This window comes from Sarcophilus harrisii, chromosome 2 (assembly GCF_902635505.1).
Source record: "Sarcophilus harrisii chromosome 2, mSarHar1.11, whole genome shotgun sequence".
Taxonomy (NCBI): domain Eukaryota; kingdom Metazoa; phylum Chordata; class Mammalia; order Dasyuromorphia; family Dasyuridae; genus Sarcophilus; species Sarcophilus harrisii.
The window spans coordinates 31544926-31689104 of record NC_045427.1 but is presented as its reverse complement, the minus strand read 5'-3'; the positions used below and the strand labels follow the sequence as shown (position 1 = coordinate 31689104).

At 40.7% G+C, this 144179-nt stretch overlaps 2 protein-coding genes across 3 annotated transcripts; one reads left to right on the top strand and one right to left on the bottom strand.

The window, feature by feature from the left end:
* The first annotated feature begins 22947 nt into the window (after positions 1-22947).
* Positions 22948-37718, top strand: CD8A (CD8a molecule). Its single transcript, XM_031949806.1, has 6 exons — positions 22948-23162; positions 23411-23779; positions 25420-25536; positions 26228-26335; positions 27437-27467; positions 37557-37718. Exons 1-6 carry the CDS (start codon positions 23108-23110, stop codon positions 37606-37608), a joined length of 732 nt encoding a protein of 243 aa, XP_031805666.1. The 5' UTR covers positions 22948-23107; the 3' UTR covers positions 37609-37718.
* An 11030-nt stretch (positions 37719-48748) lies between these two features.
* RMND5A (required for meiotic nuclear division 5 homolog A) lies at positions 48749-109415 on the bottom strand. Of its 2 annotated transcripts, none has more exons than XM_031949804.1 (9): positions 109228-109415; positions 83322-83464; positions 67945-68079; positions 66606-66706; positions 57335-57501; positions 54983-55148; positions 53253-53355; positions 50625-50779; positions 48749-49289 (listed from the first exon to the last, which is right to left on the bottom strand). In XM_031949804.1, the coding sequence occupies exons 1-9, from the start codon at positions 109367-109369 to the stop codon at positions 49226-49228; spliced, it is 1176 nt and encodes a 391-aa protein (XP_031805664.1). In that variant the 5' UTR covers positions 109370-109415; the 3' UTR covers positions 48749-49225. The 2 variants fall into 2 exon arrangements, with proteins under 2 accessions (XP_031805664.1, XP_031805665.1); XM_031949805.1 differs by lacking the exon at positions 109228-109415 and adding an exon at positions 83606-83714.
* Positions 109416-144179: the final 34764 nt, after the last annotated feature.

The following is a 144179-nucleotide window of genomic DNA, read 5'->3' as shown; positions in this document are numbered from 1 at the left end:
TTTGTTCTTACACTAACTTCATTTGTTTCTTAATATATCCCTATCTTTTCCTCGAGAGACATTCTTATTATCAAAGAAATTTTTTTTAAAAAGGAAAGGAAAAATATAATTCAGTAAGAGACTTACCAAATTAGCAATCCAGTCTGATGATATATTTAATATTCTACATCCATAGTCCCTTCTCTCTCCGCCCTCCCCTCCCCCCAATCCCATTTCTTGCAAAGAAAGAAAAGTTTATTCTTAAGTCTCTTCCTGGAAGTCAAATTTGGCCATTAGAATCACATGGTATTCAGTTCTGAGCCTATATAATCAGACATAAGAGTTATCTAAGAAGAGGAGAGGAGGGGAGGAGGAGAAGAGGAAGGAAGAGGAGGGGAAAGGAGAGGAGAGGAGAAGAAGGAAGGGGAGAAGAGAGGAGAGGAAAGGAGGGGAGGAGGAGGGGAAAAAAGAGAAGGAGGGGAAGAAGGAGGAGGAGGAGGGGAAAAAAGAGAAGGAGGGGAAGAAGGAGGAGGAGGAGAAAACAGTAAGGATCAATTAATTACTGCTAGTGGGAGGGAAGAAAGAAAAAATATTTAAAATGTGTTTGGGGTTTGGGGTTTTTTGTTTGTTTTGTGTTTTTGTGTTGATTTTTTTTTTGTTTGTTACGTTGGTTTTGTGTGTGTGTGTGTGTGTTTTATTTTTTGTAGTTTTTAAAAAAGAATGTAGATCTATGGGGATAACCGAGTTTATTTAATGAATTAAATGGCAGTGATCTTCAGAATGTCAGCTGACATGAAAAACAGCTACCTGAGTTCCCCAGAAAAGGGAACCATTAAAAATCACCGTTAAAAAAGCACTGAAGTTTGAGCATAAAAATCTGTTCATTTTGTAGGATACTGTGCAATTATAATGATCACGTTTAGCCCCAAAGAAGAGATAAGAAAATGTCCATCCCTTCCTTCTTTGCAGAGGTGAGAGAATATGGATATGGAATATCATATATGCTATCAAACACATTTTATTTGTTCATTAATTTTGCCAAGCTGCTTTACACACACACACACACACACACACACACACACACACACACACACCACTTCTCTTTCTATTATTTGTTACAAGGATAACTCATAGGAACAGAGAGATTTTTTTTGGAGGGAAAGGTAATGTATAAACAAAAGATCAAAAGATCAATAATATAAAAATTTTAAGATCATCTGATTACCTATTTGTTACACAAATTTGATGCAACTGTTACTTCCAAATAGGCAAACTTTTCCCTTTACTGAAACTGCAGTCGGTGATCTCAATACCCAATCTAACAGGTTTTTCTCAGCTGTCATACTTCTTCACCTTGACAGTTTTCTTAAAAAATAAAAAATAAAAAAGCTTTATGAATGCTTTCCCTCCTCCCTGCTTTTTTTACATCACTGTCACTTTCCAAAGACTCCTCTCTCCAGCTTCATAGAACAAATTATAACTAATAAATAAATTCCAGAAAAAAAAACCTTTACATTCATTATCAAACATTCCTATTAAACATCCTATGAAAAAACACTAGAGAGCATAAGAATAAATGCTTACCTTAAATTGATAAGTAGCATTTATCTAAAATCATCAGCAAGCATTATTTATAATGGGGATAAGCTTTCCCAATGAAATCAAGAATGAAACAAAGATGACCATCATCACTCATTATTCAATATTGTACCAGAAATCTTAGCTTTAATAATAAGAAAAGCAAAAGACACTGAAGTGCAATGGGCTGAAAACTGAGCAGATGCAGAGGTCAGAGCACTTAAAGCCAATTACCAATTGAACAATACTCTATCAGTCTATGCTTGGAGAAAGAATGGCCCTGCCCACTACGCTGCAGGCTTGATCTGTTGTATAGGAGATTGGGTGGAGGAGTTTGGTGGGCAGAGTGAGAAAACTAGAGTCACTCCTGGCAGATTCATGTCGTGATTGCTGTCACTTCCTATCACCATTCCGTTCACGTCCACAAAGAATAAAGATCAAGGACTTTTGTTGATCCTGATTCCGGATGATTCTAAAATATCCAAGGTGCTAACATGGGCTTCACACTGAAGGAACTTGAATAGTAAGTGAGGAAACAAAACTATCACTTTTACAGATGATATAATGATATTCTTAGAAAATCCTAGAGAATCAACTTAAAAACCAGTTGAAATAATTAAAGCCTTAGCAAAGTTGCAGGATACAAAATAACCCCACATAAACCATCAGCATTTCTATATATTATCAACAATGTCCAGCAGCAAGAAAAAGAGAAACTTTAAAATCACTATAGACAATATAAAATACTACCTGCCAAGACAAATTCAAGTTATATGAACACAATTACAAAATAATTTTCATACAAATAAAGTCAGCTTTAAACAATTAAAAATTAATTGTTCATGGATAGGCTGAGCCAATATAATGAAAATGACAATTCTACCTAAATGAATTTATTCCTCAGGGCCATACCAATTAGACTATATACAGAACTAGAAAAAAAAATAACAAAATTCATCTGGAAGAATAAAAGTAAAGAATATCAAAGGAATCAAAGGGGGAAAAATGTAAAGAAAGAGGGCCTAGTCATACCAAATCTCAAATTTCATTATAAAATGGTAATTATCAAAACAATCTGGTACAGGCTAAGAAATAGAGTGGTGGATCAGTGGGAAAGAGTAAGTCATTTACACAAATGACCATAGTAATCTAGTTTGATAAATCCAAAGATCTAAGCTTTGGGAGCAAAAACTCATTATTTGAAAAAACTACTTGGAAAATTGGAAAACAGTATGGCAGAAACTATGTATAGATCAATATATCATACCAAATGCCAAAATAAGGTAAATATGGTTATATAATTTACACATAAAGAGTTGTACTATAAGCAAATTAACTATACAAAGTCATATGAAAAACATATCAAGTCTTCTAGCACAAAATGATCATATGGAAATGTTTTACATAACTACATATATATATACTCTACAGCAGATTGCTCAGGAAGGGGGAGGGGAGAGACAGGGACAGAGTTTGGAACTTAAAACTTGTGAGAAAAGTGTTTTAAAAAAACTATTTTTACATGTATTGGGGAGAATAAAAATACTATTTGAAAAAAACAGAAAAAATACATTCAAGGTAAAGAAATCATTGGTCTTTTCTGAAAAATGTATGACTTATTACTAGAGGTAGACCATCTCCCTCTCCTTGGGAGGGAGATTCATTCTCTCCCTACATAATCTCATTCTCTCCCATTATTCCACCTCTATACAGCTAATTTCCAAATCTTTATCTCTAGTCCTGATCTCTCTCACTTGGGTTTCAGTCTTATTCCTCCATCTACTTATCAAGTATTTCCACTTGATTCAAGATCCCTCTATAATCAAGCTTCAATTTACCTTCTTACAAATTCTCCACTCCAGCTAAATTAGCTTCTTAATGGTCCCCAAAACATCCCATGGAATCTCACACTTGTCCTTCCATATTCTCAAAACATTCTTCTCCATCTGTCTGTTTAATTGATTCAACATTCTGTATTTCCTACTCCTTCAAGGCATTTCTATATTACTTGCAACCATAAAACAGGAATCAAAGATTGGCCAAGTCATGGAGGATGACCCTGGTATGGGAAATTAATTATTCTAACTTCTTTATCTGGTCATGATAATTCTCATTTTGTTTCTTTGGGTTTTTTTGCACCTGAGGAAAAGGATGTTTCCTCACCCTCTCTTTCTGCTTCTTCTTAGTTTGATCTGGGATTTTATTCGAGATAAGAGAAGGAGGCAGAAGGTAGAGCTGCTGATTAAGCCCTAAGAAGCTTGAGGGAAGCCAGTGCAACTTTGATGGTAGAGACCAAGGGCAATCCCATGGAGCCACCATATTTCCTTTAGTTATGAACCTGACAGAAGAGGGAGAAAGGAAGAGGGGGAGAGAGGGAGAAGCTATTTTGTGCCAAGAACTTTACAAATGTAATCTGATCATCGCAACAATTCTGGGAGGAAGATGCTATTATTATCTTCATTTTACAGTTGAGGAAACTGAGAAAGGCAGAAGGGACGTGATCTGTCCATTCACAAAGCTAGTATGAATAAAAATAGGTTTTGAATGTAGGTCTTCCAGTTCTCTAGTCATGGAGTCATCTACCTGTCTCTGATGAAGGAAAGTTTAAATCTCTTCCTTATATAAACCACAGGTGCACATGGTCTGGGAACTTCCTACCATCCATGTAGACAATCTTGGGAAGAGGCCGACAAGATGAGAAGAATTTATCTCATTTCTTTCAGTGCTTTTTTAAATGATTTTAAGTGATTTAAGTGATTTTTAATGGTTCCCCTTTCTGGGGAACTCATTGAATTTCATGTTTTTAATCACAAAATAGTGAAATGTCTGGGTCTGTGAATACCATAAGAAAAGAACTAAAAAAGTAAACTATTTCTTGGATGAGGGAGGAGTGTTGAGTTAAAGATCCAGGTAGTAGGTTTCATATTTTATTATATTATTAATAATAAATATATTATATTATATTTATAGTTTTCACATTTTAATATTTTATTTCATCCCCTAGATTAATTTGGGATTTGGTCAGAAAGGAATTAAGAAAGCTTCTTTTACATCATGCAGGTCTTCCTCTTTGAGGGAGTAGCCTAGGTACGTGAAAGCAGAGCACTCTCTAGTGGCCACCAGGAATAGTATAGCTTCTTGGAAAATGGACTCATCTCATTCCCTCTCACTGAGCTGGAGACTGAGGAGGCAACTTGGTCTGTTAAGTCAATTAGAGGCCCCCTAAAGAATAATTCGGGTATTCCAATCAGCTAATAAAACTCCTTTGTTGGATTATTATCATGCAGTCTCCCTAAATGCTTAAGAAAGAAAGCTATTGATCCTACACGAGAACTATTTAATCTTTTGTGTGTTTATGTCTTTTCTTAACTGGCCTATACCAGTAATAATAAAAGTATTTATAGAATTCTTTAAAGTTTATCAAGTGCTTATTTGCAAACATCTTATTCTAATCTAACAACTCTGGATCTCCATTACATGACGATTATCATTCTGGGGATGAAGCCTTTTTGTGTAGCATTGTAGATATAGCTACAATTGTAGAAGGCATATTTGACAGTCTTTTGAGTTACTTTGAATGGTTTCTTATAATTTTCTTCTTTCCTAACAAAAATTGAGACTCGGAAATTCCAGGTCATTGGAGTCCTAGAGGTTTGATTGCACATGCAGGCAAAGACTCTTCCAGTAAAGATTTAGATCTTATAATTACAGTCAGGAAATCCCACCTCCACCACCAACTCACTGGGTGACCTCAAGACAAGTCATTTAACTTCCCTCAAGAAGTCTTGGTCTCATCTGTAAAATGAGGGGGCTGGGCTAGGATCTGTCACAACCCTTCTTCCAGCTCTAAAAGTCTCCACTCCCATGAAGATATATGCTAATTAAATTGATGAAACGTAAAGAAAATAGTGAGAGGAAGGAATCAACATTAAACAAATCTACAGAAAAAAAAAAACTATTGTTAATAAGCTAAGGAGCAGCCAAATGCAAAGATGGATAGACTCGTCAATGGAATACCATGGTCAAAAGAGTAGATTGTTGGCTAATGTCGTTTCTAAAAGTGTTAATTTCGTGGAAAAGAAAATTCCCGGGGAACTGGTTTCCAAGACTTAGAATAGCTGGAAATACCTGCCAACAAGTCAAGTTTAATCAAGCCCCTATTATGTGCCAGCCACTGTCCTAAACACTAGGGATACAAAGAAAAACAAAAGCCATCCCCGTCCTCAAAACTCACAATCCAAGGAGGGAACTAACACGCAAACAACAAACAAGACACACACAGGACAAATTACAGATGATCACAGAGGAAGGCACTAATATTAAGGGGAAATAGTGAAGCCTTCCATGAATTGATACAATGATAAGAAAGCATAATTAGGATGACAATTCATACATGGCCACAAAAATACCATAAAAGCTTTTACAAAAAAGACAGAATTTTATTTGAGACATGAAGGAAGTCAAAGAAGCCTGAAAGCAGAGATGAAGAGGAAGGTTGTACCAAACATTTGAGACAGTCAGAGAAAATGAGTTTCCAGAGGAACCCAGTGTCAACGTATCAGAATACATAAAGGGGAAGAACAGGCAGAGCAGAATCTTTAGAAGATAAAGCAGAACCAGCTGAATCCTGAAATGAAACTGAGACAAGTTCCTAGACTTTCTAAAGCTGCTCTCCTTCCAAACTCAGTCACTTCTAAAAGGCTCATAACCACACTCTCCAAGGTTCAAAATTGCCAAGAAGAGTATCTTGACTTCCTAGAACTATGGGGTTTCTGTTTTTTGTTTATTTGTTGGGATTCCAAAGTTATTTTTGGAATTGTACTGCCCATCACTGGCTATTTTCATAATTCCTCCTTGATCTCACTTAAAATTGTATCTAAGATATTTAATATTTGTATTCCAGAGAGAGGGGATGGGGACCAGAACTATGATTTCATTGGTATAGGAATTCCCAGAAGAAGAAACTTCCTTTTTTTACCGATTCAGGCAAGTCATTACCTTCTCTGCAATTTATAGAGCCACATTGAGAACTGAGGGGTTAAATGATTGGGCCATCATTTGACCACCAATATTTGTCAGAAGAAGGAATTTAAACTTAGATTTTTCTGAATACAAGGTCAATTTTCTCTCCCCTATGTCATATAGCCTTTCAATTACCTTTTTATTGAAAAGAAAGTAAAACACATTTATTTTTAGAATCTTTTTGAGATGGTGATACTGATGAAGAATTGGGGTTGATCTGAGGTTCCACTTCAAACCTCTCAAATTGGCTAAGATGACAAAAAAATATAATGATACATGTTAGAGGAAATGTAGGAAAACTGAGACACTAATGCATTGTTGTTGAAATTGTGAATGGATTCAACCATTCTGGAGAGCAATTTGGAACGATGCCCAAAGGCTATCAGACTGTACATACATACCCTTTGATCCAGCAGTCTGAGTTTGCATTTTAAAGAGATTATAAAAAAATGAAAAAAAATTCACATGTGCAAAAATGTTTTTAAAGTGGCAAGGAACTAGAAATTGAGGGGATACCCATCGATTGGGGAATATCTGAGTGTAACAGAATGGTATTGTTCTATAAGAAATGATGAGCAGAATGATTTCAGAAAAACATGGAAAGACTTACATCAACTGATGCTAAATGAATTGTGCAGAACCAAAAGAACACTGTACGCAGCAACAAAACTAAGTGATGATCAACTATGATGGACTTGGCTCTTTTCAACAATGAAAGGTTTCAAGGCAATTCCAATAGCCTTGTGATGAGAAGAGCCATCCGAATCCACAGAAAACTGAATGAGGATCAAAGCATAGCATTTTCACCTTTTTTGTTATTATTGTTTCTTTGCTTGTTTTTTTCTCATGTTTTCCCCCTTTTGATCTGATTTTTCTTGTGTAGCATGATGAATATGGAAATATGTTTAGAAGAATTGTATATGTTTAACCTATATAGGATTGCTTGCTGTCTAAAGGAGGAAAATGGAGAGGGAGAGAGGGAAAAAAATTTATAACAAGATTTTTCAAAGGTGAAAGTTGAAAATTCTCTTTGCATGTATTTGGGGGAAAAACTATTATTAAAAGATGTATTTGTACATTTAAAAAAATCTGGGATTGGTCTATGAACACAATAAATAATCTGGGTTAATGCTTATTAGGACTATAACTTCTTTTTATTATTATTATAGCTTTTAATTTTCAAAATATGTACGTGGATAATTTTTAACATTTACCCCTACAAAGCCCAGTGTTCTAATTTTTTCACTCCCTTCTCCCCCTCCCCCAGTTAGCAAGTGATCCAATATATGTTAAACATGTGCAATTCCTCTATACATATTTCCACAAATATCACACTGCACAAGAAAAATAAGATCCTAAAGAAAAAAATAAGAAAGAGAAAAAATATGTGCAAACAACAAAAAGAGTGAAAATACTATATTATAGTCCACATTCAGTTTCCATGGTTCTCTCTCTAGGTGGCAAAGAATTGGGAAATGAGTAGATGCTCATCAAATGGGAAATGGCTGAACAAGCCGTGGTATGTGAAGGTAATGGAATATTACTGTTCTATAAAAAACAATGAACAAGCTGATTTTAGAAAGACCTGGAAAGATTTACATGAATGATGCTGAGGGAAACAACAGAACCAGGAATACATTGCACACAATAACAGTGAGATTGTGCAATGATCACTTGTGGTTCAGTGATCCAACAATAGAGTGGACAGAAAATGCCATCTGTATCCAGAAAAAGAACTATGGAGACTGAATGTAAATCAACACATGCTAGGTTCACTTCTTTTTTCTGTTTTTTTTTTTCTCTCCCTTGGCTTTTTCCCTTCTGCTCTGATTTTTATCTCCCAACATGATTCATAAAGCAATGTGTAATGAAAATAAATAAATTTTTTAAAAATTTAAAGAACATTGAGATTTATTAGCATCAATATCTTTCTGTCTTGTACCTTAAGGGAAATAAAAAAGGAAAATGCCTTCTGTGGTCTCAACGCTGGCCAAGTTACGGCCGCAGAAATAAAGCTAGATAATTAAAGTTACAGAGCCACTAAAAACACCTTAACAGATTCTGGAGGTTTTAAGATTAATCATTAAGGAATTGGCAATTAGTTATTTTGAGATTACAGGATTGAGCCCTTGAGACTATGGGGTAATTCCAAGAATTCCCCTCCCCTCCTCTGAAAAAGTTTTTAGTTACCACTCTGTAGAATTTATTTTAAGGAAAAAAAAGGACAGTCCATTTCCTCCTGTTAACCCTTCTCTTTTAAGGAGGAGATTCATAGGGTGCTTACCCTTTACTCCAAGTAAGTGTCCAAATAAATGCCTATGATTGATTTGGAGGTGATTCAAGCCAAAATTCTCTGAGATGACACTGTAGCCCACACCCAGATATCCCCAACATTTCTGGGACCTTTCCAACTCAAGGTAAACTCAACTCCTTATTGCCAATACCCCCAAGTAGAGTTTGTGGAGGAGTTTTTGGGCCACCGAGGGACTTGCTTAGGGTCCTACGCTAGGGCCCCCATCACCCCAGACCCAGGAGCTCTATCTAGATGGGGAACCTTCTCTCCTCCATTCTGACTCCATGTATGGAGAGGGATGTGGCTTAAGGGAGATCCAGACACCATCAACCCTCAGCCCTCTGCCCAACTGCCACCTTAGAGAGTCTGGGTATCCCTGGTATGAGGTGGGGGAGGCAGCCAGCCTATCTTTGGCAAGCCTACTGTCTATGTTTCTGTTGAAAAAACTGTACATGGTAGAATATTAAAAGCTATCTTTACATATAATTGGAGAAATAAAATACTATTGAAAAGAAATAAATAAAAATCAATTACTTTTCACCCAAAATAAACCAAATAATGTATTAGGCAGGCAGCCAAGTCTTTGGTAATCTGTTAACAGGGTTTGATAGAATCTAAAACCCCACTCTTATATTCAAACCACTGTCTTTTGTAAGGGGATGATGATTGAAACTCCCCCCAACCCCCTCCAAAAAAAAATAATTGAAACTCCCTACCTACCCCCAGGATCATGAGGATCATATGACTGTAAAAGTGCTTGGGATAAGGGAAATACTATATGAATGTTAATTCCTTTATTGGATGTAATTGCTTCATGCTTGATAATTTTATATGATTTTGTACATGTGACCAACATATAATGCCAATATTGAGATAAAGGATTTTCTATGTAAGGTAATTTGGAAGTGCATTCAACTCGATTAAGGTCTCATGATGGGTTTTAATTAATGGAATCCCAAAATAGAGAATCCCAAAGCATAGGAGGATAGTACACAGAGGAAAGAGGCTTCTTTCCCTTTCTCTTCCTCTATCTTATTTTCTCTCTAAAACAAAAGGGAAATGAAGGGAACAAGAGAGGGAAGCTAACGTCCTCCAGGGAACTCCCAGAGCTACAATAACTATAACTGCTGTGGAGTTCTGTTAACCCTGTTTTATGGTGTCCTTTGTAGCTGCCATTTAGACAGATATTTTCACCTCAGCTTATAAGTTTAAGGAAGTTATAGCTGAGATCATGTAGCTGTCACTTATAATTGTTATAACCTTAAAATATAAAATTGATGATCCTGCTCATTCAGAGCAATTTGCTTTAGGGTAAGAGGGCTTTCATCAGAATTAGTCTATTCCCCTCCACTCTCACAGGGTCAAAGAGCACAGACATAGCAGCCCTACAGGCAAGAGCCACAGAGTCAGACCCTTCTCTTGGATTAATGTGCATTCCTCTCAATTTGCCAGGTTTCTTTAACCATTTTAAGAGAAAGGTTGCGATGGTTTAGATTATGGAGTTCCTAAACAATGAATTTGGCTTGCTGAGGATTTGCGAGTCTGTTTATTATATAGAGGTGATTTCTAATCATTGGTCTTTGTATCAGGTTGAGTTTAAGTGGCTAGCTTTTTCTTTTTGGCTTATGATAACTTAATCTCTTCCCCATTGCATCCTTGAGAGCTGAACCCATTTGAGAGCTCTGATGATAAGACTTGCTATTTGAGAGAAAATCTCTTGAGATATAACTGGTTTTGAGTTTTGAATCCTGGTGTGATTTTCTGGAGGAATAAGTCAGTACCCACCATTCCAGAGAAATGTCATAAGCTACTCAGAAGAATGTGATCCTAAACTTTTATAGGTGGAGGAGGTCTGTATCTTGGCAAAAGCTGGGAAGACCACCTTAGGATTCCCTTAAGGTGGGATCCTTCTAGCTCGTTTCCCACCTGATTATTTATTCCTGAGTCTGGCTACGAGGTAGAATTGTTACTACATGATTGGTCGTCAACTATGACTTTAACCTGAAGTCAAAGAGAGCTAAGGATGCTTTCGCCTTTCATAATCATGTCCCTGATTTTTCTTCTTACGGCAAATTCCTATAATCAGTGCAAGTAGTCATTAGAAAAGATGAGCACAATGTAAGTGTGTAAGATCTCGCTGTTTTCAATATGAAAATTTGTAGTCACTGCCCTTTTTAAAATAGTATTTTATTTTTCCAAATACAGCTTTCAATATTCATTTTTGCAAAAACTTGTGTTCCAAATCTTCTCCCTTTTTCTCTTCTAACCCCTCCCCTAGACAGCAAGCAGTCCAATATAGATTAAACACGTGCAGTTCTTCTGAATATATTTCCATATTTGTCATGCTATGCAAAAAAAAAAAAAAAAAACAGACCAAAAGGGAAAAAAAACACAAGAAAGAAAAACAAACAAACAAACAAACAATAACGAAAAAGGTGAAAATATGATGCTTTGATACATATTCAGTCTCCATGGTTCTCTCTCGGGATGTATGGCACCTTTTATCATAAGTCTGTTGACAGTTGCCTTGAATCACCTCTTTGTTGAAAAGAGTCACAGTTGATCATCACATAATATTCTTGTTGCTAAGTACAATGTTTTCTTAATTCTGTTTACTTCACTCAGCATCAGTTCATGTAAGAATTCCAGGCTTTTTTGAAATCAGCCTCCTCGTGTCTTATAAAATAATAATATTTTATTACATTTTTATACCGTAACTTATTCAGCCATTCAACTGATGGGCATCCACTCAATCTTCAGTTTCTTGGAACTACAAAAAGGGCTGCTACAAACATCTTTCCACATGTGGGTCTTTTTCCCCTTTTATGATTTCTCTGAGATACAGACCCAGTAGAGAAACTGCTGGATCAAAGAATATGCACAGTTTGATAACTCTTGGGGCACAGTTCCAAACTGGTCTTCAGAATGGTTGGATCATTTCACAACTCCACTAACAATGAATGTATCAGCGTCCCAGTTTTCCCACATCCCCTCCAACATTTATCATTATCATTTCCTGTCATCCTAGCCAATCTGAGTGGTGTGAAGTGGTATCTCAGAGTTGTCTTAATTTGTATTTCTCTAATCAATAATGCTTTAGAGTATTATTTCATATGGTGATCATTATATCTTTAACACCTAGGTAAATGAGTATTTGACCTAGTGGTCTGCCTGTGGCTAGATATGTCAATGTGATTTGGAGAATTTTTAATACTCAAGCATAACTGGAGTAAAGTCAATCTTTTACTCATGTTTCCATGCTAACTGGAAATTCCCTCCATTTGTCATTATCTCCACCCAATGTCTAACCCCCTTTAAACACTTTGGCACATTTGCCCTTGGTCAACTCCTTTATAATGCAGTCTTACCCCTTCATCTTCTTATTAGATTTGTTTCTTCTGTGTTCCAGCTGATTTACCTTCAATTGATGGTCCATATTGGATACCATCCTATTTCTCTTCCTGGACTCAGCCCCCACTGTATGCTCCAAGGACCAGCTTTGGGGCCCTTGAGTTCCTCACCACTTCTGGTGGGACCCTGAAGGCAGGGATGCCCTGTCTCATCAGGATAAGACCTCCACACCCCAAAAGATGTGGGGTCCCATTTGTTTGAGAAGCAAAAGATGCGATCCTAGCTGCTTGGTGATAGGCAATGACAGGAAAAAACCTGAACTACTCTCCAAGCTACTCCCTGGGGCAAATAGGAAATTTCACTGATACTATCATCCCTTTAAATGGACCTTTTGGTTTTGATTAAGCCTTTTGTTATCCTAAGTAAACCTTTATTGCACTAGATCTTGGTTGAATTCCTTGTCCTATTCTTTACATTGAGAAACCCTATAGTTACTGTATCCAATCAGGTCAATTTATGATGTCAACCTCACAAGGTTACTTTTTCCCCTCTAAAAGGACCTACCTGTCCTTGTTAATGTTTTTAGGACCCTAATTCTTTCTTAGCTTTAACCCGTCAGCCAATGCCAAAAACCTCTATTTCTTTGCAGTTTCATTAGAAATGTGGCAAGTTAACTTCGCCTTCTTAACAGCTGCTTCTCCAAGGTTAATTGTGAGTTCCAAAAAGGAACTTAGCACCTGAATCTTTCCCTTTGTTAATAAGTAAAACTCCCTTTTCTTTGCACACCAGTCAATGATATAATAATAAAATCTTCTTGATTTGGAAAGAAAAAAAAACACAAGAAAACAATTTGAAACAGGAAACAAAAAATTGGATATAGTTAGTCAAGCCTGGAGCATGACATTTTTGTCTCTTCCTCCTTGCCAACTGAAATCTTAACTATCCTTCAAAGTTCAAATCAAATATCACATATCCCAAAGAGAAGAAAAAATAACCATATGTACCAAAAATATTTGTAGAAACTCCTTTCATAAAAGGTGTTATTACAGGAGTTATTGCCCGTATATTGAAGAATGGCTAAGCAAGTTGTGGTATATGAATGTAATAAAATATTATTGTTCCATTAAGAAATGATGAAATGGACAATTTCAGAAGAAATAGTGAAGATTTCCATTAACTGATGCAGAGATAAGCAAGCAAGACAATTTATACAATAGCAATAAGCGTATAAAGAAAAATGACTTTGAAAGACTTTAGAATTCTGATACATGGAATGACAAAATCAGGATTCCAGGGGACCAGAGATGGAACAGGCTACCCTCCTGTCAGAGAGATAAGTCTAGGCACATCAACTGACAAGGGAAAGATAGTTGATAATAATTTTTTTTTTATCAGTGTAAAGGTACTTTAAAAACAAATCATTACAAAGAGCTATTGAAATTTTACTTTGATTTTTAAATTTTAATGCCTCTCTCCAGTTTCTTTGTTCTGTTTTTTTTACAGTATTGTACTCGTTTTTTTAAACAGTGTTTGTATGTGTTTGTAGCATTGTAAATTCTGATTCTCATAAGACACATGTTTTGGACATGGTCAATGTGGGAACTTGTTTTGCTTGACTAACAGAATTTGTTATGAGGGTTTTCTCATTAGTATTATCATAGTTCAGTGGGTGGAGAGAGTAGAAGGGAGAGAAAAAAATAATAAAATTAATTTTCTTTTTAAATTTAAATTTAATTTAAATTTCTGCTTTCTCCTTGAATTTTCCTGTATACATCAACAAAGATCATCCTTGGCCCTAGTTTCAAAAAACATTCTATTTTGCACATTGGGAGGATCTTTTTTCTTTTAGTGAGTAGTTTATCACAATGGTGGGGCCGTAGTGGGGCTGTATGCTGGAGTTGGCTTAGAATTTAGCCGATTTGGGAAAATGATGAATTGGGAGAGAGTAATTCCTGCCTAGCTCTTGAAGGGCCCCTTAGAGTAGAGGAGACTCCCTTACCCTCAGTCTTGTTTTCCTCCCCTGCCAACTCAAATGAGGAAGACTATGAGTTTCCCAAGAGCTGGAGGATCTGGCATCTCCTGGCATCTCCTCAATGTGTCACCAGGAGCAGCTGGTGACAGTGACCACATTAGGAGATGAGAATGGACTGGACATGAAGAGGTGAGGTGCCCAAAAGAAAAACGACAACAAGTCTAAAGCGGACTTTATTAGAAACCCCACAAAAGGGAGAAAAAGAAGTTCAGCAGCCGGGAACAGAGTTAGCCCTCTGGCACCTGAACTCCCTGAGTTTGAGCTCATCTTCCCTTGGTCTCTGCATGTACTTAGGGGAGAACGTGTCACAGACTTTTTGGGGGGGGACAGAAGTGAAATGCTTTGTATTGATTGTTTTTCCATGACCACCTCAGTAAATATCTCCTCCAAAAAACTAATTGAGGCTGATTGGCTAATTTATATCAATTGATATTGATGTAGGGAAGAAAGCACAATGGTTAAAGCTCATGAACTATAGCATTGAAAAGATAATTCCCATCCCTTCAGGAATGAGAAATGATTTATTTGGACTCCTACTCTATTCCAATCAGAATTAAATACTACCCCACTGGGGTAGTAATTATAAGTCTTGTATTTTAAGCCTCAGAGGTGTGAACTGCACATTGTACTTTCACTAATTTAATCATAGGAAGTTAACTGGAGGATCTCCACCATTTTCCCCCTTGTTCTAGTGATGGACAACAGCATGGTGGAGATAATTCAATTAAATGGCAAGTTCTTCAGCTTTCTAGAGTACTCTCACTTGTCCAAGAGGAGCAGGTGAATATCTTATGGCCACTTAGTCAGTGGAGAGACTCTATGCTTTGCCCAACCTGAGATTCTCCTGCTGACATACCATTTTTTGGCTGAAACATTATTTCTAGGCCTCGAACCAAGATATATCGACCTCTATTTTGTGTAACCCTCTAGAGTGTTGAAATATTAAGATATCCAACTTTATAAAAATAAGGTCCTGGGAAAAAAAGGGAGAATCTCGATCATGCCGAAGATCTGAGGTCCACTTCATGAGAGGTGATCAGGGACCTTTTAATAAAGTGCCATTGGCTCAGAGCTCTGCCTCAGTGGTTTTTCTTAAAGATTAGGCAATTATAATCCCCACAAGGGTAGACCCTACAGCACAGAGGGAAAATAGAGTGGTCAACCTCTGAGGACCCAGCTTATAAGTAAAATTTTATTTATTTATCTTTTGCATTTAAGTCATTTGCATCCAGGGTCACAGAGCTAGTGTCCAGTGTCTGAGGCCAGATTTGAACGGTCCTCCTGACTCCAGGGCTGGTACTCCATCCCCTTCACCCCCTAGCTGCCCCAGTTTTCTGCACAGCACTGCAGCCTCCTGCAATAGAATGTGAGCTCCTTGAGAGCAGTGATTTATTTTTGTGTTTCTGCATCCCTTGCCATGCATTTTTTTAACTTGCTGATAAGTCGGTCCAACCTTCACGACTCCATTTGGGGTTTTCTTGGTAAAGATGCTGGAGCAGTTTCTAGCTTCATTCTCTAGTTCATTTTATTAGATGAGAAATCTGAGGCAAACAGAGTGAAGTGATCTGCCCAGGGTCATACAGCTAGTAAACGTCTGAGACTGGATTTGAACTCAGGCCCAGGATCTGTCTCAGGCCCAGGGCTGCCTCTTTGCATACAGTGGATACTTAATAAATGCTTGCTGGCTGGTGCGTGCTATGAGTTTAATCACTGTATAAGTATGATGTTTTAAAGAGACTCATAAGACTTAAATAATGATGCTGATGAGTTACACAGAGGATAGAATACGGGCACAGGAACAGACAAGAAGATCTGAATTCAAATCCAGCCTCCAATACTGACTAGCTATGTGATCCTGAGCAAGCGCCATCTGTCAAATAGCACCGACTTCCAGCATCAAATGAGATAAAGTGTTTTGCAAACCTTAAGGTGTTAGTTACATGATTATTAACCTGATTAACTCTTTCTTTCGTTGTCACTCTCTCCCATCACTGTCATGATGATCATTACTTAGAGTAGAGGTATATATGAGACACTAAATGTTTATTGATTAACAGAACAGACTTTTTTTCTTAATTAATTTCATGTAATGGTTAGATACCTAAGCAATTAGAGAGCATAATGGATGGAGTATCTGGCCTAGAGTCTGGAAGCCTGACTCTGAGTTTAAATCCAGCCTCAGACTCTTAATGACTATGTGACCCTGGGCAAGTCACTTTACCCTGTTTGCCTCCGTTCCCTGGGGTTGAACTAGATGGCTTCAGAGATCTCTGGCTATATGTAGAGAATTTGGTGAGTACGATGGCTATTTTTGTATGTATATAATTGTTTTCTGAGAAGAAGGGAGAGAATCTGGAACTCAAAGTTTTTAAAAAGGTAAAAAAATTGTTTTATAAGTAACTGGGAAAAATAAAATATTAAATTAAAATACTTTTTTCTTTTCTACATGGTTTATTCAGTGAACAAACATAAAGGAAAAATATTTTTAATTCATTCATTTATTCAAAACATAACTCTGAGGATGGCTTGATAGTTGGTTGACAATAAGTTGGTGGTTCAATAGCTGCAAAAAGGCAGTTCTGTGTGGTAAGGAAAACATAAGCCAGAGTGCAGAGCAACTAGAATAGTACCAACAACAATCTGCTGAAAAGGGTATTTGTAATTAAAAATATCTTTAAAAAAGAATCATGAAGTTTAAAATTAAAGATGATCTTGGAAGGCATAGGGTAACAGAAGCTTCAGAGCCAACAGGCCCTAAGAGGTCATTGTGCCTTGTACATGAACCTTCTCTCCATTCCTCCAGTTACTTAGCACTTACCCTCCCCCATTATCTTGTATTTATGTGTTTAACTCTCTATTATTGTTATTATTGTTATTTTTGGTAAAACAAATGGGGTTAAGTGACTTGCCCAAGATCACATAGTTAGGAAGTATTAAGTGTCTGAGACTGGATTTGAACTCAGGTCCTCCTGACTGTGCCATCTAGCTGCCCCATTATTTTTTTATCTCAATATATTTTTCACATCATTATAATACTGCCAACAGCATATAAGTCCTTGATGGGGGGCTTATATGATGAGGGGGAGTTTCTTTTTTGTCTTTGTATCCAAATTGCTCAATATGGCCCATCAAAGGCATTGAATACAGATTTATTGATTGATTGAGTCCAATTTCTTTATCTTACAGATGAAAATATGGAGACACATGGAGGGGACATGAACTCTCCGAAGCCACAGAGCTAATAAATGCAAGAGCTGAGATTAGAAGCCAGTTCTTCATCCCCAGATGGTCTCCAGTGCCTCATGATACCTCGGACTGGCTTCCACTAGCTTCCCACTCTGAGGTTCTGTGATTCTCTCCACTGGCCTGAATGTTATCCAAGCCACCTGTCCGCCTCAATGTGACTGGGTCTGGTTTTGTTTCCAAACCACACTGAGTCTGTGGTCACCTCTGGGTCTCATGAGCTCCTCTGACTTGGGAACTGAAAGACTAAGTCCACATGTTGGTCTGCAGGGTGTCAGGATCTCCATGCACACACAACTCAACAGCCTCTGGCTGCTTCTCGCAGGGAGGAAGTCACTGTGGTTTTGTCGAAATCCCACTGAGATCGGCACAAATATCATTGGGGTCATGAAACCACCTGGGTGGGTTTGACACCCACCCTTCGAATTGTGCCCCCTCAGCGTCGCTCAGTACAAAGAGTCTGCCCAGGTTCTGACAGCCTTTCAGAGCTCAAAGGATGGAAGAAACCTTAGCCAGCTGCAGCTGGCTTCCTGCAGGCTGACTCTTGGATACCTACTTTTTCATATTATATAACCATCCCCTCCCCATCTCTCATTCTTAGATATCATAAAGAATCTTGATTTTTTAAAAAGTAAGTTTAATTATTTGTCATTTTGTGGAAATGCAGTGCAGGGTTAAATATAAAGGGAGGCAGTGTGGGCTAATGAGTAGAGTACTGGACTTGGAGTTCGACCTGAGTTCAAATCTTACTTCAAGTGCTTATTACTTGTGGCACTCTGGGCAAGTCACTCAGCTGCTCCAAAATGATAGGATTGGGACTGATTATCTCTAAATTGATGACTTCAAAACTATGGGGAAGTCACCTTATTCCTCAGGATTTCAGGCAACTTTTTTTCCTATTTTTCCAAATAAAGATACTTTTCGACATTCATTTTTATAAGACTTTGCACTCCAAATTTTTCTCCCTCCCTCCATAACCTCTCCCCTCCCCAAGACAGCAGGCAATCTGCCATAGGTTAAATACATACAATTCTTTTAAATATATTTCCATATTTGTCATGGTGTGCAAGAAAAATCAGACCAAAAGGGGAAAAAAAAATGAGAAAGAAAAAAACCAAAAACTTGAAAATACTATGTTTATCGATGATCAACTTATGAAAGACCTAGTTCTTCTCAGTGGTTCAATGATCTAAGGCAATTCCAATAAACTTTGGATTGAAAATGCCATCTGCATTCAGAGAAAGAGCGATGGAGACTGAGTATAAATCAATACATGCTATGCTCACTTTTTTTTCTCTTTTTCTTATTTTTTCTCTCTCATGGTTTTTCCCTTTTGTCCTCATTTTTCTCTCCCAACGTGATTCATAAAGAAATGTGTATTTAAAAAATTAATGTACATGTATCACCAGGGCAAAAAAAAGCAAGCGATTAAAAAGGAAGAAATAAATTTTAAAAAATACTTTGTTTCGATTTACATTCGGTCTCCACAGTTCTCTTTCTGACACTTCTCATTCCAAGTCTGTTGGAACTACTTTGAATCACTCATTGTTGAGAAAAGCCAAGTTTCAGGCAACTTTCTAAGTCTTTACGTCACAGAGTAATATGAGATCTACATTTGGGAGAGGGAATTTCCAGACTGAGACCACCCAATACTGATTTGAAAAAAACAATTCAGGTTTTATCTAAAACCAAGCTGTTATTGTTGCTTTCTGTTTTTACATCATAGTCATTTCTTTATCTAACACCCACCATTGCCATGAGCCTCTCTTCTAACAAAGAAAAACAATCTGATAAAGTCAACTGGCAAGAGAGCAAGTCCAATAACAGATACCAAATTTCACCCCCAAATTCTCCCACCTTTCCACCAAAAAGAGTGAGCTGTGCTTCCTCCCTGGGGCTCCAGGATCAAGGATGGGTATTACTAGTTACAGAGTTTTACTTCTTTTTGGTCTTCATCTTTACGCTATTGTCAATCTCGGGTAAATCATTTTCCTAGTAAACACTGAATTCCAATTACTCCACTCCATCTAGCTTATAGAATTCATTGTCAAGTTGGATACAGCCACATCCTCCACGGGAGAAACAGAATCAAGTCAGTTGTAGGGCCCCTGGCAACTACAGACTCTTGTTGCTTGGTTCCTTAAACCTTATAATAAAAGGCAGTCCCAAAGTACACTGAATAAAAGCCAGGAAAACCTGAACTCTAATCCTGCTTCAGAGATTTAGTAGCTATTCCATAACCCTCTACCTCAGTTTCCTCATTTTAAAAATGGGGATTTACAGCAGCAACTACCTCCCAGAGTTATCGTGAGAATCAAATAAGATAATGTATATCTAGTGTTCTATAAAACTTAATGCTCTGTATAAACGTGAGCTATGATTGTTCCTTTGAAGGCAGCCAAACAGAGTGAAAAAAAAAATCCTGGATTTTAAGTCAAAGGACCTGAATCTGTTCATTACTACATTTGTGTCCTCTAGCACTTATTCCTCTAGGCTCATTTCCTTATCTGTAAAATAAAACGATTGGATTTGATGACAAATATGGTCCTTGAAGAAAGGGAAATCCAATGACTTTGCCGTTGGTTAGTTTCTCTATTAAAAACTACTGACTTAAATGGTTTTCTAATCGTCATGGTTTTCAATTATTCATTTATGAATTCAATCAATAGACATTTATTAAGCACTTAACATTCCTGGTACTCCCACTGAGGGAGATACAAAATAAATAAGTCCTTAAGGACTTTATAGTATAGTATGAGGAAGTTAAGACCAATATATGACAGAGATTAAAGCCATCTGACTTTTCTCTCAACTCACCTTCCATAGTCAGTAGTTGATACATCTTATTTAATCTTCATATTGATCACTCACACTTCAATCCCTCTAGTTCATCACCTCTCTTTTGAACTATGGCAATAACCTCCTAACTGGACTCTTTTGCTTCAAGGGTCTCCCCTCTCCAGTCAGCTTCATACTGGAGGTAAACGGATATATTCCTAAAGCATAGGTATGACTTCCCTGCTCAAGACACTTCAATGGCAAACACTGATTCAAAGTAAAGGGGACAAAACCAGGGGAGCATCGTACACAGTAACAGCAACATTGTAGGAAGAGCTGGGAATGACTTCGCTTTTCTCAGCAATACGATGATCCAAAACAATACCAAGGACTCATGATGAAAAAGAAAATGCTATTTCCAGAAAAAGAACTGAATCTGAATACAGTCTAAAGCATACTATTTTTCACTTCCTTCCTTTCCTTTTCTTCCTTCTTTTCTTTTTTCTTTCCTTGCTTCTTTCTTGAGTTTTCTTGCACAAAATGATTAATATGGAAATGTTTACATATGTATAACCTATATCAGACTACTTATTGTCTCAGAGAAAGGGGGTCAAGAAGGAGAGAGGTATAGAATTTGGAGCTCAAAATGTAAACAACAAAAAGGACACATTTTAAAATTGTTTTTTGCATGCAAACCAGGGGAAAATATTATTTTAAAAAGAATACAGCATCGTTTAAAGAAAAAAAGAAAAAAAACTCCAGTAGTTTCTCTCTTGTCTCTAGGATCCAATATAAACTCCTCTCTGTGACATTATAAGGCCGTCACAATCTGGCTCTAACTCAGCTTCCCAGATTCCTTTTAGGGAAAAGCCCCTTCTAGTAGTAATCTGATATAATCCCATAATTCCTTGGGCTCTGGTAAAAAAAATATGCTTCCCTCTCATTCCCTCCTGAAAGAGAGCTTCTCAACCCAACAGAAAACATCTTCAGGCTTTACAGATCTACACATACACACAAACACACATAGAGACGAGAGTCAATTGACTTTTCTCGAAAACAGACAAGTATTCTATTTGAAGTCACAGCTACTTAAGACCCAGAAAAGAAAGTTCTCACCACCAAAGTCCTTGGAAATGTCAAATGGCTTAACATCAAAAATGGATATGGTTTTATCCATAGAAATGATATTAGTGGAGACACATCATCACCCAGAAGGATTTTGTGGTCTTTATATTTGATTCGCAAATAAAACCTCCCAAATGTGTTGTCTTACCCCATTAAAAGGTGGAGTTCCTTGAGAATAAGGACTGCCTTAATTTTTCTATTCATATTTCTAAAGATGAAGGTAGGCAGTGTTTAATACATGGTAGTAGCTTAATATATAATATACTCTCTCAGTCTGTCAAGCCCTTACAGTGCCCCTGAAAAGAATCATACTAAGATACTAAGTACTGGTCATTCCATCTCTATACTTCTCTCTCTCTTTTTCTACTTTTTCTCTGTCTCTGTGTTTTTCTCTCTGTGTTTCTCTCTTTCTCTCTCTCTGTCTCTCGGTCTCTGTCTCTGTCTCTTTCTGTCTCTGTCTCTGTCTCTGTCTCTCTGTCTCTCTGTCTGTTTGTCTGTCTATCTGTGTCTGTCTGTGTCTCTCTCTCTGTCTTGGTCTCTCTCTCTCTCTCTCTCTCTCTCTGTTTTTTACAAAGGAAGACATAAAGATCTAAACCTTAAACTAGGGGTAAAAGCTGAAACACTAATCCACTGCACATAGTAGGTACTTAAGGAATATTCGTGGGATTTCATCCAATAACACAATATAATGCAGTGGAAAGACTAGATTGGGAATCAGGGGATCCGACCCTTATCAGCTCTGTGATTGAGCAAATCATTTAACCCTTGGGCCTCTGTTCCTCCTCTTTAAAACGGGGAGAGCTGGCATAAGCCTTCAAAGCTTCTCTTCCATCTCTAAATCTATGATCTTCTAGAACGGGTTCTGAACCTTTTTGTGTGTCAGGGGCCTCTCGGGCAGCCCTGTAAAGGCCATGGAATCCTTCCCTTAACTATGCTTGTTATCTACTTTCATAATTGAAAGAAAAACCAAGTTTCAGTTAGAAGTTAGTAATAATTGAGAAATTACTTTGCCCTCACTCATGGTCATGGATGGCCTGAAATCTATCCATGAACCCCAAGTTGAGAACTTCTGCTTCACTCCCGTTACCATTGTCCACTTTTATCTCTTTTTCTTGTCTTCTCCCTTTTTCCTCTAGAAGATTTTGCAAGAAAGGTCTCTCCTCCTGGCTCACAGAGCTACACTCACTCACACAGAAGAGTCAACAGACTTGAATTCTGTTCTAACCTCCAGAATAGATTGAGTTGATTTTTAATAACAGTCAGTTGAATTAAATCATCTCGTCTCCCTTTCTATCAAACCCAGTAACAAATTAAGGCTAGGCCTGTGCGGGCCCTTTCCCCACATATAACACGAGCCACCCGTTGGGCCTTTCTCCCGCAGGCCACCAAGGATGTCCCGACCGGGTTGGCGGCAGGGAAGGATTCTCGCCCCCATCTGCAGGCTCCTCTCCTCTGCTTTCCCCTTCCTTCCCTCAGTTCTTCACCACTTGCAGGTGGGAGGTGGCCAACCTCAAGGAGAGAGATTTTTTTTTTTCCTGTGGGGGGTATCAAGTGACATCACATCCTTTGGTCTCCTCGGGACTAGACAGAGAAGCTTCTCCACCCTTCACCGAGCCGAGGGCCCCCCTCCTCTTACCGGGACTCGGCCAACTTTCTGGTTCCACCGGGACTGCTGGACTGGGCGGGAAGTACCAAGGGAGCCAAAGATGGACTCCAGCTCCGCCGTCCGATCCCTGCTCCTGCCTCTCGCCCTGCTGCTGCGTGAGTAGCCCCAGTGCGCCCAGAACTCGGGACCCCGGCCTCGGTCCGTCCCGGAGCATCCGGGCCGATGGCCGGAGGTGGAGGGAGGGAGGGAGGGAGGGAGGGAGGGAATCCCGGCTCGCGAAGCCCGAGGGCACAGCCGGGCAGGGAGGGCGCAGCTGGGACCGCCGTGTCCCCGTGGGGTGGCCGGGCCGAGGAGCACGTGACGCTAGCTCTCGGGCCCCCGGCTCTTGCTCTCTCCTTCCCAGAGCCCTTCGGGTCCCAAGCGCAGCCGGGGTTCCGGATGAGCCCGGCGGAGAAGCGGGACGTGCGGCCGTCTGAGCAGGTGCGGCTGCAGTGCGAGGCGCTGAGCGCCTCGAACACGGGGTGCTCGTGGCTGCGCCAGTCTCCCGGAGCCCTGACCCCCACCTTTCTGCTCTACATCTCGGGCGGCACGAGCAGCGTGAAGCTGGCCGAAGGCCTGGACGCCACGAAATTCGCGGGGGAGAGGGTCTCGCCCTCCATCTACCGCCTGACCGTGAAGGACTTCAGAGCACAAGACCAGGGCTACTACTTCTGCGTGGTCACCCGCAATGCCATCATGTACTTCAGTCCCTTCGTAGCTGTCTTACTACCAGGTCAGGGCCCGGGCCCCGCTGCTGAGGTCCTGGGAGGGCGCAGGGTCAGCCCCAGTCCCACCCCACCCCACCCCACCCCACTCCACCCCCGAGGTCCCGGAAGGGCTCAGGGCCCGGCTGTCCCTACCCTATCTATCCCCGGGGCAAGGCACCGACGGGAGCGCATCGGGAGCTGTCCCGGACACCACCCGCGCGCGCTCCGAGTAGGGTCGGGAGGCTGGCCGGCCTCCCGCGCGCGCTTCCCTTTTTTCACTGCGCCAGGATCACAGTGGGTGACCCAGAAAACCAAAGCTCACCGAGAGCGTTCGGTGCTGGGTGACTTCAAGCATCCTGGGCGCTGAGAATCCACTAAGATCCAAAGATATGGATCTCACTTTCCTCCTCCGGGAGATAAGGAAGGACAGCTAAAATCCCTTGTACTTATACATCTATGAACCTTTAATGCATGGAAAGGATTGTGGAACCCCAAATTATTATTATTGTTATTACTAGAGATCCTCAGTAATCCGCCTTCCTCAGTGTCTCCTCATCCTCCTCCCTGCACCCATCAGCATGAAGGGGACTCAGATCCCACGGACATGCTCTTCAAAAAGTTGCACAATAATAAGTAACTGACATCTGGATGGCCCTTTAAAGTTAAGATCTGATGCCCTTCCCACATAGAGAGCTTGTTGAGGGGGAGTCTTAATGAAAGACAAGGACAGGAGAGACTGAGGATGGGTAGCCATGTGTTGGGTTATAAACAGCATCACCGAAGCTAAGTTCTAAATTGTTGAGCTCACCTCTGCCTTAAGTTATTTATTTTAAAGTTCTGAAAGCATTTTTCCTGTATTTCATGTGATAACCTCAGGCGGCAATAACCGCCTGAGGTTAATAAATAGGGCAGGTGTATTATGCCCATTTTAAAGATCAAAGAATTGAGACTTCTAGAGATCATGTGATTTTCCAAGCTTGCCCAGGAGGAATGAGGAGCTTCTGACTATGTCAAAAAATGGCTTGTCCATTCTTCATAGAGGAAGACTTGAGACCCAGAACGATCCACTACTTTGCTCAGAGCAGAATCCAGATTAGAGCCCAAGACTAGTGAGCCAAATCATCTAAATATCTCTTTCTTCTTGCTCCCAGAGCATGCTATTCTGCCCATGGGTCTTTAAACATATAAGGACAGATATGTGGATAAAAACTGATCTATGGATAACGCATCCATAGAGCAAAAAAAATGGACCTGAACCTGTAGAAACACAGATGCCCTGCTCCACCCTTAGAAAGTACCAACTTGTCCGCTGAATTCTGCAAGAACTGGCTCACTGCAGAATTCTCCTGTTGAACGAATAATGCTGAGTACCTGACTATTACTGATGAAATTGTGCTAATGTTTCCTCTGCCCCCAGCCTGGGGAAAGTGTTAGGGAGCCGAGAGGACCCCCTGAGTTGGATTGGGACTGTGTCTCTGTAGAAGGATAATGGCCTAACATCTCTGCATTCAACTGAGAATAGAAGGAGTTTAATCACCCAGTTTCTTGCCTGGGGATGAAGATCAGAGGAAGAATAATTTGTTGCTTTTAAAGGATGAGGAAATATTAAGTCAGGGAGCTCCCTCAACCAACTTGGTTCACTTTCTTCCCTTTTTTCTCTGCCCAGTAAAGGCCACTACCCCTGCACCCAAGCCCAAGACTACCACTCTGCTGACCACCACCAGCTCTCCCATCCAGAATTCAGCAAATTCTGGGAAATGCAAGTCCATCGCCAGCTCCCAAGGTGAGGCAATGACTCCTACCTCCCTGTCCTCAGCTTCTTAGGGGAGTTCCAACCTAACCCTGACATGTGTTCCTGCACTTGGGGGTGATGCCCTAGGACACTATTGTGGGAAACCCTGGCCCAGAAACTTGGACTTCACTCCCCACCCCCACCCCCACTCCCCACCCCTCACCTCTATCTGCTCATCACTTCCTGTCTCCTCTCCCCAAGATTAGAACCTTCAGTGCTGTCCTAGCAATAGGCAAAGGACGCTCCCCAATGGAAAGCAGCAGGATCTCAACAAATGTTTTATTAAAGTTCTCACTATGCACCAAGTGCCACATTAGGTAGTAAAGATTAAAACACCAGAATCTAAACTTAGAATCTATTTGGGGTGAAGGGGAGAAGGGTTAGCTCTGTACTTTATATTATCTTTATGATACAAATCAGAATGGGAATTAGTACAAGGATAAGGTCTCCCCAGAGGGCTATATTGGGGGGGGGGGGTGGACAAATTGCTTCTGGGAATAGAGAGTGGGGAGAAGCAAGTAGGAAATTCTTCTTGGAGAAGGTTGCTTCTGAGCTGGCCTGGAAGGGAGAGGGAGATTGGAGCAGAGGAAGATAGGAAATGTTCTCCAAAATTTCTTGTCCGCCAACTTCCAGTCAGGAAGACCGTTGCCTTATTGAGTTTCTCTCTGTTTCATGTATACAGGAAAGAAGAGATTGGATTTCTCCTGTGACCTGTACATCTGGGTGCCCCTGACCGGTGTCTGTGTTGTCTTGCTTCTGGCCCTGATCATTGCCATTACCATCTGCCAGAGTAAGAGGCAACCCTTGTTTCCATACTCTCTCCTCCCCAGACCACAATCCCTTCTGCTTGAGCCATTGCCTGGTTTCCCCAAGCCCAGAGGGGTAGGGAGACTGCCTCACCCCATCCCGCAATCAGCTCATTCTGCTCCATAACGACCCCTCCCTTTGCCTTGGAGAATTTAAAGCATCTTCCCCAACTTAAGCAACCGGTAGGAGCTGAGATTTAAATCTAAGTTTTCTGATCCCCAAATCAGGGCTCTTTGCAGATGGGAAGCTAATGAGATAAAGCCCCTGGACAGCAGCGGGAGAGGAGGTTTTATCTGGCCCGGAGGCTTCTTGAAACTAATAATCACCCAGTTTAGAGATGACCTACCCAAGCAGACCCTGCCTGGGCAGCGATCAATCAAGCATCTGCAGCATTAGAACATGGATAGAGAACCAGGAACATGAGGAGTTCAAATCCTGCCTCTGACCCGTCAAGGCCGATGGCCCAGACTCTCTGAGACTAAACTGCAGAGATCTGGTGACCAGCACTGCGGAGGGATTTTCCTCAACTGGGAGTGAGATTATAGAGATAGTCCCATCCCTACGTCCCCGGTCCTGGGGGATCCGGAAACAGAAGACTCTGTCCTTCAGGAAAAGAGGAGGGAGATCGGACAGGGTCACAAAATAAATGCAAAGTGATGGGGATGGGGCTAGGAGGCTGGAGGAATCGGGGAGGAAATCCTGGAAGGTGGCCCCTAAACGGAGCCTTAATGGGAATGAAATTCCAAGAGTCAGAGAGGAGTAGAAAGGCAGCTCCAGGCCTGGGCTGTCCGGGAGGGAAGGAGCAAGTGAGGAGGTGAGGGGGAGTAACATGGGAAGAGCGGCGCGCAGACGGCAGTTTCAGGACTGCGCTGTCCACGCTGCAGGACTCGCGTTTAAACGGAAGAAACTGTCCAAGGAGCAGAGGTTCGGGGGACTAGTATTAAAGCGCCTGCTCTGGTCCGGCCCTGAGCTGGGCTGGAGAAACGGAGAAAGGCAAAATCCGGAGCCTCCTCCCCAGCACTCGGAAGGACACGCGCTGTTTCTTACGGCTGTTTTTAATTCTGTTTTTTTTTTTCCCCTTAAGGGTCACGAAGACGAGTCTGCCGGTGTCCACGGTAAGTCCCCCCGCGTTCCCCTGGGTGCGATCGCTCTAACTGGCATTACTGATAATTCTGCAGAGCGTGTTTGAGTGGGCTTGGAATGAGGACTCCTGGGGTTCGAATTCTTCCCGGGCCCAATCACAGAGCCTTCGGATACTTAATAAACGCTAAACGCGGCGTGTGAAAGCTTCCAGCCCTGGAAACCAGCAGCTCTGGTGATGGGGGGAAACTTTCTTTTTTGGGGGGGGAGGAGGAAACTTTCAAGAACTGGGGATACCGGATCTTGGGAACAGAACTAGATGGGGAATCCGGGTCCTGGGGAGGGAAGCGTGACAGGGAAGGCTGCCTGTGTCCTGACCCAACGAATAAGTGTTTGTATATATGTGTTCCTCAAGCTCGCCCCGTTGAATCATAGATAGATAGATCGACCGCCGGAAGGGATCTCAGAGGCCATCTAGTCCAATCCTTTTGTTTTTTACAGAGAAGGAAACTGAGGCCGAGGGAAGTTTTTGTTTTTTGAGTGGCAGTTGGGATTAAGTGACTTGCTTAGGGTTACACGATAACTATTAAGTGTCTGAGGCCATATTTGAACCCAGGTCTTCAGACTCCAGGTCCGGTGTTCTATCCACTAAGTGCCCCCAGGAAAGTAAGAGGACTTGTCCGAGTCGCCCAGAGAGTAAGCATCAGAGGCAGGACCCAAACCCAAGTGCCTCCTATTTCAGAATAGCTGTGCCTTCGTTCTTTCTTGTTGCACAGCTATGCAAGGAAGAGTAATCAGTTCCTCTGGACTCCTAGATCTTCTGCTCTTACAACCTACTTGACCAGTAAAACTGCCTGTGAACGGGGATTTTAAATATTTTTATCTTTTGATTTTATAGCACGTAGAGCCTTCCTTTTTCCCCAGCAAGTGTCATTCCTCACAAAATGTAAAAAAGACAAAGGGGGCATGGTGGGGTGTCACCAGGTGATAGAGCACTGGCCCTGGAGACAGGAAGAGCTGAGTTCAAATTTGGCCTTACACAAGCTGTGTGACTCTGGGTAAGTCATTTAATATTGCTTGCCTCGCAAAAAAAGAAAAAAAAAAAAACAGAGAAAAAGTTAGGCAAGTCTAGCTATGAATTAACAGTCTGACAGTATTAATGCAGCAAAGATCCATTAAGCACCCACTGTTTACGAAGTGCTACAGAAATACAAAATACAAACAAGGAAACAATCCTTAAAAGGGGAGACAATGTGATTGATCTAAATTCATACAATTAAATACAGGATACATATATTGGATTAGACATATACTTTAACATATTTAACACGTATGCGACTACCTGCCATCTGGGGGAGGGGAGAGGGAGGGGAAAAATTGGAACAGAAGGTTTTGCAAGGGTTAATGTTGAAAAATTACCCATGCATATGTTTTGTAAATAAAAAGCTATAATAATACAATAAAAAAAAAGAAAAAAAAAACAAATAAATACAGGAAAACGGAGGGGAGAGGAACGTAGCCCGTAGTAGTAAGGGATTCGTATTTGTTTTGTTGAAACAGTGTCCAACATCTGACTTGTCTGATTTATTGAAAGGCCTCTTATGGCTAATTGTCTAAAGTGGTACCTGTTTTGGGGTGTCTAAAATCATAATCTTGAAAATATATGACAGGGAAATAAAGAAGTAGTGACATCATCTAGGAGTCCAGGAAAGCAACAATAATGACAAACAAAACAAAATAAAACAAAACCTGCCACCACCTTCTACCTCAATTATCTGGTGGTTTCAGGAGGGGAAAAAAAAAAAGTTCTTTCCAATACAACAGATTTAAGCATCTAATATATGTGAGGCCCCGCGATTTTAGCTTAAAATATACAGATAATGATCTCCATTCTGCATCTCCCTCTTGGGGCACATAATTGTTGTACCCTTGCCTTGCCCTCAAGGGGTTGGAGGGCTGCCAGTTGATAAAGGAACTCATGGCACCAATCGAGTCTGTGGGTATTTTAGGGCATGGGAGGGACAGGAAACTTCTGCTTTCTTCTATTTTAACCTTTTGGTAGATGACAAAAATGTAGAGCAGAGTCGTGAGAGGCAGCTTGATATAGGGGAGAGGGTTCTGGACTGGGAGTCAGGAAGCCAACTCCCCTCTCAGACATTTACTAGATGTATGATCCTATGTCCTTTGGCCTCCATTTTTTCATGTGTAAAACTGAAGTGGTAACCCCTTCTAGCTCTAATGGCAACTAGGGAGCACAGTGCACAGAAGGCTAGACTTGGAGGACCTGAGTTCAAATTTAGCTTAAGTTGCCTACTAAATATGTGATTCTAAGCTAGTTTCTTAAACTGTTCCTGTCTCAATTTCCTTATCTGTAAAAATAAGTTATGGATCTTTTAGGATTGTTAAGAGATCCAAATGAGAAAATATTTGTAAAGTACTTTGCAAACCTTAAAGGGCTATAAATAAATGCTAGCTATTATGAAACATATGATCTTTTCAAAACAAGAGGAACCAATTATATTCTCTCCCTCTCTCTTCTCTTGAAGTACACACACAGAACTATTGTCCCCCTCCTTCCCAAGGAAGATTGAGTAGCACATTAATAATTTAGTTGTAATTATTAAAATTAAATGAATAACTTTAATTTAATACTTATTTGACCTCCTTAGAGTCACAGCTACTCTCCCTTCCATCATTGGTCAATGTTTTCACTGAAGTTTAATTTACAGATGGGAAGTAAAGTGTGACATTGGACGGGTCACATTGGGAGAAAGGACAAGAGATGGAATTTGAGCCCTGGGTTCTTTGCTTGCAGAAAGAGAGATTGCTCTTTCCACTGAACCCCATTGTGAAGGGCTTACCTGCCTGAAAAGGCAGCTCAACCAGAACAACAAAAATCCCCAGGCTTTACACAAGAGTGTCTTGTGCCCACATTGGTGTCTTAACTTCTGAGTCCCTCCTCTAAGGAGAAGAAACTACAAAGAACTTTTTTGGGGGGTGGGTCGGAGGAGGAGGCAGGTAGACTCTTATGACTGGCTATCTTCCAGCACCCAAGTTGCTGAAGGAGAGGAAAAGGGCTGAGAATGAGGTCAACTGATTCCTTCTCTGCGCCACCACTCCCATCTTTACTCCCAGTCCCTGGGCATTTGTGGCTATGAAACAAAAGGTTCTTTCTTGAGGTTACCCTTCACAACTCAAGAGCCAGGACCTATTTCCCCTTTTCCTAAGTTCTGTGCAAAAATTTTGACAGAAACTGGGAAGCACTAAGAGACTGTCCAAGGCTGTAAAATGAACTGAATTGACATTTAAAATGGCTGATACAGAGAACTTTTAAGATTTGGCAAAGTACTTTAACTATGTTATTTTATGCATATTATCTAATTTAATCTTTATAGCAATCTTTGATATGAGTTCTATTAGTCCTCCCATTTTTTCTTTCTTTCTCTTAAGCTGAGGCAGTTAGGGTTAAGTGACTTGTCCAGGGTCACACAGCTAGGAAGTGTTAAGTGTCTGAGGCCAGATTTGAACTCAAGTCCTCCTGACTTCAAGGCTGGTGCTCTATCCACTGTGCCACCTAACTTCCCCCAAACTCCCATTTTTCAAATGAGAAAACTGAGGTTTAGAGATATAAGTGACTTGCCTAGTATCATATAGCTAGTCGTAGTGAAAGATTCAAATTCAAGTCTTCCTGACAAGGAAATCTCATCTAAAAAAGAATATCTGAAAGTAAGAGACTAGAACAAAATTGACTATGCATAAGGTGAAAAACCCAAAACAGTTTAAAAAAAAAACCCAAAACAGTAATTGTGACCATGCTAACAGACAAAGTTAAAAGAAGAATGCGTATTACCAAGAGAGGGAACCTGGTGGAGTCAAAAAAGATCCAGCCTTGTAGCCACGAAGACCTCGGTTAAAGTCCTATTTCTGATACATACTATGTGTTCCTAGATAAGTCACTTAAAAGCCCCTTAGTGTTCTAGGAAACTCTAAAACAATAAGTTGAAGAGAAAGTGCCAATCGATCTCAGCAAATGGAATTTCCTCACTGAGGAGTTTCCTCTGCCATGATATCAGGGACCCTGTTATGCTATTATCAGAAGAAATAAACAGGGAACCTATATTACAGTTAAAGAAATCATAGATAACGAACCTATATTAATAATGAAGATATAAGCACCAAATGATATTGCTTTAAATTTGTAAAGGAAAAGTTAACTGAATTGCAAAAAGACATGGATAATAACAACAATCATAGGAGACATTAATATTCTTTCAGAACTGAATGAATCTGATAGAATGATAAACAAAGAAGGAAATTATAAGACTGAAAACATTTTTATGACATTGTCCAAATGGGAACATTAAAGAATATACATATTTCTTAGCACTGCATGGTACCTTTACAAAAACAAAAAATTCTCAGTCATGCACTCTGGCACAGAGAGGCTAGAACAAAATTATAATTGAATGTTAAAAAGCAGAAAATATGGAATATATCTTTTAAAAATAATATTACAACAAAAATAATAATTTTGTAAACAAGCAAAACATGAAAAATTAACATAAAATATAAAAATAATAATAATGTGAAAGAATGAGACAAATGAGATAATACATCAAAATTTTTGGTATGCAGCTAAATCTGACCTTAAAGTTACAACTCTTCAAAAATGCATTAACAAAATAGAAAAAGAAGGGGTTATTGAATAAAAGATGTAATGTTAAAATGAGAAAATAAATTTTCAAAAAACTGAGGGAAAGTTTAATATTAGAGGAGAAATAGAGAAAATGGAAAACAAAGAGACTAGAGAATTTATAAAATTAAAGGCCACTTCTTTAAAAAGATTAGCAAATTCATAAAACTTTAGCTAACTAGCTTTTTTTTTTTAAAGAGAGGAAAATCAAACTATGAAAATACAAAATGAACTAAGAAAAATCACAATAAGTGAATAAGTATTAAATGGAACTGATTACAAAGGAAATACATTCTAGTCAGATTTATAGATAAATTCTATCAAATGTTTAAAAAGCTGTTAACACCTCTGCAACACAAATTACATCCTCAAAAACTGAGAAAGAAAACATTTTACAACCATGTTTTATGAGGCAGTTGTGGTTCTAACACACAAACTGGAGAAGGATAATCCTAGTCGAAAACAAAAAACAAAATTATGGCAATAGATCTAAAAAAATTATTGATGTTGATCAAGTTATATTTTATCAGGGATGAAATAACAGGATAGCATTAGGAAATCATTAACATAAATCATATTAAAAACAAAACCACAAAATTGTATCAATAGAAGTAGAAAAAAAATCTTTCACAAATCATAAATATTATAACACAGCCATAGATAGATGGAGGTAATTGTTTAATATTATTATAAGGAGTATATAACTAAATCCAAAAACTAGCATTAAATACAAAAGGGAAACACTATCAATCAATACATTAGAATTTAAGTGCTTATTAAAGAATACACATTGTGTTAAAGGATAGAGACATAAAATTAAAGACAATCTTTGCTTCAAGAAGCTTATATTCTAATAGGAGGCTAACTTGTTTATTATTAGGTATATATTAAATATATCTAAGAGAGCAGATGGAAGACAGCTTTCTAGAAGATTGGAGGGGAGACTAGTAAAGGTTACCTACAGAAAGTGAAGATCTTGAAGTAATTTAGGGATTCTAAGAGGTAGGGGTGAGAGTGAGAACATTGATTTTAGAGTAAGAAGACAGAGTCAGGATTGGAAAACAAGTCTGTTGATGTTAGATACAGTGTACCAAGGTAGGGAAAGTCTTGTTTCCATTTGTTTCCAAGTGGTCCTTGGTCTGGGTTGCAGCAACATAATTCATAGTAAATATGAAAGCTATTTGTGTGTCTATGAGGACATTTGTCACTTCTCCTATATTTTATGTTCCCATCTAGGAACAAGACATATCTTTCAGTTTATTAAATTATTTTTTCCCTAAGTGTAGAGTTATAAAAGATCTTAGAGGTCCTTGAGTGCAACCTTCCTTTTTCAAACAACAAGTTCATGTTGTTACTATGAGTGAAATTTGTCTTTCTTCATATTTTCTACTTATGTGACAGTAGAATATAGGAATACAACTAGAGAAGCACGAGGCAGATTTAGATAGCCGTTTTGCTCAATTAACCACTTAGTCCTGATTATTTTGAAGGGAATTTTAACAATTATTTGTATTGTTTTCCCAGAGATTAGCATAGTGCCTGCAGCACATCATACAAACCTTATATTTGTTGACTGATTTAATATTAATGGGGTCATTATGGCTTTGCCCAGTGGTATCAAAATTTAGAGGACATTAGCGTCACTAGATAAAAATTTCAAATTTTAATCATTTTAGTTAAAAATGGAAATAGCAGGCCTCTTTTTCTCCTCAGTCTCATGTGGTCACGTTGCATGTGAAGGGAAGACCCCAGGAATTCTAGTATTTCTCTTTCTACTCCTTTGAATTTGCCTTTAAAAGTTGATTTGAAGGTACTTTTCATGAATATTCAGGTTGTTTGCCTAAGTTTCAAAAATTGCTACTTAGAACTCTGTGTGGCAGTGTATTCTGTTTGCTAAGATTTCATTTAAGATTTTTTTCATCTGAATTCATAAGTGAAATCAATTGAAAATTTTCTTTTTTGGTGTTATCTTTGTCCGGTTTTTAGAAGACAACCATGTATGTTTTGAAGTCATTCCTGTGGCTGGCATTTAGCCCTTGAAGATTTACAAAGTGAACCCAAAAAGCTAATTTAATCCTTACAACCTCATAAGGAAGATGTTATCATCATCCCTATTTACAGGTGAAGAAATAAAGGCTGAGAGTTTTAGGACTCGCCTGGGACAGCACAGTTGGTAAATGTCTGAGTATTGGACCAAGGACTTCCAGCTCTCCACCACTGATCAATCTAGCTATTCTTTGAGGTGTTAAGAAAATTCTCCAACAAGAGAATCTAATTTCATCTAAGTCAAATATCTTTTCTTTCCCCTGCCTTTTCCCCCTCCCCCCCCCCCGCACAAAAAAATCTGACATTCTTTGATAAGCTTCCCTATTTATTTTTGCTATTGAACTAGTCATATTCCTGATTTCTTGCATCTATTCAGGATGTTTGTGCTGATATAGGTAGTCATCTATTCCTCTTTGGTTATCACTTTTACATGTGGAAATGTGATAGATTTCCTAAAACATGATAAATATTCCCTAAAGTTCTTTTAACTTTTCACAATAGCTTTTTTTTTTTTTTTTAAATGGTGGATTTGCAATGGATAGAGTACTAGGCCTGGAGTCAGAAAGACCTAAATTCAAATCAGATCTCAGATACTTACTAGTTGTGTACCCTGGGCAAGTCATGTAATCCCATTTACTTCAGTTTTTTTATCTATAAAATAAGCTAGGGAAGGAAATGGCAAACCACTCCAGTATCTTGCCAAGAAAACCCCAAATGAGGTCATAAAGAGTTGGAAACAACTTAAAGATGACTGAACAATATTTTTCTGTATTTTTATTGGTTTAAAATATTATGTGTTGTATTATAGGTTTCTTCTCTGATTACAGTGTTATCTTAGCAATCTGATTGCTTTTAAAAAAAATTTTCACGAGGTGAGGAAATTCTAAATTATATTTCAGTTTTCTAACTTTGTAATAATGAGGTCTGGGAATTATGTAAAATTTCTGATTTTTTTGTGTCACCAAGTTTGATTATGTGTATCCCAGTATATAACCAATTTCTGTGCTTAGTCCAGAGAGATTTGGAAAGAAAATGCTTCTCCTTACATCTGTTAACTAATTTTACCATACTTGATGAATCCTTCAAACTCTCCATTTCCTTTTTCAATCCTTTGCTTACTTTGTCATATTCTGAGAGGAGAATGGTGAAATCTCTTATTACAATTACACTTTTGTATATTTCTCCTTACAGTTCTGTACATTGTTTTGTTATTCTTTAATTGCCCATAAAATTTACTGAATACTATGAAATCATAGGAGAGGAGACCAGTCCCTAATTTATTTCTCATTTAGGTATTATTTAGCAGGCAGGTCTTCCCCTCCTAGACTGATTCTTTTGTGAAGACAAACTAGGTCATCTTTTGCCTTGATTCTTCTCTGGCTTTTCATTAAGAAACACCCTCTTGAAGTCTTTTTCAAGAACAAAGGACAAACAACAGAATTAGTGGTTTGAAGAGTTCTCTTTTTAGGTCTGTTGCTTTGGCTTTTTCAGCATGTCTTGTCGATGTTTGCTGTTTCCCCATATTTCAGTAAAAAAGTTTTTTTTTTTTAGTGATGTTAAGCAAATAGAAGGACTCTCCCTTATTAATATCCACCCCACCCGCTTCCTTCCTCATCTTTCTTCCCCATCATTCTCTGCTGATTGTTCCCATGCTCTTTTTCGGCTGGGCCGGGTTACAAAGTGACTCCCAATGGTTCTTGGGCCCATTGATCTCCAGACCAAAACAATATGAAGCTGTTCCTGCAAACACAGCTCAGACCACAAGAAGGGCAGAGTTAAATCTGAAGCATTGTAGAGTCACAGAATCACAGAACTCTTCAAAACTTTGGAGATGATCCAGACCAATCTTGCTTTAGGTGAGAAGGTCGAGGCCCAAGTGAGTCCCAATTTCCTAACTTCTCTTGCTGGATGTGCTGAAGTTCTTGGTGTATCCTGTTGTAATGGCCCACATGCAAACAGTCGGTGTGAGGGATGAGACTTCTTTCTCTACAAAATGAGGCCTGATCTTCTGTTCCTCTGGTTACCCACTTTCTTGTGTTTCGAGACTGGTTCCTCCAATGATGGAGACCAGACGGAGTTTCGATTTCAGACAGAAAACGGCCTCCAGGCTTGAGCATCCGCTGACTCAAGGCAGTAAATGCTCAAGGTGGGTCTGCTTTCCCCTGGCCCCTCTTTCTATCCTGCCCTCTTTCTCCCCTCTGATCTATGCTGGCTTCCTGTAGAAACACTATTTAATGGGGGTTTTCACCAAGGCTGGAGTATAGATCAGAGTGGACATAATTCAGTCTCCTCATGCATTTTTACCCATCTTGTCTGCTTGCTACCCCCGCCTGCTGCCCCCCCAACTCGGCACCCCTACTTCAGAATGAAATGAATGAATAAAAAAGATCTCGACTCTAAAAGGAGTTCTTAAGGAAATATTGAGGTCTCATTCCCTTGTTTTCCTTCATTTCTACATTTTCACCATTTCTCCTCCATTCTACCATCATTTCCTCTTTTCCCCTCCTTTTATTTTTGCTTCTTTCTTAGGTCTTGTAGAGGAGGCAAAAATGAGAAGGGGATTAACATGTTATCTGATTAACCTTCATTCATAGATTCCAGGGCAAATGAGGGCACCCACTTGTGACTTGGGGCCCACCCAAGGCAAAGCCACAAAACCATGGAAGCATGAAGGTTCTTTCTAATGTCCCCACATCCTCCTGTGTTTGTTCCCCCATTCCGCCTCTACTTCCCCCACAGGGATCCTTTGGTTAGTTACTCTCAGCCCACCCAGGCCCGTCCTCTCTGGTTTATCCACTTTTCCAACAACTCTGTTCAGTGGCCCGAGATGAGGAAACATGTGGGTTTCCAAGGTGATAACGGGTCCAGTGGGTAGAATATTGGACTTGGAAGGCAGGAAATCCTGCCTGTGACACTTTCTCCCTGTGGGACCTTAAGCGAGTAATTTCTCCGGACGCAGTTTCTCATTTGTTAATCATGGGGTAAGGCAAGATGGCTGCTAAGGTTCCTTGTGGCTCTAAAGCCAAGATCCTAAAATCACTTTAGGAAAGCTTTCCTAGCTTTCCATCTTTCGTAGCTGTTATTTCTTTGGCAGCAAAGACCAGCGTGATCTTGGACAAATCACTTTGCCTCTCACAGAACCCGTCTCCCAAAGTGGTTGCGATGCTCAAATGGATAATCCTTGTAAAGTGGTTTGCAAACTAAAGTGATCTAGAAATGCTGTTATTATTATTCAGCTGTTCTTCAGTCAGGACCCACGGGTTGTTTCCGGGGCTTTGCTCTTAGCTGTCCTGGTATAAAAGGGTCTTCTTTTAATCTCTCTGGCTATGGTGCTTATTTGCAGGACTATTTATGAAACATTATGCCTCTTCCTCCCACTCTCTAGGCCCCTGATCAGAGAAGGAGGAAAGTCTGGCCCACCAGAGAGATATGTTTAATGAAGCTGGTGGACGTGGAGCGACAAGCATGACAGTGGCTACTACAAAGCTGTTACCTGAGATATTTCACTGTATAAATTGGCAACGATTTCCCCCTTCTGTTTCTTCCTTCTTCCCTTTTTTTGGAGGTTTGGCTGGGTGGGGGTAGGGGTGGGGAATACCCGTGTCTGGGAGAGTGTTCATTTTTCTGTTTATTTTGAGAATTGCAAGAAGAATGAACTTTGTTTCAGGGCCCTAGTCAAGCGAGTACTGTGAGGGTGCCTAATTTGAAAGCACAAAATGATGGGCTGTGCCCATACAGTCGTGGAATCCTGGGGGTGGAAGTCTTAGGGATGGATGGACTGGAGTCAGCTCACAGAAGCTGGGCCAGTTGTAACATTCTCGCTGTGAACATTAACATCTGGGAAACTGAAGTGGGGCAGGGGAAACGCTACAAATCAAGTCTTGATTCCTTGTTTTGTCGATTGTCTAGTCTTAAAGTGAAAAGAAAAAAAAATAATAAATGTATGTTCTTTGTCACTGAATTTTCTCTATATTACTAAATCTAATTGGTTGAAATTTCAATCACTATTATTTCTTATTTTTAGCAGCAGAATATTAAACTATATTTAAAAATTTTAAAAAGAAAGTAATAAAGAAAAGTTGATAATGCAAATCAAGTTTAAAAGTGTTTCATGTAATACATGTATGAGTTTATTTGTTTCAAAAAAACTGGTTGTTAAAATATTTGCCATCACACCACTGGCCTAGTCCAATGTATGTTTTACAGATGGGGAAAAGTGATGACCAGAGACATAAAAATTACTTGCCAACTCATTGGGTGGGTGATCCTGGATTCAAGAGCAGGGGCCCCAGTTCTCAGGCCCACTTGGCAAGATTTCATTTTTACACAGACTACAGAATGAAGCTGAACTAAACCAGGAACCATAAGTAAAGTGGATATAGTTATGGAGTGCCTGCCACAAAGAACAAAGGAATGATAGCATAACATAAGGAACAATTATATCACACTGTACTTTCTTGTACAGCAGAGACAGGATGGGTACTCGCTGTGTGACCGTGAGCAAAATGAAGCTGATAACAGCTGTAATTCTCCCCTACCTCACAGGGTTGTCGTGAAGCCCAAATGAGAGAATGTATAAAAGCATTTTGTAAACTCTAAAGGGACTTCCTGGTAGGAAGCAAAGCTAGGAGCCCATCCAAAGTGCCCCAAGCAGCCTGTTTCCTATCTCTTATACTCTTTTTGCCTAGAATATATCATGGATTAAATGCGGGGGGATAGGACCTCCATCTTTCCTTAGATCCTTCTAAGGATTTTTTTTTTTCCTTTCCTCCATCTTTTCCTGTTTACAGGAAGCTGGTATTTGGTCCCAATCATCCTTCAAGATACAGCTCATCTCTTTTATGAAGCCTTCACAGATTTCCACACCTACACACCCAAGCAGAAAATGATCTCTCCCACCCTAAATCTGTCCCAGCACTTTTTTTTTTTTTTTGCAGCCGTTCTATGCATTTAACTCATGCTACTTGATATTATAGCTACTTTTGTCCAAGCCTCCTGTCTTGTCCTAGGTTGTAAGCTCAGTAAGGGCCAGGATCCTGTTTTCTTAAGATCACAAATCTGTCATACACCAGAAGCCACCTCGTCCAACATCGTTTTAAAAAAAGAGAACAACAATCCCCAGGAAAGTTAATTGATTTGTTCAGGGTCATACAGGTGGTAAGTTATCAGCCAGCTCCTCTGCCACCAGTTAGCTTCAGATGGGCAAACCCAGAGGATCCAACATAACTCATGGCTACAGATAAGTCATCGTTCTGTGGTGTTGGGTCAAAGTGCTGAATACAGTGGGGAAGTTCATCACCCACAAGCTGGGAAGGGGCCGAGGAGCAGAACAAAGCCAGAAGATGCTTAAGATCCGAAGGGATCCTAAAGACTGAGTGCATACAGAGCCTTCATTTTACAGATCAGGACTGAGGCCTGGAGAAGGAAACACACTCTGAATCCCTTGCAGTATAGAGGGATGGGCAGAGGACTGGATGTAGGTTCTGACTCGGTCTCCCTTGAGACCGCAAATAAAACTGACTGTTCAGTTCAGCAGTTCAGTAGTTCAGATAGTTCAGTAATTATAAAATAAAGGGGTTGGGCTCAAGCTCTTTTCTAGATTTAAATCTAGTTTAGGAGCACGTTCAGGACTTGAAACTCAGGTTCTTCAATTCCATTTGCAGGATTTTGTTTTTTCATTCCAAATACTGAATTTCTGTAGGCAGAACTTAAGGCACGTAAGCTGAGTTACAACTCAGAAAACAGTTCTGAATCGATTTTGCAGGGGGTGTATCTACGGCCCAGCAGGAAAGGGAATCTGAAGATTAAGCCCACAAATGCCTACATTTCTGTACAGTGAAGAAATGTCTTAACTAAGGCTTGTCAAAATCAACATTAATCCAGTACCTTCCACATGCCAGGGCCCAGAAATGCAATGACATAAATGGAAGCTGCTGCCCATCAGAAGCTTATATTCTCCTGAAGACCTTGGTGGAAACAGGGTACAACATGGACACAAAACAAGTTCCTGCAGAATAAGGAGGGTCTAGCATCTGAGCTGTGCCTCGAAGAAAGCTGGGAATTCCAGAAGATGATGGTGACAAGGGAAGGTCGAGAAAGTTTGGGGATGGCAGGTAATAAGGGAGATGGAACATCAAATATGGTGTATAAATTAAGATCACTTTGACAGGAACAGGTACATAAATATTAAATAAGATGCAAAAAGTAGGTAGGAGGGAACTTATCAAAGGTGAGAATTTTGTATTTTATCCTACAGACAAAAGTAAGCCATTGAAGATTTTTGAGGCAAGACAAAAGTTTTTAAAATGTCAATTTGACAGCTCTGGAAGGGATGACTACACTGGTCAGAAAGACCTAATGGCTAACTGTCATAGCCCAAGGTAGCAGTCATGTAGGCCTGAATTATAACAATGACTGTAGGAGTAAAGTTTCTAAACTAATTACATCTTCTTATCCTGAACCAATCTTGTCCATGTCTTTCTGTAGATTCCAATAAAGGGTCCAATCAAAGCCTGCTCTGGTAATGCTTCATGGAGATCCAGGACAGCACTTGGGCCACCTCCTCTGTCTTTTCTTACCCTTGTTCCATGACAAGCCACCATAAATATAAGACACTGCATCTTCAAACACAAGTTAGGTAATTTCTCTTTTAGTATAATATATAGCTGGAGTTTTCTTTTCAAACTGGATTGGCCATTAAGTTTCTGTCAAGTCAGTGAAATATATACTGACGGAGAAACTCCATGCATTGGCTTTCACAATTGTATATTACAACACGAGCAATGAGGGTTTTGCTGTTTTTTGTTAAGTTCTCTTCCCTTATCCAAGGGAAAGGTTTAGCCTGGTCTCTTCTATGCCAGTATGGATTCATTGAAGAGATTTTGCAGTGTTTCAAGTCTCTGTAGTGAGTCTCTAAGAACAAGAGCATCTGGAGAAATTTCCACCCAGTCTCTTTGTGGAGCATCTGTGGTGATGCTGAAGGTTCTGCTCTCTCCTGCTGCATTTATCAGAGAATCTGATTTGATATAAACACCTTCTGCAGGTGTACACGGCTTCTGTCACCAAACACCTCTGCATTTCAGGCAGCTCTGTGATTTTGCATCTAACAAGCATTGGGTGTTAGGCCCTAGAGACACAGGGATAAAATGATCCACAATACCTGCTTCCAAGGAGTTTAGGTTAGAGTGGGGTTGGGAGACATAACACAGAAATACCTAAGTATTGTTGGGTTCAGTATCTGGCACACTTGCACTTAATCAATGCTTCATTCACATTTCACTCAATGTGGAAGCTCCCTCCACTGGTGCAGATTGGGAACTCATTAGTAAAGAGACTTAGGTAATCCAGGTCACACAGCAATTTATCAGAGGCAGTTCATGTCTTCCTGCCCTCTACCCCCTTCAAATCAATGGCTCACTTGTAAGTATATCAAATATAAATAAGATTTATTTGAGAAGAGAGGGAACACTAACAAAGTAATCAGTCTTAGGAGGTGGCAGAAGAACTGACTTTTATATGCGATCAAGGGTTCTAAGAGCTTACACTGCCTAGGTCAGAGGCATGGAGATGGTAGAGAGAGCTAGGAAACAGTGAATTGAGTGTCAGGCCTGGAGTCAAGAAAACTCATCTCCCCAAGTTCAAATCTGGCATCAGACATTTACTAGCCGAGTAACATTGGGCAAGTCACTTAGCCTCATTTGCCTTGTTTTCTCATCTGTAAAATGAGCTGGGGGAAATGACAAACCTTTCTAGTGTCTTTGTCAAGAAAACCCCAAAAATGACAAACCTTTCTAGTGTCTTTGTCAAGAAAACCCCAAACAGGGCAGTAAAGAATCAGATATGATAGAAAAAGACAGAACAATACACACATTAAAAAGTGAGTGTATAACATAGTATTTCAAGTGTCCTTATCCTTTTCATTCTCCTCCATGTTAACTGGGTAGCGGCCTACCTCACATAGACTACTCGCCTCCAGTCCCAAATCTACACATTAGCTTATTACACTTTAATTCAATTTGTACAGAATTTCTAGGAATGTTGCAAATCATTAAAGTTTACTTCATCACCATCAACTGATCTGTTCCAGTTAACAGCCATTTGTCACCCTTCCAGTTTCAACAATAAATGTTCTCAGAAACATTTGGCACAACTGTGCCACAAAAACCAACTTTCTGCTGTTTTCCCCTTACTTATGCTTCACTGTTTTACATTATAAGATGATGCTATTTTTATGATGTTCCATCATCAGAAGGATTGTACCATTTGGCAAATGAACTCACACCCTAACATCACCCCTAATGGAAATTTTCTTGACAAGACAATCCAAATATTCATTGAATTAGATTTCTAGGTTCTTTGGGCCTTGTTTTTGAATGTTCTGAATCAGTTTCATTTCTCAAAGAAACTGTAGTCAAGTCAATTATCTATTTGTTCACTTTTCAGAATCAAGAATCCATTTTAATAGGTAAGGTGGGGTTGCTATTTGTCTGATTTTCAGTCTTTTTCATTCTTTTGATTTTCTACTTTAGCTCTAAGTTGTTTCCTATCTCTCATTACAGTAAACTTCACTTGTTCTAGTCCTCTAGGATCTTCCATATACCTCTTCTTAAAGAAAATTCTCAAGATGTATAGGTACATTAATAATCTACAATCCTGGCTACCCTTTTTCCTTCTTTGATCACAAACCAGATTTTTCAATATTTCTGTGTTCACCACTAAAGTCATCAGTATCCACGTATTTAGTTGATTTAGTTTGAAGGAGTGTTGTCAAGTCACTTCGAAAATTTCTCTCCTTCATCCTCTAAGTTGCAATGATCTTTATAATGGTTGGCTTGCAGTGCATCTTACACATTGTGATGTTTCTTACTATTTGGAGGAATATGATGGAAATACCTGTCACCTTCTTTAACTGAGGTGAATGTGAGCTGCACTTCCTCCAATGGGTAATTTTTTTTTCTGTATCTTCTAGCTTCATTTATAACAAGATCACATAGCTATGGTTCAGTTCCTCCAGAAGGAGCAAGGGGGAAATGCACATGAATGCCCAACACATCAGTGATCTGTGATTTCATAGGCTAGTTTTGAGGATCAAAATTCCAAAGTGTGTAATGGGTTTTGAAAACTTTAAAATTCTGAATGTTAGTTATTTCAGATGCAAATGCAAACTTCTATCAAGATTTCTCAGATCACCCAATATGAAAGTAATCTCTTCCAGGTTTGGCAATTGTTAATGCTGTAAAGTTACCCATGTATATATCCTGTAAATAAAAGGCTATTAAATTAAAAAAAAAAAAAAGAAAAAAGAAAAGAAAGAAAAAAGAAAGTAATCTCTTCCTCCTCTGATCTTTTAAGTACTCTTTGAACAACTTCAGTCAACTAATAAATTATTTAAACAGCTATCATGTATCATGAACAGTGCTGGGCACCTTTTTGTACTAATATTTTTTGTGTATTTTAAAAGATATACATATATATATATATATATATATATATATATATATATACATACATACATACACATACACACACACATATCACTCCCAAGCTTGACAATAGGGTTCTTTCTTTATTTCCTTGTACCTCTTTTAGGACTCTTAGCACTAAACAATAAGTAGGGACTGAAAGACCGTATATGAGCAAACTAACCAAAAAAACTACAAATATTTCTAGCCTCAAAAAGGGAGTTCTACACAAATAAAGACAGCTCATCAAAAGCTTGTAGTAATGATGAGTTTCCCCCAAGTTTTTGTTTATATCATTCAGGTCTTTAGCTATACAACTGGTACTATGTGGCCCATCATTGAATGAGGAAAATTCTAAAACTTTCAAAAGACTTAGTATCTGTGTGTGTGACTGCCTGTCTCTGAAAATATGCAGAGGACCAAAATTAAACATTGTTGGTCTTCACTACAGAGAATGAATTGTACTAGTGGGTAAATTGGGGCCAAAAACCTCAAGAAAAATATTTTAAAATTTCCCAAATAATCATTATAGCTTAACAAGTATGTGGGTGAATTTGAACAGCTGAGGAATTAAGTGAATTACGGGAAGTAGGATAAGAATGATCAGGATTCCTTGTCAATCTGCTAAAAGGAGAAAAATGTCCACCCCAAGTCTGAAAATCCATGGACTCCTCAGGGGTTTCTGGGAAGAGAACCCAGTTTAGTTAGGGGTATACCATACTCCAATACGCTCCTCCTACAATTCAGGGCGGGGACTTGTGTTAGGAACAGGAAGGTGTTAGACTCCATCACAGAACTGTAGGCCCTAAAAATGAAAAAGGATGGGGCCGGGGATGGGGAGGGAACCCAAGAATTGCAACCCACATCTCTTACTTAGAGACACTCAATTTCGAGCTGCTTTAGCTCCCCTCAATTTTAGATGCCATCAGAACACAGAGAAGTGGCAACTACAAAAGCTTTTAGAATAAATTATGCATAAGCTGCCAGGGAAGGAGTTTTTTGTGCATCCAAGTTGTTTTTGCTTCCAAAGATATTACCAGAATCTTCAGGCTCCCTCCCTTAGACTTCTCACTCTGTGCATAAATGTAGGACTAGTCCACAGATAATTCATAAAAGATGAAAGCACTGAAAATTTTTAAGTACCCGCCCACAAGAAACCATGTGTTTTACATATGAACTTAAAGTACTTTTTGCATATTTCCCAAAAATGTATATATGATATGCCTCAGAGAGTGAAATTTATAGATTTAATTAGGATAAACTGAATCCTTGAAGTCACTTAAATATGCAAGTTCCCCCGCTCCCATCAAAGAGTATTTCACAATTCATGTGTTAAATAGTGTTTATTGTTAGCGTTATTGCCTATAGTCTCTAAGATGCAGCTTTATTGTGCCTTTGCAAAGATACATAGATTTTTTTTAAAAAAAACGGATCAAATTTCATACATATAACTCTATATGATACATAACAGTGCAACACTATTTCTGTTACATAATTATAGAAAGACTATCGAACCCTACAGCACAAAAGAAGCAAAAGAAATACAATCCTGAGCCATCTGAACAAGATGATTGGATGACGTAGGGGTGGGGGAAACACCACACATGCACGCTGCTGGCAATCCTGAGGCAGCCGTACAGCCAAGTCATGGCTCTCCCGACAGACCTGAATCCGGAGGTCGTCCCATTCACTTTTGGGTCCACGCGTGCACCCCCACCCACCCCGACACATACACCCAACTTCTCACACTCACCCCACCCTCTCTCCACAAGAGGCACTACTGCGTCCTAGAGAACCCCATCCCCGGCTTGTCGGGAAAGAGAACTTGTAGCGGCAGAGACCCTAACAAGTGCAGATCCCCACCAACTACGAGACAGAGCTGACAAAAGAAAGGCTGCTAAGCCAACTACCTTCTCCTTTTTCATTCCCTCCTGGGAGAAAAGAAACGATATGATTTTTACTATAGCGAAAGCTGAGGGGGGTTAGGACAGAGAATGTTTTAGAAACAAAACTCGGTCTCTCCCCTGATGCTGAAGAACAGCTGTAAAAATGCACACTGCAAAGGAAACAATTCATCTACTATTAAAAATACATGTGTCATTCTACCCATTTTTGGTATCTACCTGCTTACAATTCAATACCAAGGTTTCTTGTACCTGCTTAAGGTAAACATGAATGTACTACTGTATGTATAAGACTCACCCACACCTGAACACAGCCTGGGGGCAGCTCCCCAGCCTCTTCTGGAGAGAGCTGGCAATCAGTGCGGTCAGAGACTGCCCCTGCGAGTGATCCAAGTGATCTGGCTTCCATCCTACTGATGAACTTGAGCAGCCCCCCACCCCCTGCCCCCGTCCCCTCTTTGAAGATACCCGAGTTTGCTGGTTAAACAAACTGAATGGCTGTCGCTTTACCCAAATGACTGGCACCAGCAGCTTGTCCTATGAGGCCGAGCAAACTCTCCTGGTTGAGAAAGGGCCCCTTCGAGCTCGGACGCCGAAGAGGCCGGCACTTGGAATGCCCGGCCCCGGCGGCAGCGGCACTCTCGGCCCCAACTCTGCTAGGCTAGCTTTGGGAGGGAGGAGGCCAGACTACCTACCCCCTGCCGTCAAGAGCTGCTCTAGGTAATCACAACAAAGGCTGTGTTTCTCTAGCATCATATTTTCAATTAAATACTCACACACTTATATACTCACACACTCTATGAATGTGAGGTGGCTCTTGTGTCCCAAGAAGCACCAATACCCGTTCATTTATGTGACAAATCTTTCACCTTGAAAAGTAACTCAGATGATCACCACGAAAGCAAAAGCAATGGCGTCTCAAAGGGATTGCATACAAGTGAACATGGCGAAGACAACCCGAGCCACCTGAAAACTCAACTGGAAAAAGAGCAAGTCCGGTCACAGCCCAGCACTTGAAGAGTAAGGTCTTAACTGGCTTAGCATAGAAGTGCTATGATCACCCCCCATGGTCACTGCCCATGGCCGGGACTCATGAGAAAACTTTCAAACTCAAAACTTGGAGAAACCATTTGGAAACGGCTTTGACTTGACACTGTATTCCTGTGGTTTGCTGTTTTCACCCTGTAAAAAACCCTGACTGTCCCATTAGCGTCCGACAGATGGGACTGGACGCCCCCCTTCTGTGCCCTTCAGACGTGGGCACCAGCTACTGCAAGGACAAGCCATCTCACGTAATGGTGAAATAGTACCGGGATCAGAAGGTCATCTTCTTTGGTTACCGTATGCAAAAGCACAGCCCCTACTCACTTCAAAGACTTTTCCTGAAACATCTAGTCTTAAGTGAATCAACGTAACGGCACACGCTGTGCTTTCTAAAGCGTGTCTTCAGACAAAATGATTTGGAAACTAAGTCATCACCTACCCCCAAATTTAATTTCATATCTTAAGGCCCTAACACTGCCCTAGGGAAATGGAAAGTCAAGTCCAAATGCTACAGTTAAGATATGTTCTCTCTATATACTTTTTATAAACTATAAATCTAACAAAATTTCTAGCACTGGGATAAATAAAATTTATAGCAATTCTATGGCTTATGGTCTTGCAAACAGCACCTGTCTGCTTTCAGAAATGTCTGGCCCACCAAGCACTGACACATTTTTTCTAAGTATTCTCAAGATTTTCCATAAATTGTAAGTGTGATATAGGAAAAGAAGTTCAAAGAATAGGATATGGTTAGTATAGAACTAAATTTTGCTTGGCAGGGGCTAAATCTGTGGAGGGAAAAAACAGAGACTTGATAAATACCCTAATGACAAGAATTCCTTGAAACTGCTTCTTTCCAACACTGGCCCACAATCTGCTGGTTGTCAAGTGACTTATGGCAGTTTCTAGCTGTGAGCAGAAGACAACAACGAGCAAACATTTAGGACAAAAGAAGCAAAATCCTCTTATTTCAGATGTTATCCAAATAAACACGAAAACCAAGTAAATCAAAGACCCAGAAAGCCTACTCGGGTCACCCAAGGAGCGTCTTGTGTTTCATCCCCGCTGGCCTTCCCTCTGCCCTGGCCATCCAAATCTTCCCCCAGAGAAGGCCCTGATGCTGCTCACCTGGTAACTCAGCTTGAGCCCCAGTTCACCCCATCCCAGCTGTTTTTAATAGCCAAGTCAACCCTGGAGATTCCATCCTGAAACCTCAAACTCCTCTTCCTGCTCAGTCTTCTTCTCCAACACCTCATGAAAAGTTTTTACACTGTGTCCAGTTCCAAAATCCAATGAAACGGGGTTTCAAAAAGGTGGATTTCCCAATCATGTTCTTCTCTACGACGCGTGACACCGGCACCTTCTCTCCAAAGAGCTCTTCTCTACAGAGTTCACAAGACAAAGAGAAGTTCTTGCACATGTCGTACGGTGACCTTGGAGACAATGCATTCAAGAGAAAAGGGAACAATCTTATCAGAGACGAGCAACAACGTGACATCCCATGTGGAGGAGAGCACGAGTGCATGACAGCTACAGACAAATGGCAACAAGCAGATGCATTTTGAGGGGCTGGTGAGCGAGCTTCCAGCTTAAAGGACGAGACAATGCAGGCTCACGACTGCAGGCTGCGGCTGCACCATGCACCTTCAGAAAGACAGTGAGGAACCAAAGGGCCCTGGCCGCAAACAACGGCTGCCAGTTCCAGGAGCAAAGCGCCCCCAGACCAGGAGGGCCCCTGAGCATGGACTGAGCTTGCTCGGAGAACAAGGCTGCCCACTGCATTCTCTCCAGTAGTCACTGGGTCAACCAGCCCCGGGCAGGGACACAGCCAGACGTGTGTGTCTGTTTGCGTGTGACTGTCTGCGTGTCTGTCTGTGTGTCTATGTGCCAGTGTACATGTACATGTGTCTGTCTTTGCATGTGTGTGTGTGGGGATGTGTGTCTATGTCTGTATGCATGTGCATGTGTGTATCTATTTGTACGCATGTCTGTGTATCTGTCTCTGCATGTGCATGTGTCTGGTGTGTGCGTGTGCATGTGTCTGTGTGTCTGGCTTCAAGAGGAGCTACAAGAAGGAGCAGAGGGAAACATTTGAAAGCAGACTCAGAATATATCACAGCTTGTTTTCTTCTTTAAGCAAAAAATACAAATTACTTTTATAACCACTATTCAATTTATCAAACTTTTTCTGAAGTATTTTTAATTATGTACACATAACAGGAAATAAAACTTTTTCACAAACATTCTTCAAGGATGAAAATCATCAAGAAGAGGATGAATAAAAGCAGGAGAAATATTCAACACATGGGGGAGGGTGATTTCTCGTTTCTGCTCTTAAAAAGTAAAAAAAAAAAAAAATCACCATATAATTAAGTACAAAAACCGGCATTGAATGACAACTGCTGGTGTATTTTTACTTGATCAGAAATGAAGACCAAGAGTATAATAAAGCCCTATGGTAAGATTGATTCCGGAGCACTTGCCCGCAGTGTGGACACACTGAAATGCTGACCAAGGTTCTGACACTTTTGCTTTCAGCAGCCCGGGAGCCCGCGGTCTGTGGAGCAAATGCAGCAAGTACTGTCTAGTCCTCTGAGAGGCGCCTGCCATCCAAGGCATCACTTACGAGCGGCGTCGGAATGACTTCAGAAAAAGATCTGTTTGGCGTCTCCTGGACTTTGTTCCATCGGGCAGTAAGGACATTTTAATCTAGAGACAAAGAGAAGACACTGGAACGCTGGTGAAGAGCAGGCAGGATCCCAGGGAGTAGCCTCTGCTCTCCCTTTGGTGACCCTATCCCTAACCCGCATTTTTCTCTCTACCTCTAGGATTCGAGGTAAATGCTCCTCCCCTCGGTCATTGCTCCATGGCTCCCTGAGGTCCCCACAGCAGGACAAGGCAATCTCGGCCCTTCTAGAGCACAGGTTGGGGAGCCAAGGGCCCCGGAGAGTCCAAGACCCGTGCCTAAGGCTAACCCACCAAGAGGTAGGAGAGGCAGGGCTTATGCCCAGGGCACCTGGGACTGAGCTAAGGCCTCAGACCACCGTGCACACCGACTCTCAAACAACTCAGGGGCACCTTGGAGGGGGGAGGGCCAACTTTCTCCTCCCACCCATGAGAAAATGTCAGGAATTGGTGTTTTTAATGAACAAACCAATAAGATGACTCCAAAAGACCTGGATTCTGTAAAGGGAAATGTGTGCAGCTAAGAGCATTTCCGCCAAAGATCAATAAGAGATACAAGGGGAGCCTTGGCCTGGCCAGAGAACCTTTTGTTCCCAGGGGCTAAAGAGGAGGGGAGCCCCTTCCTCCACTCCTGACCTAAACTCACCGGACTTGGTGAAAGCATGTCTAGGACCAACTTCAGCAAAAACCCTTTGCCCAGGACCAGCCACGGCTGGAGGTGCGTTCTGTATGGCCGCCACATTGGCTTCAAAGCATAGGCGAGGCCTTAAGAGAGAGCGCAGCTGCTCCAGTTACTTGTGGCCTCTGCTAGGAGATCTTACTTCTTCCATCTCTACCTTATGACACTTTTTTTTTCCCCTGAGGCAATAGGGGTTAAGTGACTTGCCCAGGGTCACAGAGAAAGGAAATGTTAAGTGTCTGAGGCCAGATTTGAACTCAGGTCCTCCTGACATCAGGGCTGGAGCTGTACCCTATGCGCTCCCCCAGCTGCTCCTCTGCTGACACTTTTACCAAAAGAACCCACAGGGAGTCGGTCTGGTTTGGTTTTGGGGGAAGAGGGCAGATCTGTCCTTTTGTCATATTTCATCCCTCCCAGTACAGAAACCTCCTCCAATAATGCAGATGAGCAGGGAGAACACTGCAAGGTTAATGGCCTGGCTCAGGCCCCACAGAGAACAGATCAGGGTGGGCATGGCCCTCTATGCAAAGGGCCACACTATGTGTTACATTTCAATCTAGTCCTTTGAAGGTGGACGCTAACTTTCGTTCTTCTCCCTTGTTGCCATCAAATGCCCCAAATGTTCCAAGTCCTAAAAGCATTTTTGGAAAACAAACTGCTAAAGCTGTAATGATACTTACTTGCTACCATTAAACATTTTATTCAGCGCATCTCTTGAGATAATATGACCACAGACCAATTTCATAGGTGGATTATTATCTGTTGTTTGCTGACGAAGAATGGGACAAGCGAATATAGAGTGATACCAGCACTTTTTACCAAGGTCCACTTCAATCTGTTTTAATAAAAAAAAATAAACAAATAAACAAACACATCGATCAATACCAGTAGCTGGCTACCTTTCTTAAAATGTCTGCCTGCTTTGTGCAACAAAGATTTTTATCAAGTATCTAAATGTGACTTTGTAACTCCAAGTCTTCTTCCAATTCTGAGACACATTCTTCAGATTCTGCCACAATGTTACAGGGAGTTTTAATTAATTTCCAAAATTAAAATCACATGATTGCTTTTGGTGCCAATCTGTAAGGATTTGAAACCAAACCAGTGACCATGATAAAGAAAATCAAATTAGTGAAATTCCTATAATTTGGACCTTAGAGAAATAAGTAATCCCAAGAGATGAGTTTTCAGTTTGAAGGTAATGGAATATTATTGTTCCATAAAAAATGATGAATAAGCTGATTAAAGAAAGACCTGGAAAGATTTACACAAAATGAGGCTGAGAGAAATGAGCAGAGCCAGGAATACACTATACACAACAATAGTTAAGAAAGTCTAATGATCAACTGTGACAGATTTAGTTCTTCTCAGTGATCCAAAGCAATCCCAAAAGACTTTGGATAGAAAATGCCACCTGCATCCAGAAAAAGAACTAAGGAGATTGAATGTAAATCAGCACATGCTATATTCACTTTTTTTTTTTTTTTTAATTTCTCCTATGGTTTTTCCCTTTTGTTCTGTTTTTTTTTCTCCTAACATGATACATAAAGCAATATGTATTAAAAATAAATAAATTTACTAGGAAAAAAAAAACTAGAAAGCAAGCAAGCAATAACAAAAAAGGTGAAAATACTATGTTATACTCCACATTCATTCCCCATCAGTCCCCTTCTGGATGCAGATGGCTCTCTCCATCCGAAGTCTATTGGAACTATCCTGAATCACTTCACTGCTGAAAAAAAAACAAGTCCATTATAGTTGATCATCACATAATCTTCTTGTCATATTCCATGTTTTCTTGGTTCTGCTCACTTCACTCAGCATCAGTTCCTGGAAGTCTCTCCGGGTCTTTCTGAAATCATTCTGTTCATCCTTTGTTACAGAACAATAATATTCCGTTAACATTCATATAAATGGTTTATTCAGCCATTCTCCAGCTGATGGGTATCTTCTCTACTCAATTTCCAGTTCCTTGCCACTACAAAATTGGCTGTCACAAACATTTTTTGCATATATGGGTCCTTTATCCTCTTTTATGATCTGCAATACAGGTCCAGAAGAGACACTGCTGGATCAAAGGAAATGCAGTTTTATAGCCCTTTGAGCATAATTCCAAATTGCTCTCCAGAATGGTTGGATCAGTTTACAACTTCACCAACAATGCATTACTGTCCCAGTTTTCCCACATCCCCTCCAACATTTGTCATTATCACTTCCTATCATCTTAGCCAAACTGAGAGGTGTGTAGTGGTACCTCAAAGTTGTCTTAATTTACATTTCTCTGATCAATAGTGATTTAGAGCACCCTTTCATATAACTAGAAATGGTTTTAATTTCTTCATCTGAAAATTGTTCAGTCCTTTGACTATCAATTGGAGAATGGCTTGAATTCTTATAAATTTGGGTCAATTCTCTATATATTTTAGAAATGAGGCTTTTATCAGAACCCTCAAATGTAAAATTTTCCCCCCAGTTTTCTGCTTTCCTTCTAATCTTGTCTGCATGGGTTTTGTTTGTATAAAAATTGTTTAACTTAGTATGATCAAAATTACCCATTTTTGTAAATAAAAGGCTATTAAATAAAAAAAAAAAAATATCCATTTTGCATTTCATACTAGACTCCCAGTTCTTCTTTGGCCACAAATTCTTTCATTCTCCACAGGTCTGAAAGTAAACTATACTTTGTTCTAATTTGCTTATACTATCACTCTTTATATCTAAATCATGAACCCATTTTGACCTTATCTTGGTATAGGTATTAGATGTTGGTCAATGCCTAGTTTCTGCCATATGAGTTTACAATTTTCTCAGCAATTTTTGTCAAATGCCAAGATCCCAGAAGCTGGGGTCTTTGGGTTTATCAAAACTAGATTACTACAGTCACTGACTATTGCAGACACATCCTTTTTCGGAGGATGAACTGAACTGGCGTGAGGAGTCTGGCCGAGAACCTGAATGGGGGCTGTGACTGCAGGGATGTAGGATGGGATGTAGATTTAGCAATAGGTGGAAGCTTAGAGGGGGGGAAAAGATGTGAAAGGAGAGTGGAGGAGAAAGAGAAGGAACAGCGGGACAGACAGGGAAAAGCCAGGAGAGAGCAGCTCCACAACAAGGGAGGGAGGAATGTAGTCCAGAGGTGGTGGATCACCAAGATCAGAGGCTCCAGGAGTCCAATGAAGGGACCCCGTGGCTAAGCACGCCCTCTGGCATCGGCTGCTATTCTGCGAAGCTGCTACGAATCTCAGCAATCCCCACTCACTGTGGACTTTGGCAGAGGGGGAAAAACCACCCCCTAACCCTTAACTTACAGGCAACTCGTCCTTCTGGTTCCAAACGCCTGTGCACTGCCTCTGCTCAATCACCGCCTTGATGTTAATCAGAGCCGGCAGGGCTACACAGCCTGCTGAGAAACTGGCAGGAGAGAGGGAAAAAAACTCAGACTCAATTTCAGACACTGTTGCTGTCACCTCTGATCAAAATACTAAGAAAACCCAAGGAAATACAGAATTCACACTTCTTCATATCAGATTTGGAAACCACTGAAGAGAACCAATCAGATGTTTAACCAGAGAAATAAGAGTAATGATACTAGTTCCTATTGACTAAGTTGCTGACAGACAGTATCTAATTTAATCTTCATAGTGATCCTCTCAGATCTGTCTTACTGTTAACCTTTTTCTACAGAGGAAAGAACTGAAGGTCATTTAGCTCAACCCCCACATTCTACAGAAAAGAAAATGGAAGGCCAGGATCAGAGATAAGGGACTTGTACCAAGTGGCTGAGCTCAGACAGAAACCAAATCTCCCAATCCAGAGGCTCTTCCCACGGCCCCACAATGCCCTTTGCTTTTCACTTACATTTGTAGACATGCTTTCTCCAGTTACTAAAAAGCAACGCCAACCCCTCTCTACCAAGCGTACCTTTTTTTAAGCACTAAGCATCTGTCCCACTCCTTTTCCCCCATAATGAGCTGCATCTATGAAAGTTTGATCCCAACTTTCATTTACCAACAAGCTCCATGATTTCCTGCCTGGCACCATCATTCCCTTCAGCTTATAAGAAGAAAGCATCCCTGGTTCTCAGCCAATTCCACTTTTAAAATAAGAAAACAGAGGGGTCTAAACCAGAGATGTCAAACACCCTCAATGCTGCCAACTGCAGTTCATATAAATGGAAGTGGGACATTGCAGCAAAACAAATAAAAATGTGATAAAACATCCATAACCTTTCACTTTTACCACTAAGTCAATGACTGACTGTACCCAGTATGGGCCCCTGTTTCTCTTCTGAGTTTGCTACCACTGGCCTAAACATAAACAAAGGAATATATCCAAGATCTGTCAAGAAGAAGAGTTATTTTTAAGGAGCTCTCCCTTCGGCCCTACCAGCCAGGGCACAAAAGGGAAGGACAGTTTGTTATGAGAGAACCTTTTACTGAGTGTTCTGGACAAAGGACGGAGATCTTCCACTCAACCCCAAACCATTTCTTAATGGTGGCACACTGGGCTACACCAACTTCACTGGGCTCCTGCCATTTAGAAAGGACCACAGTAACAGCCAAGGCGACTTTCACAGGGAATAAGCAGAACACCAGCAGCCCCTTAGAGACTATCTCCTTCAAACCTCTCATTTTACAAATGATAATGAAATATCAGCAGAGGGGGAGGGATTTCCCATGTCACAAAGACAATTAAAAAAAGCAGCTGGATTCAAACCAAGATCTCCTGAAGCCAAAGCCGGACTCCTCAAAAGTCCCACTTGTTTGACTCATACTTGTGAACCTGAGGAAACAGAAGTGACTCTGCTAGCAGCAAGTGCTCCTGATGTCATCCTGCAGGACTGCGCTGTGGTATTGGGAGCTTGTACATGGCATCATAAAAGAACTGGGGTGGGGGTGGGGGTGGGGGTGTTGGAGAGCAGAGAGAGAAGCTATTCTAATTTTGCATAAGAGGAAGACTAACAGAACACTAGCCAGGTACCTTCCTCTAGGATAGGAAGTGCACGTAACCAGCATTTACTGCAGTAACCCCACCATACCTAACACTGAGGGGTGACTCCACAGAGAGCCCCAAGAGAGCGCAGGCGTCCCGAGTGAAGATGTCACAGATGTCCGCCCACTGGTTTGCATCAAGCAGGTGAACATAAGGTGAGTTCTCGATGCCCTGCCTCAGGTACACAAGGCTTCCCATCAAGACCTGGATATCTGAAGGATAAAAATCAAGTTAGTAGTAGTGTAGTTAGAACTAAAATTTTAACTTTAAGGTTCAAGATTTTCTCCTTTGTTTATGGAAAGAAAGCAAAAGGGAAAAGAGAGTTAAAAAAAAAAAAAAACCTAATCAATGTGTTCTGGAATTGTTCAATCATTTATTTTTCTTTCTTTCTTTTTCTTTTTTTTTGCTGAAGCAATTGGAGTTAAGTGACTTGCCAGGGTCATATAGATAGGAAGTGCTAAATGTCTGAGACCAGATTTGAACTCAAGTTCTCCTGACTTCAAGGCTGGTGCTACTTCCCCTAAATCATTTCTTTTAAAAATAATGCTGTCCACGCAGAGATGTTCCTCCCTTTCCTGTGCAAAAAACGATTCCCAAGTGCTTCAATGTGGATCAGAGAGAGAAGAGAAAAGGAAGGTTTTATTTGCACATGCAAATTGCACATCACCGAATGCAATAACTGTGTACATTAATGGGGGGAGGGGGCGCACACTGGCTCCCAAATTTCAGTCTGGGTATTAGGATCACGAGGTTCCCAGACTCCCTTCCTTTCTAGTACCAAACCCATTTCATCAAAAAGGCAAAATGGGGTGGGAAGGGCTGCCACAAGGGGACAATCATCTGGCCACCCCAAGAGTCTGCTTTAGACTAAGACGGTAGCTCAAAGTGTCTTCCAACATATATTTTCATGTTTTCTTAGAGCCAATGTTGTATTTCATCTTTTTTCTCTTACACTTCAATCTCAGCAACCAGGTCACCAAGCTCTCTAATACACCTACCAGTGACCTCTGCGATAGTCGACAAGCACTTATTAAATGTTAGTGATGTGCTGGGCACCGTTATGTGTCAGGGACACAAAAAGGGGCAAAAAACACAATCCCTGCTGCCTAGAAACTCAATTCTACTGGGGGGAGGGAGGGGAGGAGGAACATGCAAACAACAGTGGGCATGCAAAACGTGGGCAGTGTCAATGGCAGATAATCTCAAGAGGGAAGGCCTGGGGTGGGTCAGGGGAGTAAAGAAGGCCTGGGAAAGGCTTCTTGAGCTGATGGAAATAGAGCTGGGTCTTGAAGGGAGACAGGAGGCAGAGGAGAAAGGGAGGCTGCAGTAACCGGGCCCAGGCACTGAAAAGTATTTAGGCCAGTGCTGCTGGTCAAGCACAGGAGCCCTGGGCAGGGAACAAAAGGGCAAGGGGGGGAAGAGGGGAGGGCGCGAGCACCCAAACAGCCAAATGGGGAACTCTGCTCCTGATCCTGAAGGGAGAGAGCCGAGGTGGGGGGACAGACAAATGGAGAATCCACAGGGCTTGGCGAGTGTGAGGGGAGGGCCAAGCCTAGGTAACAGGAAAGCTAGAAAGAGAAAAGGCTGGTTGGGGGCTGGGGAGAGGGTATTTCTGGATTTCTATTTCAGACGTGTTAACTCAAGAGGTCCAACAGGCACCTGGAGATGGAAGATTAAATGACGAGAGCCTCGGGCCTCCCCTGTAACAAGACAACAGCCGAGTGCTGACCAGATTACTGTGGCTGGCGAGAGGGTCAAGAGGGAGAAGAAAAGGCAGGACAAAGCCTACGGGGACGCCCACCTGGAGTGGGCAGGTCCAGATGAAAAGGCTGAAATCAAGAGTTAGGCAGGAAGGGGCAGAACCCAGAGGGCCGTGGGCAGGAGCCAAGACAAGAGGGCGACTCGGGAGAGCTGTCTCTGCTGCTTTGGGAGGTCCGAGGCCAGTTCTCAAAGGGCTTAGAGAATGCTGAGAGGAGAGCTGGGGGTACCGGGGGCAGACAGGTCTGTGGAGAGGAGCAGTGCTGATGGCTAGAAGGTGGGCAACGAGAGCTTGCTGCAAGCCTGAGGACTTTGGGGAGAGAGCAGAGAAGATGGGAGACCGATGCTCTGGAGAAGACCGGGTAGAACGGAATCCCACGGCAAGAAGATGGGCTCACTCTGGGCTCAGACAAGATAGGGGAAGCAGTGGAAGACAGCTGGCTGAGCTCTGGGAGAGGAGGGGGAGGAAACGGGGAGCTCCTCCAGGCAATGGCCGCAATCCCTTCAGTGAAGTGAGAAATGCTGCTGTGGTGCTTTATCAGGAAGCAATTTCAGAGGTCCAGATCCACTGTTTCTCAGGGCATCCATTTCTGGCCAGTCCTCCCACATTTCCACACTGAGAACGAAGGGGGCCACTTACCTTTCTGGTGGTTTAGGGCAAATGGCTGAAAGTTTTTAGCATATTGCAAAGCTTCCCGCTGGTTTGCTGTCCCACCCATTAACAAGCTGATGAAGTACAATCTGTGCAACTTGAACTCCAAGGAGCTGTTCTGGGCCATGAGCATCTCCCGATTCGACACGGCCCATCTAGAGAAAAGGGAGAAAGGAGGAGCCGTCATCAGCTGCACACACACAGCAACTGTTCCACAGCAAGCCATCGCCAGGGTTTCTGGGAGGAAGAAAGGGCCTGCCCCGCCACCTAGTGGGGCCCTTGGGAACCGGCCCAATTCCTGGAACTGGTTTCTTTTGAAGCCCGAGGACGGCGGCAACTCAGAGCCCACAGCAGCTCTGGCCCCCCATGAGGAGGGGGAGGGGCACGGGAGATGGTGGCAGGGGAAGCCCCACCCCCACTATCATGCCCCCCAGGAGGTCACTGAGCAGCTGAGAGGCCCTGGGAGCCCAGCCGCCTCCAGACCTGCTCCCACCTTTCCTCCCCAGGCTGCTCTTCTATGATAGGAAACGTGCCAAAGGCAACGGAGGCCGACCCTGCTCTAAGCACACTGTCAGAACGGACTCGGCCCCTCAGCGTGCCAGAACCACGGGGCAATGGAGGGCCTGTCACACAGCGGGTGCCCATGCCCACCCCCGGCCCTTCTAGGTGCCATGCACGAGGGGCGGAGTCAATGGCACCAGGGTCAGGGCCTGCCAGGCTGGGGCAGACGCCCTGGGCTCATGCACAGCTGCAGGGCCACAAGCAGCCCCACAGGAATGAGAGTGAGAACATGCTCCTTGGCAGTCCCCCGCCACAATAAACACATCTGAGTGAGCGGCCATCACTCACTGGGCACTTTCGATCCAAGGGCTACCAAAGCAGAGGGTCCTGGCCCAAGGAGTCCCCAGACACGTGGCCCCCTCCCGGGCCCTTCTGGTCAGGGGGGAGGGGGGAATGGCCTGGGTGCAGGTGAGGACGCCTCCAGGCTGCCCTGGAGATCTCACCAGGACAAGGCAAGGCCTGCCCAAAGCAGCCTCCAAGTGGAGTCCTGAAGGCAACACGGGATCTGCTGGGGTGGGGGTGTGAGGTCGGGGGATCTGGAGGCACTGGGGAGTCCCGGATAAATGGGATGGGGGGCGAGACCGACCCTGACCACAGCCCATTGGAGAGCTTCATGGAGCCTTTCCCACATGCCTGGGCCACCTGACTGTGAGAAGCAGGGTTGTCCCCGCCTGCCAAATGAAGGCACCCGACACCCAGGGCAGTTCCCGGCCTGAGAGGCAGAGGCCAGAGCCCAGCGTGGGGCAGCCCTTCCAATTCTTGGTCAGTCACCAGCCCTGTGCCCACAGGAAAGAGACTCAGTCTTCCCAAGTCTGTGCGGATGAAGGGGCTGGCCGGGACGGTCTTGGGGATCTCTGTTGGGAGCTGGGGGGGAGGGCGGGGACCTGGAGTCAGGGAGGCCGGGGTTCTCTCCCAGCTCATCCTTGCCAGAGGTGTCAGATGAGGAGCCTGGCAGCGCCTCCATTCTATGATTGTCATGCGGATCAGAGGGAGTAATGAGCCTTTAGTGGCGCCCGGCACATAGGAGGTGCTTCCCCCCTTCCCCAAGGGGAGGACTCCATCACCTTAGTGGTAAGGCCCTCCAAGGTACAGACCCAGCAAGCTTTGCTCTCATGGGGGGAAGGGCAGGGGGAAAGGGAGAGGGATGTGGGACAACAGAGTCTGAAAACATGAAACCCGCTGGCTGGTGGGCACTGCTGGAAGCAGAGAAGGCAGACACCCTTGGCCACGATCCTTCAGCTCTCTCCCTCACCCACTCCCGGGAGCCTGGGACCAGCAGGAGACAGACACCAGAGAGACAAGCACAGCCCACTCCTGGCGCAATGAGGCGAGGGCAAAGGCCATTCCTGATTCGCTGAAACCGTCTCACCGTCCAGACTTGGGGATGACACATGGCACAGTCAGTTCATTGTTTCAAAAGAAGGTGTGAAATAGCCAGCATCCATTTAACCACCATGATTTCACTCAATGTCCATCTTTTCCCCTGAAAAATAATGCTTAATTCTGCTGGGTAGATGATTCTTTGAAGCAGTCCAAAGCTCCTTTGCCTTCTAAAATATCATATTCCAGGTCCTCCAATCCTTTTAATGTAGAAGCTGCTAAGACCTGGGTAATCCTAATTGTGGTTCCTCCATATTTGAAATGTTTCTTTCTGGCTTCTTGCAGTATTTTCTCCTTGATCTGATAATTCTGGGATTTAACTACTATATTTCTTGGTGTTTTCATTTTGGGGTCTCAGTTTTCAGAATCTGACCAGTGGATTCTTTCAATGACTATTTACCCTCAGGCTCTAGGACATCAGGACAATTAATCTTTGATTTCTTGAAAGATGTTTTCCATGGGTTTTAGGCAGTTCAATAACTCTTAAGATTGTCTCTCCTGAATCTATTTTCCAGGTCCGTTACTTTTCCAAGGTATTTTACATTTTCTTCTATTTTTTTTAGAATTAAAACACTAAAGAGGATAAGAATAAAAGGAGTTTTCCTTAAAATAATAAGTAATGTCTATCTAAAACTATCAGTAAGCAATATCTGTAACGGGGATAAGCTAAAAGCATTCCCAACAAGATTAAGGATGAAACAAAGTTGACCATTATCACCACTATTATACAACACTGTACTAGAAATGTTAGCTCTAGCATTAAATCAAGAAAAAGAAATTGAAGGAATTAGAGTAGATGCCAAGGAAACAAAACTATCACTCTTTGCAGATGAAATGATGGTATATTTAGAGTATCCTAGAGCATCAATTAAAAAACTACTAGGAAGCAATTAGTAATTTTAGCCAAGTTGCAAGATATAAAATAAACCCACATAAATCATCAGCATTTCTATATGTCACCCACAAATCTCTCTATCAGCAAGAGATAAAAAGAGAAATCTCTTTTAAAATAACTGTAGATAATAAGATACCTGGGAGTCTTGCCTACCAGGAAAATAATTACAAAATACTTTGCAAATAAATAAAGTTGATCTAAACAACTGAAGAAATATCAAGTGCTTATGAGTAGATTGAGCTAATATAATAAAAACGACAATCCTACTTGAATTAATCTACTCATTCAGTGCCATACCAATAGAAAAGGTCAAAATGAGTTTATGATTTAAACAAAAAAGGTGATACTATAAGTAAATTAGGAAAACCAAGGATAAGGTCTACCTCTCAGATCTATGGAAAAGGGAGAAATTTATGGCCAAAGAACTACAGAACATTATGAAATGTAAAATGGATAATTTTTATTATATTAAATTAAAAAAGATTTTCACAAACAAAATCAACACAGCCAAAAGTAAAAGGTAAGCAGAAAGCTGGGAAAAATTTTTAGTCAGTATTTCTGATAAAAGCCTCATTTCTAAAACATATATATGGAATTAGTTCAAATTTATAAGAATACAAGCCATTCCAAAGAATTGGAAAATGAGTAAACACCCATTAATCAGGGAATGGCTGAATAAGCTATGATATAAGAAAATAATAGAATATTAAAAAATGATGAACCAGCACACTTTAGAAAAGCCTGGAAAAATTTCCAAGAACTGATGCTGAGTGAAACAAACATAAATAACACAAAATTTTTGTATGTAATTAGGGAAAATAAAAATTTTTAAATATATATATAAGCTATTTCCCAATTCTAAATGGTCAAACGATTATGAACAAATACTTTTTAGATGAAATTAAAGACACTTCTAGTCATCCGAAAAAATGCTCTACATCACTATTGGTTAGAAAATGCTAACTAAAATAACCCTGAGATACTATATACTTCTAAGATGTAGGTAAGATGGAAAGAAAAAATAATGTTGGAGGAGACATGGGAAAACTGGGACACTAATACATTATTTATTGGTGGAGTTATGAACTGATCCACCCATTCTGATGAGCAATTTGGAATTATGCCCAATGGACTATCAAAATGTGCATACCCTTTGATCCAGCAATGTCTCCAGGGGGTCTGTATTTCAAAGATATCTTGAATGAGGGAATAGGACCCATATGTGCAAAAATGTTTGTGGCAGCCCTCTTTGTGGAATGGCTGAATAAGTTATGATATATAGAATGTTAAGGAATATTATTGTTCTATAAGAAACGATCAACAGGATGATTTCAGAGAGGCCTGGGGTGACTTACATGAATTGACGCTGAGTGAAATGAGCAGAACCAGGAGATCATTGTAGATGGCAACAACAATATTATATGATGATCAATTCTGGTGTTCTTCTCTTCTCAACAATGATTCAGGACAGTTCTAATGGTCTTGTGATGGAAAGAGCCAACTGCACCCACAGTGAGAACTGTGAGGACTGAGTATGGATTAAAACATAATATTTTCACTTTTGGTGGTGGTTGTGGGGGGGGGGGGGGTTCCCTTTTAATCTGATATTTTTTCTCAGCATGATGACTATGGAAATATTTTTAGAAGTATTGCACATGTTTAAATTGATTTGTTTGATATCTTGGGGAGAAGAGAGAAAAAAAACTGAACAAAAACAAAAAGTTTTTGCAATGATGAATTGATTAAAAACTATCTATGTATTTGAAAAAATAAAATACTATTAAATTTTTTTCAAATAATTAAAAAAAAGGATTGGCAAGTAAAAAGTATTTAAAATAATTTTTAAAAGCTTAAAAAGTAAAGAAAAATAAGAAAAATGAGTTGAAGCATGATAGTAAACAGAACTATGAGATCTTCTTGCTAAGCATGAATTGAAGAATGGGATACATAGTTTGGGACATAACCACTAAGGGATTTGCTTCACTTGGCTGTGCCTATTTGTTTTGCAAAGGCTTTTTTTCCCCCCTTACAGGAGGGTGAGGGAGAAAGTGTTGGGGAAAGGAAGAAAAAAAATGATTTTTTTAAAAATAAAATTTTACTTAAAAAAAAAAAAAAACTTGCCAATATAATGAGCTCAAGAACCACTCCAAGAAGGCTAACCTTTGTTCTAAGTCTGGAACATATTGACCATTTGATCTTTGTGGACTGATAAGTTAAATATTTTTCAGAGTTAATTTTAAGATAATTCTAAAACTGCCATAAAATCATTCTTATCTCATTCTACTGGCTTCCATTTATCTTGTTAGCTTTGGTGAATAATTCTTTAGTCCCCTTTATTTGCTATAAATAGATTTCTAACTACAATAATATCACATAATACTGATCTGAAGAATTAAATAATAAAGAATGAAATGAAAACTCAAGTGACATTATAATAGCTGAAAAACTACATTTCCCAGCTAATAAAAGCCAAGAAAAAGGCCTTTCACATATCAGAAAAGTATTTAAATCAGGAGGCTAATGAGGAAGAAGAAGAAATGAGATCTTTCTAACGTTCCTGTTTCTCAGTCCTGCTGAAGCTAGTCACACTCTGGCAGCCCCTGGCCAAGTGGGAATCTTTCTAAATTTGGAAAGGACACCAGAATCTGCCATCTGCCAGGTGCACAGCAGACCATAGTCCATGTAAAGCAAGCTCACCTTGCTTTCTAATCTCACATTTTCAGTACAGGCTAAGCCGGAGTGTGCAGGAGGAGGCCCTAAAAGTCAGAGGATTGTGGAGGATCAGGCAGAGCAGGGGAACCTTTTGGAGTCCAGAAGAGCTATCGTGTGAAGGAGGGCTTAGCTCCCTTTGTCTCCAGAGGCAAAACTGGAGAGCAGAGGAAACTTCCTGTTCACCAAGCAGGAAAGGTCACTGGTGTACGTAGTACAGGGGGGATTCCCAGGCATCTGTAGGAGGCGCCCCATCTCCTAACTGCTGAAGCACCACGGCCAAGCCCAGACTTCAACGGATGAATGGGACAAAAGGCTGCTCAGAGGGGGAAGTTCATGTGCATTTCAATCAGACAAGAACACAACCCAATAAGAATTCTCCATTTTCCTCCTGACACTTAGAAAGGCATTTAAATGAAATGAGGATGGCTTTGTCCAAGTTCTAAAATTTTTTTATTATGAACTTTAATCAAATATTACTATTTCCATATACAAAGGACAAAGACTACGCATGAAGCCATAAAGCTACCTACATGTTCCCAACTTAACACAGTTAATACCAACGAGGGCCTTCTCTCTGCTATACCGATTTAAATGTTCCACTGACCTTTTCCTTCCTTATCCTTTCCTTTTTTTGGTCGCATTACCACTTCCACTTTTACCTTTCCCTACCCAAATCTGAGAACAATTCTAGAGACCTGTACTCCAAGTAAATAAATAAATTAGAACAGGAGCTGAATAAAAAAAAATTTCTCTATAGCACTATAACAATGCATTAATTAATAAAAGCACTATATCATATAGCACTATATTAATCTCTCCGCCTTCCATAAGTTGTAGATAAAAAGGACAACTCTGATTCCTTTCCCTAAAAGTCAGAGGGAACCAGATGTTATACTGGGCAAAGAGACATTTGGGTAATAATAGTTCGGGGCCGAGCCCCAGAGGATGAGGAGCACACAGGAAGGCAGGCGAAGCTGGAAGGCAGGTCTCCAGCGTACAGAGGTTGTGGGCACAGAGAACTTGTGCCAAGAGTCAAGAATACATACAAACACAAAGGCAAGCTTCCTGCTCTCAGGAAACTCTTCTCATAACACATAAAAAAGGGGAGAGAGGGTTTGTGGTCCATCCCTCCTCCATGATCCAGGGGATTCCCTGATTTGTAGATGAGCTGGAGAAGACTGGGGCAGAATCACCAGCCTCGGCCTCCTCCGGAGTCGATGCAAGTCCAGCAAAGGGACAAAGGGAGGGCCCAGGATGCAGGGGGTGACCAGAGCCTTCCTAAATGGGAGGTCATTCCCAGGAGGGCTAGGAGGAGATAGATTAGAAAACAATTGTTCTTTCCACACATTCTAAGCCCTCACAACCTAAACCAGGAACCACAGAGATGTGAATCAGGCAAAGCAGAGGGATCTGGGCTTGAGGGGGAGTCAAGAAGCTCCATTTGAAACCCAATGGGCTTTTAAAATCTGCCTTTCCAGGGCTGTATTTCAAGAAGTCAAAACGGAAAACCACTCAAGACAAAAACAAATCTTTTCAGCTTTAAGATGGGAAAAAAGGAAGGAAAGAAAGAGGTGGAGAAACTTCTGTTTGGATTGACAGATTAGGTCTCTAAAGGGCAGTGGCTATTACTCTCAGATATGGTAAAACCTTAGTAAGAGTGTTAATTGTGTGCCAGGCAGAATCCCCATTTTATGGGAGAGGAAACCAAAGTAAAGAGGGTTCACTCAGGCCAGATCTAAACTGAGAAGGGCTGGCCGATCCCTGCCTGGCACACTGGGCACGCAGCATTCCCCACCATCTGGAGGCCAGAGGACTCCAGGAGTGCGGTCCGGCTGGCTGTGTCCAAAGTAAAGCAAACACAAAGGCACCCCTGGGCTCTTGCGTGCTCCGGTATGCTGTGCAGAGATGTGCCAGGAGGACTGCAGGAGAACCAACCCCAAGACCAGCAGCTGAAGAAAGAGACTGAGATTGCGACCCTGCAAATGCGCTGCCATGGTGGGGAGGCAAAGCTCTCCTGGAGGGGGCCAGGAGCTGACCCATCAGACCAGCCCTGGGCTTTGAGAGAGCTTGATGAGGCCAGGAGAGGGCCCTGCCAGTACAGCATGGAGGCTCAGTGCGACTGGAGATGTCTGGTAGAGACTGCCGGCTCAGCCAGGCTGATCAGTGAGAAAGGCTGAGCGCCCATTAAAAGCTGACAGACCCCCCCAAACCAGCCTTCCTATTTCTCCCACACGGGCCCACCCAATCAAAGGAGCTGGGAGGACAAGGGTGCTCCTCCCCAGAGACAGGAGACAAGGACCTTCGGGAGAGGGGGCAGGCACGGGACCATCCTCTTGAACCCCCCAGCCCAGAGGCTCTTGGAACCTGCACCCCAGTCGCTGTGTTTGGCTGGGTGAGTGAAGGGGAGGATCTCCAAAACTTCAGCATCGCTGCCTGGGCCAGATTAAGCTTCACATTTTAAATTAAATGGGGAGGGGGTGGGAAGTAGTACCACAGGTGGGAAGCACCCTGGAAAGTAGGAGCCCCAGTGCCTACTGTGGGAAAATGGGAATTTCAAGAATAAAACGAGTTGATGCTGAGCCCGGAAATGTACCCCCCAAGGTGAGGCAGGGCTGGGCTTGGAACTTAAGAGGTCAGAGGTCCTGAGGCACTGATGTGCTCCAGGAAAAGCTGCTGTTCAGTTGCCTCCATACTGACAAGAGACAGGGTCCCAAACCACACCCCCCTGTACCAACCATACAAAAGATGGTGACGTACAAGCGGATGAGAAAATTCCTATGAGGACAATGCCAGGGGGCATCCAGCCCCCTCTCTCCCCAAGCTCAGGTTTGCTGGGTCACATACAAATGTCCTTAGGGGCAGCCTAGGACTCAGCACCTCAAGGGCAAGTGTCCTGGGAGCAGACAGATGATTCCCACAGGCTGAAGACTAACAAGACTCTCCTAGAGCCTTGTATTAGGGGGATGAAGAAGGCAACAAGGAAGCCATGGATAGAGAGAAGAAAGTTTTGTTCTCATGAAAATACAACACAGATCAGGGCCCGGCTACTTTCTTCTGTATTATCACCCCAACCTGTCTAAATTTCAGTTAAAACCAAACAGTCCCATTTGATCAGTGTTTCCAAAAGTTGTCTCAGGAGATGTCCATTTATCTGAACTCACCAGCTCCTACCAAACACTCTGTGTACTAGGCCCTGGCACGCACGCTAAAATTACATGTCCCTGCCCTCTTAGAGCTTGGCATCCAACACTTCTTCCAATCAGTTTCCTCCAGACCGGTTCGGAGCTGGGCCTGGGCCCTCATTGGCTCCAGAGCCAGTCTGGCACCTCCCCCGAGATCCAAGCCTCCCAGAGCAGCCTGGGCCTGGGATCTGCTCCATTTGTTATCGGAGGAGGCAGCTGGGAACCAAACCCTCCGGGTGCTATGGCCAATTCCCCACACTGTGGGGAAAGTGCACTGGCCTGCCTTGGCTGTGACCTTCGCAAGTCACTTCATCTCTGACTCCATTTCCTCACTATAAAAGGGTACAATAGAGGGACCCACCTCCCAGGGTCATTGAGAAGATCAGATGAGACAACATCAGCAAAAAAAAAAAAAAAAACTCTTAACCCGGGCCTGGCCCAGAGGCAGGTACCATATAACACTTCCTTCCCTTGCCTTCCCTTCCTCTCTTATCAAGATATTCAAAAGCAATCAAGCTTAGTGACTCACTCCAAAGCAGGTCTCAGAACTCGGACTTTTAATGCTTCCAATATTCGATTTAATTCCACAAATGGTTCTTTTTGACTCGGGTCTATAGACAGTCCAGATTCCTGAAAAGCAGAAAAGTTCCTGTTACCTTTAATCAGAGCTATAAAATGGCATTAAAAGTAATCTAGCATTAGAAATCTGGGAGAATTTTTTTAAAATTCAGTTGAAAAAGCATGCATTCCTCTACAAATTAAGGAGCATAAACACAAGTTCTAAATTCCTGAAGGGACAATCCTAAGTTTGGCTTAAGCTATGATCAAAATGTGACATTGCATTTTCAGATGAGAGGTTCAGTTTGCAGCTTCATTCTATCTAAGTTACTTAGTCTATACTTTTCGCATCTAGAAAATAAGAGTATGCCCTAGCTTTTAAAATATTTTAAGCTCCCTAAATCAGTGGTTCTTAAACTGTGGTCTGGGGATTCCTCTCAAATACCATTTCAGGAGGGGCCCATAAGATCAAAACTATTTTTGTAATACTAACACATGCTCATTTAAAATATAACATACTAACAGCAAGTCTTTTTGCCTAAAAACTGGAAATTGAGGAGATGTCCATTAATTGAGGAAAGGCTAAACAAGTTGTTACATGATTATAATGGAATATTATTGTGATATAAGAAATGAACAGCAAGATGGTTTCCAAAAATCCTAGGAAGATTTATATGAGCTTATGCAAAGCAAAGTGAGCAAAATCAAGAGAAGACTAAACACAGTAATAGCAATATCATAGGGATGATGAACAGTGAAAGACTTAGCTCCTCTGATCAAGACAATGACCCATAAAGGCAATAATTCCAAAGGATCCATAATGAAAAAGACTATCCACCTTCAGAGAGAGAAATGAAGAATGCTAACTGCAGATTGAGGCATACTTTTAAAAAACTCTTTATTGTTATTGTTTTATTTTGTCTTTTGTTTTGCTACGTGACTGATATGCATGACTTCACATGTATAATCAATATCAAGTTGCTTGCCTTTTCAAAGAGGCAGAAGGGAAAGAAGGATGAGAATTTGGAAATCAAAATTGTACAAAATGATTATTTGAAAAATTTACATTTAATTGGGATGTATTTAATTAAATAAAAATAATTTTTTAAAATTAAAAAAAAGTAATCTCCAGAAATGACCAGCCCAAGTTCTAATTAATTAGAAATAATTAAGATAAAATTAAGATATAGATACAAAGAAAGATAAATGGATAGATGGATGGTCACCAGAGATCTGAACCCTGCTTTGGAATGATTAAGCACTGAGTGTGTATTCTTTTCTCACCACATGCCCATCTATTTCCCAGTTACCTGACAGAGCTCCTCAGCTACATCCAGCATTCCTTGTCGGAAAAAGTGTTCCACCATCACCTCATTGAGGATCCGCTGGCTGTCTGCCTGCCAACAGCCATCAATTCCCACACTACTGATGTCGGAATCAAAATTCTGAAAGGAAAAATGAACATTCAATTGGCCGGGGAACATCACCTTATAGTAGAAGTCACTTGCAATATGCTTGCTGCTCAGATGTTTTTATTTGCTACCCATCCATCTAAAAGGTCCCTCCAAAAGTCCAGAATGCTGCATTAGGACATCATCCATCCATTGTTTCCTTCCTGAAACCAGTTTCCTTGTCCAGGACATCTCAACTTACCCAAGAGATTTAAAATCCTGGCTAATCACAAATCAACCCTTTGCTGGAAGACAAAGTCAAGTTAGTAAAGAATTTTTAAAAGCAGATTATGTGAAAACAAGAAAGTCAAGTGACGACAAATGATTACAAAAGGCCATTTTCTACATCAGAGTGATAAAGAAGCCTATTCCAAAACTCCCAAAGGTTCATTCTTTAAATGTGGTTAAAAAAAAAAAATCACAAAGAAATAAGTGCCCTGAATATAACTGCCAAGTCAATAGTCTAAGACAACAATGGCAACACAACAAAAGATGTAACTGTGAAAGTCATAAGCAGAAACATGAAAATACACAAATTGTTTCATTCTGTTGATTCATCTTCTCTGGACAGACATCCATGTCTCTTAAAGGTTCAGTATTAATTTACTTTATGAAAATGAGTTGACACAAAGCACCCAGCGACTAATGGGAGAAAGCAGTTATTGTCAGCCAGGCCTGGAGGGGGCTGGCAGTGCTGGGCCAAAGGAGCTCCATTCCAGCTTATCAGATTCTGCATAGTAGTTCAATACTTTCAAGCACATTATCCCATCTTTCTGTTTTCTATGACAGCCTAGTCACCCCCAACCTCCCACAATGGATTCGTTCCCCACAACTCCTCAAGTGCTGGGAATAGAAAAAGATGGTATCACAATCCAACCCCCTCTTCCCCCAAATCCTCTCCCCCCACCGGCCTCCAGACAAAGAACCATTCACATGAAAGGGGAGGGGGTGTGTAGAAAGGGAACAATGGCATGTATTACAAATGGACACAGTGGTTTGTAACACAAATGGGCAAAGAGGTTTAGAACACCCACCAAAAAAAAAAAAAAAAAAAAAAAAAAAAAATGAGCAAGAAGCACAGACCAAGGCTTAGATGACCAAAGAGACTCTTTAGCTTCATCCAAACCAAACCAAATGTTCCCACTTAAATAGTATAAGTAAAAAAATTTCTCTCTTCCTTTGATGAGTTTAAAAACCCTTTCTTCCATGAGAATGAAATGAAATAAACTTTAGTGATAATAGCTGACAAAAGTCATGAGTCAATCAGCTCGACAAAACATATTAAGCCAGATTTTATAGCTTTCTACCAATTCAAGTGAATTCAACAAGTATTTACTAGGCATCTACCATGTGAACAGGGGAGGACTACTGGCCAAGAAAAGAAAAACCCTTTAATTATCAGATTATGTATACATGTAAAAATGGGAAAACCCTTGATCCTTCAGATGATATTTAAATTACTGAATTTTCCCCCTGCTTTGGCAGCTAGTCATTTAAACTATAATTAAATATGGATGCAAAGGAAAACAGATGAGCCTTTGAGGTTCTATCACTGTGATTTTATGTCCACTCTATTGAGAATTACCATTTGTGTATAGCTCAATCTCTACTTAACCAGAAAAAGAAGTAAAAATGAAGATTCTACAAAGTATCTGGATAGAGTTGCTCATGTGCTTAAAGAGTATCAATCTGGTAGTTGGGGAGAAACAAAGTTGTAGTGAAAATGATCTGGAAGCATCACCACAGTCCATGTGTGAGCTGCTAATCATTTAAATTAGACTGATGATAAACATAAAGGATGCCATGGGACACAGGAAAACTGGCCACAGAAACCAGATCTTAGGAAGGCAAAGATGCTCACAGACATTCACCTGAGGAAGTGCAAACCGCTTTCATCTTTGACTCTCAATGATGCCTCAAAAATACAATTCTGGTGATAGAGGTCAAGTACATATGTCCCAGACGGTTTCCAACCAGCCTCTCCACAGAACTATAGCACCTTACATTTGCATCACATTTTGTAGTACACAAAGATTCTCACTAACATTTGATTTTAGAGGTTATTTCCATTTTTCTTGATATAGAAATGAAGAATAAAAGAGTTAAATTTGCCAATGCAATCAGATGGAGGTGGAAGTACAACACAAAATCCCAAATGAGGGTCACTGAAATTGTAAAGAGGCAGAGCCAGACTCAGATAAATTACTTCAAAAACACAACTTCACAAAGGACAGGATGCTTTTAATGGCCTGTAATCTCTTATACTCAAGGCCCAGAGAACAACTTGAAGGGCCTCCAAAGAGAAGGGTGCCCAGCAGAAATCCCCAGCCCTAGCCCCATCTACTCAATAGTCAGAGGTTCAGTTCTGAGGAAGACATTGTAGGAATAAGGGGACATAAGCAAAGTAAACAAAGGAAGGAGGTGATGGAAACTAAAGTGGTTTGGAAAAGGCTTCTGGATGATCTAGGAGGAGTGAAGCAATCAGTCAACAAAAGATCAACCCACAAGCGTCTATGGACCGTCTGACCAAAGATCCAAGAGGAGAGGCCATGCTTCCCCTTCCCAAGGTGATCAGGAGGAAAGGCAGCAGAGGGAGAGATCTGAAGGAAACATCACAAGCTCTCTTCCAGATGAGCCACGGCATTTTATGGGGCTAAACTGCAGACAGGGAAGGTTCAGACCCTGCTTTTTTTATATCTCATCACGCCAACAAAAGTTCATGCAGGCAAAGCTACGGTTCTTCCAGCAGCAATGTACATCTGTGAGAGCTGGGCTCTAAGAAAAACTGAGTAACACAGAATCAAAGTTTCAAATTATGGTGCTAGAGAAGACTTCTGAAAGTCCCCTGGATAGCAAGGAGCCTAAAGAAATTAATTCACATTAACTCTGGAAGATCAAATGTTAAAGTTGAAGGTTAAATACTTTGGTCAATAATGAGAAGGCAGGATTCACTGGAAAAGACCCTGATGTTGGGAAAGATTGAAGACAAAAGGAAAAGAGGATGGCAGAAGATGAGATGGAGAGATCAGTATCATGGAAATAGTGAACATGAACTTGGACGAACTTTGAAAGATAAAAGAGAACAGAAGGGTCTGGTGTGCCATATGGTCCATAGAGTCACGAAAGAGTCTGACACAACTGAACAAAGGAGACTTTGATATTCCTTTCTTAGACTTGGCCAAACCTAACACTAAGATAAATAAAAAGAAAAATATAGAATTTTAAAAATGCATGATGAAAAGATTCTTATGTAAAACAACCCACATATAGGTACTATGTCTCAGTCATATCAAATATATTTCTGTCCAACAAACTTTGCCAAAGGGCTCAGATATAAATCAACTGTTTTTAAAAATATCAATGCATCTTCATGTAAACATCCTGAAATACAAGAGAATACTTTAGAAAACAAAAAGAAAATCATTAACCAATTTATGGCTAGTAAGGATATCAAAAATAAAAAGGGAATACATTCCAGAAACTGAGGAAAACCTATATGTGAAAGAGGGCTAGAATATCGTATAAGAAGAAGAATGTGCATTTATTTGAAGAATCAATAAAATACTGAAAAAAAAAACAAACAAACACCTGTACAGGGTAAGTCTGATTGTGGAGTCAGATTTATTACTAAATTAATGAATTTATAAATGAAACAAAGGAAAACTTGAATAACTAGAGAAGCAGTCCATGAACATAATAACTGAATATACCAGAAATGTCCAAGTTCATTATGTTAATACAACTCAAATTCCAATAGGTTCAAATGTATAGGAAGGGCCAAAAATACATGAAAAAAAAAAAAAGTTAATGCAAAGCGTGCCTTAGCAGACTTTAACAAATTTTTATTAGTATCTTTCTTTTAAAATCAGCTACATTATAGAAGAAACTAGGCATTGACTCACACCAAACACCCTATATACCAAGATAAGGTCAATATGGGTTCATGGTTTAGACATAAAGAGTGATATTATAAACAAAGTAGAAAAATAAAGGATAGTCTATCTCTCAGATCTGTGGAGAAGGAAAGAATTTGTGGCCAAAGAAGAACTAGAATGCATTATGAATACAAAATGGATAATTTTGATATTAAGTTTAAAAGTTTTTGCACAAACTGTAATGTTTGGGCTAGCTTTCTGGAGGTCCTTTGGATGCCCTAGTCTCAGCCGGATAGACACCACAAGAATAGAGACTAGAGTCTTTATTCTGGTCCAGTCTTGATCTTAGTGGAGGAGTGCAGGAGGCAAGAGAGCCACCACGAGAATGGTCACAAATGGAATGTCTTATTTCCAGTCTTCTCAGCCCTTAAATACCAGTATGATTACATCATTATAGCACATTAAATATGTGTGAAAGAGAACCATTATCTCATCAATCATACTGAGTAAATACCTTGTTATAAGTATTTTTCCAGATATACTTTTCCAGAGTTTCTGCCCTCTACAACAAACAAAACCAACCTAGACAGGATTAGAAGGAAAAAGAGAAAACTGGGGAAAAAATATATCTGAAGGTTCTGATAAAGGACTCATTTATAAAACAGGGAATTGACTCAAAAAAAGTCATTTTAGCATTCTCCAAATGATAAATGGTCAAACGATATGAACACACAATTTTCAGATGAAGAAATTACAGCAATCATTTCTAGCCATATGAAAAAATGCTCTAAAAATCACTACTGATCAAAGAAATGCAAGTTAAGACAACTCTGAGGTACCACCAATACCTCTCAGATTGGCTAAGATGACAGGAAAAGATAATGATAAATGTTGGAGGGGATGTGGAAGAACTGGGACACTAATGCATTATTGGTGGAGTTGTCGAACTGATCCAACCCTTCTGGAGGGCATTTCCTGGAGAGCAATATGGAACTATGCCCAAAGGACTAACAAACGGTGCATTCCCTTTGATCTAGCAGTGTCTCTCCTGGATCTGTATCCCAAAGAGATCATAAAAAAGAGGGAAAAAAAAACCCATGTGCAAAAATGTTTATGGCAGCCCTTTTTGTAATGGCAAGAAACTAGAAATTGAGTGGATGCCCATCAGTTGGAGAATGGTTGAATAACTTATGGTATATGAATGCTATGGAACAGTACTGTTCTGTAAGACCAACAGGAAGATTTCAAAGAGGACTGGAGAGACTGACATGAACTGACACTAAATGAAATTAGCAGAACAAAGAGAACATTGTATATGGGAACAAGATTATGCGATGATCAATTCTGATGGACACAGCTCTCTTCAACAATGAAATGATTCAGACCAATTCCATGATCTTGTGATGGGGAGAGCCATCTGCACACCTAGAGAAAGGACTAAAGGGGACTGAGTGTCAATTACAACAATTTTTTTGCTTTTTTATTGTTTCTTGCTTTTTGTTTTATTTTCTTTTTGAGCTGATTTTTCTTGTGTAATTGTAGAAATATGTATAGAGGAATTGCACATGTTTAACATATGTTGGATTACTTGCCATTTATTAAGGGGGGGGGTGAGGAAAAGGAAGGGGGAAATTTTTGAAACACAAGGTTTTGCAGGAGTGAATGTTGAAAACTGTGCATATATTTTGAAAATAAAAAGTTTTGATAAAATGCTAAAATCACCTACATTTCTTGATGTTATCTCTCCCCAACCCCTTTTTCCAGACAGAAAACAAAGAATAGTCTGAGCAAAATTGAGAACAGTCATTATCAGAACTATCTAGTAATCAACAACAACAACTATATATACACTTATATATATGTATAAAAAAGAATCTATAAAACCTAACAGAGATCCCCAAAGTAAAACCTAATATATGATATTATATATTAACAATCATGTTTATAATATTATATAAAATATATTACCGGCTGGATTCTTGGAGACGATAGTCTCATTCAGCCCTGGAACAAAACCATGGATCCCAGTAAATCTCTCCCTTTCAAATAAAATATTAAAAACTCTCTAAAAAAATAAATAAAATATATTATCTTACATAACATTTTAATTACTTACACTATATAATACACAGATGCAAACAGTAGAGAAGGCTGCCAATATTTAATAAAAAAACTATTAAGAGAACAATGACAATGACAAAAAATTTTATTTTCTGCCTCAATACTTCATATCATGTACTATAATACATTTGAGGATTTTAAAAATAATATAAAAAGTTTAAGTAAAAAAGTCTTCATTGTTTGGTAGATCAAAATTTTATTTCCATTTTACCAGTAACGTTCTAGTGGCACTGCCAACCAGAAGCCAGCCCAGCTAACTAATTAATAATTTTGTTCACAGCAACGCACAAAACCATCTCCAAAAACATGGAGAGATTGTAGATTGTCATCACATAAAATAACACCCCCAAATATGAAGTCACTGAACTATAAAATCCCAAAATAACAAATGGAGGGATAGCGGAGGATGGGGTAATAGGCCACCCCACCCCCATTCCCGCTTTGCACATTTTCTTTCTCTTTCTCTCTCTCTCTCTTTGATTACCATGTCACCCTCTTGTGCTCCAGATATTTCTATATATGATTTCTTTTTGGTATATTAGTGGAAGACTTGACATTTTCTCCATTCAAATCTGCCTCATTTGTTTTAACATCCAAACTCTGTAAGACCTGTCTGAACTCTTCAGCTGTCATCATAATTTGACAAACATACCATACACACACATCTAATCTTCTAGGCTTAGACATTCCCTCCAACAACACAGACTGAAACCATCTGCCCATCCCATAGTACTCCTGGACCATGTCCTTCCATGAGTCTACCACAGGGGGACTGTCCTTGTGCCTTGGACAGTTTTTTCCCCTCAAAATTATGAAGATACTAGGAGAGCCATGGGATGCCCACTTATTTGTTCCTTCACTTATTTAGCCCACCAACATTGCCCATCATTTATCTCCTTGATGATACCTGCTACTCTGCTCTTCATCATTCTTTAAGAGAACAAATTAAGTTTGTTATGTATTTTACTCACCTCCTACCTGTCAGGAGCCTCTGATCAAAGCCTGGATAAAAATGCTCAAACTTCTAGTCAAATACCACCTCAGAGAGAGTTACTTTATGATTTAAGGCAATTTCCACACCCTCCCCTAAGTTTTAACTTGTTCTACCAAAAGGATGGGGTTGGACTATATAATTTTATGGTCCCTCTTTCAATTCTAGAGCTATGATGCTATGATACCAAGTGTAAGGATCCTTTAAATGGGTGGCCACAATGCAACAAGAGATTTGAGTGGCCTTGAAGTAATCTCTATGGGTACAGGACTGCCCCTTGGGTGGGATCCTGTCCATATCGAGATAGCTTCTTAACGGGAGAAAGCTCTCTCTCTGATTGGCTATTTGTGTGACCTCACAGACCCGCTATAAGCCCACTGGGGCAGCAAGTCCCTCTCTTTATTAGCCGAGCGGATGGACAGCCAAGAGAGTTAAGGAAGTTGATAATGAACATGTGGGTCTTCAGACCATGTGTTCACTAGGGAGTTAACAAGTCAGGACATTATGTGAGTAGGTATAACAAAAGCTTTAAGTTTGCACTTAACTGGCTGTTCTTGAGTGCACTATTGGTTATGAAACTGCAATTCAAGAAATCGTGGCCAGAGAATTCTGAAGGCCTCAGAGGAGGCTAGTTGGTAGAATTAGTTGACACTGCAAAGATCAGTGGCCAGAGGTACTCTGAGGGCCTAGGAATCAAGAGAGACTAGTAAGGCTAACTACTATGAGAGCAAGTTACAACCAAGGGCTGAAGCAATAATTAATTATAGTTGTTTAGGTTTTTTTTTTTTTCCACAACTGCATAAAGTATATTTATTTACATATGAGATTTACTTGAAAGTTACCAATGACCAAAGCATTCCATCATAAATTGATTATTTATTAGAAGGCAACATATTATCTGAAGTCTAAATTGAATGCATAAATCATTAGACAAATATTTGGTCAAAAATTGTGCTTTAAAAGTACTGTATTTTTAAAAATCCTCATATCATCATAAGGGTGGCCACCTGGTGATTTATAATTTGTTTTTATTTTATGGCTCACTGTGGTGTGGCGCTTTTTTAGAAGACACAGTAATATAGATAAAATACAGCACAGAGGACACTAAGAACTACATTCATTTCATACACACCAAAATATTTATAGCTGCACTTTCAAAATGTCAAAGATCTGGAAATAATCTATTGTAATGGTCAACTGATGGGCTTAAGATGACAAGCTTATAGATCAATACTCTGGGCAAGTCTTTTCACTTCCCTTGGCCCCAGAGGGGTAAAACCCAAAGTTCCTTCCAGCTCTTAACCTATGATCCTATAATCTGCTGAAATATATGAAGAATTAAAGAAGTCCACAATAATCAATTCAACATACAGCTTGATTCTCAGGGATTTCAATGAGAAGGGAGACATAGAGAGAGGAGGATAGTGAAAAACATTGGAAATTGTGGCTTAGTTTGAAGAAATGAAAGGGCTTTGCATAGCTCTTCATTCAGATCCTCTCACCTGTGCATCTGAACAGTGACTTTCAGAGTCTGAACATGAAGACTAACAAATGACCTCAAAACGCTAAGACTCCTACAAAACTGCCAGCCATTTCTCCATCAGTGCTCTGTAGGCTTAGCCAGACCTGGCTAGAACAAAGGCCAGAACAGATAGCAGAAAATGCTGGGATCATGAGAATGATTCTGTTTCTTTTAGAGACCAGAACCCCTGGGCACCGACAACCTTGGGACCTCGCATCCCTTCCCCAAGTCTCCGTCCCATCCCTTGCCAGACAAGGAAGGAGCTGCAGGGTCGTTTTTGCACAACCAGACTTCCTAGTTCTAAGGGAAGTCTCCAGGAAGTAATGACAGTCATGAGAAAAATAATAACAGCTACTCTTTGCAAACAAATCCTAGAACACTACATAAAGTGCTTCACATACACACATATATACGTTATCTCTTCTGATTCTGACAACACAGGCATTATTATAATCCTGATTTCACAACAAGGAAATCTGAAGGCTGAGGAAGGATGACTTGCCAGCAAATGGCCTAGCCAAAATTCAAACTCAGGTCTTCCTCATCCCAAGTCCAATATCTCATTTTAAGAAGATCTCAAAGTGGAGAAGATTCTAAATGAACAGATGGGAAAAGAAGAAATCATAGGTGGCACTTAAAAAAAGGGGGGGGAGGGGAGAATGGCAAATAGGGACCCGCACATGCCTTTTTGATTTCAAAATTTCAGACTCATATAGATGAAAGGGTGGAAGCAGAGGAAATAAATCCACTGAAGAGACTTCAGGATTTGAGAAGACTCCTATACTTTTACCACTGGGTATGGTGCTCTGTGCCTAAATCAAGGGTTCAAAATATATCCATTTATACTCTACAAGGTAAAACTACCATGTAACTTCATCTCCATCTTGAGAGTTTGTTCTACTCCTTCACCCTGACTTTTTCAAGTCAAGTTTGACTATTTGCCATAGTCAAATAAAATTTGTTTCTAACTCTAAATTTAAATTAAATTCATGATCAAAAAAGCAGAAACAATCTCAAATGGTTTCTTCACTCTGGTGTCTTTACTTCCACACATGCCCCTTGAGGAATCTATTATTGCTTCCTCTAGATGCCCCTTTCTCCTCTATAAAACTAATTTCATCTCTAGCAATGATATGGGTTCCCAATTTTCTACTATTGTATTCATTCCCTCTTTCCCTTTCCTATGACTCTCTCTTTCCTCTCTCCAAAAATTTATAAATCTTCCTAATCTGAGTACCAACTGGATTTCACCACTTGGCCCTTCATATTACAATTCTCCATCTTCTTTTCCCTCCCTAAACAAACTCTGTGCTAGCTGCCCTTCAAGAACCATTACTGCTGATAATAGGCCCATGATAGCTATCTGACTCTTAAAATTCCCTAACAAACCTTCTAGATCCAAGTAAATGTCCCTAACATAATGAATCAGGGAACATTCTCATTCTCTACTTAGTTTCTTGCTTTTTTCTCCCAACAAGTGACAGGTGAATGAATGAAATGCTATGAAAGCTCAAAATAGTGAGTATAATTTGGCTATTTCTAACAACTCCGCTAACACATGAGTGTTTTGACTGGTTGAGTCCAAAGTAAGACAACACCCAAGTAACTGGATTCAGAACTATAGGGATAACAGAGTAGTCAACATACCCAAGTCTATTTTGCCTTGAACATCATATAATATGAAATTACCCACATGCACTCTGTGCCCCAGTTAAAATAAAGTCTCATAATAAACAAAACACAGATTATTTTAAAAACTCAAATTGATTATAATCAGATTTGCTCCAAAACAATCAACATCTTAAAGCACTGACTCATAGCCACACTGTGCTTTATGGCCCTTTTATAGTAATTGAAGATCATGAAATGTCTTGGTGAACAGTATAAAAATCATTGGCTTCTTATTTTGGGGCAAAATTGCCTAAAGGATTTCTAACTAGGCCTTCAGGACTTTGCCTACCATTAATAAGTGAAGGAATTCAGTGAAAAGGATCCAATTCTTTCATTTTTGGGGAAAAAGATCAGGAGTCTTTTACTAAACATGGAGAAGTGCCTTTTAGAACTTAATGCCAGATAGCCTTTTAAACTAAAAATCATATCTGGCAGGACACACTAGCAAAAAAATTCCCTTTAATTATCCCTTGTTTTGTTACTATAATTGGTTCCATTATTTCTGCTACTGATGCTACGAAAAGCTAATGGGTCAGCTTATTCACCACCTGTTCTGAATGGCTTCATGGGATAACTTCTACAGCTCTGAACTGTAATCCAAAATTCAGTAAATAAGAAAGTTGAGTTCAGTGTTCAACTGAAAGGACAAACTGGGAAAAAACTGAGCTTTTAAAAACACAAAACAAAACCAGAAACCCACTCAAATGGTCTTCAAAACTCTTTATTAGCTGAAGTCACTTGAGTCTTCAATCAATTTCTCTGTTATTGTTATAAACCCCAGTAAAATACTACAGAAAACACCTTCTCAAAGGTAAATAAGCTGATTAGAGATTGTCACACTTAAGAGATGGTACACACTATGATTAAGCTCTTTCACAAGCAGTAAAATGACATGGTTTTACTCTGAAGACATTGCCAAGGATGTGACCTGGCTCTTTCCAGTTTACCGACTCAGAAAGGGAGTCAACTCAGTGTTGTATGCCTTAAAAAGAGTGCTGACTAAAAAGACCTTTAAAGATCATAGACACAGGTGAATGGGATCAACTAGGCTAAAAACTACCAGCACCTAGCCATTCTAACTTACTAACAGTGTATTCTCATTACATGAGGCTTATTCCCCCCCCACCCCCACCCTTTTCAGATGAAGCACCATGTGCAAAGCAGGTTTGAAACTGAATAATACATTCTCCTCCAGCCAGTCTTCCTTGGGCCTAAACACTTATATCAGATATAATCTTGCAGATGTCTCCACAACATCACCTGGTGTCTTTCTCTATTCAAAACAGGAAATCATTTATTTCTCCAAACATTTTTAAAATTTAGCAAAAACTCCTTATAAATTGGTCACATGAAAAAAAATGCTCTAAATTACTATTGATCAGAGAAATGCAAATTAAGATGACTCTGAGATACCACTACACACCTCTCAGATTGGCTAGAATGACAGGGAAAGATAATGCACAATGTTGGAGTAGATGTAGGAAAACTAGGACACTGATACTTTGTTGGTGGAGTTGTGAATACATTCAGCCATTCTGGAGAGCGATTTGGAACAATGCTCAAAAAGTTATCAAACTGTGCATACTCTGATCCAGCAGCATTTCTACTGGCTTAAAGAAGGAAAGGGATCAACATGGGCAAAAATGCTTATGGCAGCCCTTCATAATGGCACAAAACTGGAAACTGAGTTTATGCCCATCAGTTGGAAAACAGCTGAATAAATTGTGGTATATGAATGTTATGGAATATTATTGTTCTCTAAAAAACGATCAGGAGGATGATTTCAAAGAAGCCTGGAGAGACTTACATGAACTGATGCTAAATGAAATGAGGAGAACCAAGAGATCATAGTAACAGCAAGATCATGTGATGATCAACTGTGATGGATTTGCCTCTTTTCAACAATGAGATGATTCAGGCCAATTCCAACAGACCTGTAATGGAGAGAATCTGCACCCAGAGAGAAGTCTGTGGGGACTAAATGTGGATCACAACACAGTATTCTCAACTTTTTTGTTGCAGTTTGCTTTTATTTTCTTCCTCATTTTTTTCCTTTTTTGTCTGATTTTTTGTGTGCACAATGATAAATGTGGAAATATATATAGAAAAATTGCACATGTTTAACATATATTGGATTGCTCGCTGTCAAAGGAAGGCGTAGGGGGAAAGGAAGGAAAAAATTTGGAATACAAGGTTTTACATGAGTGAATTTTTAAAAAAAATTTAAATCAAATTTTAAAAATTCATTACAAACTAAAATGTAATACCTGGTTGGCCTTTTGAAAATATCTCTTTGTAATGTACCATATCTATCTTTCAGTTCATCAGTAAGACATCTGATAATACAATCTTAGATCTAAGGGCGTTATGGCTTTAAAAGGATGTGAAACAGTCAAAAGAAATGAAAAAATAAAATGTCTCCCTCTACTGCAGACCTCTTTAAAAACTTGCTTCTCTCAATGAACTTGTCTCCAAGCGTTCCTGCACCCCAGCACATTGTACTCAGTGGTTAGCCTGCTTCCAAGGCCTTCTCAGGGATCCTGAACAAAACATCAGTCCCCCAGCCCTCTAGCATTCTTCAATGCTACGCCTCCTCCAGATCTGCCCATGCCCTCCCCTGTAGTCTCTGGAATCCTTGCTTGAGAGGTAACAAACTTGTCTTCATGTCAGCCTCAGCTTTCCTCACTCTTTCCCTCTCCTAGACTGCCTGGCTCCCGTCCCCCAGGGCAGAGCTCTTTTACAACATGGGCTTCTCTCTCATGCCCCAATGCCCAGTAGAGGAAGTGGGGTACACTGTGCTTGTCTCTGCTTCTCCCTCAATGCCTTTTCCTTCAAAGGTCACACTGTCCACAGTGATCATCTGGTCCAGCCTAGTGGGCCTTCTCTGTCCACTCCCAGGACATCTGCCTGCTTTCCCAAGGAGTTTCCAGGGTCTGGCTTAAAGTCCCTTCTTACCATCTTCCACCTTCAAAAAAGGAAACTCCATACAAATGCTTCAATATCTTTGACCTTGCCATTTAGTTGGCCACTTTCTGGAGCTCCAGGACCCCATGAATGCCAGGCCCTTCTTTCCGCCTCTTCCCAAAGTCTGTCCAAGCTCATGTCTGTTGCTCCATGGCACGCTCTATCCATCTCATCCTCTCCCCCTTCCCCTTCTCCTTTTGCCTTCAGTCTTCCCCAACATCAGGGTCTTTTCCATTGAGTCCTGTCTTCTCATTATGTGGCCAGGTATTTCATTTTCAGTATCTGTCCTTCCAGTGAACAAAGTGATGAATTTCTTTGAGTACTGGCCGGTGTGATCTCCTTCTTGTCCAGCACTACAACCTGAAGGCCCACGACGTACTCTCCTGTGCCCCACAAAGAGGCGCACATCCTTGACTCTGACAAAGCTTTTCCCATGTGGCCCCAACTCCAGAATTCCTCTTCCTGGTCGTCCCTGTTCATCCTGCCCCAGGCTCCCGGCCCATGGCTCCCCATCTCTTCCACTACTTAATCTCTTCCCTCCCTCCTAATTGAACCAACCCGACAGCACCCATTTCTCTTGTGCCTCCATGTCCTCCTAAGTTCCAACCTGGATCGCTCTTGCCATCTGCTTCCTTCACTCCTGTTCACGGGCCAGACAGAGAATCCTCTGGCACTGGGTGAGCCCTTGGGGCAAGCCTTAGTCCCTCTCCAGAGAAACCGCGCTCAGTCCATCCAGCTCTCAGCATCTTAGCCCTTCTCCAGACTCTTAGGCTGGCCCCTCCCTGCCTTCTGCCCAAAGGCTCCAATAATCTGGCTTTTCCTGCCTGAAGCCTCTCCCCACTCAGGTGCCACGACTGTTCTAAAACGCAGGTATGGCCATGTCAGCCCTCCATGAGCTTCTGGGGCTCACTGTGACCTCCCTGAACAGAGAGAGGTCCCTTTGTTTGGGGAGAATGTACACTTGCCTCCTGCATACTGAGATTCCTGTGATCTCCACAGCAGCCCTGGGAGGGGGATGCTGCTATTAGCCCATGTGATAGTGAAGGAAACCCAGGTGGCAGAAGGGGAAGGGAGTTGCCCCAGTCACACAGCTAGGAAATAGACTCACATCCCACCTCAGATCTCCCTGACCCCAGGCCCAGCTCCATCCTCCCCCCTGTTCAGTCTCCCCCAGGAGCTCAGTGCCCACCTGAGGGCCTGCTTGTGGTTCCTGTGACCCCTCAGTTCCAGTTCACATCCCCTTGGCTCAGGGCCCACCTCTGCCGGAGGCCTTTCCCCGAGTGCCAGGAGCCTCCTGGACCAGGGGCCTGCCCAGAGCTCAGGCAACCCAAGCTAACAGATACAGAGGGAGACAGTCCTGCCCCCATGGAGCATCCACTCCAACGTGGCCCAAGGGAGCACAGGAGGGACGCTGAGTAATGCAGGTGGGGGAAGTGACCCTGGGAACATTGCAGGAGGCAGCACCGGCCCAGTCTTGAGTCCAGGTGTAATTACAAGAGAAAAGGAGGAAGAAGAACCTGCCAGCTGCAGGAGACAGCAAGGGCAAAGGCAGAGGGTACAGGGCGGCTCTGCCCATGAGGGCAAACTTCCAACCACATTCTACAAAGCTTGGGGGGGGGGGGGGGCGCGGGGGAGTCCTGAGGCAGAGCACTCCAAAGGGGAGGGCCAAGGTCACCCCAGGGCTGTCTGAGGCTATTGAGGGCCACAGCCAAAATCGGGTACAGACAGGGCCCCAGGACAGAAAGCTGCCCAGGACCCAACTTTGCCCTCTTTGGCTTCCAAGGGCTTAGGAGCAAGGGCTCAGATCTGCTGCCCAGGTCCAGTGGGCTGAGAATTTTTAAGGAGAGTCAGTCCCCGGGGTACCTGCAGCGGCCTCACTCCTCTGGCCGGCTCCAAAGAGCTGGAGCTGGGGTTGCAGAGAAGAAAGGACCTTCCACCTGAAGGCTAGTGTGCAGCAGCCAGGTCCAAAGGGGCCCCCAAGGTGCAGGTGACCCAGGGTCATGTGTCATTGAAAGGAGAAGCCCTGGTCACTGGGGAAGGCCCCGGGGGGACCTCTGTCTGGAAGGAAGGAGTCACACAGTAAACAACCTACCTTGTCAATGGCCTTTCCAACCCGGGAGACACTGCTGTGGATGTCTTTGTGATCGGAAGCCAGTTTTTGGACTGTGTCCTTTATTCTTTTACAGCACTGTGTCAAAACAAGTGACAGTGTCCCTGATAATTCACCATCTTGGCCTATATGAAGAGAAAATGAATTACTAAAGCAAAACCAGACTTACTTAACGAGGGCAGAACAATTAACCCAAATCATCCCTGGCACCACTCTGCAGGGAGAGGGGCATCTACAATAGCAAACAATGTCATTACGGCTATCACCTCCAAGAAAAGGGTGCTTGCTTTTTACTTGGCGCAGGGTCCCAGAGCTTCGAGGCAGGACCGCCCGAGTCCCAGCCCCGCCTCCAAATCCCATTGGCTAAGAGACCCCAGACCACCATCTGACCCAACAATCCCACGGAGCCTTCCCAGGTGTTCTCATCAACAAGATGAACTTCTGAAGTTTGGCAAGTCACAAGACTTGGGCTCCATTTCCCTCCATGCTTTTAACATTGAGAGCATCACCTCAGAGCAGCAGAAATGGGAAAGCAGCAGTCTTCCTAAGACAAGTGGAAAAGGACCCAGGAAAGGCTGCCTCTCCAGGGGCAGAGACTGGGCCAGTTAAGTGCAAGACCTCCTGGGGACTCTGCAGAACTAACTTACAAGGAGTCCTGGGGCAGCTGGGGAGAGAGGCAGCCTAGCTCAGAAATGTTCATTTTGCAGATGGGGGGAAGAGGGAGGCCAGCAAAGTCCAAAGAAGGACCGATACCAGCACCGAGCACGGGGTGCTAAGCAGATGTGCCCCGGCTGTGGCTGCAGCAGCAAGGGGCAGGGTCCCCGTTGATTCTGGGCCCTGCAGGACAACAGAGTCCGTGGTTTCAGTCCCAAAGCAGAAAGGAAGTTGCAGTTTGCCGCCACTGGAGGGACCAAAGGGAGCAAGAGCATTTGCAGAACAGTGTGGCTGGGACCCTGACTGAGGCTTAATAGTGGAAAGGTTGGACCCCAAGAATGCCTCAGAACATAACAGTGAGAAGACCCTGAGGCTTGAGGCATCATTCCCCATATCTCAGGACCACAATTTGATCACACTAATGGCTGCTTAAAAAACAAACAAATAAAGATAAATAAGCAAAGGAGAAAGAACCCAATCATAGATAGTTAGGACAGAGAAAATCTGAGTGCATATTCAAAGGAAGATAATGGAACTAACAAAGTCACTCCTTTTTCAATGAGAAATTGGTCCCCAGCACAAAAAGAGTTTTAAAAGGACTTTAAGTTAGAATTAAGTAAGGGGAAACTAATGATGTTTTAAGAAATTGTAAAACAATTTAAAAAAATGAAATATCTCATCAGAAAAACAAAGGATCTGGAGCATAGATCAAGGAGATATATAAGAAAAGTTAAGACTACCTGAAAAATATGATTTTAAAAAAAGCTTATACAATATAAGAAATTATTTTAATAATTGGCCTGAAGTTTTAGACAAAGTAGAAATCACAAAGAAAAAACAAATCTATTAATCATTACCTGAAAGAGATCCCAGGAGGAAAACTTACAGAAATATAGCCAAGTTTCAAAGCTCCCAGGTTAAAGAGAAAATATTGAAAGCAAAAAAAAAAACAAAACACAATTTAAATATCAAGGAACTACAATAAGGATTACACAAGACTTACCAGGCTAGATCTAAAAGACTAAGAGACTAAGGTCTAAAAGACTAAAAGACCATAGGTCGTGGAATACTACATTCTACAGAGCAAAAGAATTGGGGTTATAACCAAGGGTAACTTACATAGGAAGGTATAATCCTAAATAGGGGGGTGGGGTGGGGGAGAGAGAAAGGACATTTAACAAATTGAAAGACTTTCAGGTCTTTGTGACAATAATTCTAAAACTTAAGGGATGATTTGATATATAACATCCAGGAGAAATATAAGGTAAACATGAAGGACCAATTATAAGGGAGTCAATAAGGTAAAATTGTTTGCTTCATATATGTTAAGGTATTAGCAATATTCTTATGATTGTCATCATTACTTGGGTTGTGTGGAAAAAAAGGCTTAGGCTGACCTGAGTATGAGGGTATGATTCTAAAAAAAAAATAAAACTGTAGGGAAAGATTGAAAGAGTAATTATCATATAAATGAGGCATGAAAGGAAAAATTGATACAGGAGAAGCTGGGGAGAGGGGGATTAGTCCTGGAACCTTACTCTTATCAGCAATAGGTAAAGGAGGGAAGAGGGCAGCTGGGAAGGTTTGGGGATGGGTGGGAGAAAGGAAGGAAGGGAGACAGGAGAGAGGAGAGAGGAAAGGAAAAGGAAAGAAAGAGGAAGGGTGAAACTAACGTCTCCTAAATTCAGAAATAAGAGGGCAAAAGAATAGATGGGAGAGAAGATAAGGAAAGAACAATTCGAGGGGTAGATTGGTTAAATAAGGAAGGAATAAGGTAGTGGGTAGAAATAAAGCAGAAAAGCTCTGAAAAGAGCTGCTATTTCCAGTTTTATTATAATCAACCCCTCCCTCCACTTACTATCAAAATAGTGGCTTCAATATGACTACATGAAACTTAGGAAACCTGCTCCACCACTGAAAGTGATCTCTTGCAAAATGGCCAAGATGACATAGGGGCACACCACACTGATTCACTGTTAGGAGAGCTAGGACCCATCCAACCACTCTGGAAAGCAGTTGGGAATTATTTCCCCACGCCTATGCTCTCCCAAAACAACTAAAACAAAAAAGTCCATGCTCTTTAACCATAGGAATCCCAACCTACAGGAATATGACCCAAAGAGGTCAAAGACATCCCACAAGTACAAAAATAGTCATAGCCATATTTTCCTCTTAAAATAGAGAACAAAAAAGGATTGTATATGAAGCCGTAAACTTATTATGTAGATTTTTAAAACATGAATTATATTACATCTTCAAAACTGACAACTAGTTAAGCAAATTGCCAACTTGTGTCCTCTTCTGAGCTTTCAACTTTTCTTTTGTTTTTGTTTTTTTGTTTTCTTGTTATTTCCTTTGGCAATTTCCCTCATTTCCATTAACACTCCCCCCAAGTCCCCCTCCCTCAAAGAGAACCCTCTCACTTATAAGGAGTATAACCCAAACAAATAAAATGCACTGGACACTGGCCTTCTGTGCCTTTAGCCCACCACTTCATCAACCCATCCTGTGGTAAGCAGGAGCTAGAAACAGAGTGGGCCACCACCAATTTGGGAATGGAAAAAGAGTGTGGCAGATAAACAGAAGGTAGTACCACTGTGCTGTAAGAGACAACAAATGAGGGATTCAGAGAAACGTGGGAAACCTGGCCAACAACACCCAGCACGACAAGGTCAGTGGAAAGGCAACAAAACCCAAGGAGTGAGTAGAACAGCCAGGCTGGGTTCCAGAGAAGGAAAAGGAGAAAACAGCTCCTCCCGCCCTGCTTTCACTCAAGTAAGAAACATGTGCTATCTCTCCAACACAGGCAAGCCAGGCTTGGATTCTGCAGAATGATCTGGGGCCGGAGCTTTTTTGCTTCATCATTCCTGGCCCGAGGGAAGGCTCTCTGGGCAAGGAGGGAAGGAAGGGATATGTTTAGGAAAAGTGTGACTTTTAAAACAAGAGACGCACAAAATTATAAAATAAAACAAAAATGAATGTTCAAGCACTATTGTGAACTGAAACGTGGGTGATCCCAAGTAACAAATCCTCACTTGGAGGAGGACCTAGAACTTTAGGAGGGAGGGAAGAAGATACTCTTCAAAACTGACAACTAGTTAACCTGTGAGAAGCCTGTAAATAAAGAGAGGGGACCTGTAAAGGTAACCTTTTGTCATTTCTGTTTGAATTTCTTGGAAGAAAAATAATTTTTACATTATATTCTGATCATAAAAGATCACAGACTGATAAGGTTCCTTCTATGCAATAGTTTTTAACCTGATATCCATGACTTGGATTTTTTTTTTTTTTTTTTTTAAAGAAAACTCATCTATTTCCAAATAACTAAATAACATTCATTCTGGAGAGCCATTTGGAACTAAGCTCAAAAAGCCATCAAACTGAGCATACCCTTTGATCCAGAAGCATTTCTACTGAATCTGTATCCCAAAGAGATTTTAAAGGAGGAAAAGGAATCCTTTGCAAGAATGTTTGGGGCAGCCCTCTTTGTAGTGGCAAGAAACTGGAAACTGGGTGGATGTCTATTAATTGGAGAATGGCTGAATAAAATATGGTGTATGAATGTTATTGTTCAATAAAAAATGATCAGCAGGATGATTTCAGAGAGGCCTGGAGAGACTTACAGGAACTGATGTTGAGGAAGTGAGCAGAACCAGATCATTGTACATGGAAACAACAAGATTATACAACTATCAATTCTGATGGACGTGACTCTTTGCAATAATGTGATGATTTAGGCTGGTGCCAATGATCTTGTGATGATGAGTGTCACATGCACCCAGAGAGAAGACTATGGGAGCTGAGTGTGGATCACACCATAGTATTTTCACTTCTTTTGTTGTTTACTTGATTTTATTTTCTTTCTCGTTTTCTTTCGTTTTTGATCTGATTTTTCTTGTGCAGCAAAATAATTGCATAAATATGTATGTCTATACTGGATGTACATATTTAACGTATATTGGATTATTTGCCATCTAGGAGAGGGGATAGGAGGAAAGGGTAGAAAAACTGGAACAAGTTTTGCAAGGATCAGTGTTGAAAAATTATGCTTGCATATGTTTTGAAAATAAAAAGCTTCAATTTAAAAAAATAAATAACTAGGTAAAACTCAGTAGGAGCAATGGATAGAGTGCTGATCCTGGAATCAAAACAACTGAGTTCAAATCCAGAGACACACACCTCCTCATTGTGTATCCCTGAGAAGTCATTTAACTTGGTTTCCTCAATTTCCTTATCTATAAAGGAGATAATAAAAGAACCTACCTCCTTAAAGCTATAGTGAAGAACAAATGAGATAAATTAGTTAAGAAGTCAATGCAATGGACTTATCAAATAATTTATTATTTATTTATTAGCAGTAGCTAATTTTCAGTAAACTGATTTTCTTTGTAATTCTATTTTTATTCAATGTAGTTAAAAATATAATTCTGAGAAGGGTTCTACAAGTTTCAGGAGCCAAAGGAGTCCAAGATACAAAGAAAATGGGCATCTTTTGAATCTGTTAAAAGGCTTACCACGCCTAGATACAGGTCATCATTTCCATAACCTTTTCCCTGGAGAAAGCTTACCAATCAATAAGCATTCTTTTGTGGAGCGTACCTAGTTCTAGAAGGGACCAGCATGGAGACTTCCATTCAAGGCCGTCACAATCAAGGCCTTCCCAAGACTAATGCACAAATACGCATCCCCTAACGGGGAGGAGAGACAGAAAAGTTCTCCAGGGAAGCCTCCCTCCTCTGAAGGGATCAGAGCACCCCAGGCCCAGACTACAGAAGCTCCAAGACAGACGGCATCTGAATGAGACAAATGCACAGAGTCCACTAGGAACAGACGCTCTGGCATGTGTGGAGACCATCACGGTTGGTCACTTCACTCTGGCACTCTATCTGCGAGTTCTCACAGGAGCGGGATGCCAAACAGCAGATATCAGGGGCTCAGCAGCTAGCTGGGAGGGGGCTTAGACAGAGACCAAAGCTCCACCTGAATTAGCTTTCCTTTACTGAGTTAGCTTCCCTGAGCATCAGTCTCCAAGTATGTCAGACATTTGGCCGGATGACGGGGCCCCCTTTCCGAAGTCCTGCTATCAGGCCAAAATCTACATGTGACCTGTCTATCCCGTCTTTCTCTACTGAACCCAACTCTTCACCCTCCCCCTGACCTCTAATCCCTTGACCCCCTTCTCTCCTTTCCTCTTCTCCCCTACTCAGTTTCAATCTCTCCTTCTCCATTCCTACAAAAGCATGTCCAGGTCCCTCCCTTGACCCTTCCATCTCTCTTTTCGGTACTTTGCAGCTGAAGTCCCTGCAAAAGCGGCTCCATCCAGCTCCTCTCCCTCTCTTCTGGCTCCTGGGATCCCGTCTGTTCACCAAAGCTGCTCCTTCCAACATCGCCAATGATCTCTTTGTTGCCAAACTCCGTGGTCTTTTCTCAATCCTCATTTCCCTTCATCAGGCTACAGCTTTGACACTAATCTTGAGTCACTGTCTCCTCCCTTCTCTCTAGGCTTCCAGGACACTCCTCTCCAGCTTCTCCTACCTCTCTGATTCTCTAAATCTTTCTAGATCTCACCCCCTAACCAAAGCTGTCCCTCAGGATCTTGTCCTGGGCTCTCCATTCTTCCTCTATACTACTTCCCTTCAGTTCCCGTGGATTTAATGTGAAAAGTAAATTATATTTGTAAAGTTTTTTTTTTCCACAGTTGAAAAACAAATGAATCTTGACCAGTTATAATATTGAGCCAAATTTAATTATATGCCGTGATAAGAAAAGAATAACTCTAAACCAACAGGAATCCATGTGAGGAATGGTGGGAGGACAAGGTTGTTTTCACAGATGCTATAACTTGTCTACAAGAGTAAGAACTATGGTTCTATGCTATCTTGACCAGCAGTAATTCAAAATCCAAGCTTTGTTCCCCTGTCCAACTTGGGTCCAGGCATTCTTGCTACTTTGAATGCCTAATTAGCTCTATTAACTTCTCCTCATGATGCATGACCAGGAAAGGGGACTGCTACATGCACTAAGAGAGTAATGAAATATGAGACTGCGGAAGGGGGTCCTCTAAAGGAAACTTTGAGCAGGAGGAGTGAAGGTGGGATTACAGGGTTTAACAGTGGGCTCTGGAGTAGGTGGGAGCTCATGGGAATTTCCAAACTGCTTCCCACAGGAGCCTGTGAAAGCTGCTTCACTTATCCCAAGGCTGTTCATTCTTGCACCCTTTTGGGAATTCAGAATATTGTTTCTAACAATGACCATCTCCATCTGATGAATTCAAACCCACGTGCCCTGCCCCAGCTTTTCTGCTGACCTCCAACTACCTTTCAGATAGGAATCTTTCCCACATCATTTTGAGCTATCTTTGATTCCCAACCCCCTTCTCCCCCCCAATCCCCCAGTTAATGTAATTACCCTTTAACTCACAAATCCTGTCCTTTTAAATTCCAATAGAAGATCCAGACCTGTCCCTGCCCCACCTGGATCTGAGCCAACTTTGGGGCTACACCCAAAAGCCCCTCGAGCTAAATCTTCCATTATAAAAGGAGACGCTGGGACCCCCCTCTTGGCAGAGGTCCCAAACATGCTAGCCATGTGAGGACCCTCTGCCCACTGGACCCTCTGTCCTGTGCCCTCCTTATCTCTACCTTCACCTATCTCCTTACTTCCAAACCTCTTATCAATCTAGCTCTCGAGCCAATAAATGCCTTTATTGCCCCTACTAGACTTCACTTACCACTGTATCCTTGCACCGAATCCAAGGGGGTTACAGGGGAGCTTTGCTTGACTTCCTGTACCCCGAACCTGTCACTAGACCTCTACTAAACCCTAATTTCATTTAGGTACCCAAATCTAGACCTCAACAAAACTAGTTGTCCAGCAGCTTTAACTCAACCTGGTCAAAACAGAACCCATTATTTTCCCCCTGAACTCCCCACCCTAACAGAACTGCCCCATTGGACACACAGTTAGTTCTTCTTTCCCTTCCTTCTGGCCACATAGACTTGTGGGTGCTTTGCTCAAAGGAATGGTTTTGGCAGCTAAATTTCTTTCATAATGACCTTGCCTTAAACTCAAATCACTCTAGCTCTCATTGCTTGGCCAACAATAGGTCTTAACCAGGACTGATTCAGAATGAACTCAGATTGTTTCAGTTTGGGCCAGAAACCAAGAGGGTCTTTTCCTCCCAGATAGTTTTTTGTTTTGTTTTGACTTAGTTTTCATCATTGAATGGGTGCGGCCTTAATTCAACACCAGCTGAAAACCTTTGTTTAAAAAGGCCACGGTCTCCCACTGCATCCGGGGCCATCTCTGGTCGTGGTGATCTCTATCTGGCCACTGGACCCAGGTGGCTCTGGAGGGGAAAGTGAAGTAAGTGACCCAGTCCAGTCTTCTCTCACTTAAATACAATTCACTTGCATTTTATGGCATCACCTCTCTGAAGTCCCTATCCCAGTCTTCTTTGAGAATGAAGGACAAACCATCAAAACGATTTGGTATTGGCTAAGAAATAGTGTAGTAGATTAGTGGACAAGGTTAGGTTCACAAGCCACAACAGTCAATGACTATAATAATCTAGTGTTTGATAACCCCAAAGAGCCTACTTCTGGGATAAGAACTCACTATCTGACAAAAATTACTGGGAAATTTGGAAACTAGAATGGCAGAAAGTAGGCATTGACCTATACCAAGATATGGTCAAAATGGATCCATGATTTAGACATAAAGGATGATAGCAGAAGCAAAAAAGGAATGGTCTACCTCTTGGGTATAAAGAGAAGAAAGGAATTTGTGACTAAAAAGGAACTAGAGAACATTAAAATGGGTAATTTTGATCATTTTAAATTTAAAAGGTTTTGTACAAACAAAACTAATGTAGCCATGATTACAAGGGAAATAAAACTGGGAAAAAACTTTTACATCCAAAGAACTTCATTTCTAAAAGCCTTTCCCAATTCCTCAATTCTGGTGCCTTTTCTCAATTATTTTAGGTTGGCCTATACATAGCTTATTTGCTTGTTGTGTCCCCATTAGGACACATAGGCCCATTAGCCTGTGAGCTCCTTGGGGGCAGGAACTGTCTTCTGTCACCTCTGTATTCCCAGAACTTAGCCCAGTGTCTGGCACACAGTAGGCACCTTAAGAAAGGTTCACCGATTGCCGACTGACCCTTTCAGCTCTAAAGTTCTATAATTCCATGTAAAGTTGAACTTAGCTTCTTTATCCTCTATTTTCTGCCTCTATTTCCCCCAAACACCTCTCTCTCATAAATTTTATATTTGATCACATTTTTATTTTGTTTGGACGTTAATGATTTCACTAGCATGGCAACTCTCAACACCAAGCAGTGACTTAATCTGGGTCCTGGAAAAGCAGGCCACAGACACAGAGCTTCCCATGAGGTCCTCCTGATTTCAAGGCCAGCCTTTGGTCACTACATTTCCTTGAGTCCCAATCTGCCCGGGTCAATCTCCCAACTCATCCATTCAAGGGGCTTCCCACTGCTCTTGGTAAGAAAAAACAGGAACTCCTGTACAGCCCAGTCTCAAGCCATCTTTCCAGTTTTATTGGACAATACTTCTGCTGAACTCTACAAACCATAAAAAAACAACTTCAGTCTCCTCGGCTCCATCCTGGCTGTCCCCCTGCCTGGAATCGCCATCTCAGGCTCACTCTCTCCCGATCACTGCCCTTCCCAAACTAACATATTTATGCTCTAAATGCTTATTTATGTAATTGTCCTCCCATGAGAATGGAGGCTTCTTGCTTCCATTCCAAGCTTCTTGCTAGAAAGGAAAGTTTTTCATTCTCTGTGGACCCCATCTCACTAGGCCTCTCTCTCACAACAGACATAACTGCTGGGTGATTTCTACCCCGCTTTTATGGTTTACCTAGACTTTGGCTCAGCCTGTAACAGAACTTTGGAAAGGTCGAAAGGTGGCCCAGCCACGTGTAAGATTGTGGGTGATAGCAGTTGGAGGACAGGAGGGGAAATCCACAAAGACTTTCTGTAGAAAGAAAGCAGGCTCTGGGTCTGGCTTCCCTGGCCTACAGAGTAAGGAGAGCACTATAAAAGCGTGTTGGAAAGGCAACGTGGGACCATTCCGTAAAGCTTTCCAGCCAAACAGATTTGATACTTTGTTCCAGAGTGTGCAGGACAGAGCCCTGGGAGACCCCCAGGCTCTCTGGGGCCACTTACACTTTTCCCTCTCTGTCCCTCATCACTCCCTCAAGGGCTCTAGGTTTTCATGACTGGATTCTCCCGTTTCTTCCCAGCCTCCCTTGCTAGACTATCCACATCCCATAACCATGGGTATATCCCAAAGCTCTGTCTGTTCCAAGTCCTCTTCTTGCCTCACACTCTGGGTGACCTCATGAGTTCCCAAGAATTTAATGAATATCTCTCTGCAAATGATTTCCAACCTATAAATCTCTTTCTGGATAAGGCTGGTATCATTCCCAGATCTCCAACTGTGATTTAGTAAATGCCACCTAAAGGGCCCCAGCTACACAACTGAAAACTTGGAGACTCAATAACTAAGCCCTATAATCACTCCTAATCTCCCAAACCATGAGTCTGATCTTAAAATGCAACTTTCACACACACAGTAACTGAAATTCTGAGGAATCCCTCATGAATCCTCTCATTTCTGACCAGATGATGCAAAAGTACCAACAATATACTGATTATCTTTCCTTCCCCAACTCAAATCCAACAACACGGGTCCTTGAAGTAATTCTCATAGTCTTAAAAGTTCATTGTTTGAGTTTGATGGTTCAGAGTGAATGTAAACAGCAACTGTTTCTGTTCTGGCCAGAAACTGAAGGTTTGTATTAGACAAAAAATAAACTTGTTCTGATGCTCAGGTCAGTTAGCTTATCTTTGAAAACTTAATGTGAAATAGTTTTAATACATGGGCTTAATAAAACTACATTTTTAAGCTTGTTCATCCTTTGTCCTCTAAGGGACCAATGACATCAGGAAGATGATGTCTTGACTTGCAATTGAATTGGATTTAAGTGAGGCAGAGGCAGCAGTGCCAAATCTTGGTCTTTTTAAGTTAAGGTCTTCAGCGAGGTCTCAGTTTGTCTCCCAATCAGTCATTAAAAGGTGAATAAGAATTAAAGTTACACTCTTTTTGTTGTTGTTGGCTTGCATTTCGTTTTCTTACTCTTTTACTTTCTTTTTTTGATCTGATTTCTCTTGTGCAGCAAGAATTGTATAAATGTTTATGCATATTGAAATAACGTATATTTTAACATGTTTACTATATATTGGATTACTTGCCATGTAGGGGTGGGGGTGAGGGAAGGAGAAAATCTGAAACACAAGGTTATGAAAGGGTCAATGTTGACAAATTATTCATGCATGTTTTAAAAATAAAAAAGATTTTAAAAAATTTAAAAAAAAAAAGAATCAAGGTTAAAGGCATTGACTGACTTTGCCTTCAGAAAAAAAAAATCAGTCTTGAATAGGAAGAAGGCAGGGAAGAGATGGGAGGGAAGGAAGACTAAGTAAAAGAATGCCTCGGCCCGCGAGGCAGAGTGTGTGGACCCTGGAAGAAAAGAGATAAGGGCAAGAGAGAGGGGACGCGCAAAATGGAGGCAAGACAAATCCATCTGATCAAGCCTCATTTTTATGGGTGCAATAGTACAGCTATATATAGCAGTAGAAAAGAAGGCAGGGTTATTAAAACACAGTACAGGGTGAGGGTCCTAGACAAAGGGTTGGTATCCCGGCCAAGGATGAGCTGCTCAGATGTTTCTGGTGGCAGGAAGCTCTATGATGTGATTAGGGGATGCCTAGATATCTGCCTATTCAAAGTTAGGATGTGATTAGGAGATTCAACCTATTCAAGGTTGGCCTGTAGATTAGTGCCGGCTCCCCACAAAAGAAGTTATAAAAAAACCAAGCAGCTTGGTGGGTGATCTTGGCCCTTCCCCAAGGCCTTTGAATTCTTTTAACAATAAGCACTCTAATACCATTTAGTGACCAAGTGACTACTTACTATATTTAGGACATAATTCTAAATTCTGGGAAGGGTGCAAAAATGAGTAACACTTCACAAATAAAATCACACAAGCGTGAGAAAAATGATGAATCCAGAAGCACAGAAAGACTTCACTGAAATGATGCAAAGTGAAGTAAACAAAGATTTAAAATAAAAAAACAAAATCCACTAACATAAAACAATCACAAAAAGCTCACCACCATGCCCAACCATCAGAATTGAATGCTATGAAACTGTAAAGACCCATAAGCCCTAAAAAAGATATACGAGAAACCAACTCCAACACTTTGGGGGCAGATGTGCAGTACTAACTGGTACAAAGCTCTTTGTACAATACTAGACTTTGTCAATATGTTGGTTAGTTTTGCTGAACAACTTTCTCCCATCTCTCCTTCCCATTTGTTCCTTCTTTGTTATAAGAAATGGCTCTCTGAAAGGGGAAGGAATAAAGATACATTAGGAAATATAGATGATAGAAAAACAAAAGCTATCAATCAAATGTAATTTTTTCTAAGATTCCATGAGATTTCACAGAAGAGAGATCCTATTTGGTTAGAGAAAAAGTACACTAAAGGAGGCTTCATTTAGACTAAAGAAATGAAAAATAGGCAATATTTCAACTGAATAAAACAGATACTGGGGGAACCAGATATATAGAGGGCTGAATTCTATACCTAAAAATAGAATACTAGCTATGCCAGTGGATATGGTGGAAGGGGTTCCTCAATACTAACAGAGTATCAATTTTTGTTAGTTTGGCATTCAAAGTCCCTTATCTAAACTAAGTAGGAATGACAAGGGAATAGACTTAAGAGAGATCACAGATGAAGAATTTATAGGTCCACCCAACTGACTGAATGTAATGGAGAGGAGATAGAAAGGAAAAACACATTATTTGCAACCAACTTATATCTGGTCTTAGTTTTCTGTAATGCCATGCCCAATCCAAGCAAAATTGTATTATTTCAGAAAGTCACTGCTACTTGAATATTGCTTGAAGATTTGATTTGACCAACTCAATAATAAACTCAAATAAATCAACAAGTATTTATTAAGCACCTACTATGTAACAGGAGGGTATGTAGGTGACTCAGTACATAGAGCATCCAATCTGAAGTCAGAAAAACCGCTCTCCCCAAGTGTAATGGGCTGAAACTGAGTCAATGCACAGAGATCGGAGCACTTAGGCTAATTACCAATTGGACAATAATCTATTAGCATTTGCTTGGAAAACAGCCCACCCCACCATTCTGTGCTGGCTTGATCTGTTGGTGTATAGGCAGATTTTGGAGGAAGGATTAGAGGGTGGAGTAGGACAAGCCAGTGTGACTGGGTGGTAGAAGAAAGAGGAGATTCCTGTGTCCACTCTCTCTCCTCTCCCTTCAACAAAGAATAAAGATCAAGGACTTTTGCTTACCCTGACTCTGGCTGATTTAAAGTATCCAGGGTGCTAATGTGGTCTTCACACCCACATTCCAATCTGACCTCAGACACTGAGGCTCCTTGTGTGACCTTAGCTAAGTCACTTTACCACATCTGCCTCAGTTCCTTACCTGTAAAATGAGCTAGAGAAGGAAATAGCAAATCACGCCAGTCTCTGCCAAGAAAATTCCAACAGGAGTCACAAGGAGTAAGACAGGACTGAAACAAGTGAACAGTGACAACACTGTGCAAGGCACTAAGCTAGGCATGGGCCCTGTCCTCGGGCACTGCCATTCCGTCTGGACAAACGAGCATTGATCAAAAATATACACAGTTCTGGGGTCTGCACTCCTACTCCTCTTCAACAAAAAGAGAATTAATTGGGAGACAATGAGTGAGTGCTACAAGCTGCCCTCATAAAACACAGTCACAACAAAGAGCCTAGCCATTACGTTAACTGGCAGGCCAACTCCTGCCAGTTGGGCCTGGCAGGGCCCAGGGAAGAACGTGACATCCAAGCAGGAGAATAAAATGTCTATATGCAAAATATTGCCTATTTACACTGGATCTGTTCCAGGACCACTCACCACGCCTTTGGTACCTGCCACATGAAGACTGCCCGGGTGAGAAGGCAACAGCCTCTCACTCCCCCAAGGGCCTTCCCAGAAGGCAGGCAGGTGGGATCCCTGCCCCAAGAGGCTGCAGGAGTGTATCTGGGGCCAGGCATAGGCTTGCCAGCCAGCTCAAACCAGGGTAAGGCTCTGCCCAAGTCAGTCATACTAAGTGAGCCTACACAGGAAATGTGCAATGTTAAGAAGGATAATATCCTTAAAATTGACTGGAATCACTTTTTCAAGAAAGTCTGAGCCCTACTTCGAGATCCTCCAAAGATAACCAAGAACCAAGTCAATAATCCTACAAAATCTTTCCTCTTCCACAAAAACACATTTGGACTTTGTCTCCATTACTTACACAAATGGAAAACAGGAACAACAGACAGATCAACAAAATCCACAGGCCACGGAATTTGAACCCAACTTCCTCTTCTACCAAAATCTGAACCAACTTAAATGTAGCAAAAAATATAAAATAAAAATCATCTGGATTTCCATTTCTTGCCTTCAAAGAGCTCCAAAGAAAATGCCCCTGATCAATCAGCCTTAAAACTTTAACTATAAACCCATAAACAAGTCACCTGCCTCCTTTTCTGGTGAAGGGAGCAAAGGAGTGCTCCATTACTTCTCAGCACAAAGGAGACAGCAAGTTCCTGCTGCCTCCCAGCTCCACGGCAAGCTGTTCCTGTATTTTTAAGCAAGATCATGGGACTAAGTTGTGCAGCACCTCCCATACTGCTGGATCCCAGGTTAAAAGATCCATCCATACTTCTATGGTGGAGCTGAAGAAGAGAAAAGGGAATAAGCATTTATTTGTACAGTACCTACCACATGGCCAAGAGCTTTACAAACATTATGTCATTTGATCTTTGCAGGAGGTGGGAGGAAAGGAGGTGCTGTTATATTATCCCCATTTTACAGCTGAGCAAACTGAGGTAAGCAGAAGACAACTTAGCTGCATAAGACCACACAACTGGTACCAATGGCACCAAATTCAAAGGGAGATACAAGCACCTGCATCAAGATCCCTCTGCTACTAGTCCTGGGACCTGTAGGAAATGGTCCAAAGCCATTCACATGAGGCCCCATCAGAGCTGCTTTCCTCAGGCCTCCAAATCCTCAAGTCCCCGTTCTGGATGTTCTTGGCAAAAGCACAGAAACCTTTCAAAACACACGTTAAACATTCATGTGAGGATTTTAACAGGTCCACATCTCAAGAGCATCTGGTTCCAGCTCACTATGGTGTCTTTCAAAAACATACTCCACTGGCATCTTTCAGTTTTTAAAAAGACTGATTTATGCTTCTAAAAATGCCATCATCACTCAACTAATAAGGATTACAGTCTTCCTACTTAACCACATCAAAAAGCTGAAAGCTGGGCTCCTCCTGCAGAAGCCGGGTATACCATCCAAACTCCAATAATTTGTTGGGTTTTGCCCCGTTTTACAACTTTGTGAATCCCATTCTCTCTTTTCTAAAAATTAAAGACACAAAGAGAAGAAAAAAAGTACAACTCAGAAGACAAAAAGTTTCTTCAATGAATAGTTAACAGAAAAAAATATGATTCTGACAAAATGCAATCTCTAAAAAACCCTAAAAAGACTATGTGTATGTAACAGGTATCGAATATGATCAAAACTACACATCTAAAACCAAGCACTAACTTTGTCTGTCATGGAGAATCATTAAAAGCTTTCCTAGTAAAAATGGGGTCAAATCAGAATGACTCTCCCCCTTACTACTGTCTGACTGGTACACAAATGCTAGCTAAATTATAAGACAAGAGAACAAAATTAAAGGTCTGAACATCAAAGAGAAAAGACATTTCCAGAGAAGAGAAAATGCATAGGGAAAAAACCTAAAGAATCAGTTAAGAAGCCTATTAAAGACTATTAATACCTTGAGGAAGGTGGCAAGATACAGAAATCAGTACAATTCATCAACATTTCTGTAAACACAAACAAAAAGAGAAATTGCAAGCAAAATAACTATAAAATGCATTAAAATTGTGACCAAACTAAGTGATCTGCTTCTGTAAATAAACCTACAAAACACTATTTATATAGAAACATACAAGGACTTCAAAAACTAAAAAGTTATTCACTGTTCATGATTGGGACTTACCAATATAATAAAAACAACGATATCAAAAATAATTCACAGATTTAGTACTATAACACAGTCACATAATCAAAGGAATGCTTTCTATAACTAAACAAAATGAAATTCATTTGAAGAAAAGGTCTAGAATTTTAAGAAAAATGAGAAAAAAAAATATGAGTAAAGAGAATGTTGCATTATCTGGCCTCAAATTATAACATAAAACAGCAGTCATAAAACTTTTTGGGTTCAGGGAAATAGACAGACAGTTGGTTATTATCCTTTGTTCTCGAAGAAGACCAAAATGACATCCCTGACTGTGGTTAAGCAGGCCGATAACGAGCTCGGGATCTCCCACAAGGAGAACAGAGATCTCTCTAATCTGCACAGCTCACACTCATTTGAAGCTCCAGTCATTCATTTTTGCTCACAGGGCACAGAGCCAGCTCGACGTGGGCACACCACGCTGGGCGGTCCTGGGCCAGCATCTTCCATGTCTCGCAACCAGTTCCAATCTTCAACAAGACCTGGACAGTGTCCTTGAATTGCTCCTCCTGACTTGTTTGTTCTCCAGAAAGTCATCTTTTAGGCAAACATGCATTTGGCGATCAAACCACCTGGCCATGCTGAGCAATTCAGCTCAAGGACCTCGGTGTCCAGAACCTCATCTTGCCAGAAGCTTCCTAAGACAAGATTTCCAGCATGGCGCTTGTACGTGATCCAGGTTTCAAAGGCACACGACAAGGTCAGCCAAAAGTCCTGCAGGCCTTCGGTTTGGGAGGCAATCTCCCTTCTCCCCATCACGCTCCTTCAGAAACTCAGCTAGCTCTGGCAACGAGTGCGTCAACCTCCGGGAGAAGGTGCATGTCCCTGGAGAGTGCATTGCCAAGGCCAGGGAGCTTATCCACAGCATTCCCAACTTCACCCACTGCAACCAGCAGCTCCAATGGATCCAAGGGATGGTATGGTGCTGGCTGGGGGAGCACCCGGTCTGTGGGCTAATAGTCAGGCCAAATGAGTCCAATGGCAGTCGGCCAGGCTCTGCTGCACCAAGGGCACCACCATTCACCAACACGCCCGCCACCATGGGTTGGGCTTGCAGCCTTTTCAAGTGGAAGAACTTGCCATCAGGAAGGCAGCAGTCCTCAGTGAAGGCACTGGACCACGCGGCTGAAGCCATCAAGCTGAAAGGTGTGGGAACGCGCTCGGAGCCCCGTTCGCTGCCCTGGTGCTCAGGCACTTGAGTGCTGCCCCAGGTCCAGGACCAGGCAAGCAGGCCGTCAGAGAAGCAATGGGCAATGCTGATGAGCTTCTACAAGAAACTCAATTCTGACGAGCCCTCATGACTGACGGACATTGTGTACAATCTCCCGCTCTGCTCCCGGCATTTCTCCTGGAGCTGGCGGGCAGTAACATCGTGTCAACCATTCCTCTACTCTTTCTGAAGCCACCCTGGCTCTCAGGTAAATGAGGTGAAAGACTGGCCTAGTGCAGGACTCCAGTCAGAATCTTGCCAACAACAACTAAGAGAGAGGATGGACAGAGGGATGGATGGATAAAGAACAGAAAAATAAAATGAACTAGACATGGGAAAAACAGATGCACACCAAAACAATAATCTAATATTAGATGAACCCAAGAACATGTGTTTCTTAAGGAAAGACTCACCTTGGGACAAAACTTTTTGTTTTTGACAAAGCTTTTGATGAAATATTTAGGCCATCATCTTACATGGCATATAATACATTCAAAATGGATGTTATCTCCACATAAAAATGTCATAGCACCAAGAGAAAAGAATAAATCATGCCTCTTTTACAATTATATCCAGTGAGAGAATTATTTAACGAAATGACAGAGAAAACATTGGAAGATTGTCAATTTTAACTAAATTAAGAAAAAAAAAACTCTTAAGAATAAAATCAATTAAGGTAAAATTGCAGAAATTGTAGAAGGGAACATATTTACATCAAATATCATCACCAAAGCCACGTATTCAAAACATTGGAAACAGATTATATACAATAAACAGCAGAATCTTCATATTAAGAGATCAAAAGTTTTAAGTTTTCCAGAGAAATGCAAATGATAAACAACCATGTGAAAACATGCCACAAATCAAAGATACTAAGAAAAAATTAAAATTAAAGTAACTTTAATATTTTGCCTCAAACCGACTAAGATGTCAAAAGACAAAACTAATCAAGATTGGAGGAACCAATGGTAAAGTTGTGAAATGGCCCAACCACTTTGGATAGCAGTAAGAGTAATAATAATAATAATAAGAGCAGGGTAAAGGGACTGAACTATCAGTATCTCAACTCAAAAATCACATTATGGGCTCACTCATCCCAAAGAAGGCAAAGGCAGGAGCAGCGGTCCAACACTTGCCACTGGTGAAACACTGCAGTGGCAATGAACCTAAAATAGAGTAAATTCTCCTTCCCTGGGGAAATGGCTAAAAACAGATCTGTGACACTAATATGAAACATTATAATAATATAGTAAGAGAGGACTAATAAGGAGTTCAGAAAAAACTGTACATACTTAAGCTAAACAAAATAAGCAGAGCCAAGATCACAATATGCACAAAGCCAGTAAGGTAAATGAAAATATCAGTAGAAAGGCCTGAACACTTCTCTCACCGCATCAGGACCATGTCCAGACATCCTAATCTCTATCTGGCCACTGGACCCTGATGGCTCCGGAGGAGGAAGTGAGGCGGGTAACTTTGCCCAGTCCTCCCTCTTGCTCGTCACAATATCACCTCCCAGATATCATGGTCTTCTTCATGGTCCTCTTTGAGAAGGAAGAGCAAACAAGAAGATTTCATTCTCAAATAATAAGGCATCACTACTTACTATGGGGCAGAGGAATGATGGAGAATGCATGAGATAGTTTAGTTTAATTGTTCTTTTTGGTCAGGAGGGAGAGTTCAATATGGATTGGGGGAGGGGGAAACAGCAAAATGACATGTGAAAACAAAAGGTATCAATAAAATCTTTAATAAGAAGGAAAAATAGCAAGCAAATTTTTAAAATATAAGTTTTAAGTTGCTGTTGGTATCTAGCAATACCACAATTTGGATCAAGGATGTGCTGGTAAACATTTAATAACTCTCCAAAAAATTTTGTACAAATAACATTCTTTTAAATTCAATTTGTATTTATTAGGATTTTCTAAATCTAGCCCTGATTTGTGACTCCCAGTCCAAGCTGGCTTCAGCACTGCCTCGGTACTAAGCATCTTAAGCCACCTTAACTCTAGAACTCAGAAGCACCACACAAACCTAGGGTCAACAGTCCAGGTCCATACTCACTTCAAAAGAAATCCTTGGCAGCCTGTCACCTCCTTTTGCTACCTTACTAACAGCAAAATACAACTTGATTTTCCCACTATATTCTCCTCCTGTCTTTCTCTCCCCAGAAAGTGTGTGTGTGTTGGAGGGAAAGGAAGGGAAAATAAGGGTATTTGTCTCGAACTCCTTCTCCAACTCAATTTTACCTTCTCCTGTATATTCTCCAATATATATTTGGGTATCAGACCTACACCTTCTCTTCTCCAAAGAGAACCTCTTTGCAAATCAGCTCAAATCCTTTCCCATCCTTAGCCCAAACCTGAGAAATCTCCAACATTCCCCTTCTAACCAAGCCATAATTCTCTCCACCTGGCCCTTCCTTCCTGATCGCTCCTTCCAACGGCCTTCAGTCCTTGTTTGTCTCACACCACTGTTCCAAATACTTTTGGATCCTACTGACCAGTCTCCTTTCTTATGACATGCTCTTCTGGATTCCCTTTTTTATTTCTGAATTAACTCCTACTTTCTACTCAACGGCATGCTTTTGCCTTCTCTAGACTGAGGGCATTGCATGTGTCCTCAGCTCCTCAACTCATCTCTCCCAACGTGTGTGTGTGTGCGCGCACCCAAGCACATGGGTCTTGGTCCTCTTGAGCATGGATCCCCTTCTCAGAATGTTTCTAAAAACATAAACTGCATCGGGTTGCAAAGGAAACCAATTATGGAAAACAACAAGAACAACAAAATTTTGAACCCAGTTCCTAGGAATCCCTGGGGCTCCATGAATCTCGTCTGGCACAGCCTCTACTTCCCTTGTTATGTTCATTCTCACCTCCCAAATTTGTATCTCCAGCCCGACTCCAAATGGAACAAGGCATCTAGAAGACCAATGTCCAATCCAGCCAGGCCACTTCCCCCTCATCTATAAAAGGAAGGGCCTGGACAACCTGTGAGCCTCCTGGACATAACACTTGCAGTTACCTCCAACTCTATGTTTTTATTCCTTCCTGACTTCTCTCTCTCTTTTGTCAAAGGTATAATGGAAAAGCATTTGCTTTCCTCCTCCACTCACACCTGCTTCCCACACCCTCTTCCACCAGTCCATTTGTCAGGGCCCTCGGCTTCTGTACTGCAGTCAAAGTCCCCAGTGCATGGGGAGAAAGCACAAACTCCTCCAACCTGGCATTCGATCTGATGGCCTCTCTCCCTCCAGTCACACACAGGACCCTCCTTGGCAGGCCCTGACCCCTTCTGCCTTCACTTCTTAGCCCTCCTCTCAACCTCGGGCCAAAATCCCATCACGCCGTCTTCAGTGACTGACTGACTGACTCACTGGATCATTCTGGCCGATGATCCTCATCCTCCCAGAATTCCTGGGGCTTGTTTACACTAATAATTGTGCTCCTAATTATACCATATACTCCTTGTGATGCATCTTGTTCTGCTGTCCTGTAATTACTTCACCCTTTATAGGTGACTCTACCTCCATCTCCCCAGATACACAGCAAACTCCTCCAGGACAGGTACTACCACTCATATTTCTCTCTATTCATCTTGGTATCTGACAAGGTGTTTAGGGAAAGGGAAAAAAGCAAAGGGCTTATTATTAGTTGTACAAATGAATAGCAGAAAAAATACACTATCTTAGTCATTTTCCATAATGTATAAGTACTTTAATAGCAGTACTTTGGTCCTCTCAAAGAAAAAGCCATTGGGGTTTTCTCTCCACTTAATCATAACTAGCATTTACATCATGTTTTAGGTTTGCAGAGCACTTTAGAAATATCTCATTTGATGCTCACAACAACCCTGAAGGTATTGATAGGATTCTCACTTTACAAATAAGGAAACCGAGGCAGGATTTCAGTGTCTATCCAGGGTCATACAGCTAGTAAGTGGTGGCTCTTGTCCACTCCAAGCTCAGTACTATCCATGGCGCCACTTAGTTGCCTTTTCCTTAAAGTCCTTTATAAAGAACTCATTACATCCCCCAGGTTACTGACCACAAGCTGGGGTTTTCAGTACAATCCGAACCATCAGCTAAGGCTAGCCTATCTAAATATAGAGAAGCTCATCACCAACGGGCCAGCCACGGGGACAAGCTCTTTGGCCGTGGCAACACATGAAACAACATCACAACTATGGTGCCCTGTCCTGCTTCGCAGTGGGAGGCAAGCAGAGGGCACTGGGCAGCCCAATCTGGGGACCAGCTCGAAACAGGAGCTTAGCTAACCCCTGCAGAGAGAGGGAAACGGCCTAAGAGAGCAGAGTCAGGCACAGAGAAGAGACAGAGGGACTGGAGGCATCTACTTTGCTTGACTACACGTTTATAATGGGGGCTCCTTTTTTTTTTTTTTTTTTTTTTTTTTGCTTTCTCAAGGTTAGGAAGGGTGAAAAGTTAGAGCTGAAAATAAAGTGCATTTGAATTTTTTTGAGGGCCATGAATTTAGTTCCTGCAGCTCTACCTACCACTATTCTGAGGCAGTGAAGACTGCAACCAGGCATTCTCAACATAAATGAGACCAGAAAGTGCCGATGTGATAAAGGAAGTGAGTTAGAACTTCAGATAAGGCCTCTGGGCTGCTCCTGGTATCCTTAAGATAGCAAGAAAGCTCAAAGAAGACCCTCAACCCATGGGGCAGCCCAACTCTCTGGGGCAAACTCGTGGTGGGCTACGGACCAAAGAGCCCGCTCTCCACATCTGAGCAATACTCACAGCAAAGATGGCCAACGGTCATACCGTAACTTTGATTCTGCTAGGTCCTGATCGATGCAAAGAATGAAGTTATCAAATATATTCAATCTTGCACTAATCGAAGTCCTAATTACATAAAATACAGTAAATAGTTCCAGCCCAATGGGAAAATACTGTATCAATTTGAATAATACAACGGGAGGGATTCATTAGTCACAATAATTGGGACCTGGCTGTGCTAATTAGGGAAATAACTAGTAGGGTAGTACTACAAAACCTAAAGGAGAAATGATTATATGGTTGGGGAAATGACAGATCAATGATTAAGTTAAATTATTTTAAACCCAGAGTTATAAATGAAGCTGACACACAGAGAACTCTCAATTTAAAACAGCATAAAAGCCATCCATATGTTTAATGTTAAAGAATATATTTGTTCATCTGAATGTTCTCCATGGGAAAGACCATGGAGGGAAAAAACCCAAGTGTGAATCTCCTCACAGAACATTACTGATGAGAGAACTTCTTTACAGAGTCCAAGGCTCCCAGAGCTGAGCTGACCCAGCAAACCCAGAGCAGAGATCTAATAAAATCAGCAAAATATGAATTTGAACTGAGGTCATCTAACCTTAGATCCTATGCTCCTTCCACCATATTAATGTGGCTCCCAGGATGGTCCCAATGACAGTGCACCCAGAAGCTTTATACTTTGTAAATAAGCCTCTACTCCAATGTCAGGGAGCATCACAGTAAAATTAGCCAGCCAGTACTAGGAACATTTCTGGGTAAGGCAGAGGGAAAAGAGTATTCTTAGAGCAAAGAGACCAGGATTGAAATGGACCTGGTATATGACCAAGGGCAGGCCAATCCATTTGAGTCTGGGCTTCCTCCTTTGGATCCACCCCACAGCATTCTTGTAAGGATAAACTAGGATGATCTTATACATAAAGTACTTTTTGACCCTTAAAGAATTGTATAAGCATCAAGTATTGTTCTGAGAGCAAGTAATCTGATGAGTCAGAGCAAGAAACCTATAGAAACTTTCCTGCAAGTGACCAGATGAATATCATACTATTCATGGTATTTAGCTGCACAATTTGTTTCCATCTCAGGACATTTTATTTGAATCCAGCACATCCACTTAAGCTGAAGTGGCTCTGGGCTCACAAAACACAACCCAAACTTCTTCACACCCAACCTGACTCTTCTCACAGGCAAGCAGGGTGACGCGGCAATTTTGGAATAACTCCATGATGGAGTCACAAAAGGAATTTCAAAATACTTCACAATCACCCAACTAGTCCAAGTCGCCTGACAGCTGCAACAATAAGGCTAAGGTGCGGGGGAAGATAGGGAACATTGCAGCTTCTTTTCCAAAGGTCAAGCAAGTGGTCTTACAGCAATACAGAGCGGGCAGTTAACTCTCATCACCAGTCCTGGTGCCCACTTGCCACTACACAGCTCTACACAAATACTTATTGTCTCATATACCCAAGTTTTCCACAAGAAAGATCCTTGCCCTAGAAGGAAAATCCAACAACAGCAACCATTATAAAACCACGCATATGCTTTAGCAAGGAATGGAGGCAAGTATGTAAGTAACTAGGGCAGCTCAGTGGCACCGCGAATAAAGCGCTGGGCCTGGAGTCAAGAAGACTCATCTTCCTGAAGTCAAATCTGATCTCAGACACTTCCTGGCTGTGTGACCCTGGCCAAGTCACTTCATCCTTTTGCCTTAGTTTTCTCATCTGTGATGAGCTAGTGAAACCACTCCAGTATTTTTGCCAAGAAAATCCCAAATGGGGTCACAAAGACATTTGAAATCATTAAAAACGTAAATAACAATACAAGTTAGAACATGTTTAACAATGCTGGAAAACAGTAATGGGGAATGAGGGAAATGAGGAAATGAGACCATGAGTGCTGGTGAAGCAAGGTGACCTAAGGTGCTACTAGCTAAGAGAGAAAATCTAAACTCCTCTGGAGTCCCCCAGGTCTGCTATCAGTTCTGAACTAGACTAGAAGAAGTCTTGCAAAGTGCAGAGTTTAGAAAACTACTCAATCCCTATTAAGAAAAGCTAGAGAATAAGATCAGGAGAGTTTATCCCTTGGCTTAAACAAGTTTTAGTTGACTGAATTTTTAAAAAGCTATCACTAATTTGGAGTTCGTTAACATCCGGCCCCATCACCAGATCTTCATGGAACAAATCCCCTTTGATCAAGCCCCATTTTCCAAGGAATTATAACATTCACAAAGCAGGTACAATCTGGGCTTATTTTCAGCATCTCTATCAAGATAACTGAAAGGTAATATATTCTTGGGAAAGAATACTCAAGTGGGAAAAACTCTGCTTTCTGGGAAACAACACGATCAGGCAGAAAATCCCCTAAATGGCACAAGCCACCCCATTAGGAGATCTCCTAACACCTCCAGCTACACCGGCAAAGGGCACATTTCCTCAGGGGCCCACGCTGACAGGTGCAGAGTCCATGTCAAATCAGCCTGTTCCTAAGAGAGCCGGCTTTGTAATTTACAAGGAGGGGCTTTCACAGCCAAAAAGCTCTGGTTAAGGTCACTGCTACTAGCAAACAAGTTAAGAATAAAATCCCCAAAGGTTTTGCTTTTCCTAAAGGAAAACCGACTGTAAACACTGTCCTTTATTTAAGAGGATCGGCACTGACTCATTTCTAAGACCTCTCCTCCAAACACAGTTTGCCCACATCTCCCATTCACTGAATCCTGTGTTTGCCTTAAAACAGGATGGGATGGGCCCTGGTTATTCATCCAATTAATTCCCAGGGCATCTTTCCACACAAACCATCCCTCCTGCTCACTCTCCTTACTAATGACTTCAGAGCGCAGTCAGTGACTTTTAAAAATACACGGAATTATCTAAGAGGTTCCAAAAAGTCAGCCTTTTCCAACCAACGTCCAGTCTCGGCCGCTTTCACCACCCACCCTCCCGACTCCCATTAACAAGAAGTTAAGGACAATTACGCGGAGAAGGGGAAAGTCGGGGGAAGGAGGAGGAAAGGGCCCAGGAGCGCAGAGTGCGTCCCGGAGGACAGGGAGGAGACTCGGAGGAGCTCGGGAAACCTGCCCCTGCTGAATTAGAGGCAGAAGGCAACGGGGGGCCCTTTCCTTGGGGTTCCGATTAGTCTTTGGGGGATCCAAGCAAGGGCGAAAATGGATGGGGCGCTGCTGGCACCGGAGCCCCCTGGGACAGGAGAGGGCAAGGGGCTGGGCAGGCCCCCGAGGGGAGGAGAGGCTCCCGGGCTACGAGCGGGGGACGGCAAGCCCCTGCCGAGGGGGGCAAAGGCGGGGAGCCTTCCCGCTCTCGGAGCTGCACAGCCCCTCCGCGCTCAGGGAGAGGAGGGACGGGGACGGAGGGGAGGCGCAGCCCAGCCGGGGCAGGGCGAAGAGCCCTCTCTAGAAAAGGGGGCACACCTGCAATGCATCCCGGGCCTCCCAGGCACCAGAGGCCCCCCACCCCCCACAGCCGCCCTGCACGGCGGAGGCCCGCGAGAGGCGGCAGAAGCCCCCAGAAAAGGGGGGCGGGGAGGAAGCGGCCCAAAGGTCGGGCAGCAGGAAGGGCTGGCCTGAGGCAAAAAGAAAGGGATGAGGGGCTGCCGGGCCGGTCCCGAGAGAGAAGGGACTACAAGCCCCAAGCCAGGCACTTCCAGAAAAAACGGGGGATCCACCCGGAGACCGAGGGGCGCTTCTGTAGAGATGGGGGGCGGTGCCCCAACACCAGTCCGAGTGCGGGGCCCAACGCGGACGCGCCCGGGACAAGGGGAGGGGGCGGAACTGTCCGCGGACCCGGGCGGAGAGAGGCCGGACTCGGCAGGAGGGTGGCCGGAGCCCAGACATGGGACGCGTCCCGAGAAGGGAGCCCTTCCTCCAGCCTCCCCTCGCCCTGCGGCCAAGTCCGGGCGGGGGCTCCTCCCCCTTCCCCCCTCCCCCCGGGTCTGGGCCGGGCACTGCTCCCCCTCCCCGCCCCCCGCAGGGCGCCCCCGCCACACGCCGAGCCACACACATCCGCCCCACCCCTCGCTTCCCCCCGGGCCCCTGGGCCGCTCGGCCCGCGGCGCCCGTACCCTGGCTCTGCAGGATCTCGTGCTTGAGGCCGCCCGTGTAGTCGATGAGCTCCTCCAGGCCGCGCTCGCACAGCTGCCCGTAGCCCGAGAACTTGTGCAGCACCTTCTCCAGCTCCCGCTCCACCGTCACGCACTGATCCATGCCGGGGAGTCCCGCGGCTCGGGGCCCCGCTCCGGCTCCTCGGCGGCTCCCGCGCGGCGGCGGCGGCGGCGGCTCGGCGGCGGCGGGGGCGGCTCAGCGGCGGCGACGGCGCTGGCGGTGCCCCGGGCGGGCCGCGTCCCCCGGCTCCATGACGCCCCGGCCCCACGCGCGCGGCGACTGCGGCTGCGGCCGCCGCCGATTGTTTTTGTTTTCACAGGAACCGACCGATGACCTGGTTCTCTCCCGGGCTGCACCAAGCGCCGCCGGCCCGAGGGGGAGGGCGGGTAGAGAGCGCTGGCCGCGGGCCGTACCAAGCGGGGCGTCCGCGGGAAAGAAGGGGGGGCCGGAGAGCCCACAGAGCGCGGCGGCCCGGGACTCAGGCAGTGCCGAGCGCGGGGCCGGCCGCGCGCAGCCGCGGTTAAAGCGTGGGCCCTACCACAGGCGGCGAGCGAGGGGAGAGGAGGGAGAAACCACCGGACACCCCGCTCTGGCCAGGCCAAGGGCATGCGTGAAGGGAAAGGGGGGAGGCTCCGAGCGGCTCGAATCCAGTGGGAAACGGCTTCTAACTCCTCCCCCGGGGGCGGCGTGAAGACTAACCAATGGCCCGGTGCCTAGAGAGGAGGCCCTACGTCATGAGGGAATCTTCTCCAATCCAGCACCGCAACATCCAACCTCCCCCAATCCGGGTCGAGTGGGCCAAACCAACCGACACGCTGTCGGAGGGGGGGAAAGCGCTCGCGGGAAGGCAGAAGCAGCAGCGCCCCTTGCTTAAGGAAGCTTGTGCACCACGGCCCAGCGCCTTTCCTACTGCCAGCCTCGCTAGGATCAGCACGGGAGCGGCCGCCCTGGCCAGCTCCCGTGGGTGCCTCCTGCGGCCCTACCCACCGCCCTGGGATGGGAAGGCACCGCACTGGAGGCCGCATCTCCAGCAGGAGCAAGCCGATGGCGTTCATTAGTCATTGTGACGGGTTCGTGACCTGAGAACCCGGCTGGCTCGGCGGGCGGGGGGGGGGACGCGGAGGGAGGAGGGCATTCCAGAAGGCAGGAAGGGCGCAGGCGCGGGCGCAGGCGCAGGCGGGGCCGACAGGCGCGTGGCTCCCGCACGTGCGGAGGAGGGAAGGCGGGGCCCCGCTGGTTTCCCTGTGTCGGAGTGTGTGTTTATGCGCGGAGCGGGAGGGGCGGGGGAGGAGCCCCCGGATCGGGCTCCGCGGGAGCTGGGAGAAGGGGCCCTCGGCCCTCCGCCCGCGCTTCCTCCTCCTTCCGCGCCTTCGTCGCCCATCCCGCGCTCTTGTTTGTTAACTCTTCGATTCAACAAATAGACATTTTCAACCTCTTCAGAAAAGAGAATTTCAGGAAAAAAATTGTAAAAGCTCTTTCCGTCCTCCTCGTAACTGGAGTGCTCGCAGGAAGACGGTGCAAGTCCATTCTCACCCGGTGTGGGCTGCTCTGCCTCAGTTTCCTCATCTGCAAAATGGAGAGAACGGCCCGGCGGTTCCAGGATCAGATGAGGTCACATTTATACGCGCTTCGAAAACTGTTGTTATCAGATCACTCTGGGGCCCCCTCCTGCCTCTTTTGGCCTTCGCTGGTCCCTGTGTCCAGGTCGGACGCCTCTCCCCCAGATCCTGCCTTTGTTTGCGTGTCGCCACTCTGGAACGGTAGCTGCGAGCCCGCCTGCTCTTTCCTCATCACCCATTCCCAGCCCCTCCGGCCAGAAGTCTGCTTTCTCCCCCATCCCCTCCGGGACCCGGACTCCAACCCTCCCTCCGCAGCTCCGGGCCAGGCTCGACCTTGTCTGCAGCACTTGGGGACTCCGGCTTCTCCTCTCCTTTCCTGCACCCCCTCCCGCTTCTTACCCGGTGCTTGCCGAAGTTCACACCTCCCATCCCTGCTCTTTTCTCTTTGCCATCTTTTCTAGGAAAACTCAGCCATTCTCATCGCTTAACAGTCTATGTAGAAATTTTCCAAATTTGTGTCTCTGGCCCTGACCTGCTTTGCTCCCAAGACCCAAACATCTCCCTTAGAATTATCCATTGTTCACTCAATGTTTTTTAGAGAATGTTAAAAATTGTTACATTGTAATTGGGGAAATAAATACTTTTTAAAAAAAATGATCTCTCGGTAACCTTGATCTTACCCTATCCAAAACAAGATATCACCTTTATCAAAACCCTCTCTCTCTGACTTCCCTGTTTCTATCAGAATCTCTCCATCTTTTTTTATGTCTACAAGTCACAAATCCTATTGCCTCTCCCATTTTACTTTCTTTTCCAGGCAGTTCTTTTGGTTTGCAGTTAGGATTCTATCATCTGTCATATCTCTTAAAAAGAGATTATTTTACAAGCTTCTTGGGAAAACTCGGAAGACCTCAAGAATAGCAGAATCTTCCTACTGCCAATCCAGCCAAAAAAGACACTAATCCGGCTTTTGGGGAGATGTGACCTGATATCTCCTCCTGCTATTGTTGCAGTCCTCCTAAGAGACCCCAGCTACAAAAGAAATGGAAACAAAAGTCTTTGACATTTCCTGTGGTTCAGCATCAGAAGTGGGTAAGGTTTTATCCATGGAAATAACTCAAAAGAAGAGGAATCATCATCTGCTTGGCTATAGCACCCAAAAGCCTTTCCCATTTATAAATAAATGGCACTTAAAACAAGTGCCAGCTCCTCCAATGGGAGCCCCTTGAGGACAAGAACTATCTTGCTTTTCTATTTGTATTCCCAAGAATTAGTGTTTTCTCATTCATGCATTCATTCTACATATTCTTCATCACCCCTTCCCTTCTGGCTGATTCCTTCCCTGTCCTACCACCCCAAATTTGTTTCCCATGATGCTCAGCACAAAACAGTGAAACTGTCCCCTCACCAAGCCTTACACCTTTTTCCTACTGTGTCTGTTCTGCCTGCAAGGTCTCCCCTTTCCTTTCCAGCCTATTCTAAGCCCAGAACATACTAGCCCATTCTGCCCTCTTTTATCCACAGGCCACAGAATGACCAAAAGCTTCAGTGGGTGGAACACTAGAGATTGGGAAATACTATTCTAAAGGAGGAATCTTTTTGAAATGGTAAATAATGGATCTTCATCATCACCCCTCCTTCCATCTTGCATTTAGTCGGTTTTGGGATTTTTAAAAAATGGAATAGCAAGGTAAGAAGGCTAAGTCCAAATTTCACCTTACAGGCTCCCAGAATACCTTGGGAAGAACTATAAAGAAAAATATTTTTGATCAAAAGATAGAGCTGGCACTGGAATAAGAAACAGCTGGATTCAAAACCTGCCCCAGACACCTGCCAAGTGAAATTGACAAATGATGTAATCTTTCTTAGCCTGTTTCTTATCTTCAAAATCTTAAGCTTCTTAAGTGTGGGTCACATGGCATAGCTGAATGTGAGGTCACAAAATTATGATTTATTATCAGGCAATACTTGATTTGTATACTATTTATATATCTATATACCATAAGTTGCATAGAAATTTCTCAGGTGAAAGGGGGCAAAGAGAAGAAAAAATTTAAGAAGCAGCCCTGCGCTAGGTGACCCCCTTAAGTCTCTTCTGTCTCTCAATCTAAGAGCCTGTGGTTTGGGGGGTTTGTTTTGTCTCTTTGTCACTCTTCGGTTGCATCCTACTCTTCTGAATTTCATTTTGAGTTTTCTTGGCAAAGATACCAGTGGTTCGCCATTTCCTTCACCAACAAAGATCCTATGACTTTTATGAAAAAGCAAGGGCCCTGTATATGCAAGAATGTTTGTGGCAACCCTCTTTGTAGTGGCCAGAAACTGGAAACGGAGTGGATGCCCATCAATGGGAGAATGACTGAATAAATTATGAATATTATGGAATATTATTGTTCTGTAAGAAATGACCATCAAGATGATTTCAGAAAGGCCTGGAGAGACTTACACGAACTGATGCTGAGTGAAATGAGCAGAACCAGATCATTATTTACTTCAACAATACTATATAATGACAATTCTGATGGACCTGGCCATCCTCAGCAATGAGATGAAACAAATCAGTTCTAATGGAGCATTAATGAACTGAACCAGCTACACCCAGCGAAAGAACTCTGGGAGATGACTAAGAACCATTACGTTGAATTCCCAATCCCTATATTTTTTGCTGTCTGCATTTTTGATTTCCTTCACAAGCTAATTGTACAATATTTCAGAGTCCAATTCTTTTTGTACAGCAAAATAACGTTTTGGACATGTATATTTATTTTGTATTTAATTTATACTTTAATATATTTAACATGTATTGGTCATCCTGCCATCTAGGGGAGGGGGTGGGGGGAAGGAGGGGAAAACTTGGAACAAAAGGTTTGGCAATTGTCAATGCTGTAAAATTACCCATGCATATAACTTGTAAATAAAAAGCTATTGAAAATTAAAAAAGAAAAAGCAAGGTCCTGGGAGAGAGACTGGTCGTTCTTAAATTTAGGGGATCTTGACCTCAACATGTAAATATGCTATTAGGGACAAAAGCCTAACTTTATTTGAAAGCCAACAAACCTTTTGTGAAGACCACAAGTTAATTTTGGAATTTCATCATGAATTTGGGGAGCATAGAAAAGATAGCTCTCTTTTAAGAATATTGATAACCAGGGCAGCTAGGTGGTACAGTGGATTGAACACCAGCCCTGCAATCAGGAGGAGCTGAGTTCAAATCTGATCTCAGACACTTACTTCCTACTGTGTGTCATTTAATTCAATTGCCTTAGCAAAAATAATAATAATAATAATATTGATAACCTCATTTTTCACAACCACAACAAGATTATGTGATTATTTTCAACAATAAGGTGATTCAGGCCAATTCCAATAGATTTGTAATGGAAAGAGAGAGCTCCCTCCAGAGGATAATGGGAACTGAATGTGGATCACAATATAGCATTTTTATCGTTTTTGTTGTTATTGTTTGGTTGCTTTTTTATTTTTTTCTTTTTGATCTGATTTTTCTTGTGCAGCATGATAAATGTGGAAATATGTTTAGAAGAATTGCACATGTTTAGCCTATATTGGATTACTTGCTGTTTAGGGGAGGGAAGGAAGTGGGGAGGAAGGGAGAAAACTATGGAACATAAGGTTTTGCGAAGGTGAATATTGAAAACTATCTTTGCATGTATTTTGAAAAATAAAAAGTCATTTAAAATATATTGTTCACTCTATAGAGAAAAAAATCATTTCAGTATTATAACCATGAGAGTTGGGAGAGGGGGACAAGGGAGGGAGGGAGAGATGATTGTTTTGAGATTTGGAAAGTCATCTAAAAGGAAAGAAATTGAAGCCCCAATTCTGCCATTTAACAGTCAGATGGCACAGGACAAGTTTTTCACTTCTTCTCTGAGCCCTAGTTTTCTCATGTTCCAGTGGGAATCACAGAACTATAACCGAAAGCCTAAAAGGCCCCTCAGAGGTCAGCTCATCCAGTCCCTTCCTTTTGTGGACCATAGGAGTAGACTTTCCCAAGTTCACATAGGTGGTAAGAACCAGAATTGGCACTTGTATACTCATACAGGACTTGTAACTTTGCTTTTTAACTGCATTATTTCATGCAGACTTTTCCACACTTCAGAATATTTTCTATATTTGTTTTTATTTAGGTTGATACAATCACCATCTCCAATCTCCTGTCATGGTCCATTTAGCCATTTATCATTTTAGTTTCAAATTTTCAAATTTTATACAAAGCATAAGCTACAAATACTTTGTATAAAATGTTTTATTTTTCTCTAAAATAGTGGATTTTTTATGATGATGAAAAAGAAATATTGCTCTTCTCAATTAGCCTCTCTGTCTGTGTGTGTCTCCCCTTCTATTCCACCTCTGTCTTTCCCTGTTTCTTTCTGATTCAGTTTCTCCTATACCGTCTCCTCCCTTGTCGGTTTTTGTCTACTGCTTCTGTCTCTCCTTATCTCCCCTCTCTCTTTCTGATTGTTTTCCTCCCTTCTCTTCTCCTTTTCCCCCTGAGTAACAAGATTCATGATTCATTGATGGAGAGCTTAGAGATCTTCAAATGAAAGACTGTGCCAGGCTGTCTGTTGAGTAAAATGAAGGATCTGCTTCCATTTCTCTAGCCATTCTGTGTTCCCTGGGAAATCAGTGCCATTTCCCATAGGGTTTCTCCCAGCACAGGAGACTTTGTAGTCTAGGACAAGGCTTTTCAAAATTATTTTTACATGTAGTAGTTTGGTTATGGGCCTGAGACTTGATGACTGATCTTTAATTATCCAAAAAAAAAAAAAAAAAAAGCCTATGGCATAATGTGTGTTAGACATTGTGCAATGTATGGTAGATGATGTGTCAACAATGCCTTGCTGTTGAAACAAATGCTTCTATTAATAATTCAGTTGTATCACGTGGAAAAACAAGTGAGGTAATTATTCAGATTTACTCACTAGTCCTACTGAAGTCTCTGTTGATGTACTGAATGCCAAAAAAACAGGCATTGTGTTTCCAAAAAGCCAAATTGCATTGTACAGTTCAGAGAGGGCGAGATTTACTGGCAAAAATAAAACAAAATGGCAGGATGATATTTGATGCTTAGAATATTAAAAAGAAACATAATACATGACTACAAGTATTGGGAGAGGACAGAATTTTTACAATAAGGAAAAGAAAGAATGATAGCTTTCCCAAAGAAAATTCACAAAGGCTCCTAAAATATATAAAATGCTGTGTTGTTAGGACTTAAATTACATGAAGACATTTGTGGATTGCCCGTTTTCAAAGCGGATCAGTGACATGAAAGATGATGGCTTGACTTGTGAGTGAATTGGATTTAAGGGAGACAGAGCTGTACCAAGTCATCAATCGATCTTACTCTCTTTCCCAGAGTCATGAGTCCAGGGATAAGAAAAAATAGGGACACTAGCCATGGCCCAGGATGCGGCAGGTGACCCTGGTGAGTCTGAAGTCTGACAATGCTCTAGGCCTTCCCTAGCACCTGTTTCACGCGGCCAGTGAACAAATCGTTCTCATCAGTCCATTCTTCCAGTGAAGTCTTCACATGCTTGAACAGACATTCCCTTAAATCTCTGATGAATTGGAGGACCATGACCCCCAGTCTGCTGAGATGTGGCTGCTGCACGAACCATGGGCGGGAGCTGGCTGAATCAGGTGGACACCAAAGACTTCCAAGTCCTGACTCCAGACCTGCTAGAGCCTGCATGAGATGCTTTACATAATACTGTAGGGCAGAGAATTGACTCTCTCTCAATATTCGATTTGTTGCCCAATCCTGAGGAAAAGTTATAGTGGAACAAAGAACACATTTTTGGAGAAGAAAATAAAAATCTTTTCTTTTTAAGTTTGAACAAAGCATTGAATTTTCATCTTTGATTCAGACAAAATGAAATTAGGTGGTTCAGTGGATAGAGCACCCAATTTGGAGCCAGAAGACTTGAGTTCAAATTCAACCTCAAATACTTACTAGCTCTATAATCCTGGGCAGTTCCCTTCACCTCTATCAGCCTGAGTTTCCTCATCTATAAAATGGGGATGATAATATCATTTATCTTCTCTCATTGATATGAGGATTAAATGAGATCATATTTGTAAATTTGTAAAGTTTTTGTAAAATTTATAAAAAAAAATCACAAAAATAAAAATAGTACTTCAAGGTTACTCAAGTGCTTTTACATAAAGTATCTAATTTCTTTGGAGTCTCAGCCCAAATTCACTTTATCCATAAAAGCTTATCCTGTCTCTTTAGATTTGGATTTGTGATTAAAAGGACATGGATATTCTAAACACCTTGTGTAAAGTATCTAATCACCTCCTGAAATTAGATCAACCAACAGGGCTGAAGTACAAACTCCAGTGATGTTGTAATTTGTATTTTAAAATATTTTCATCCTAACTTTTCTTTGTTATCATTTAGTCGAGTCTGACTCTTCTTGACTCCAAGGATTTTCTTGGCAGAAACATTGGAATGGTTTGGCATTTCCTTCTCCGGCTCATTTTACAAATGAGGAAATTGAGGCAAACAAGGTTAAGTGGCTTGCTCAGGGTCACCAGCTAAGAAGTGCCTGAGACCAGGTTTGATCTCAGGGAGATGAGTCTTCCTGACGTTAAGCCAGGCACTCTATCCACCAAGCCACCTAGTTGCCTCTAGTTTTTCTAGGAATTTTATAAATACTAAAGGAAGTCAACCTCTGTGTACATTTGAAGGATCCAAATCCATTTCTCAGCTCAGTGACTCTGTATATGATTCTACCTTTGATTATTAGAGACACAAAGAGCCTTTACAAGAACTGGGTGGAGGCCTGTATTTAGAAATATTTATCATCACCAGCAACAACTGCTAACCAACTGCCACCAAGAGGCAGATCTAAGCTCAAGAGCCTTAAGATTGACAGCACCCCTCCCCAGACTAGTGATCCCGCTTCTAGCCCAGCCCTCATGGCCATGATCCAGGTAGATGAGAGCAGCCATCCCCACTGAGTGCCAACCACCTGCCACTCACAGAGCTGATAGGTCAGCCTAGCTCACTAGTGAAGTCATCCCAGGACCTGGGAGCCAAGAGCCCTGAGAATAGCGATGCTTCCGGTCCAGTGCCCTTAGCCACTGTCCACAACCCCTGTGGAGATGCAGCCTGCCAACTGCTCCTGCAAGTGCTTCAGTCCATGTAAAGACCCAGGAAAAAAATTCTTGTCGAGTGATTCCAGAAGGTGATAGTCCATCAGTGGAAATGGCATTTAAAAAGAAGCCTTAATATCTGATTTCTCACTTCTTGGGACTTTAAAATGACTTGCAACTGTGAGCCCCTTGAAATCAGAGACTTTCTAACTTCCCTATTTCTCTTCTCAGCTCTTCAAAGCTAGTAAGTGCTTAAGAGATGCTTCATTCATTCAGAAAACATTTCAGGGTTTGCAAAATACCTCCCTTAGAAGTGACAGAGGCTTTTTGCAGATGTACCAGCTCATAACAGTGGCCCTAGGAAAGGGGGAACCATGTGGCCAATTTCAAGAGTTCCAATAGTTTAGAAAGAAAGTGGGGAATTCCTGGGCAGTATTAACCTCTTAGGGAGAAGAGGCTCAGGAATAAGATGGAGGAGCAAAGACTTGACTGAATTTTGCCCTCTGTTACTACCAGAAATTATTCAAATGGTGTAGTTTCCTTTTTAAACCTCAGAATGCCATTATGAACCTAGAGGTTGATAGAGATCCTCCAGGGATAAGATGAAATCACTGGAAAAGGAAGAGATTGGAGATTGGAAGCCTTTTGGATGTTCTACATTGTTTTGTAGAATGAAACCTGTTCCTGATCTTCAGGTTATGCTTCTTAATTATACTCAGCTATGAACCTGTTATCTTTCCCCTATTCAGTTATAAACTCCTTTGGGGCACTTTTTCTCACCAAAGAGAAATCTAGGAACTGGAGAAATCAGGGAAATACTTCATGGATCAACTGCTCTTATATGGAGCTTCGAAGGATAATGAAAATTCTGAGTTCGGAAGCCGCCTTCTCACCCTGGCAATGCTCACCATGCTCCAGCAGCTTCCTCATACTGGGAAATCCTCTGCCCCTGCAACAACGTGCACCGACTGGATATTTCCTCCCAGAACCTGCATTTAAAAGAAGGGCTTCCAGGCTAGTCATAGTCATTCCGATCTTAGTGTATCTCTGGACTTCTTTTTCTCTTCTCAATGCCCCCATATTTCTTCCCATTCTCTTTCAGCTTCCTTTTGTATTTTTCTTTTCCTATTAGAATATAAGTTCTTGGAGGGCTGGAATTATTTGCCTCTTTTTTATCTGCATTACTTAATACTGTATCTGACACATAGTAGATGCTTAATAAATGCTTACTTACTGAGTAATTGATTGAAGTAAGCAGAACCAGAACAACTTATACTCTTATAATCCCCGTCCCCAAGCCCATTAGTACGGGATTCTGTCCTTATCGGTGAGACTCAGTGTCCCACCCATCAGGCAGTGGACTTTGGAATTGAGGGCATACTCAATGCTCTAAAAATAAACAATTTTGAAGACTTGTATAAACTGAAGAAGAATGAAATGAGCAGTAGCAGAAAGACAAATGACAGCAACACTATAAAAATAAACCCCCTTAAAAGCTATAAGAATTCTTATCAACACAATTGCCATCCATGCTTCCAGAGGACAAATGATGAAGCATGTTCCCAATCTTCTGATAAGGAGGTGATACATTCAAAGTAAAGAGAGAGACATTTATTTTTTGGACAGTCACTTGCTGCCATGCCTAGGACCAAGTAGTCACTTGCTTGATTGATCAAACCTGACCAATGAAAGAATTTGTTTTGCTTATCTCTAAAAATGTGTTTCAAAGATTTTGTTTTCTTTTTTTTTCCCCCAGTAAAGTAAAGAGGGAGAGGGGAAAAAATACACACACATACACACACACACACACACACACACACACAGAAACACTCCAATAACAAGGAAAATGCTCTAAGAAACACCAAAGAAATAGCTACCTAGAATCGAAGCTATAACTAATACAGGGCAACAAGGGCTTCAACCCAGTGCACTAAAATTTAGAGGCTGCAAAAATTTAACACGTTACTTACAACAACAATAATATTTAGCATATAGTACTTACTATGCGTCAGGCGCTGTACTAAGTGCTTAACAATTATCATCTCATTTGATCCTCACAACCACTCGGCAAGGTAGATGCTATTATGATTCCCATTTTACAGATGAGGAAACTGAAGCAAACAGATTAAACAGCCTGCCTGGAGTTACACAACTAGATAGAAAGTATCTGAGGCAACATTTGAACTCAGATTTTCCTGACTCCAAGCTCAGTGCACAAGAGTAGAAACAAATGAATTTGGCTACTAATTAAGAAGCATAAATAATTAAAATAGGAAACTACAAGATGGAAACATTGTTAATAAGCTCCATCTGTGCCACTATAGTAACTAATTCCCCTTTCCCACTCAATTGCATTTGTTTTTCTTACTACTGATATTATTTTGCACCTTGAATTACACAGTTGATTTGGGAGCAGTTTTGTGCAGTTTATCTCAGAGAGAAGTCACTTTCTGCCCCCTTTCTCCTCCTAAGCCATGCTTCTCTACCCTGAGGAAGTCTTCTCCATATCTTTCCCTGTCTCTCCAAACATTCTAACAGCTTCTCTGAATGTACTGAATGATCACCATTCACAGTGTTGGGGGAAGTAGCTTCCGAGCCTGGGAGGACTGAGCTATAGGACACAGCGACTCCTGCCCAGCCCTGCTTCCTGGTTCTCCCACCTTCTCATCCATCTGTCCTAAAAACTGATGGATTATTCTATTATCAGTGCATTTCTATTTGTGTCTGACTCAGAATCCATGAGTCAACAAACATTTATTAATCACTTATGTATTTGATGATGTGCTAAACCCAAGAACTACAAAGTAGGAGCTCCCATTTTTATAGGGAAGGCCACAAGTAAATAACTAGCATAAAAGAAAAGTGATCTCAGAGGGGACCACAGTCAAATTTTTCTGTAATATCTTCTTTTATGTTATTAAAATTTTTCTCTTATTTTGTTATTTTTGTACTCTTTTGTTCATAGGGCATGTGATTACACATCCTCCCAAGTGACAACAGAGGTTCTATAAACAATAACAAACATGGCCTGGCTAGAGACAGGTCTGTCTGATGACTGACTAATCATCCATAGTGATAGGAGTCTGCCCAAATGGAGTCTGGCTGGACATATTTAGTCCTATAATAAGAGGGGCAGAGATTCAAGGGAAGGGGACAATATAGAATTGAACTGGTTCACCAAAGAATAAAGATGGGGAATAAAGAGAATGGCTACTGCAGACTGGATGGCCTAGGAGAGAGCTGAGGGAGTACAAGGGATTGGAGATCATGGGGTAGATGGAATAGGTGTGGGAAGGCAGAGAGAGGAAAACCGATAAATTATTGAAATCAGAAGATTTTCTCTTGCCTTTCCTCTTCACAGATCAGACAGGTGTAGTAGAAGGTGGAAGTCTCCAACACAGGTCATAAACCAGCACATAATAGGTGTTGTAACCTGGAAGAGAGAAGGACTGAGTTCAGATTAGCACTGAGACACTCACTAGCGATATGACCCTAACCTAACCCTCCTGACTCCCAATTCTTTTTTTTTTTTCTAGCCTTCATTACTAAATGGGCATTGCCTCTGTCAAACTGAGATCTGTTAAAGACCTTAGTTTAGTTATTATTATTACTATTATTTTTATTGTTTATTTATTTACATATTACATTATTTAACATTTAATGATTTAATTACATATGATTATAATAAACATTTATTATATATACATCTAAAATATAAAAATAGATAATAAATATAATAATATAATCAAATAATTATAAAATATATAATATATGAATATTTAATATTATGTATTTATATGTAATATATATTTATTACTTTATTTAATTTATATGTAATAACATATTTGATATATTTATTATATAAATATATAATATTTGATTATATATTTAAATATAAATATATATTTGTAATTTAGTTATTATTATAAGGTGAGTGAAGGGTTATCCATTCCCCTTTCAGCTCACCTTTATGTTCTGTCTTCCCCAATTTGAATGCAATCTTCTTGAAGGAAGAAACCGTTTTGTTGCTTGTATTTGTATCCTCAACACTTAGCACAGAACTTGGTGTTTAATAAATGCTCAGTCTATTCACATATCTCTATCCACTATGTCATACTATAGAAGGAATGGAAATGTTCCCTTGGTTCCTCCTGGTGGATGACCTATTATGATAAGAGACAGCCCACCATAAATTGGTCAATTCAGATTGTTGGGACTATAGACCATTGTCACAAGAGCCACTTTTGTGTATGGTCCAATAAAAAGAGTCTGAGTCATAACTTTTTCATCTTTACCCTGGTTGAAAGGTTGTCTTTTCTAGGAATTTCTAATAGCTGCCTTTCAGCAGAAGCATAAGGTAAACTACATGGGAATACATGAATGAATGAGCATTTATTAAGCATTTACTATGTACAGTGAAAGTCCTGAGTTCAAATCCAGCCTCAGATACTTAACACTTACTAGCTGTGTGACCCCAGGCAAGTCACTTAACCCCAATTGCCTGCAACCCCCCTTCAAAAAAAAGGTCATTTATGATGTATAACTGTTCTAAGCACTGGGAAAACAAACATAGAATCTGAGACATTCTCTGATCTCAAGAAACTTACATTCTAATAAGGGATAGAGACACATCTAGCCAGAAAGACATTCTTAGTTTTGGAAATTTACAGATTGGTAAGTAGAGTAATAAGAAAGTAGCCTAATACAATTGCCAGTAGCAATGGCAGAATTGATTATGACTCCAATGCTAAAAAGGGAGGTAAGGGAGGAGAGGACAAGGAAGATGTGAGCGCTTCATCGCTTTAATGTTGGAAGGAACCTTAGATCTCATCACATCCAATACTATTCTATAGGTGAGGAAACTGAGGGACAGGACTAGCCCTGTGTCACATAGCCAGGGTCTAAAGTGGAATTTAAAGTCACATCTCCCTGAGTCCAAAACCAGACCTCCATGTGTTCAGGAGAACAGGTGAGAAGTTGGTCAGAGTATAAAGCTCCCTAAAGATACTGGATTATGAAACACTCATCAATCAGAGTAACACAGAGACATGGAGCAGAAAGGGTTAACCACCATTCTGTGTGACCTGATCCGGGACTTTGTGTACTTTACCAATCTTGGGAGTTACCTTACAAGATTCTGAGCAATTTTCAAAGACTATAATTTGCAGAATAGGTGCTGACATACATCGGTAGAGGAAGTTTTCCTCATTAGGTTGTTCCTTATACCAATTAATTTACAAGACAGATCAAAAAAAAAAAAAAAATTCAGACAGTGCAGGGAGGAAAATGACAAAAGGGTTGATTGCTAAGCAACCCAGGTGCCTCCTGGGAGAGTCCAGGTGTTTAGAGAGTCTTTGGGAGAAGAGGAAAGCAGTAAATAATAGGTACTCACCTGAATGACTAGCAGCCTTAAAATGTATTTCCTGGAGCAGGAGTCCAAATGACACAGTCTGTAAGTACCCTGTAGGACTCACCAGAGAGGGAAGAGAATTGTGATGATTGGTTGACATAGATGATTACATTAATAGTCATCCTCTGTGAGATGAAATAAAAGTGACCCTCTAGCTAGTACCATTGTTATCTTGAATACTTCTATGGGATTTGGGATTTTCTTTTACCCACTTTGTGAAGAACTAGACATGAATGATATCGTATGATTTTCCCAAAGCATATTCTGAGTGGAGGAACAATGAGCCAAAGAACTCTTCCTTTCTGAAGGCTGCTCCAAAATTAGACCTGGTCGATATAAGCCCAAAGCCTGCAGGGATCTGAGTCACAGGTTACACAAGTTTAGTCACAATAGAATGTATTCCATATTCTTATCTTCTCAGTACAAAATTTAAGCCAAAATTGTATTCCCTGACAGCCAGAACTAGAACCTTCTGAAGTACTCTCCCTCTTAAACCCCACCATCCTTGATGGAGTTCACAAGCCCCTTTTTCTTTTACGCCCAAGACTCAAAATAACCCTTCAGAATTCCCTTTTTCTTGGGTGTCTTGCTTTTGTTGGGCTTCCCCTTTTCCCTGGCAATGAACATAAACATAATCAAATGACTTCCAGCACTTGTGATGATAACTTGTGATGACCGATATTTTAAAATCAGCCAGAGTCAGGAATTCAGGTTAAAGGAAAATCTTCAATCTTTATTCTCAATAGAGGTGAAGAAGGATCAGAGGTGAAGTGGGGATTGCAATAGCAATGTGTGCAGCTGTGTCAAGAAGCCAGCCAGCCTTCTCTTTCCGCTCCTCTCTCTGTCCCTCTGTCTCCACCCACCCAAATCATCATTTCCTATACAACACATCAGGACTTGCACAGAGAGTGGGTGGGGGTCATTCTTTCTCCAAGCATATATATTAATAGAGTATGGTCCAATTACTATTTAGTCTCACGTGCTTGGGACCTCAGTGCATAAACTCAAACTTCAGCCCATTACAATAACCAGTGTCTGAAAAACCCTTGTCACCAAAGTGCTGTATGATGCTGTGTTTTGTCCTAATTGGGGTAACTCTAGGTGCCAGCCACTGGACTGAATTCCAATGCCCTGGGCTTCTCCTTTCTCATGTTAAAGGAGAGAGTTAGATTAGGGAATGAGTAAGATCCCTTAGATCTCTGACATCCAATGGTTCTTTAACTACCTATGCAAATATGAATTTACAATTACAAGGTTATATGATATAATGGAAAGAATGCTAGATCTCATCTCTGACACTTAATAGTCTTATGACCCTAAGCAAGTCGATTCACCAAAGTGATTTTTTTTCCTAATGTGTAGGTCTGTCCTTGTCACACTATCCCAAAGAACTGCTGTGACTTGAGGATCAAATGGAGTCTGCTGATTGGTATTTAAAGCTGTTCATGACTGCCATGCTCCTTCCCATCCTTCCAGTCCTCTTATTCTCCTCCACATGTTTTATGACTCATACTCCCACTCCATTTCCTCTCTTTGTGAAGGACTCTGTCCCTCAGACCAGGAATGCTCCATCTCTTTTCAGCTCCACTGTTTTATTTCTCTGGCTTTGTTCAAGACATACTTTAGACCTTAACTTTTGCTAATCCCTCCCTCCCCCGCCCAGCTTTCCCCTTCCAATAAACCTTCCATCAGTGCTGTTGATTGCTTGGAAGTACCTAGTAATATCCCTTGGTTATAAGCATAGTGGGGGACATATAGCATTTCTTAAATGTTTGCTGACTGACTTTTTAGTACTTCAGTTTTATATCTATAAAATGGGAATAACAGAACTACCTCTCTCCCAGATTTATAGTAAATCATAAATATCTATGCAAACGTCAGCTCTTTTTAAAAGTTTACATTATGTTTGACTGCTGGCAAACAGGAATCCATTAGAATAAGTGTATGTATTGACACTCCGGAGGCACAGTTGATAGAGTGCTGAACCTAGAAGAGGGAAGAACTGAGTTCAAATTAGCACTCAGACACTCACTAGCGATATGACCCTAACCCTAACCCTCCTGACTCCCAATTCTTTCTTTTCTGGCTTTCATTACAATGAGCACTGCCTCTGTCAAACTGAGACCTGTTAAAGACCTTAGTTTAAAAAGGCTAAGTTCTCCTACTGCATCCAGGGCCATCTCCAGTTATCCTGATCTGGCCCCTGGACTCAGATGGTTCCAGAAGAGAAGGGGAAGCTGGTGACCTTGCACAGCCCTCCCTCACTCCAATCCAATTCATTTGCATGTCATACTATCACCTCCCTGATGTTATAGTTGTCTTCAAGAAATGAAGGAAAAACAACCAGTAAACTTCAGTTTCTGTTGTTTTCAGTCATGTCTGCCTCTTCGCGACCCCATTTGGAGTTTTCTTGTCAAAGATACAGGAGTCATTGTTCCTTTCTCCAGCTCATTCTACAGATGAGTAAATTGAGGCAGACAGGGTTTAGCAGCTTACCTAGAGTCACACAGCTAGTAAGTGTCTGAGACCAGATTTGAACTCATAAAGATAAATCTTCCTGACTTTTGCACTCTACCCACTATACTACCTAGCTATGGACAGTCTTTATCACTCAAACCAGCAATTCCAAGCACTCTTATAGACTTTGAAGATATTTTGCCCAAATACCTGTAATAACAAAATGATTGGAAAAGGCAGGCAAATTGAGATCTGTTGTTCAGAACAACATTACAGTTCATATTCTCAGTTTTTGCCATCACCTCAGCACCTATGAGTTGAGGTGGAATAAATGATAAGGTCAATGTGATTTATCCTTGAAGCCCCACATACCCTCCTTCCCTAACTTTGCTCCATTTTCTGAAGCTGAGTCTGAAGATTTTAACTTCTTCACAACCAAGGCTGCCTTCTTTTTGTCAGTATTTCCATTATCCATATGGCCATCTGATCCACAATTAGGTGAATCTATTACTGGGATGATTATCTAAAAGAAGTGGTCTCATGCCAGGCTTTCATGCCCTCCTTAATCCTCTCCTTTTGCAAAGAAAATAAGATGGTGCCCTGCTCCTGATTGTCTCAAATTTTGTGACTCAGCACTGGTAATGATGTTGTCCTGCTTAGGACAATCTATGCTGTAATTTTTCCTACATTCTCAGCATCTATGGAGCCTATCTGTATCAGTCTTTACACATATTATTTTACCATGAATAGAAACTAATACACTTTTCTCCTTTTGCTGCACAGTATTATGAGACAAAAGTAGCATAGGGATCTTTGGATGCATTCCTCCTCAAATATCTCTGCTAATGTTTGTGCTGGACTCTCTTCTGCATGGCTTTACCCTGCCTTTGCAGCTATCTCCCTTAATCATGTCTCAGGTTTATCAGAGGGCTCAAGGCCCTCTCTTGCCAATCTGACCCAAGTCTTCTAGGATTGTTCTCCTGGGGGAAACAGTTCATGTTCAGAGAAAATGACATTTTGAGACTTATGGCATTTATCTTCAGCAAGGTATGGCCTCTGTCTTATTCATAGACAAAATAGAGTTTGTGGGTTTAATTGTGATATTCAGTCTCTCTGAAGGAATGCTTCCTTTGATTAGGAGGGCTCCCAGTTCACTAAGTAATTCCTCATCCTCAGGGGATAGACAGATCTGAAATCCCTAGGACTAGTTCTCTAGGGAAAAATTTTCAGATATATCTCTGTGGGCAAGATTCTCAAATAGAATTAGAAAAACTTCCTGAATTCTCTCACCTCTCTTTATATCATTGGCCCTAACTGTACTCTCTTGCAATCTTTTTTCTTTTCTGTCCAATATTCTTTAAAATGTCCTCATTCTTTTTTTTAAACATGGTAGAAATATGTGTTAAATCCATCCTCATTCTTTAGATCTTTTGATATGGAGTGATTACTCTATAGTTAACAGGTAATCATGCAGCAAAGTTCCACATTATTCATAGGACATCAGAGCCAGGCTCATAATTAACCAGGTGGAAAATTTTTCTGTTTAGAAAGGAAATAGAACAATGGGGAAACCTAATCAAGAGGCTTTTACCTTGACCTACAAAGGACTGTCCTCTTAACTTTGCAAATAGTAGCAGTTTTCAGACCACACTCCCTTTGGGTAACGCAGAGATTACCTTAAATGGTGGAGTATTGGCTTAAAGTTGGCAATTATGCCTGAAATCAAAATTTAGAATAATATCAAATTATAGTCCCAAGATATTTTACCTTCAATAGCAAAATTCAGCTAATCATAGCTTAGGAATAAGTTATTGTTATTTTTTATCATCTTGCAATAACAAATAACAAATACTGCAATAACAATAACAAGCACAAATTAGAACATTACCTTTCATTTATAAATTAAGAATAATCACATTCTCTAGTTTTATGCATATAGTAAATAATGATAATTGGTTCAAAACCATAGACAAATGCTAATTACAATAAACTTTCCAATCTCTAAAAGAAAATGAAATTTTTGAATTTGAGGTCTATTTTTACTAAGTTGGTTCAAATATGTAATTTCAATGCAAACTATTTTGACAGATTTGATTTGATAATTTTTATAAGAGATGATCAAATAATCTCAGATCAAACTCACTCTTTACTAAAAACTTTTAAGTCCCCTCACTTCAATTGGAAATGGTCCCTATTTTACTTTCACTATTTTAGCATTTTATAACATTCTGTCAACAGAGATTATAGGATCTTGTGACCCCGCCCAATAGACAGACAATTAAGAGGTCTTTGCTAATTGTTTCCCCAAATAGTAAATTCTTATTATTCATTTTAAAGCAAAATATATTCAATTAAATATTTAAGTTTTCAAACATTGTGACTATATTCTTTTTTTTCTTTTTCTTTTTTATTTAAAAAAAAGAATAAAAAAAAAAAAGGAAAACAGAAAAGAAATACAAAACAAAATAAAGCAAAAGAGAACATTGTCATATGCCCAGCAGAACACCAGGGAGGATTCAAAATATATAACAACAAATTACCAGATCAAGTATTATTAGTATTGTTATATTAGTATTACTATATCAGTATTATATAATATTGGTCTATTAGCAGAAGAAATTATATTCATGAATGACCATTTTTTCTTTACTTCCTTATAAATTGTTCTCTGCTGCTCCCTTTATTTTCCCCCCTTTTATCCCCCCACCACTCCCAAGCAAGCTACATTTAAGAAAAGATTCATGTATGTCTACATATATAGATATATAGATACATACACACACTCACACAACCCCCACCCCACATCTACAAGTGTCTTTCCTATCCTTGCTGCCTCTTTAATTAAATTCCGCTCCGTAATTGCTATTACTTACTAGCACCCAAGAATCCCTCCCTTGTCTTCTTCCTTCATCTTTTGCTTCTCTATCATCCCATCCCTCCCCCCCCCCCCTTATTTCTTTATAGATTTTGGAGGGTATCCTTCCATGGTATATATGTAATGTTACCTATTGAACCCATTCTCAATGTGTGTAGGATTTTAGAACTCTAATGCCTCTGAGTTGATTCTTCCTCTGCACTTCCTTTGTATAATATGATTGTTACTTTTATCTTAACTCTGCCAATTTTTCTTGTGAGCTACCCTATTGTTGATGTGAATCTTATATACATACATGTGTATGTATATATGTGTGTATATATATAAACAAATAATTTGTTCATGTTTAAACAGTTTGCTCATGTTAAGTTTCTTAAAACTGCTCTTTCATATTGGCTTTTATATGTTAAATTTTCTGTCAAGTTCAGATTTGAAACTTAAGTCCTGAAGATCTGCAAGGTTGTTGAATGTCCATTTTTTCTCATTCAGGATTATAGATAATTTTGCTTAAAATGATATTTTTGACCACAAGCCTAATTCTTTTGATTGTTAGTAGATATGATTCTAGGAGCACTTTTATTGTAGCTGCTGATAGGTCTTGTACAATTATTAGGAGGATCCAGATTCTGCCCCAAATCTTGATTTTTCACAAGTCTAAGGAGAAAATTTGTTCTATTTGCTGGGGAAATCTAGAGAGCTTGAAATTTACTAACCTTCTCCACCATCTTCCCAGAATCCTTCCCATGACTACATTCTTTAACAGCTCAATTCATAATCTAATAATATTCAGATTAAAAGAGAAACTACTAACTAATGATACAATTTAAAACTTTCTGGATGTTATTTTTCAAGTAAATAACATTATTTACACAATGGTTTCCCAAATTTTACAATACAAGAAAAGTTAGAAGCCTACCAATAACATAAATAATATTAGGGATTTTAAAAACATAGCACAAAACTTTAATTTTTTGCTAATCAAATAGAATCAATTCATTTGAATGCAATTCCAAATCCTCTTCTGTAGAAAATCATCATTCATCAGTTTGGCATTCTTTATCAACCATATCCAAAAAAAGAGTACTTACATTTAATAAAAATTATTAATTGCTAACATTTGTATGATGTTTACCATGTCCTTGGCACTGTGATAAAGATTTTATAATCATCTTCTCATTTGATCCTCACAATAACCCTGGGAGGTAGATGCTATTATTACCCCATTTTACAGCTGAGAAAACAGATAAACAAGTGAAAAGACTTTCTCACAGCCAATAAATGTTTAAGGTTAATCTTGAATTCATATTTTCCTGATACTTATAGTTTCCAAGTAAATCAAACAAATTTTAGCCTTATTGCCAAATATCAAATGTATTTTGCATTAAATTCTGATTTACCCTAATTATCCTAACAGGAGAACACATCTCACATTAAATAGGACCACATTATAATTTAGTTTTAGGATAAATTCAAACCAGATCAAATCAAATCTTAATTTGTAATTATTAATGGTAGTATTCAAAAATCTCCATTTTCTCAAGAGCCATAAGCTTACATTGAAAAGCTCACCACTGTTTTCAGTTAGTTAATTTTCATGGATTCATGATTAGTGATCTCACCTTCTTATTTCCCTCATTTTGGATACCAAGAGATTATGAGGATTAGGATATGCCCTTTGAATAATGCTACAAGGACAGAATGTTAGTATGCTATATTCAAATAATTTCATGCTGCTAATTTGCTTCTAAGAGTTTCTGTTTGGCAAACATTATAACTTTTTTTTTTCAAATTAAGTTTTTCATGGGGGAAAAGGATATACACAGCATGAACAAAACATTATAACTTGCTAAAACACTTTCTATCCGAAATTACTATAGGAATTTCTCTTAAAAATTTCTCGAATCCTTTTCATCTCAATAGACTCAAAATCTTCCACAAAGATGTTTTATCAGCTAGAAGAATCTTTAAATCATAATTTGGAAATTTACGGTGACAGTATTACATGAGTTTCATATTTTAGTGTCTAATTAGTTTATAAAGCCACAAATTTCTATGTACTCGGAAAAAAAGAAGAAAAATAACTTTCTTTTTCTTATCTGTCTTTCTCTCTGTAATCTCCAACTTCATTAGAATTGTGGAAGAGGAAAGAAAGAATTTCACAGTTCTTCTTTTATCAAACCAAAAATCTAATCAGAAGTCAGTGCATTTAATGCTACCAGTAGCTGGGTTTGATGTTCCTGGTAATTGCAGTTGCCAAGGCAAAGGTGGAGGAGGGGTTCCACATGGTGATTGATTCTTCATGGCCTCCTTCCCTTTTAATAATTTGGTGATTGTCTCCTTCTGCCAGAGACCCTATCCTGCTGGAAGCTCCTGCAAATTCTCTTAAAGCATCCACCCCATTTACAAGGAAAACATGCCCTTGGATAAAAGTAAAAGTATTTTGATTGGGTTCTTGTAATAATTAGATGGGATCAATGCTACTTCGGCATCTCTCTCATTAAAATATCACAGGGAAATGGGATTAATGAGGGCAGTACCCTTTCCTGCAGGTTGGTTGTTCATGTATTTAAAGACCAAGTCAAAATATGAAGTCCCTCAGACTTTATACACAGAAATCAGAGAAATTATACATATGAGTAAATATACTAGACAACATAGAATGGGGAAAAGCTCTCCTTCTAGGAGCAAAACAACCAAGAGAGTATCAGATTTCATTCAAAGGGGAAATTTCTCAAAGCTGGGGATGGAGACATGATGAAGACTTGTAGCTCCTTTCATGTTAGTTCCTTCCCAGTCTTTTTCCCCATCAGCAACCTGAAAACTAACATATGGTCCATCTTCTCTCTTGGAGCTAGCAGCCAGAAGAGCCTGAGAAGCATGGATCTCTCCCTTTCTCCCCAACTTCTCCTCATACCTCCAGCCAACATAGAGCATTGATTTCCTTGGATTATGCTTCAGAAGTGGATGAATTAAAAAATGGAAATTTTATTCTGGATGTAATTATTAATAACAAGGGGAAAACTAATTGCTTGGGTAGAAATGATGAAGATCTTAAAGGGAAATGACCTTACTTCCTTCTATTTGTGTTAAATGAGAGGAAATTCAAGTCTGACATGTATCTTTGGATTAGGGGAAGCAAATTTCAAAGGATTCTGAAGAAAGAGAGGCAAGATCCCAATGTATTAAAATGCTACAGAGCAAGTTATTCGAGGATAGATGGATAATGCTCAACAATAAAATTCTAAAAATACAAAAGGAAAAAATTTCAATATAGAAGATAAATGGGATTTGTCTGAAAAGACTGGTAGAGATTAGAAAGTAACTTACCAGCAACTAATATATTAAAAAGAACTGCACAGAAGATGAAAGCAAGATGGAACAGCAGAGAGTGAATATAAAAGTCTGTCATGGTTCTGTAAAAAATAGTGACAGGGATGCTAAAGAACATAATGAACTGAAGCTGGTGAGGGAAGCTAAGGAAAAGAAAAAAGAATTTGTTTGCCTATGCTGGGAGGAAAAAAAAGGACAATCAAAAAATGGATAGAGTCAAAAATAACTAACAACAGAGAAGATAGAGGTGCCCATTTCTTATTTTACTGTTGTTTTTCTAGAGAAAAACAGAATAAAAATGACTAATAGGGAGGTGATACTCAAAATAAGTTATGAGATAATAAGACAGCCTTTCCTATCCTTAATGAATTCAAGTCACCTGACCCAGAAAGATTATAATCTTAGGTCCTGAATAAAAAAACTGGAAGATATTGTTGAAATGGTAATATTTAAATGGTAATTATTGGTAATATTTAAAAGATCATGGAAAACAGGAGAGATTCCATAAAATTGGGAAAGAGCAAATATCCTGATTTTTAAAAAAAGGAAAGAATAATATTTAAATTATGAGCTAATGAGTTTGACTTTGATTTTTGGAGAAACTCTAGAAATGTTCATTAAAGAGATGATCAGCACACATCTAGAAAAAGGAGCAATGTTTTTGAGGAGCCGTCATGGTTTCATCAAGTTCGTGCTAAACTTATCCCATTTCCTTTTTGACTTGATTGCTAAATTAAGAGATGAAGGGAATATTATATAGTTTGTGTAGATTTTAGCAAAAATTTTGATAAAGAATTTCACACTATTCTTGTAAAGATGGAAACACATGGACTAAACAATACTCTTAGATCAAGACTTAGTTGGATGGTAAGAATCAAAGCATAGTTATTAATGATTCAATGTCAATGTGGTAGGAGGTCAGTACACCAGTGATCTATGCTTGACCCCGTGCAATTAATGTTTTTTTTTTTTTCCGATGCTCAACTTATCTGACCCGCTCATAAAATTTACAGGTGGCACAAATCTGGGAGGATTAGCGAATAGAACAGATGACAGACTAAGTATCTCAAAGGATCTTGATATCTTAGAATGATGGCCTCCCAATTTTTTTGATCAGGCATTCTAATGTGTAAATACTTATATATAAAATGGAAAGATGTGTGAAAGGAACATCTAATATAGACTTACTGGCCCATAGGTGAACTAGATAAATATCTAATCTGAGATCTACCCCACCCTGTCTCCAAGAAAGACTGATTTCTGCCTTTGTGGAGAGTAGGAGCTGGCCATGGTTATATTACTATTGACTTGCATGAAAGAATAAGATAAGATCTAAAATCTAAGATAAAATCTAAGATAGATCTAAGATAGCCATGGCTAGACAAGTTCTCCTTTGCTTTCTTCAGAAGGAATATTCAGCAAGGATTACCTTTCTATCACATATTAAATACTGGTAATTTAGGAGCATGAAGCTCTTGAAGAGGTTCAGAATTTTTAAAATCATTTTCACCCACAATTTTTTAGCAACAATGGAAACTGGTTTCCTCAGATATATCTTATAACGTGGTCAGTTGTTAGATATATACTTGCTATTTCCTCAGAGATAAAAATTCGATGCAAATGTTTTAAAGCTTTATTAATACTTATATTCTCTAAATCTGCAGTAGGTAATTGGTAACATTTTTCTTTGCACTACCAAACAAAAGCCTCACACATGTAAAGTTGGCATTGGTGCTATCGTAAGCCAATAAAATCAATTATTAGCTATAGAGTTCTTTCTTGAATACTATATCCAAAGTGATCACATAGAATCTTTACGGCCAAGGAACAAAATGTCCTGGGAGGCACCGATTACTTTCTGGTATCATATGTGGTATCAGTGACAGTCTAATACTATTTCTCTGTTGACTGCTCCAATTCCTACCATTATCTCAGCAATAAAATCCATTTGAGAGATTAGCATCTGAGACCTTTGACATAACCCCTTCATTTCTTGGCTTGCCTTTCCTCACGTAGTTTTCAGACTTTTCACAGTCACTTAGACAGGGGATGTAAAGAAAATTGGTTCAATGAAATGACATTCACATATGCATCTGGCATACTGCCTGGTGGAAGTTCCAAGCTTCAGCTGTGATGTCAATTGTTAGCAGTCCAGCTCCTTGGTTGTTATCTGCTGTTTTTATTCCCTTTTTGTTAGTGTTCTAGTTTAGCTATTCCATCACTTTCTGGAAAGGAGTGTCCCCTGGATGGTCATATATGCTGAATTTATACTTGGTAAGCTCTGTCATCCATCTAGAAAAACAGTATCCACCTTAGCATTGCCCAGAGTATGTCCAATGATTTTTGTCAGATTGTATTTGTAGATGACGATTAGATGGTCTGTAGTTAGAAAGAATTCTCTTCCTGAGTTCAAGTCTGGCCCTGGACACTATTTTTATGACCCTGGGAAATCCACTTAATACTCTTTACCTCAGTTTTCTGATCTATAAAATGAGTTGGAGAAGGAAATGGCAAACCACTCCAGTATCTTTGCCAAGAAAACTTTGAATGGGGTCACAAGAAATCCTTCATTCTTAATGATTTTAATTCAAAAAATGGACTCAAAAGAGTGACACACAATTGAAATGGCTGAACAACAAAAATTGCAAATTCACACCATACATGTGGTTTCTGAATTTCTCAGTAACTGCTCAAGTTATATCTAAAAACTACAAATTGTTCATAGAATAATGGGCATTTTTGTTGCTCAGGCTTCTGCGAACAAAATTTTGTTTCATCATTGGTTTCATGTGACCATTACTCTCTTAGTACAGGACTGTTCCTAGAACTTTCAACAAGCAAGTTCATCTCCACATTTCTTGTTCTTCTCTTTCTATACCTTTTCAGTTATATATTCTTGAACAAGGCCATTCAAACTTTTAACAGATTTGGTATAATTCCCCAATTCTAGCAAAATGCTTAGTTTTAAAGGTTTTTTAGACATGGTCAAGTCAGAACTACTTCTCTCACCCCTTTCCAAGTAATCTTCTTACCTTGGAAGATACAGCTGCCCCTTTCTCTGATTGGCAAATTCCTCCTCGGAATTACCATTTGAACAATTGTCCAAGCCAACATTGATATTTTCTTGGCTCAGTTCCTGATTCTGTGAACTTCTTACCATTACTCACTGGCTTTTATGTGCGGTCTTCCTTCATTAGAATGTAAGTTATTTAAGGACAAGAACTGCTTGGTTTTTTGACTTGTACTTGTATTCCCAGTACATAGTGCCTTACATGTCCTAGGTGCTTAATAAAGTTCTCTCTCTTTTTCTCTGTCACTGTCTCTGTCTTTGTCTCTGTCTCTCTCTTTCTCTGTGTGTGTATCTCTCTGTGTGTCTCTTTCTCTCTCTGTCTCTGTCTCTCTCTTTTTGTCTCTGTCTGTCTTTCTCTATCTATTTATCTGGTCTGAGTCATTATTTATGTCTTGTTATAATACCCTATGATCCACATATTTGACTTATTTGTTATGATACAGTGTGATCAACATACTTAAGATTCAGGCTTATCTTTTGAAAGCATTAGGCCATTTTCTTCCAGAACAGGATTTCTTAACCTTTTTTGTGTGATCTCTTGACACTCTGGTAAAGCCCTCTAATTCCTAATGTTTTCAATTACTTAAAAGGGATTGTGATAGAAACTAATTGTATGAAATAGTTATCAAATTATTTTTAAACCAAGTTCATAGACCCCAGGTAAATAACTCCTTGTCTGGTCAATCCAACACTCTCATCAATAATTCAGGGTCTTCTTAAAGATAGTGAAATCTGGCAACAGCAAGATTATACAATGATCAATTCTGATGGATGTGACTCTTCTCAACAATGAGACGGTTCAGGCCAGTTCCAATGATCTTGTGATGATGAGAGTCATCTACACTCAGAAAGAGAACTGTGGGGACTGAGTCTGGATCACAACAGCATTTTCACTTCTTTTGTGGTTGTTTGCCTGAATTTTTCTTTCTCATTTTTTTTCCTTTTTGATCTGGTTTTTCTTGTGCAGCAAGATAATTGTATAAATATGTATGCCTATATTGAATTTACATATATTTTACCATGTTTAACACATATTGGACTATTTGTCATCTAGGAGTGGGAGTGGGGGGAAGGAGGGAAAATTTGAAACACAAGACTTTGCAAGGGTCAATGTTGAAAAATTATCCTTGCATATATTTTGAAAATAAAAAGCTTCAGTAAAAAAAAAAAAAGTGAAATCATCAAGCTATACCAACACTCATAGATTGTTTATATATGCAACTACTTTTTGGATCTCAAAATCAATGGACATGATCCACCTGTATAAATGAAAGCAATCTTCTTTTTATCTTCTTCTTCCATTGGATGCTAGTAAGAGCCACCTCACAAGTCTAGTACAACCCCACCCCACCCCACCCCACCCCCGACCCAGCTGACTATCAGATGATCTAGGACAACTTGGATTCTTAGTATGATAAACCAATCCCCTCTAGTCATGGGGTTGGACAAACTATGGAAAAGTCTAATCTAATTCACTGACTTTTTTTGTATGATCTGTGAGCTAAGAAGTCATTTTGGTTTTGGTTTTTTACATTTTTAAATACAATAAAACTTTATTTTAAAATATAAAAAAATTCTCCTGCCAAGTTTTACAAAGTTTGCAAATCCCTGGGCTACACATACACACTTTCCATCCTTCTTCAGCACCTTCAATGGGACTCTTATATTTTGATGACCCTAAAGGATTCTTGAGGTGTCCTTTCTCTGAGATCGTTCATCACATACAAAGGCATTTTTCTAGCGCTTTCTTGGAATGGTCTGGACCTTCTTCAAGAAATCCCAAGTCATATAAATAATATACTCCAAGTATGGGTTGCTATTGTCACTCAATTCTCTGAGGCTACAGAAAAAAAAAAGTGTTTTCTTCAAATGTGTCTCATAAGGTAACTGGAACAAGATGGCCATATTCTCCAGCATCTATGGCAACAAAAAGATACTCATCCTGCATTTTTATAGTCACCTCCATATCGGTCCATACCTATGGGTCCAGGTAGAAAAAAACTCCTGATTTTCTCAGGGTAAAGAATTGGAAATTGAAAGGATACCCATCAATTTGGGGAATGGCTGAATAAATTGTGGTATGTGATTATGATGGAATTCTATTGTTCTATAAGAAATTATGAGTAGAGTTCTCAGAAAAGTCTGAAAAGTTCCCCATGAGCTCATGCAAAGTGAAATGCACTTTGGAGAAAGTAATAGAAATATTGTGGATTGATCAGCTGTGAATGACTTTGCTATTCTCAGAAATACAATGATCCAAGACTACTCTGAAGTACTTATGATGAAAAATGTTATCTATACCTAGAGAAAGAACTGATTGTTCTGTCTGAATACAGATTGAAATATGTTTTTTTAACTTTATTTTTCTTGAGGGTTTTTTTTTGGTGGGGGAGGAGATCTAGGTTTACTTTTGCAATATGATCTTTGTGGAAATGTTTTTCATAACTTCGTATGTGCTTTCTCAATGGAGGGGGGAGAGGAAAGGGGAGGAAAGGAGAGAATTTGGAACTTAAGTATTAAAAATTACTTTACATGTAACTGATGAAAAATAAAATATTAATTTTTTTTTTCTAAACAGAGACTTCTGAAGCCATATATCCAGGAAAGCGACCTCCATGGAGATAGGACCAGCCATACTATCAACTGCCATCTTTGGGGCAGACCAGCCTGTCAAGCTGGAACATCTAGGCTTCTGAGGGAGATACAAGAAGCATTCTGTGCCTGATGGGCCAAGCTCCTGCCACATCCTCAACTATTACTTTCAACTACAACTAGCCACCACCAATGGACAGAAGCTATAGCTACTGCTTCCTTACTGGAGACCTGGAAAAGAAAGCTCTTGACATGATTTTGGTCCTGAAAGTGACTCAAAATCAGAAACAAATATAGTAATGCTAATAGAAATCACAGAAGCTATATTACTATGTGATTTTCTATTTTGCCCAAAGTAACATGGTAACATTCCAAAACTTAAGACTCCTAAGAATGTTGTTTCCACATTAGACAATGAGCTCCATGAGACCAGAAACTATCTCTATTTTTCTGTTTTCATGTAGTAAGTACTTAATATATGCTTTTTTATTCATTCATTAAGAATTGGTAATGTGGTCTTGCTCACTACCTGCAGAAAGCAGGGCAACCTCCTTCCCTGAACCATTTCTTTTTCCTAAAGGTAATACTATAACTTTAATTTTTTTCTACACCAACATCTGAATCTCATCTTTCATGCATGCAACATACATTTGCTCATCCTTTAATGATAATATCTAGCACTTATATACTGCTATGAGGTTTACAAAGTCCTGTACAAATATTATCTCGTAAGTGCTTCACAACAACCATAAGAGGTAAGTACTAGTATTATCCCCATTTTACAAATGAGGAAATTGAGAGAGACTGAGATTAAATGATTTGTCCAAGATTAGCCATATAGTAAGTGTCTGTGGCAAGAATTAGACTCAAGGATCCTTGATTCTCTGAGTAGCACTCTACCCGTGGTACCATCTAGCTTTATGTATAGTACTCTTTCCATGGTACCATCTAGCTTAATCTATGTGTAGCACTCTATCCATGGTACCATGTAGCTTAACCTTGGTAGATTATCCATGGTACCATAGCTTAACTATGGTAGTATTTATCAGGTACCATGTAGCTTAAATTGTGATTTCATCCAATACATCTAGCTTAATCTATGTGTAGCACTCTATCCATGGTACCATGTAGCTTAATCTATGTATCGTACTCTTTCCATGGTACCACCTAGCTTAATCTACGTGTAACACTCTATCCATGGTACCACCTAACTTCATCCTAATAGGCTCTTCTCCTTTGCACTAAACAATAGTAACCTTAACAAAGAAATCCAACGCTTGCTGCCAACTTCCTAGGTTTTGTGAACAGGCTTTTCATGTGAGTCCAGGATGAATATCCTTTGGGCTCTCTTCAAGTCCAAAGGCTGACCTTTTAAAGCATTCTATTCATCTACACATCTTTTCTAATTCAGATGCTTAACATGTCCATAGTGTTTCTGTCACTTTTCTAACCCAAACTTCCAGGATATTTTCCCAGAAAAAGGTCTTATCTCAGACTTATGGTGTCCCTTTCCTATAATATATCTAATTTCATTCTTGCCTACAGTTGCTGAGATGTCTTTTGGATCTCGCTTTCAGGAGTCTAGGCCTTCTGTAAATTCCCTGTTTAATATTCCAATATAGTGGACCAGTTTAAGATCTCCCACAATATTATCAGATTCAAAAGTACTTGTTGAATCTGGAAATAAGTAGTTATTTTTTTTTAATCTAATTTTTATTTATTTTTAAATTTAATAACTTTTTTTATTAAGAACCCATGCGGATAATTTTTTAACATTATCCTTTTAATTTACTTGTTCTGATTTTTCCTCTCTTCCTCCACCCTCCCTAGATGGTAAGAGTCCTATATATGTTGAATATGTCAGTATATCTTATATTAAAATATATGTGGGCAGAACCAAACAGTTCTTTGTTGAAAGGAAGAATTGATTCAGAAGGTAAAAATAACCGAAGAAAGAAAAATGCAAACAGTTTGATTCATTTCCCAGTGTTCTTCTTTTGGGTGTAGTGTTTGTCCATCATTGATCAATTGAAATTGAATTAGGTCTCTTTGTCAAAAACATTCCATAGAATACATCTTCATAGATTGTTGTTGAAGTATATAAATCTCCTGGTTCTGCCATTTCACTTAGCATCAGTTCAAAGTCTTCCAAGCCTCTCTGTATTCATCCTGCTGGTCATTTTTAAGAAAAAATATTCCATAACTTTCATATACCCAATTTACCCAACCATTCTCCAATTAAGTACATTCATTTTCCAGTTTCTAGCCATACACACAGGGCTACAAAATTTCACCATTATTATTCAATATTTAAGAAACACTAGCCTCGGCAATGAGTAGAGAAAAGAGATTAAAGGGAATTAAAGTAGGCAATGAGGACATCAAATTATCCTTTTGCAGATGATATGATGGTATACTTAGAGAACCCAAGATTCTACTAAAAAGCTATTAGAAATAATTCATAATTTTAGTAAAGGAGGGTATAAAATAAACCCTTACATCCTCATCATTTTTATACATCACCAACAAAATCCAACAGCAAGAGATACAAAGAGAAATTCCATTCAAAATAATTGTTGACGGCATAAAATATTTGGGAATCTATCTACTAAAGGAAAGTCAGGAATTATATGAGCAAAATTACAAAAATCTTTCCACACAAATAAGGTCAGACTTAAATAATTGAAAAATATTAATGCCTTGGATAAATAATAAAAAAGAACAATACCCCTAAACTAATCTATTTATTTATGCATACCAATCAGATTCCAAGAAAATATTTTAATGTTCTAGAAAAATAACAAAAAATTCATATAATAATAAAAGGTCAAGAATCTCAAGGGAATTAATGAAAAAAAATCAAATGAAGGTGGTAGCTGTACCTGATCTAAAACTATATTATAAAGGCAGTCACCAAAACTATTTGGATTGGCTAAGAAAAGATTGGATCAGTAATTAGGTCACAAGACAGAAAGCAATATAGAATCTATGTATAACAAACCCAAAGATCCTAACTTTTGGGATAAGAATTATTATTTGAAAAAACTGTGGGAAATTAAACTAGTATAAATTAGGATGGACCCAACTTAACAATATACCAAGATAAGATCAAAATGGGTCCAAAGATTTAGACATAAAGAATGAGATTATAAATAAATTAGAGGACATAGGATAGTTTTATCTCCAGACCTTGGGGGGAGGAAGAAATTTGTGACCAAAGATGAACTAGAGACCTTACGACACAAAAGAAAATTTGATTAATCAAATTAAAAAAGCTTTTGTACAAACAAAACTAATGCAAAAAGATTAGAAGGGAAGAAAAACTGGGAAAACATCTTCACAGTTAAAGGTTCTGATAAAGGCCTCATTTCCAAAATATATAGATAATTGACTTTAATTTATAAGAAACGCCATTTCCAATTGATAAAATGACGGATAGAAAGAAATTTTTTTTTTTTTTTTTATTTAATAGCCTTTTATTTAAGGATATAATGGGTAAATTTTACAGATTAAAATTGCCAAACCTCTTGTTCCAATTTTTCACCTCTTACCCCCCACCCCTCCCTAGATGGGGTGGTAGATGTTAAATATATTAAAATATAACTTAGATAACAATAAGTATAATGACTAAAGATTATTTTGTGAAAAAAGAATGACTTGAATTATTGTAAATTGTAAAGGAAATCAAAATGCATGTGGCATAAATATAGGGATTGGGAACAAAGTAATGGTTTTTAGTCATCTCCAGAGTTCTTTTCTGGGCATATAGTTCAGTTCATTACTGTCCATTAGAAATGATTTGTTGATTCCGGTAATCTTTCCTAGTTATTTGTTTGTTGGAAGATATAATGATCTCCTGGTCCTGCTATTTATCAGCATCAGTTCATGTAAGTCTCTCCAGGCCTTCTGAAATCATCCTGTTGGTCATTTCAAGAAAGAATATTCCATAATTTTCATATACCAATTTATTCAGCCATTCTCCAACTGATGGACATCCATTCAGTTTCCAGTTTCTAGCCACACAAAAAGGGTACCAAAATATTCGGTATTAAGCCCCTTTCCTTTATATCTCTTGGGATATAATCCCAGTAGAAACTGTTGGATCAGTATTAAGTTGATAATTTTGACATAGTTCCAACATTTCTTTAAATGGTTGATTCTTAAATTTTTAAACAATGATTAATTTTTTTAATCCCTAAACATATTTTTTTTCTCAGTTTCTAGCCAATTCGGTGTGTGTATTAGAGTTAAAATTTGATTTCATTAATAAATTACATCTTTTTCATATGACTGAACAGAAATTTTCGGGATGATGAAATTGAAACTATTACCACTAAGGAAAAGAGTGTTCCAAATCACTATTAACCAAGAATCAAATTAAGACAACTCTGAGATACCACTATACACCACCAGATTGGCTAAGATGACAGGGAAAAAAATAAGGATAATGTTGAGGGGATGGGAAAACTGGGAAAATGTGGTTGTGGAATTGTAAGAATCAACCATTTGAGGGATTGGAATTATGCCCAAAAGTTATCAAACTGTGCATACCCTTTACCCAGCATAAGCTACCTTATACCCAAAGAGATATAAAGAAGGGAAAACCGTATAAAATGTAAAGTATTCTTGATGGAATAAATTATTCTTTGAAATCTAATTCTTTGGCAAAATTTGGTTTAGTTTAATGTAGAGTTGATAAGCCAAATACAGTTCCAAACTTATATTTTAGCTATCATGCTGCGATCTTCAGCACTCGTATTGCCACAAGGTTAGTAGAGCTCATCCACTACAGACAGGGAGTTGTAAGCCAGTTTCCCAGGATTATCCCCTATCTGAATTTTTTGGAGTAGTTTGTAATAATCAAATAAGTCTGATAATTCATAAAATACATCCTTAATGTTTTGTCCCGGTAAAGGGTTTCCTATTGTACCTAATTCTTGTATTTTATCATTCAAATTTTTATAATATCCTGATTCTTCTACACAGGATCTACCCCAAATATTAGGAATCTTCAAAATGGAAAATAGTATGGTAGAAACTAGGCATTGACAAACACCTAACACCCTCTACCAAGATAAGGTCAAAATGGGTTCATAATTTAGACAAAGAGTGATATTGTAAGCAAACTAGGAGAATAAGGGATAGTCTGCTTCTCAGATCTGTGGAGAAGGAAGGAATTTATGACCAAAAAAGAACTAGAGAACATTATGAAATGAAAAATGCACAATTTTGATTGTGTAAATGTTGAGCCCTGAATAAAAACATCAGAGCCACCCCCTACCCCCCGGCTTCCTTGCCATTAAGACTAGAAATTGAGTTTAAATAAAAGAGCCCAGGAAAAATCTTGAAGCTCCAACCATCTTTACATATCACTGAATCACAAACTCCAGATGCTTTATCTTAATCCTTGCTAGGATAATATCTCCTTCTTTTGTTTATTGCCCCTCCACTCACTGTCCCCTGTCCCAGATCTTCTTATCTTGACCCCTATCCTGTTAGGATTAAGTTATGATCCTTTCCTTGAATTATGGTTTCTCAGTCCTCCCAGTGTCCTTTCCCCCCTTTATCTGACTTTGTTTCCCCTATAAAATTGTATATTCTGTTTGCAAACCCTAGTTAGCTTCCCTACCTCAGTTTATCTGCACCTGATGCTTTGGACAAGATTTCCATGTGATCAGCTAGCTTAAACTCTACATTAAAGATTAAAAACCAATCTCTTTTTGCCTCAGGTTCTCTGGTATTACATTAAATTTAAAAGGTTTTGCACAAACAAAACCAATGCAGCCAAGATTAGAAGGGAAGCAGAAAACTGGGCGGGGCGGGGGGGGCGGATTTTACATTCAAGATTTCTGATAAAGGTCTCATTTCTAAAATATATAGAGAACTGACTCAAATTTATAAGAATACAAGCCATTCTCCAATTGATAAATGGAGATGAATTGATAAATGAACAATTTTCAAATGACAAAATTAAAACTGTTTCTAGTTATATGAAAAAATGCTCTAAATCACTATTGATTAGAGAAATATAAATTAAGATAATTCTGAAATGCCACTACACACTTCTCATATTGGCTAAAATGACAGGAAAAATAATGCTGAATGTTGGAGGGGATGTGGGAAAACTGGGACACTAATACATTGTTGGTGAAGTTGTGAACTGATCCAACCATTCTGGAGAGCAATATGGAAATATGCCCAAAGGGCTATCAAACTGTGCATACCCTTTGATCCAGCAGTATTACTACTGCATCTGTATCCCAAAGATGTTTAAAAAAAAAAAGGCGGGGAAAAGAACACACATGGGCAAAAATGTTTGTAGCAGCTTTTTTTGTAGTGACAAGGAACTGGATACTGAGTGGATGCCCATCAGTTGGAGAATGGCTGAATGAGTTATGGGATATAAATGTAATGGAATATTATTGTTCTGTAAGAAACAACGAACAGGATGATTTCAGAGAGACCTGAAGAGACTTGCATGAGCCAAGAGATCATTA

Excerpts from the sequence above, each read along its gene's own strand:
- CD8A (XM_031949806.1), top strand. The coding sequence starts at position 23,108 with ATGGACTCCAGCTCCGCCGTCCGATCCCTGCTCCTGCCTCTCGCCCTG. Across the intron at positions 25,537-26,227 it reads GTCCATCGCCAGCTCCCAAG|GAAAGAAGAGATTGGATTTC; the intron begins GTGAGGCAATGA and ends TCATGTATACAG. Across the intron at positions 27,468-37,556 it reads CGAGTCTGCCGGTGTCCACG|GCCCCTGATCAGAGAAGGAG; the intron begins GTAAGTCCCCCC and ends CCCACTCTCTAG.
- RMND5A (XM_031949804.1), bottom strand. The coding sequence starts at position 109,369 with ATGGATCAGTGCGTGACGGTGGAGCGGGAGCTGGAGAAGGTGCTGCAC. Across the intron at positions 83,465-109,227 it reads CGAGATCCTGCAGAGCCAGG|GCCAAGATGGTGAATTATCA; the intron begins GTACGGGCGCCG and ends CTCTTCATATAG. Across the intron at positions 50,780-53,252 it reads ACCAGAAGGACGAGTTGCCT|ATTGAAGTGGACCTTGGTAA; the intron begins GTAAGTTAAGGG and ends TTATTAAAACAG.